Consider the following 143,160-nt stretch of genomic DNA (forward strand, 5'->3'; position numbering starts at 1 on the left):
TTTTGATTCTATTGCATGAACTGGCTTTGTGGGAGCTTAGTCTGTTTGGATGCTCACCTTCTTAGACCTGGATGGAGGGGGGAGGACCTTATACTTCCCACAGGGCAGGGAACCCTAACAGCTCTTAGGACTAAAGAGGGAGGGGGGAAGGGAAGTGGGAGGAGGGGAGAAAGTGGAAAGTTTTTTAAAAAAATAATATTAAAAAAAAAGAAAGAAAGCTGGGAAATCTGAATTTCTTGGACCAAGATAGTAAAGTGTGGTACTTCTCAAGAATATTAACTTCCTAGTTGGCTTGGTGCATCGAACACAATCATGAGAGCTGAGATAAAAAGCTGAGATAACAGTAGGGGCACGGCATAGAGGGACATAAATAAATATCAGTCTTATGACAGATAATTTGGAAGAGCTGGACGAAGCTTTACTTGAGTTGAGGAGATGGCTCGCATTATCAAGAAAAGAAGAAAATCTTGTTAGAGGAGAAATGAGACCTCATTTTAGAGGTAGGTCACTATAATGTTCCATCCAAACTTCAGAAATGCATCATGCTGACCCTGACTGAGAAATAAACATGTCTAAGCAAACATAATGCCTTAGTTACTGTTCTGTTGCTGTGACAAAGCCTTTAATTTGGGCCTGGTTTACAGATTCAGAGCATTAGTCTATGACCACTAGGGCAAGGAGTGTGGTGCCAGGCAGGCAAGCATGGTGCTGAAAGCTACAACCTGATCTGCTGGCAGGCATCAGACAGACAGAAAAAGAAAGAGAGAGACTGCGCCTGGCATGAGCTTTTGATACCTCAAAGCTCACAATCACACAGTTCCTCCAACAAGGACACACTGCTGTGGAATAGTCCTTCTGTACACTGTGTAATGAATGGTTTAATAAACAAGCTAAGTGGCCTGTAGCTGAACAGTATAAAGTTAGGTGGGAAAATCAAACTGAGAATGATGTGATGAGAAAGGACAGAGTCAGAAGAACTGCCAGCCAGATAGAAAACAAGTTGAACACACAAAATGGGATAGAAGAAAAGCCTGAGCCTCAGGGTAGCACAGAGATTAACAGAAATGGGTTAAGTTGCAAGAGTTAGTTAGTAATAAACCTGAGTTATTGGCCAAGCACTTATAACTTATATTAAGTCTCTAAGTCAGTGATTTGGGAAGCAGATGCCGGTTATTTGGGAACAGGTGGTTGGGACAAGAAGCTTCCATCCATAACACACCTACTTCAACAAAGTCCCACCTCCTAATCCTTCCCAAGAAGTTCCAGTAAGGATCAAACACCAAACATATGAGCCTATGGGGTTTATTCTCATTCAAACCACCATGCATACCAACTCCGGAGAAACAAGAACCTACAGGTATTATGCAATTTGGGGTCTAAATGAAAGGAAGAAAGAAAAGGTTTTATAGGAAACTGGCATTAACTACAGCCAATGGACTGGCCAAGGTCATGGGATACCATGAATTCTGGATAACTGTCTGTGGGCAGACCGTCCCATGTCATCTCCCAATGCCTGTCATTCTTGTGTTTCTGTCTTTACAGACAACTTTGTTCAAGAAGGCAGACTCTGTGCACCAAAATTCATACATCCCAAGACACAATGAGGATTCATTGAAATGCATACACTGTGTCCTCAATGATAAAACAGACTTCTAACTTTTACTATGGGAGGTGAACCAAATTCCATGACCTGGTACAGCAAATAGTTTCACATATCAATTCGTGTAGATATGATGTTTTCCTTCCATATTGGGGCAATTTGCATAACAGAGCACCTTGTTTAAGATATGAAAGTGGAAATTAATTCAGCTCCACATAGCCATAATATACATCCAGTATTCCATAAATATCTATTGGCCTTAGTAAAGTTATAGTTTTGTGGGAATGAGGACCAGAGTGGAGGTTAACACAGTCACATTTTAACTACCACTGTTAGAATTTTTCTGATTTTAAGGCATTTGTTCAAAGGAGGAGACCTTTGTAGCTGAAATTCACTCTCACCAACTCTCCCCAGAATCATGCTAACTCAGGGTCACAAACTAGTAATAAGAGTTTGCCCCCTATAGTCAGTGTGGACAGGCTCTTGGGAATTTCTCTACCACTTTCAGCAGCTGATAGAGTTCTCGGTCCTTTGGGAGCTGTCACCGGGTAAATAAAACTATGTCACCTTACTTTTCAGCCTGCTTCTTAAAGTAGGAATGAAGGGTTGACCAGCTACATGAACTGTGGTTCTGGATCTCTCCATGTAGCTCAGAGACTCACAGACTCACACTTTTTTGAGGACCTATGTTGTAGTACAGACTCCTGCTATATCTCCAGAACCTGGTCTTAGGTCAGCACCTGTCTCTTTGTTGGGCCACCAATGAATCCTTACTCAAATAGCTTCCCTTAGAACTTTCGGCATAACGAATACTTGGCCAATGTCTAGGGGTGGGCTACACAGGCCACAAAACTTTTGTACAGTGCTTATATTAGAGTAAGGGGTTAATCAGGGTGATATGTGCATCTCCCTCTAAATTCACATATTAAAATACTGACCCTTAATACCGCAGAATTTATTAGGAGTCATTATTAGGAGTCAGAGACCTTAATAGAGGTAATCAAAGAAAGGCTATGTCATGAGAGCAGACTCTAACTCATTATGATGATATCTCCATGAAAGGAGGAGTTTTTCACATGATAGCATGCATGGATATAGGTTGTGGTGTGGTATAGATATTAAAATGTTGGTCATTTACAAGCCAAGGTGATAGATATACAACAGATGCCTTCTCGGAGTATAGAAGAAACCACTGTGCCATCAGGTGGCCTGGAACTTCTAATCTCCACACTGAGGAACAAGATATTCCTGGTATTTTAGCTATGGGTTTTCAATGTGGCAGCGTATCAATTGGCCCTATTCTGTAATGCTGTTATCACTGCTCTGATTAGGGAAGCGTTGTTACTTTAACCTATTTCCTGAAGAGTGAGAAAATTGAAACCATTGTTAGATAATATACATGATTTATTAACCCCAACCCTGTTGGTCCTATAGTGTCCTTCTCTCTGGATTCCCATAGCTTCCAAGTGAGTCTTTACGCTCTGCTGGAAAATTTAGGTTCATAACCTGTCATTGAAGAGTTTTTAGAGCATAGCATGGCTCACAGAATTCAAGTCTTGCAGGCATTCATTGAAGCCTCTAGAAGCTGGTTACATAAATACAAATCAATACAAACACTCCCCCACTCTGGTGAAACTGATACGCTCTTGGTGGCCAGGTCATTTCAGCTCTTCCTCATGGACACATCACCATGCTGTGCTATAGCTGTGCTGTTCACAGTGGCTAGAACATGGAAGAAGCCTAAATGCCTATCAATTGATGAATGGATAATTGAAGTGTAGTACTTATATAAAATGGACTTTTATTCAGCTGCAAAAAAGGTGAAATTTGCAGATCAGTGTATGGAGCTGGGAAATGTTATAAAGAATGAGGCAATTCAAACACAGAAGAACAAATATTACATGTGAAGACTTCACTCATGTGAAGACTCTAGCACTGGATCTTCAGATTCATGTGTTCAATTTGGAGCACTTGTAGAATCTAGAAAAGTAGAACAGGACCATCGATAGGGAGGGGAAAGAAAGATCCTAAGGGAGGAGGGATAGAATGCAGGTTATATGGAGGGAGATGAGTAATGATTAAAAGGAGGTTCAAGGGGACAGAAGGATGGAGGGTAGAACCAAGGAGGGATCTGGGGAAAGGAATAATTAACTCTAGAAATGTTTGAGAAAGCCATGTGGAAAATTTCTATTATTTGATAGTGTGTGTGTGTGTGTGTGTGTGTGTGTGTGTGTGTGTGTGTGTGTGTTTTCAGTGGGAGCTACCCTGCGTAGATACTTATGATCACCCCAGATGCCATATATCATTAAATAAAAACTTCACTGTCAGAAGCGTGATACTTCCCTTCAAGTTGTTGGTCAGAGGTGTCTTAGAGACACCCCCAAATGATACAGGATATTGCCATTGCTCTGCCCACCTGAACTTGATGGAAAGACCCTATTACTGAAGACACCACACACATTAATCACATAGCACATGGAGAAATCAAGAAGGTACTGCCCAGGAAGTTCCTTTCTGCTTGCTGGGTTTTTTTTTGTACTGAAAGGTGCTGTTCAAGCTGCTGGGATAGGGGGAACGTCACCAATAATCTTGCCCAGCTGCGAACCCTGTGAACTGCATTAATGACTGGTGTGGCAAAATATGCCCATGGGTGCTATAGTGGCACTAATTTTATTGGTTCATATTGGAATTAAGGCCCGTTCCACAGGAAGAAATGCATACCTGATATTGTAAACATGGCCTCTTGTTTTGATATCAGTTCTCCTGCTGAAATTTAAATGTTCCTGGCTTCAGCATATGACAGTTTCGTTAATTTTCTGTGAGGTTCTCATACCAGGCATGAAATTGGGCCCAGGAAATTGGTACCAAATCGTCTAGCTTACAGGACTTAGAAAAAAATTGACTCCCATTTTAGTTGAACCATTGTGGCCATTTATCAGAGGGAAAAAAGTCTAGGATGCAGACTAATCTGAAGATTTCGGATAATTTTAAAAATTGAGAATAACAGAACTGCAATATAACAATGTGTTACAGATTTTAAGAAGTGTTTTGTTCCACAGTAACTTCAATTTTTACCAAATATCATCAATGAGAAAGCAGTTTATTGACAGAATGACTTTGATTTTCCAGGAACTTCCTGATTCCTGCCTTGCAAACCAGGTTAGGTAAGAAATACATGTATTGAAAGTTGTTACAAAACTTTCAGAGTGCTCTAACAGGAGCTACTTGGAAAAGGGTTTTAGTGTTAGGAACCAAACTATTCTGGGAATCAGAAGACATGGAGTAATTCCAAACCAGTTTCCCGCTACATCAACAGGACAAGAGGCAGTCATAGAAAACAGAGAGGAGTCCAACGTGACGCCCTGAGCTTCAGAATCACAGACTGTGAACAACAGGAGACTGGAAATGATTGGCTGGTGTTTCTACCTCTCTGTGATGATGGGCAAGACCAGTCTCACATGATTTCACGAGAGTCAAGTCAGAAAGTGCTGACAGAAGCTGCCAAATGTTTTGATGTCCCCGTCCCTTTCAACACAGAACTCGGTTTGCTTGCTTTCTCCCACCCTGCAAGGCATTCCTGTGATATGTTACAGTGTGGACTTTTGCCATTCCCCCATGTGTACGAACTAGAGTCCTCTGGACTAAATGTATCTGTGGCAAACATACTACTGAAGATGATTCAGTGAGAGGAGCTTGCTGTAGCCCACAATGACCATGATGCAAGGCCTGCCTCTGAAGCAAGTATGCCCTCACAGTCCACACACACTGAAACTCTGTCATTAAGAGGGGATTATTTGAACTATGACAAGTGCCACTTGCCCAGAGGCACCTGTAAAATTGCTTTAGAGGGCAAACCTCCCAGGGCACACAGTCAACATTCCTTTAACATACCCTGTGAGGAATGTGGGTGCAGCTTGCATACTTTGTCAATACCTCCATGTGAACTGAGAGGACTCTCAATAGGTTCCCACTTACCGCTGGACTGGGTTCATTGGCTCTGCTTGGCTAGAAACCATAGGGCAGTGAAGAGAAACTGCCAGTACTCCATCCTTGGCAACTTTTAACCCTCAACTTCTGATGTCAGCAAGTCTTGGGAACAGTTTGAGCAGCAGGTGGCATTCTGCTGATCCAGTGCGTGTCTGGGCCTTGGGAATTAGAACCCTTAGCTCTAGAGTGATGCGTGTTGTAGCTCTTGTCTAGGTCCAGCAGGCGTGGAGTTCTTCAGCCACTGCCATTGGTTAGTGCCATGGTTTCAGCTAAGAGACCCGAAACCTTTATTCCTTTACGTCACTGTCATTGCCAATGTCGCGGATGCTTCCTCCACTGTCTCTGCTATGGCTTCACTACTGCCTCATGCTGACGCTGTCACCACTGCTTCTCTGCTGCCTCTCCCGAGGCTCTGCCACTATCACTGCTGGCTGCTCCCCAGTTCCACTGTCTATGCAGCTTCGAGGCTGCCTCTCTACTAAAGCCGTCGTCTCTCAACCATGGCAATGGCTACTGCTTTCTTCACATTAGCTTGTCCTACTAAAGGTGGATAGAAAAAAAATAGACAAGGGCCAGTTCAGAAACACCTTCCCCTGAGCTTCCTATTACACCATGAGGCTCTCTTACATGAACCTCAGGAGAACACTTCTCATTCAAACCACATCCTTAGGTTTGTAGATCAGCTTATCTGAAGTTGGCCCTTGGAGTCACTTTTAACGACAAAGTGCAAATCCTTACTTGATGTTTTAGTTAGGGTTCCTGTTGCTGTGACAAAACAGTGTAACTAGAAGCAACTTGAAGAGAAAAGGGTTTGTTTCAGCTTTCAACTCTCGGGTCACACCCCGGCCCTGAGGGGAGTCAGGGCAGAAGCTCTGGGCAGGAACTCTGGAGGCAAGAACTGAAGAGGAAACCAAGGAGGAGTGCTGCTCACTGGTTTGTTCCCCATGGCTTGCTTAGCCTGCTTTCTTATACTCTAGGACCACCTGCCCAGGGATGGCTCCAATGCAGTGGGGAAGGGACTCTCGTTTCAATCACTAGTTAAGAAAATGTCCTACAGGCCTAATGAGTTACTAATTAGGAGTTAGTAATCACTAATTAAGAAAATTGCCTACAGGCCAATCCGATGGACGCATTTTTTCTCAACTGTGGCTCCCTCTTCTCATATAACGCTAGCTTAGAGTGTGGAGAACATAACCCTTTATTCTGAGTAGATGTCTGTCTTTGTGGTTGAGGTGTGTTTCTTGTAAACAGCAGACCGTTGGATCCTGTTATTGTATCCAATCTCTAAGTCTGTGCCTTTTTATCACTTAATTATCACTTAATATCAATTGAGTCCATTGATATTAAGTGATATTAATGACCAGTGGTTGTTGACTCTGGTTATTTTCCTTTTTTTTTTTTTTTGAGTAGTAGAGTGTGTGTGTTTCCCTTCTTTGAGTTGTGCTTGTAAAGGGTCGCTAGATGTCTGAGGTATTGTAGGCAGTGTTGAGAATGTTGGATTCCTTGGGTTGTGATTTTCCTTCTAATATTCTCTGTAAGGCTGGATTTGTAGCTATGTATTGTTCAAATTTGTTTTTATCCTGGAATATTTTGTTTTCACCATTGATAGTGAATGATAGCTTGGCTAGGTATAGTAGTCTGGGCTTGCATCCATGGTCTCTTTGTTTCTGCAGTACCTCTATCCAGGATCTTCTGGCTTTCATGGTTTCCATAGAGAAGTCCGGTGTAAGTCTGATTGGTTTACCTTTATAAGTTACTTGACCTTTTTCCTTTGCTGCTCTTAATATTCTTTATTTAATCTGAATGTTTTGTGTTTTGATTATTATATGGCGAGGGGATTTTTTTTTTGATGATCCAGTCTATTCAGTGTTCTGTATGCTTCTTGAACCTTTATAGGGATATCGTTCTTGAGGTTGGGAAAGTTTTCTTCTATAATTTTGTTGAATATATTTTCTGATCCTTTGATCTGCAATTCTCAGGATAGGTGATTTAGTGTTTTAGTGGGACTCTCTTATATTGCATTTTGAGTCCTTTTTGGAAAATATGTTTGTATCCTGAACAGGTGAACACAGCAATTCCCTGGAGGTCAACAATCATGAGAGTACTGTCCTTTCTAAGCCATCTTGCTGTTTCTTCAGAAGCACTAGGTTCCAGTATGAGAATCTTGGTCAGTGCCTGGTAGAATTTTGTTTTCTCATGTCACTAATTATTTAGTGTTTTAGTTACACTTTTCTGCCATGTGTTTATAATCATATACTGATAAGATCCACTGAGATGCTTTAGGGATTATCCTTAGGGGCTTATAGAGCACCCTGTGGTTCCCATAACAACCCCCTACCTATGCATGTGGCTCCCCTTGGGAACACAAGAAACATGTCCTCATTTAATAATTCCTATTATAGAGGATGTTGTAATCCCGAGTCCTGCCTGATTTTGGAGGACATGGACTTAAATATTGCCTGTTCTTTGTGTCCCTCTGTCCCCCAGTGGCATAGGGAATCAAGCTGTTGGTCTTAAACATCTCAAAAGACAATAATGGCCGCTACTTCTGTGTAATATTTAGACAAAACTTAGAAAGAAAGCAAAAAAATCATTTTAAATAAAATTTTAAAACTCAGTTTCTCAAGCAGTTAAAACCTTAACAAACAATATAAAATATAGGTAATTCTCTAATCAAACATAATTTATGTTTCTCTAAACCAGTACTTGTAAAAATGTCCTAGGAGGGGACAAATATTTTTTGCTGTTGCTTTGTTTTTCGAGTTTTAAGGGTCTCGACATGTAACTATGGCTGCCCTGGAAGTCACTCTGTAGACCAGGCTGACCTTGAACTCAAAGACCCACCTCTTCTGCCTTCCGAGTGCTGGGATTAAAGGCATAAGGCACCACACGCAGCCCTGAGAACCTTGTAGGCTATAGGTCTATTTAAATCGTTCACCTGGTCTTGATTTAATTTTGGTATGTGGTACCTATCCAGAAAACTCTCCATTTCTTTTACATTTTTTCAATTTTGTGGAGTGCAGGTTTTTGTAGTATTATCTAATGATTCTCTGTATTTCCTTGGTTCTGTTGTTATGTCCACCTTTTCGTTTCTGATTTTGTTCATTTAAATGTTCTCTCTCTGCCTTTTGATTAGTTGGGATAAGGGTTTGTCTATCGTGTTGATTTTCTCAAAGAACTGCCTCTTTGTTTAATTGATTCTTTGTATTGTCTTCTTTGTTTCTAATTTTATTGATTTTAGCCCTCAATTTGATTATTTCCTGTTGTCTGCTCCTCCTGGGTGAGTCTGCTTGTTTTTGTTCTAGAGCTTTCAGGTGTGCTGTTAAGTCACAAGTGTCAGATTTCTCCACTTTCTTTATGTATGCTCTTAGTGCTATAAATTTTCCTCTTAGGACTACTTTCATAGTGTCCTATAGGTTTGGGTTTGTTGTGCCTTCATTTTCATTGAATTCTAGAAAGTCTTTAATTTCTTCCTTTATTTCTTCCTTGACCCAGGGGTGATTCATGAGTACTGCTCAATTTCCATGAGTTTGTAGGCTTTCTACAATTAGTGTTGTTGAATTCTAACTTTAAACCATGGTGATCCAATAAGACACGGGGGTTATTCCAATTTTTTTTGTATCTGTTGAGTTTTGCTTTGCTTCTGAGTATGTGATCAGTTTTAGAGAAGGTTCCATGAGGTGCTGAGAAGAAGGTATATTCTTCTGTTTGGGTGAAATGTTCTATAGATGTTAAGTTCATTTGAGTCATGACATCTGTTAGTTTTCTTATTTCTCTGTTAAGTTTCTGTCTGATTGACCTATCCCTTAGGGAGAGTGGGGTGTTGAAGTCTTCTGCTATTAGTGTTTGGGGTTTGGCGTGCGATTTAAACTTTAATAATGTTTCTTTTATATATGTAGTTGTTCTTATACTTGGGGCATAAATGTTCAGAACTGAGACTTTGTCTTGATTGATTTTTCCTATGATGTGTATTAAGTGTCCTTCTCCATCTCTTCTGATTGATTTTAGTTTAAAGTTTATTTTGTTAGATATTAGGATAGCTGCACCCGCTTATTTCAGGTCCATTTGATTGGAAAATCTTTTCCCAACCCTTCACTCTGAGGTAATGCCTGTCTTTGAGGTTGAGGTGTGTTTCATGTATACAGCAGAAGGATGGATCCTGCTTTCATATCCATTCTGTTAGCCTGTGTCTTTTTATAGGAGAATTGAGTCCATTGATATTAAGAGATATTAATGACCAGTGATTGTTAATTCCTGTTATTTTCGTTTGTGTGTTTCCCTTCTTTGGAGTTTTTTGGTCTATTCCCTGTGTTTTTGTGGGTGAAATTAGCTTCCTTGGGTTGAAGTTTTCCTTCCAGTACTTTTTGTAGGGCTGTATTTGTGAATAGGTATTGTTTAAATCTCGTTTTGTCATGGAATATCTTGTTTTCTTCATCAATGGTGATTGAAAGCTTTGCTGGATATAGTAGTCTGGGCTTGCATTCGTGGTCTCTTAGTGTCTGTACCACATCTGTTCAGGACCTTCTGGCTTTCAGGTTTTCCATTGAGAAGTCGTCTGTAATTCTGATAGGTCTGCCTTTATATGTTATTTGGCCTTTTTCCTTTGCAGCTCTTAATATTATTTCTTTATTCTGTATGTTTTTCATTTTGATTACTTTGTGGCAAGGGGACTTTTTTTTTTTTTTGGCCCAGACTATTTGGTGTTCTGTAAGCTTCTTGTACCTTCATAGACATATCCTCCTTTAGGTTGGGAAAGTTTTCTTCTATGATTTTGTTGAATATATTTTCTGTGTCTTAGAGTTGGAGTTCTTTTACCTTCTCTTATTCCTATTATTCTTAGGTTTGGTCTTTTCATGGTGTCCCAGATTTCCTGGATGTTTTGTGTCAAGAACTTGTTGGATTGGGCTGGGAAGATTGCTCAGTGGTTAAGAGCACTGACTGCTCTTCCAGAGAACCGAGGGTTCAATTCCCAGCACCCACATGGCAGCTCGCAACTGTCTGGAACTACAATTCCAGGGGATCTGACACCCTCACACAGACATGCATCTGGATTAAACCCCAATGTACATAAAATTAAAGTAAAATAAAATAAAAAGAATTTGTTGGATTTAACTTTTTCTTTGACCTTTATTTCCTCTATCGTATCTTCAACACCTGAGATTCTCTCTTCCATCTCTTGATTGGTTGTGTAGTTTCTGTTCATTTACCCAGATTTTCCATTTCCAGAATTCCCTCAGTTTGTGTTTTCTTTATTGCCTTATTTCCATTGTCAAGTCTTAAACTGTTTGAACTGTTTGCTTCACCTGTTTGATTGTTTTTCTTGGCTTTCTTGGGACTCTTTAAGAGATTTATTGATTTCTTCCAATTTTTTTGTTTGTCTTTTTCTCCATTTCTTTAAAGGAATTTTCCATTTCCTCTTTATGTGTCTTCATCATCCTCATAAAGTTATACTGAAAATAGTTTTCTTCTGTTTCCTCTGGGTTAGGATGTATGACCACTGGCTTCTAGTGTTATTGTGTTGCTTCTTAGGTTGTTGAATAAATTTTTGATTGGTGCCTACCCATTTCTTCCTCCAGTTGGTGCCAGCAGTGTCTTTGTCTCTTGGTACAAACCTTGCAGTTGGTGTCTGTGTCTTTGGGAGCTGCTCTTGGTCTGCTCTGTGCAGTCGCAGTCTGTGCTTCAGAGTTCCTCTGAGGTTGCGGAGAATGGGTGGATTTAGGGGGTGGGGTGGGACTTGTATCTTACAGGGTCTGATCAATGAGGTGGGGGTGTTGGAGCAGTCTGCCTGCAGGAAATGTGCCTGCTGGCTTGCTAATGAAGCTGAGGCAGGTTGGGGAGGAACCCAGGGTTTTGCCCCAATGCCCAGCACTTGGCGGTTGGTCAGCTCTGTGCAGTCACAGCCTGTGCTTCACAGGTCTTCTGAGGTCCCAGCCAATAAATTCCTACTTGAACTTTTTAAAGGGAGTGTCCTGGTAAGCTTTAACTGTCAATCTGACAGCCATCTGAGAAGGGAATGTTAATTGAAGGACTGCCAAAACAGATTGGCCTGTGGGCATGTCTGTGGGAAGTTGTTTTGCTTGTTCATTGATGCAGGAGGTCTCATCCTGATATGGGTATATTCTCCCTGGGCAGGTGGCCCTGAGCTGTATAAGGAAGTTAGCTGAGCCAGCAAGTGCTTCACTATGACACCCTTGGCCTCTCAGTTACTAGAATCTTCCCTCAGAGGAGTTACTGTTTGTGATCATTTTACCTCACTCTGCTTCTGAAGGGTGTCTTCTTTTAATGCTTGTACTTTCAGCTGACTACTGTCTCAGACCATGGAGTTCTGATTGCCACCACTACTCTGCACTAGCTAGGGTGATGCCAGTCACCCCAGCACAGAGCACCCCCACCACCATAAACCCCTGCTCTGCTGCCTGCTGATCCATGTGCTCCTGTGGGAGACCCTCATCAAAGACCCTGTATCCCAGCCTGATAAACATTAAATTTTCTAATTCTTGAAGATTGATACAGCTTCTACCATTGAATCTCAGAATCTCTTGTCGCTCAGCCTTCTTTGTTTTCTGCCTGCTCTGCTTGCTCCCTCTTGCCATTAGATTCAGTTTTTGAGGAATTCAAGTGTTGTGAAATTTTTTTTTTACACTGTGAAGATGTGTTGCTTTCATTGGTTTAATAAAGGGCTAAAGGTCCAATAGCTAGGCAGGAAGAAGCTAGGCGAGACATGCAGAGAGGGAGAGAACTCTGGGATGAAGAGGGTGGAGTCATCAGGAGACACTGGGAGAAGCAAGATAAGCATACTGTGCTGAGGAAAGGTACCAAGCTACGTGATAGAATGTGGATAAGAAATGTGGATTAATTTAAGTTCTAAGAGCTAGTTAGTAATAAGCCTAAGCTATTGGCTAAGCATTTATAATTAACAAGTCTCTGTGTGGTTATTGGGAAGCTGGCTGGCAGGACAGAAAATTCTGCCTACATTCAGTTATTTTCTGGATATGGGTAATATTAAGATATTGTTTTATGCTATTCTACTCTTTTTTAAAACATCTGGTTCTTCAGTTGGATTATGGCCCTCCCTCTTTCAACCCAAGCATTCTTATTTAAAAGTTCCTTCCCAAATCTCTATCCTGGGTCAGAGGGTCATCTGACTCTGTGACAGGCAAGGAGAGAGCAAAGCAGAAAAGCCCAGGAAAAGGCACTATATATAAGACTATTATGCAAACTTTCTGTATCTCAATATTTGGAAACTCATTTGGGTATGGTTTTTTAAAACTGTGAAATCTGCACCAAAAGTTAACTTGAAACTTGTAGCAAAAGGGCTGATAGTTAAAAATATACAGTGTGCTGTGTATGGAACTTGGAAGCAACTCTTGCTTGTGCTTTTTGAAGAAAAAGCAGTTGACTGCCTGATAGGCTCACCTTGGTGTAAATAACAACCGTGTGGCTTTCTACCATCTTGGCTGATGACTTATTTCATCAAGATGGAAATAACCATGAGCAACCATGAGGCTAACAGACATCTTTACTAAGGTCAAGGAGAGAACATGTCAAGAGGACTTGGTTGATATGATCATGTGGTATAAAATCACTTAGGCAACCACCCCACTACCACCAAAGCAAAATAATCTGGGTCATAAAGGAAAAGAATGGACTGAGGCCTCTAACCAGTATCAATCTCTTTACTCTTGGTCCCCATGAATCACCATCCTCTTAACTGCAATAACAGGCCCCCTCCTTCCTTTGCTTCTGAGTATTACCATAAGCCCTTGTATCATAAATTGACTATTTATGTATATAAAAAGGAGAATGAACATAGTTAAGATATTAACTTTACAAACCCTATCGACTCAATATCAACCTTTACCCAACATGTTTGTGAATCAATGATTTGATTCATAAGAGCCAGAGCCAGCAGGGAATGTAGCAGTTAAAGTGACTTCATTTTTGACCAAAGCAACCATCTTAGAGGCCTGAGGCCAGTCCTGTCAGCAATTTGAGACTGTTAAACTAATGTTCAGCCAGAAATGTTGACCATTAACAAATCCCATTACTCCTTCCTCACAATGAATAACTGTTGTGAGATGATAAAGTAACTGCTTATTTAATTTCTGTAAACTCCATCAATTGCCTCTGGCAAAAGACCTGGGATGTTTTCTCACACCTGCAAAAGTACATGTCTGTAGAAATGAAGTAGTTGTGTGACTGTGGCTTTCGGCTTTAAAAACCCTTCTCCCAGAAATGGCGCTACCCCTTGCTCCTCACTGCAAGGAGTAAACTAGCCAGGTTAATGCTAGAGAGCTAACCCTGGTGGCAAACATAGGAGAAAGCTGGCAGACTGACCAACCCTGCCACTATCCAAGCCCAGAACCAGGGTTATGTGTTAACCCACCCCAACATCCACCCCATCTGTGATGTCCTGGAGCACAAGAAGGGACGAGGGTTGTCAGTCCTGCAGACCCAGGGCTGCAGGCTCTCTATGACACAGTGCAGCAAAGGGATGTCCAGGAAGAGTCCCAGTGAGGGCCCAGCATCGATGGTGTAGCAGGGACCAGTGCCTTGAACCAGACCAGCGATTCCTTGGGATGAATGCCTGCCTGTAAAAGTGTATGGATAAAAGGGTCGACTGTGGAACTCACTGTATCACAGTGCAGCTTCTATCACAAAACTTCTCCCTTTCTTCTCTTAAATTTTATTTTGCTTTGTTTTGTGGGGGTGGGGGAAGGTAGATGGCTGAGATAGGGAGACATGATGTGGAGATATGATGTGAAAGGCAGAAAGAATAAATAAAAAAGTTTTTAAAAAGCAAAAGGCAAAACAAAACAAAAGACTTCTCCCAGCTTCAGTCAGGGTAGCAGACTCCAATCAGACTAAGGAGGCTGTAGTCAGTTGCAGCTTAAATAAGATTTCACAAATTAAAACTGGATAAAGTTCATGCTGCCTTCCAGTATTCTCCAACTCCACAACAGTAACACTCTGTGAAAGAGCGAGCAGGCTCATCTTGGGTTCCTGCCCTGAATTTCCTCAATGACAGACTTTAGCTTGTGAACGGAAGTAAACTTGTTCTCCCTAAATTGCTTTTCATCATGATATTTATCATAACAATGGAATGATAGGTGAAAAGGAGGAAGGTTTTATCTTTGCTTGTGGTTTTGGGCATTAGTCCATCATGGCCTTAGGGACATGGTGGTTTCTTCTCTAGTAACAGAAGCTAGTGGTAAGGCTTGTTTCGTCCAAGCAGACCATAAAGCAAATGCAGGGCTGGTCTATGACTTTTATAGGTCACCTCTATAGCTCTATGCCCACCAGTTAAAGCCTCATGTTCTACACCCTCTTAAAATAATGGCACCAGTCGACCAGCTACCACATATTCAAGCAAATTAATCTATGTAGGACATCTCCATCTAAAAGATAAGAACTTATAAAGTATACATCAAAGAATTATTTAGGAGGGATCACGAACCCGATTTCGGCCAAAGAATAGGAGGAAAGGTTATAGGGGTTTAGTGAGACAGAATACGAACGAAACTAAGCACTTACTCTTTATTTTTTTTATCCTTTGGTGTTCAGGTACCGTATATAATGCCCATGTGGTTGAAGCGCAAAGAAACTCAGAGAGTATGGGTGACCCCTGATATCTACAAATTTCTGAAGAGACCAACTAAGCAAAGAGCTCAGACTTTGGATACGGGAGGTAATAAGCTCTGATTGCCGGTTTTTCAGATGAAAGCATCCTTAAACATTCCTCGGGTTTTTAGCTTTATATTATTGTCCCTGTGAGTAAGACACTATTTTGCATTTCTTTTTTATTATTACTTTTTTGGGAGATTATAACTAAATTACATCATTTCCCTCTTCTTTCTTCCCTCCAACACTTACCATGTATGTTCCCCATTCTCTTTCAAATTTATGACTTCTTTTAATTATTGAAACACACACACACACACAAACCTAGATATATAAATATATCATGCCCACTCTGTATAATGTTATTGGTATAGATACATGCTTTCAGGACTTACCAATTGCTGTGCTCTTCCCTAGAGAAGATACCTCCCTCCCATGTTAGCATGTCTATTGGTGTCATCCTTGTCCTGGTCTTGTTTAGGCAATTATACTGGTGAGACTGCATGTAGCTTCTCTGACATTTCTAAAAGACACAGTCTCTTAGCAAACATCCTGGTCCTCTATTTCTTGTAATCTTTCTGCCCCTTTACCCACAATGATCCTGGAACCTGAGTTGTAGATGTATCAGTGAGGACTAGACTTCACAAGTCTGCATTTGATCAGGTTTATTTCTAATGGTCCATCCTTGTTAGTGTTTCACTAGTTTTGCATTTCTTCATTATTTTTTGAAATTATAATATATCTACATCACTTATAAAGTAAAATTTTCTTGATGCAGGGTGAGAAATACATTTATCTGTGGGTATAAAGATAAATGTTTGGAATGTAGTTAGAGATTATGTGGGTTTAGTAAAGTGGCAGTAGTAGGTTCTCCACCAAGATCCGTCATGACTTCACTAGCCCTGGGTAGTTTCCAGTATCAGGCAAGGCATGATTTCCCTCTTGTTGAATAAGCCCCAAATTCAGTTAGAGAATTGTTGATTACTACCAAGGTATGTGTGTATGCCACTATTGCACCCTACTGGTCCCTGTGATTCATGGGCACCATAGCTGGGTAAGATTATTGGTTGCTGCCTCCTTTGAAAGCTTGCAAGACAGTTTCTGGTACTGTGAAAGCGAGTCCTCAGGCTTTCAAGTCAGATCCAGCTCAATCCTCTGGGCCTTGTGTCCAAAGTGCATGGTGTCTGCAGCAAAACAAACTTACTTTCTTCCTGTTTGAAGGAGGGGTGGGGATCAGACCATGGTCAACATCAATAGCCTGTAATGGTTGGGGAATCTCTTCAACAACCCTGACCTATGGCTCAAATGAGGGTTTCTTACACTTAGCGTTTTGTTAGATAGCTAATGTTGTCTTTTTAAGTTTAATGAATAACACCTTAAGGTGTATCCGTGGTAGCTGTATTAATGACTCTTTTCACAATAAAGTTTCTACTTTAGAGACCTATTTTCTTCTTCCTTTTTTTCAATGTGCATTGGAGTTTTGCCTGCATGTATGTCTGTCTGTGTGAGGGTGTCAAATCCCCTAGAACTGGAGTTACAGACATTTGTGAGTTGCCATGTGGGTGCTGGAAATTGAACCCTGGTCCTCTGGAAGAGCAGTCAGTTCTCTTAACCACTGAGAGATCTTTCCAGCCCCACAGACCTATTTTCTATTACATTTTCATGTTTCTTTGGGGGGAAAGTTTTTTTCTAAACCAATATTCTCCTGTTAAACCTCAGTAATTGGGGGATTGGTCCTGCCATGGAAATGTTTTTCACTTTAAAATCTAATTACAGCATATATTTTCTTTGGAGATGAAAAAACAAGAGAGCAGTTTTTGCAACTGGTGTGCTGGGTCAGACACAGGTTCCTAGTTATGTGGATGCAGAACGGTAGTGGGGAGATCACTTGTTTGCTCCTGGCTGCTCAGCCACGAAATAACCACACAGAAACTGTTTTAATTACAACACTGCTTGACCTAATAGTTTTGCATATTTCTAGCTCACGCTTATCTCTTAAATTAACCCATTTCTATTATTTTATATTTTATCATGAGGCTCGTGGCCTACTGGCAAGGTTCCGAATGTGTCTGCTTGCGTCTTTCTCTTCTGGCAGCTCCGTGGTGTCTCTTTGACTCTGCCTACTTACTCTCTCTCTCTCTCTCTCTCTCTCTCTCTCTCTCTCTCTCTCTCTCTCTCTCACACACACACACACACACACATATATATATATATATATATACATACATACATACATACATACATACATACATATATGTATGTGTCTTCCAGCCTGACTATATTCTGTTAAGTCATTGGCTGACTATATTCTGTTAAGTCACTGGCCAAAAGTAGCTTCTTTATTCATTAACTAATAAAAGCAACACATATACAGAAAGACTTCACACACCATTTCCCCTTTTCTGTTTGAATAAAAAGGAAGGTTTTAACTTTAACATAGCAAGACGACATATAACAAAACAGGTATCAAGCAATAATTACAGTTGCAATATTTATATCTATTTGATCTTTTATTATAACTAAGGAAAACTATAATTATAACTCTCTATTCTTCAACTCCATAGAAGACTCCAGAAGGATATACTATTACCTAAGTAAACGGGAGCTGCATTGTAAGCAACTTCCAAAACTCCAGAATTGATAAAGACATCTCACTGCCTGGAGAGTCACCCAAAGTTTTGCTGTATCTTTGGGGCATCCAATCTTCAGTCCACAGGCCCCTAGTGTCTTTTCTATGAAGCAGGAAATTTGAAAGTTCTGCCTTGTAATGGCAAAGTCCATCAGTTGTTTTCTTCTGTGTTTTCTTCTGTGTCCACAGAATGTATGACGGACAACAAAGGCCATGCTGATGCCAGAGGTCTGAGATGTCACCTGGGCCCATGTTGGTATCCAAGTGCCACACTTTTGCTGGAGCCTTATCTATCAGAGAGGTCTGTGCTGCCACCTAAGACCCACCCAGGTGACATCCCAGACTGGGACATGTTAGTGCCTAAAAACGCTGCCACCAGGGCCACACCAATCTGAGCAGCCTGTGCTGCCACCTGGGGCCATGGTATTGTTAGAGCCAGGCTGCTGCCAAGGGAAATGTCTGTGATCCTACCACAGCCAGGGTTTGAGCTGATGTCCATGGCTTCTGTTGTCATCAAAGGACATGTCAATGCCAGAGCTCTATACCACCACTTGGGGCCATGTTGGTGTCTGAGGGCCACTCTGCTGTGGGTACTGTGCCAATCTGAGTGGCCTGTGCTGCCACTTGGGGCCACTTGGTGACATCCAAGCCTGGGCTGCTGCCTAGAACTATGTCTGGGTCTATGGCTCTACCAAAGTCGAAATCTGTGATGTCTGTGGCTTGTGGTACCTCCAAAGGCCACACAGATGCCTGGGATCTAGGCCATATCCTGTGGTCACATTGGTATCTGAAGACTATACTGCCACTGGAGCCATGGTGTTGACTGGGCCAAGGCTGTTGTTGAGAGCCATGTCTGGGTATGTGGCCCTACTGTAGCCAAGGTCTGTGTTGATGTCCATGGCTCCTTATATAATTGAAGGCAATGCCAATGCCAGGGGTCTGAGCCACTACCTGTGGCCATGTTGGTGTTTGAGGACCTTGCTGCCACAGGGGCTATGCTAATCCACGTGACCCACCAGTCATATGGGGACAAGCCTGGGCTACTGCTGGACGATGTCTAGGTCCATGGACCATATCTGGGTCCATGGCCCAACAGCAGTCAGGGTCTGTGGATGGACTCTTAAAAGAAATTCCACACTAGCTCAGAATTGAGAAACAGATGGTTATTTATTTAAGGGTAGACTCACAAATCCGAATCCTCTGTTTGAATGGAGATCAGAAAACAAATCCTACAACTGAAACAGAGAGGCTGAAAAAGAGGCTGGACGCATGCCCTACATTGGCATCTACAGTATAAGAGGCCATGCCCCAGTGGGCAGGTAACCACTGGCTGTAAGACTTCCTACACCGCCTCCCCCTTTTGTTTAAATAAAAGAGTTCTAAGCCTAATACAAAATTATATACAATAAGTACAATATATTCAATAATTATCCTATTCTAACTAGTTTGTCTTATATAATAAATACCTTGGCTGTGAGAGGAAAGTAACTGTAACTATCTAGTCTTCAATCTCATCGAAGATCTGAGAAGGGAAATAGTATGACTTCAGTAAGCAGGAAGTACAATCAAGCAACTTCCAAAAATGTGCAACAAATGACAGAAACAACTGGCTACCTGGGCAATTGCCCAAGTCTCATTAGCAATGTTGAAGCAATCAACTTTAGCTAAGGCCTAGAATAACTGAAGCCTTTATTATGTTTAGGTATGTTCCTTGTATCCCTGTGCTCTCCAAGACCTTTATCATGGAGAGATGTTGTATTTTGTCAAATGCTTTTTCGGCATCTAATGAGATGATAGTGTGGTTTCTATTTTTCAGCTTGTTTATATGGTGGATTACATTGACAGATTTTTTTATGTTGAACCATTCCTGCATCTTTGGACAGAGACCGACTTGGTCATGGTGGATGATGGTTCTAATGAATTCTTGGATTCGATTTGCTAGTATTTTATTTAGTATTTTTGCATCAATGTTCATGAGTGAGATTGGTCTGTGATTATCTTTCTTAGTATTGTCTTTCTGTGGTTTGGGTATCAGGGCAATTGTAGCCTCATAAAAAGAGTTTGGCAATGTTCCCTCTGTTTCTATTGTGTGGAATAATTTGAGGAGTATTGGTATTAGTTCCTCTTTGAAAATCTTGTAGAAATCTGAGCTGAAATCATATGGTCCTGGGCTTTTCTTTTTGGTTGGGAGACTTTTGATAACTGTTTCTACTTCTTTTGCAGTTATAGGTCTGTTTAATTTGCTTATCTGGTCTTCATTTAATTGTGGTAAGTGAAATTTATTCAGAAAGTTGTCCATTTCCTTTAAGTTTTCCAATTTTGTGGAGTACAAGTTTTCAAAATATGACCTGATGATCCTCTGTATTTCCTCCATGTCTGTTGTTATGTCCCCCTTTTCATTTCTGATTTTGTTAATTTGAATCTCTCTCTCTGCCTTTTGGCTAGTTTGGATAAAGGTTTGTCTATTTTGTTGATTTTCTAAAAAGAACCAACTTTTTGTCTCATTGATTCTTTATATTGTTTTCTTTGTTTCTATTTTGTTGATTTCAGCTCTCAATTTGATTATTTCCTAACATCTAGTTCTCTTAGGTAAGTTTGCTTCTTTTTGTTCTAAAGTTTTCAAATGTTCTGTTAATTGACTAGTGTGGGATTTTTCCAGCTTCTTATTTAGGCATTTATTGCTATGAACTTGCCTCTTAACACTGCTTTCATTGTGTCCCATAAATTTGGATATGTTGTATGGTAATTTTCATTGAATTTTAGGAAGTCTTTAATTCCCCCCTTTATTTCTTCCTTGATCCATTGGTGATTTAGGTGAGCATTGTTTAATTTCCATGTGTTTGTAGGTTTTCTGGAATTGGTATTACTGTTTACTTCTAGCTTTAAACCATGGTGATCTGATAAGGTACATTGGGTTATTCCATTTTTTTGTTATTTGTTGAGGTTTGTTTTGTTACCTAGTATGTGTCAATTTTGGAGAAGGTTCCATGAGGTGCTGAGAAGAAGGTATATTCTTTTCTGATTGGATAGAATATTCTATAGATGTCTGTGAAGTCCATTTGAATCATAACATCTGTTAGTTCTCTTATTTCGTTGTTCTTTTTTTGTCTGATTAACCCGTTCAGTGGTGAGAGGGGAGTGTTGACGTCTCCCACTATTAGTGTGTGGGGTTTAACATATGATTTAAGCTTTAGAAGTGTTTCTTTGACATAGGAGGGTGCCCTTGTATTTGGGGCATAGATGTTCAGTATTGGAATTTCCTCTTGATGGATTTTTCCTGTGACTAATATGAAATGTCCTTCTTTGTCTCTTTTGACTGATTTTTAGCTTGAAGTCTATTTTATTAGATATTAGGATAGCTACACTAGCTTGTTTCTTAGGTCCATTTGATTGGTATAATTTTTCCCAACCTTTTACTCTGAGATGATGTCTGTCTTTGAGGTTGAGATGCTTTTCTTGTATGAAGAAGAGGGTTGATTCTGTTTTCGTATCCAATCTGTTAGCCTGTGCCTTTTTTATAGATGTGTCGGGTCCATTTACATTAAGGGATATTAATGATCAGTGGTTGCTATCTCCTGTTAATTTAGTTTTCATCATTGGTGATGTTAATTTGTACATTTTTTTTCCTTCGGGATTTGCTGTAATGAGATCTTCAGTTGTCTGTGCTTTTGTTGGTGTATCCATCTTCCTTGGGTTGGAGTTTTCCTTCTAATATTTTGTGTAGGGCTGGGTTTGTGGCTAGGTATTGGTGAAATCTATATTTGCCATAGAATATCTTGTTTTGTCCTTCTATGGTGATCAACAGTTTTGCTGGGTATAGTAGTCTGGGCTGGCATCTGTGGTCTCTTAATGTCTGCATAATGCTTGACCATGATCATGACCATGGCTTTCATTGTCTCCACTGAGAAGTCAGGTGTAATTCTGATAGGTCTACCTTCATATGTTACTTGGCCTTTTTCCTTTGCAGCTCTTAATATTCTTTCTTTACTCTGTATGTTTAGTGTTTTGATTATTATGTGGCAAGACAACCTTTTTTGGTGATCCAGTCTATTTGGTGTTCTGTAAGCTTCTTGTATCTTCATAGGTATATCTTTCTTTAGGTAGGGAAAGTTTACTTCTATGATTTTGTTAAATAAATTTTCTGTGCCTTTAAGTTGAACTTCTCCTTCTTCTATACCTATTATTCTAAGATTTGGCCTTTTTTTTTTTGAAAGTAAATTTTATTAAATTATAAAAGTTTCCATTTCCGCCCCTCTTCCCAACACCCTCCCACTCCCCCCACTCCCTCTCCTCCTCCCTCTTCGTCCCTTAGGGCAGTCAGGGTTTCCTGCCCTGTGGGAAGTTCAAGTTCCTCCCCCCTCCCTCCAGGTCCAGGAAGGTGAGTATCCAAACAGACTAGATCCCCAAAATCCAGAATATGCAGAGGAAACAGGTCCCAGTATCATAGTCAATGGCTTTTCAGAAAGACTTCGGGCCAGCCACATTCAGAGAATCTGGCCAAATTCCGAGAATCTGGTTAGATCACGTCCTCGTTCAGTCCCAGTCCAACTGGCCTTGGTAAACTCTCATTAGATCCGTTTCCTTGTATCAGTGGGTGACAGCATCCCTCGCAGTACTGGTTTCGTTTTTCATGTTCTTCCTCCTTCTGCTCCTCATTTGGACCTTGGGGGGCTCAGTCCGGTGCTCCAATGTGGGTCTCCGACTTTATCGCCGTCCTTCGCCAGATGAAGGATCTATGGTGATAAGCAAAATCTTCATCAGTATGGTTATGGGCCACGGCCGATTCAGGCACCCTCTCCTCTGTCCAGAGAACAATCTGGGGGATCTCTCCTTGGACCTGGGATCCCATATATAATCAAGTTTCCTGTAAACCCTAAAATGACTCCCTTAGTTGAAATATATTCTTCCCTGATCCCATATTCATCCTTCCTCCCTCCCCCCCCATCCCAGGCCACCGAGCTTTCCCCATTCCTCCCCTACTCCCTTCTCTCTAACCCTCTCCCCTTCCATCAACCCTCCCACCCCCCCCCCATGCACCCGAGGTTACCTGGGACTCTTGTCTATTTCCTACCTCCTGGTGGATAGCTAAATAATCTTCATCAGGTTCATCTTCTTATTTAGCTTCTCTAGGATCACGAATAATAGGCTCAAAGACCTTTAATTATGGTTAGAATCCACTTATGAGTGAATACATACCGTGTTCCTCTTTTTGGGTCTGGCTTACCTCACTCAGTAAAGCGTTTTCTATTTCCATCCATTTGCATGCAAAATTCAGGATGTCATTGTTTTTTACCGCCGAGTAAAACTCTAATGTGTATATGTTCCACACCTTTTTTAACCATTCTTCTATTGAGGGGCACCTAGGCTGTTTCCAGGTTCTGGCTATTACAAATAGTGCTGCTATGAACATAGTAGAACAAATGCTTTTGTAGTATGTTAGGGAATCTTTAGGGTATATTCCCAAGAGTGGAATTGCTGGGTCCTGAGGGAGGTTGACTCCCATTTTCCTGAGAAACCGCCACACTGATTTCCACAGTGGCTGCACGAGTTTGCATTCCCACCAACAATGGATGAGTGTTCCCCTCACCCCACATCCTCTCCATCATAGGCTATCGTTGGTGTTTTTGACTTTAGCTATTCTGACAGGTGTAAGATGGTATCTCAAAGTGGTTTTGATTTGCATTTCCCTGATCGCTAAGGAGGTTGAGCATGACCTTAAGTGTCTTCTGGCCATTCGAAGTTCATCTGTTGTGAATTCTCTGTTAAGTTCAGTACCCCATTTTTTAATTGGGTTAATTAGAGTTTTACTGCCTAGTTTCTTGAGTTCTTTGTATATTTTGGAGATCAGACCTTTGTCTGATGAGGGGTTGGTGAAGATCTTCTCCCAGTCAGAAGGCAGCCTTTCTGTCCTACTGACAGTGTCCTTTGCTTTACAGAAGCTTCTCAGTTTCAGTAGATCCCATTTATTCATTGTTTCTCTTATTGTCTGTGCTGCTGGGGTCCTACTTAGGAAGAGGCCTTCTGTGCCTATATCTTGTAGACTACTTCCCACTTTCTCTTCTATCAGGTTCAAAGTGGACGGATTAATGTTGATGTCTTTAATCCATTTGGACTTGATTTTTGTGCATGGTGATAGATATGGATCTACTTTCATTTTTTTACAGGTTGACATCCAGTTATGCCAGCACCATTTGTTAAAGATGCTTTCCTTCTTCCATTGTATACCTTTAGCTCCCTTGTCGAAAATTAGGTGTTCATAAGTTTGTGGGTTAATATCTGGGTCTTCTATTCGATTCCATAGGTCGACTTCTCTGTTCTTATGCCAATACCAAGCTGTTTTCAATACTGTAGCTCTATAATAGAGTTTGAAGTCAGGGATGGTAATGCCTCCAGAAGTTCTTTTATTGTATAAGATTGTTTTGGCTATCCTGGGTTTTTTGTTTTTCCATATAAACTTGATTATTGTTCTCTCAAGGTCTGTGAAGAAGTTTGATGGGATTTTGATGGGGATTGCATTGAATCTATAGATTGCTTTTGGTAGAATTGCCATTTTTACTATGTTGATTCTCCCAATCCAAGAGCAGGGGAGGTCTTTCCATTTTCTGGTATCCTCCTCAATTTCTTTCTTCAAAGACTTAAAGTTCTTGTCAAATAGGTCTTTCACTTCCTTGGTTAGAGTAACCCCAAGATATTTTATGCTATTTGTGGCTATCATGAAAGGTGATGTTTCTCTGATTTCCCTCTCTGCTTCTTTATCCTTTGTGTATAGGAGGGCCACTGATTTTTTGGAGTTGATCTTGTATCCTGCCACGTTACTAAAGGTGTTTATCAGCTGTAGGAGTTCTTTGGTAGAGTTTTTGGGGTCACTTATGTAAACTATCATATCGTCAGCAAACAACGAAAGTTTAACTTCATCCTTTCCAATACGAATCCCCTTGATCTCCTTATGTTGTCTTATTGCTATTGCTAGAACTTCAAGCACTATATTGAAGAGGTATGGAGAGAGTGGACAGCCTTGTCGCGTTCCTGATTTTAGTGGAAAGGCTTTGAGTTTCTCTCCATTCAGTTTGATGTTAGCTGTCGGCTTGCTGTATATTGCTTTTATTATATTTAGGTATGATCCTTGTATCCCCAGTCTCTCCAACACCTTTATCATAAATGGGTGTTGAATTTTGTCAAATGCTTTTTCAGCATCTAGTGAGATGATCATATGGTTTTTTTTTCTTTCAGTTTATTTATATGATGGATTACATTGATAGATTTGCATATGTTGAATCATCCCTGCATCTCTGGAATGAAGCCGACTTGATCATAATGGATAATTTTTCTTATGTGCTCTTGGATTCGGTTTGCCAGTATTTTATTGAGAATTTTCACGTCGATGTTCATGAGTGAGATTGGCCTGTAATTCTCTTTCTTGGTTGTGTCTTTGTGTGGTTTTGGTATTAGGGTAACTGTAGCTTCATAAAAGGAGTTAGGCAATGACTCTTCTGTTTCTATATTGCGGAATACGTTAAGGAGTATAGGTATTAGGTCTTCCTGGAAGTTCTGGTAGAATTCTGCATTGAAACCATCTGGTCCTGGGCTTTTTTTGGTAGGGAGATTTTTGATAACAGCTTCTAATTCTTCGCGACTAACAGGTCTATTTAGATTGTTCACCTGTTCTTGGTTAAACTTTGGTATATGGTACTTATCTAAAAAAAATGTCCATTTCTTTTACATTTTCCAACTTTGTGGCATATAAACTTTCATAGTAAGATCTAATGATTCTCTGAATTTCCTCTGTGTCTGTGGTTATGTCCCCCTTTTCATTTCTGATCTTATTAATTTGCATGTTCTCTCTCTGCCGTTTGATTAATTTGGATAGGGGTTTGTCAATCTTGTTGATTTTCTCCAAGAACCAGCTTTTTGATTCATTGATTCTTTGGATTGTTTTCTGTGTTTCTATTTTGTTGATTTCAGCCCTCAGTTTGATTATTTCCAGTCTTCTAGACCTCCTGGGTGAATCAGCTTCTTTTTTTTCTAGATCTTTCAAGTGTGCTGTTAAGTCTCCAATGTGTGCTTTCTCCGCTTTCTTTAATTGGGCACTTAGTGCTATGAACTTTCCTCTTAGCACTGCTTTCGTAGTGTCCCATAGGTTTGAGTATGTTGTGTCTTTGTTTTCATTAAATTCAAGGAAGAGTTTAATTTCTTTCTTTATTTCTTCCTTGACCCAGGGGTGATTTAGTAGTTGACTGTTCAGTTTCCATGAGTTTGTTGGCTTCCTGGGGGGAGCATTGTTGTTGAATTCTAATTTTAGTCCATGGTGATCTGACAAGACACAGGTAGTTACTAATATTTTTCTGTATCTGTGGAAGTTTGCTTTGTTACCGAGTATGTGGTCAATTTTCGAGAAGGTTCCATGAGCTGCAGAGAAAAAGGTATATTCTTTCCTATTTGGGTGGAGTGTTCTATAGATGTCTGTTAAGTCCATTTGATTCAATACCTCCAATAAATCTCTCAATTCTCTGTTTGGTTTCTGTCTGATTGACCTGTCCATTGGTGAGAGAGGAGTGTTAAAGTCTCCTACTATTAGTGTGTGTGGTTTGATGACTGCCTTGAGTTCTAGAAGAGTTTCTTTTACATATGTGGGTGCCTTTATATTAGGAGCATAGATATTCAGGATTGAGACTTCCTCCTGATGAATTGTTCCAGTTATGAGTATGAAATGTCCATCTCCATTTCTTCTGATTGATTTTAGTTTGAAGTCGATTTTGTTAGATATTAGAATGGCCACGCCCACTTGTTTCTTAGGTCCATTTGCTTGGAAAACCTTTTCCCAACCCTTTACTCTGAGTAGGTGTCTGTCTTTGTGGTTGAGGTGTGTTTCTTGTAAACAGCAGAATGTTGGATCCTGTTTTCGTATCCAATCTCTAAGTCTGTGCCTCTTTATAGGTGAATTGAGTCCATTGATATTAAGTGATATTAATGACCAGTGGTTGTTGACTCCGGTCATTTTTTTTTTTTAGGTAGTATAGTGTATGTGTTTTTCTTCTTTGATTTGTGCTTGTGAATGGTCACTAGATGCTCGAGTTATTGTAGGCCGTGTTGGGAATGTTGGATTCCTTCGGTAGTGATTTTCCTTCTAATATTCTCTGTAAGACTGGATTAGTAGCTACGTATTGTTTAAATTTGTTTTTATCCTGGAATATTTTGTTTTCTCCGTTGATAGTGAACAATAGCTTGGCTGGGTATAGTAGTCTGGATTTGCATCCATGGTCTCTTAGTTTCTGCAGTACCTCTATCCAGGATCTTCTGGCTTTCATGGTTTCCATAGAGAAATCCGGTGTAAGCCTGATAGGTTTACCTTTATAAGTTACTTGACCTTTTTCCTTTGCAGCTCTTAAAATTTTTTCTTTAATATTTATGTTTTGTGTTTTGATTATTATATGGCGAGGGGATGTTTTTTTCTGATCCAGTCTATTCGGTGTTCTGTATGCTTCTTGAACCTTCATAGGAATATCGTTCTTTAGGTTGGAAAAGTTTTCTTCTATAATTTTGTTGAATATATTTTCTGGGCCTTTGATCTGCAGTTCTTCTCCTTCTTCAATCCCTATTATTCTTAGATTTGGTTTTTTTATTGTGTCCCAGATTTCCTGAATGTTTTGTGAAGAGAATTTGTTGGATTTGCTGTTTTCTTTGACCAGTGCATTTATTTTCTCTATGGTATCTTCAGATTCTGAGATTCATTCTTCTATCTCTTGTATTCTATTGGTTATGCTTGATTCTGTAGTCTCCGTTTGTTTACCTAGGTTTTCCATATCCAGCCGGTTCTCGGTTTGTGTTTTCTTCATTGCCTCCAATTCAGTTTTCAATTCTTGCACTGTTTCCTTTACTTGTTTGATTGTTTTTTCTTGGTTTCTCAGGGTCTCATTCACGGATTTACTTATTTCTTCAAACTTTTTGTTATATTTCTCATCTATTTCTATACTCATTTCTTCATACTTTTTGTTATATTTCTCATCCAATTCTTTAAGGGAGTTATTCATATCCTGTTTAAGGGACTCTATTGCTTTCATAATGGCACTTTTTTCCACTTCTTCTGGGTTAAGGTGTTCAAGCCCTTCTGTTGTAGGGTCCTTGGGATCTGGTGTTTTCATGTTGTTTTTCAGATTGTTGGATGAGGTCTTGCCTTGGCGTCTGCCCATCTCTTACTTCAAATGTTCTCTATTGGAACTTCTGTTACCGGGTCAGGTTCCCTTCTTGGGCAGGGACTTCACTGACAGAATGCCCACCTTTCCTCAGGCAGACTATTGAAGCACAGGCACTCCCTCTTTCCTGGATGCGCTTACAATGCAGGCTCAGCTTGCAAGGCAGCTGAGCTGGGTAAAATTTTATGGCCCCAGGGGGAAGGGAGAAATATAGGAATTCGTACCTGGATGGGAGCTGGGATGGCAGGCGGGAGGGGGTAGCCAGCACTGCAGGGCGACCTGGGCGTCTATCAAGATTTGGCCTTTTTATGTTGTCCCATATTTCATGGATATTTTGGGTTAAGCTTTTGTTAGATTTAATGTTTTCTTTAACTGATGAGTCTATTTCCTCTATTTTATCTTCAGCATTTGAGATTCTCTCTTCCATTTCTTGTATTCTGTTGTTCATACTTGCATTTGTGGTTCCTGCTCTTTTTCTCATGATTTCTGTTTCTACAATTCCTTCGGCTTGTGTTTTCTTTATTTTTTCTATCTCAGTTTTCAAGTCCTGAATAGTTTTTTTTATATATGTTTGAGTTCTTTTTCTTGGTTTTCTTTAAATGATTTGCTGATATATTCCAATTTTTGTTTATTTTTCCCTCTATTTCTTTAAGGTAATTTCTCATTTCATCTTTAAGAATTTCAAACATTCCTTGAGGTTATTTTTTAGATCATTTTCTTCTGGCTTATCCATATTTAGTTGTTCAGGTCTTACTTTTGTAGGGTCTTTAGGTTTTACTGGTATTTTGTTGCTCTTTGTGGCGTAGCATGTGATCTTACCTTTTCTACTCATCTTTTCCTCTAATAGGTATGGTTGGGGCTGTCTGAGATTCTGTTGAATAATTTTCTAGGTGCAAGTGAATCCAAAGCTCAGAGGGTTGTTCCTCATGGATCAGCCAGTGTCATAGTTCTAGTTACCCCATTGGTTATTTTTGTTCCTGGAGGTAGCTCAGTGCTCCTGTGCTTTGGTCTGCTCCCTTAGAGTTTGCTGTCTCAGGCCTACTTTGGCCTAGGCTGCTGGCTTTGATCTGTTTCTGTAAATCTAGGTCTGGATCTCCTCCTGCAGAAGTCCCTAACTTGGAGTTGGACCTGTTCTGGTGGTGATCACTGGCTCTGGATCTGGTCACTGTGTCAATCCTGATCCGCCCGTATCCCGAGACTGGGTTTGTTCCTGGCTTCTGCTCCTGGTGGAGCTTGTTCTCTCTGTGCCTTAGGTAACTGGTTCAGTTCCACTTCGTTTTCAGTGGAGGTCACAGACTCTGAGTCAGGTTGTTGGCTCCATCTTGGCTTGCCAGTGTCCCAGGACTTGGTTGGCTCCCAGGGCTGATTTGCTCCTGGCTTCTGCTCCTGGTGGAGCTTGTTTCCTCCAGCTCTCTATGTCCTGAAAGAGTGATTTTTGATGGTATTAATCCTGTCAACTAGCTGTTCATTATTGGTCTGTAAAAATTGTATCATTCCTAATGCCATATTCTTCCTTAATGGCGTTTTCAAAATATTTATGTTGTATTAATCCAGGAGCATTTATAATCAAATGTCTTTTAGCAGCTGTTGTTGCTTCCTCAGCAGTCAAACAATTCAAAGACAAAACAATAACATACAGTATCCAGATAATCTGTGTATTTTCCATCTTTACACATCTTTAATTTTTTTTACTCTATTTCTTTGATTTTTATTTTCAATTTTTGGGTTTTTGAGATAGGGTTTCTCTGTGTATCTTTAACTGTCCTGGAACTCACTCTGTAGACTAGGCTGCCCTTGAACTCACAGAGATCTGCCTGCCTCTGCCTCCCAAGTGCGAGATTAAAGGTGTCTGCCAACACAATATTCCCTAGATTCACCTGCCAAGCTGCCATCTCCAAATTATACTGGTGCCCTTTGCTCTTTATGAGGAGTTCATTCTCTCTCTGTCTCTCTCTCTCTTTCTCTCTGTCTCTGTCTCTTTCTCTCTGTCTCTCTCTCTCTCTCTCTCTCTCTCTCTCTCTCTCTCTCTCTCTCACACACACACACACACACACACACACATGTCTGTGTGCTGTGTGATGGTGGACTAATTGCTCCCTTACTTCAAACTCTCTTACTAGTAGAGTAGTAGATGGAGGGGAAACTGTGGTTGGCATGTATTACATGAGAGAAGAACAAAAAAATCTATAGCTTTATTATTAAATAAGTACTTAATGTGATATAAATCAGGAAACTGTCACTCATGTCTTTTTTTAAAACACTTAGAAATAAACCTAGACAAAGAGGTGAAAGATCTACCTGTACATTGAAAACTTCACAGACAGAATAGTGAAGAACTCTGTTGCCTTCCTTTTTAACTTTTAAATTATTTTATTAGCATGAGTGCTTTGCTGGTATATATGTCTATGTATCATTTGGACACAGGACTTTTGGAAGCCAGAAGAAGGTGTCCTCTGGAACAGGAGTTACAGACGGTTGTGAGTGGTCATGAGGGTGCTGCAAATTAAATCAAGGTCCTCTGGAAAAGAAGCCAGTACACTTAACTGTTGAACCATCTCTTCAGTCATAACTGAAAATTATGGCTAATCCCAGAGTTATGAGAACCCTGGAAAAGTAAAAGGAAATATTTCTCAGCCTTAACATTGCCTTCTGTTCTCAACTCCAGGTATTTTGTCCTCTTACAATTTCACTGGTTTGATTCCCACCCATTTGACTCTGATCGTCTCTCTGTAGGCATTTCGTCCTTCTCCAAGTTTACACTGAATTTTACCTGACACAGCCATGTTTTCCTGGCCTTTAAGGAGAACAACGGTATAAAGAAAACACTGTTACTAAGAGACCAGTAAATGGACCCTGTCTCCATTAGGGAATTTCACAGACATGGTGCAGAAATTCGACAGTAAATACATAGAAATCTTTAACTTGATACAAACACTGAGCTGAAGCCTGGTGCCCATGACTTGGCCTTTGATCAGGACTGAACTATGATCATCTAGAAAGGCTGTTATTTACATGGCAAAGATTACACAACTGGAAATTTTGTGCACATTGACTCACAGTATACCAGCTAACATGAACTATGCTCTTTTGCATGACACCAATTACATGTCAGGAACCTTTAAAAGCTGAGACTCACCTTAATTGAAAACGACTTCCAAAATGGAGTTTCCTACCACATAACCCACAGTTCTACACTGTAAATAGTCCTTCAGTTACTGCCCAGACTGCTCCCCTCTTGCAGTATACGCAAAAAAAAAAAAAAAAAAAGAAAAGAAAAGAAAAAAGAGAAAAGAAAAAAAAAGCTGCTCTTCCTATTCTGGTCTGAAGGGTGAATTTTCTACTGCAGACGCTAAGTCACCTTGTATTCATAATAGATTTGAAGCAAAAGATACATCTCTGGTCCTCTGTGATAGTTAATCTTTATTATCAACTTGACTAGATGAGAAATAGTTAAATTAGCCTTCTGTGTCCTTCATATCAGGAGTTTTACACATTTAGGGTAGTCTTTGGTTTTCCTTTCTTTTTGAGTATGGATTTTCAGGATTAGATTTTGTAATGTAAATTAGCAATGTGATTATTTTTCTTGACTATCAAGTATTTAAAAAAATAGCTTTCAATTCCCGCTTTATCAAGTCACCCAGCAGCTTTTCTCTTAGCCGTTTGATTAAAATGTAATTATATCACCTCCCTCTCCTCCCTCCAGCACCTCTTATGCCCCACCCACTTTTTCTTACATTTTTTGTAATATCTACATGTGGATAAATATATAAATACAACCCACTGAGTCCATTGAGTGTTTCTTACACACACACACAACCATATACATACATATATGTTTGTTGTCCATTGTTTTCTTACTCTTAGTCATTTTGACTAAGGTAACATGAAATCTCAATATAGTTTTCATTTTCATTTCCTGAATAGCTAAGCATGGCGAACACATTTTTCAGATATGCCTTAGCTGTTTTTATTTCTTCTTTTAAGAACTCTTTGTTCAGACTCAGAGTGCATTTTAAACTGGGTTGTTTCTTTCATTGACTCTTCTATTTCCAGTTATCTGTCAGATGTACAGCTAGCAAAGATTCTCTCCCAGTCTCTGGGCTTCCCCTGGACTTGACTGATTATTTCCCTAGTTGTTCATAAGCTTTTTAGTTTTATGGGGGCCCATTTGTTAATTGCTGGCCCTAATTCCTGAGCAAATAGAATCCTGTTTTTTAAAAAGTCTTTTTCTTTACCTACATCTTGTAGGATAGTTCCTATGTTTTCTTCTAGAAATTTTAGCATTTCAGATTTTGCTTGAGGTCTTTTATCAATGTACAGTTGATTTTTGTGAGGAGTGATAGATATGGGTCTAATTCTATTCTTTCATGTGTAAAGCTAAACTCTAGTTGTGAAAGTTCACAGTCCATTGTAGGAGGCTGGGCACCAATGAGTGTCAACTCTCACCTTTTTTGTTGTTCTTCTCACACCACAACTTTTTGTGGCCAAACAATATTTGCGGTTGTTGCTTTCTCAGTTTCTGAGGGTCAAGGATTTTCACTAACCTGTCCCTTGGCCTGCATAATGAAAAGCCACCATGAGTCAGGCAAGTATAGTCCAAAGGTTTGCTGCAAAAATCCACATGACATGAGTGGTTCATGGTTAATAAATTTTAATAAACACACCGGTAGTTAGAAGAAATATTTTTCCAAATGAATAATTGTTTAAATTCTATAATGCTTAACTAACAGAACAGAATTTCCAGGAAGTCAGTTTTCATCATAAACCTGTGGCTGAGCACTCTTAGATAACAGCTACACATTATGGTGGAGTTCTAGAATAGTTCAATTTCTAGCTAGAAATATTCGACATTCATTGATTATACTGACTTCATATCAGTACATTTTAAAGTTTAATTGTCATTGCATAATCAAAGTTTTTAAAAACTGTGCCAAGTTCTGTGCTGACATGGTGACACAGAAGTGCAGGACTCTGCCCAGGGCTCAATGACAAAACCAGAGGGATGCTCTACAGAAACAGACACAGGTGAAGAAAGATATTCTTCATTCTTTTGGTCTCTCATTCGCTCATCGGGTAGTTTGTGAAATATACCACTTTTCTGACCTTGTCTTAGCCCTTGAGTATAACACTGATAGTGCCTTGAACTTGAGAGAGTCACGGGGAAGGCCAACTGATCCTTGGCCTGAGATTTGAGGACATGTAATCAGATGGGGAGGGGAAGGCATTGCCAGCTACCTCAATCACTTAAAAAATGTGAGTTGAGATAGAAAGCTTCCTGGGAAAGTAAGAAGTGGGAAGCAGCAGCCATTAACAGAATCTAAGTGAAATTGAGGCATCCAGATGCTGATGGAGAAGATGGGAGGGTCCGTGTGAAGGGAGTGGACCATGAAGAACAAAGGAATCTGAACTAGGAAATTGGAACAAAGAGAGAGGATGGTGGGCAGGAAGCAAATACAGAGGAAAGAAGATCAAACAATAATAAGGTGTCTGAAAAAGTCACAAGAACTCACACCTGTAAAACAAAAGTATGACTCATGATTTTTTTTCAAAGTTTATTAAATTACAAATGTTTCCATTTCCACCCCTCCTCCCAACACCCTCCCACCTCCCCCACTCCCTCTCCTCCTCCCTCTCCATCCCTAAGAGCAGTCAGGGTTTCCTGCCCTGTGGGAAGTTCAAGTTTCTCCCCCCTCCCTCCAGGTCCAGGAAGGTGAGTATCCAAACAGACTGGATCACCAAAATCCAGTATATGCAGAGGAAACAAGTCCCAGTGTCATTGTCAATGGCTTTTCAGAAAGACTCCAGGCCAGCCACATTCAGAGAATCTGGCCACATTCAGAGAATCTGGTTGGATCACGTGCTCGTTCAGTCCCAGTCCAACTGGCCTCCTGCTGACCCCTTCTCTATTGTTTACTAATTTCCCAGTTCTAGCAATAGCCCCTTTTTACTTTCCTGGTTTCTGTAGTTATCCTAGAATATGGACACATATCCAAAGATTTGGCGCCACCTATACATATTATATATATTATGGGTTTTTAATTCTTTTCCATTTAAGAATATACATATTTTGTGTTTAAATATAAAAATTTTTCATATGGGCAGACAGCACTTTCTCTAAAACTGAAGTACATTTAACATAAATCAAAACACCATGCATGAGAAACAGTATTTTGAATTGTTAGTCAGGGCTGTCCCAGAGACTCTGAAACATGAAGTCCATTGCTATTGCTGTTGGTTGCCTCCCAGAGGTATAAGGGAGTCCTCATTGCTGAAGACTCCATGCATTTCAGCCTTAGGTCACAGAGATCTCTGAGCTGGAACTGATCTGAATGTCTTCTCTCTGAAAACTAGCTTTCCTGTTTCTAGAAGGCACCGTGCAAGCTTCCAAAGAAGAGAAGCAACCCACAGTCCTACCCAGATATAACAAAGATAAATCATAACCATCAGCATGGCACAAAAACCTTATGGGTACAGTAGTGGCACATATACCAAATGCTCTCTAATCAGACTTAAGGGCCCCTCAACAAGAGGGAAATCGTGTGTGGTGCTGGAAATCTGGCCAACTATCCAGTACTGGTGAAGTCGTGGGTCTTGGAGGAGAACCTACAACCATCACTTAAATAAATGAGCATAATCACTGACTACATTCTAAATATTTATCTCTATTACCATGGATAAGTGTAGCCCTCGCCCCTCATCACGGAAGCCTCTTGTAAGCGGCACAGAACATTTCAGAAAGCTACAACCAGGGAAAGATTGCAGCAGTAGAGCCCAAGTCCAATGGATACCTACAAATGTAGAACCAATGGAGTTCTACAAAGCAACTCCCATACCTCAGGCTCAGGGACTAATGCAGAAGAAGAATGAAAAAATCTTCAAAGTCAGGGGATAGGGGAGTTTCCTGTGATATATCCTATTGATGTTAAAAGTTACACCCACAAATTCTCACCGACGTGACTGCCTAAATGTCAGATGAAGAACAATAATAAATATGCTAAAGAGAATGGGAAAAGGGCCATAAGTCCTCAAATCTATGCCACTTTGCCACTAAGGAATCCTGAGAGTGGGAGAAACTGTCTTCCTGAGAGAAGAGAGCACTGATCAGTTATTTCATACCAAATGGTCAGCCCTGAAAATATGCATTCAAGTATCATGGACTTAGATGGACTGAGCAGGTAGTATGTAGAGGTGTGTGTGTGTGTGTGTGTGTGTGTGTGTGTGTGTGTGTAAGAAAAATTATTTAAAAAAAGAAGTCATCAACATGAAAGGGAACAAGAGGGAGTATGTGGAAGGGATTGGAGGAAGGAAAGGGAAGGGAAAATAAAAGAAAAAAAAAGAACAAAGGAATCTGTATGAGATATGAAGCTGACATACAGGTACCAGCTTGTGAATGATTCATGTAGTCAAGCTATGTCTTTCAGAGCCCTAGCCCTGAATTAGAGATTATTCATGCTTGTAAGGATGTAAGATCTGTGTAGTGGAAATGAGGGTGGGTCAGGAAAGTATGGTGCAAGGACTGGTTAAAGGGTTTGTCCTGGGCTTCTGATGTGCCCAACTCAGGACTAGGGATCAGGAGCTAATTCTTGCCTGATTCAAACAGGGCTTGTGATGGTTCTTCTTGGTTGTCAACTTGACTACGTCTGGAATTAACTAAAACACAAAAATTGGGGCCACACCTGTGAGGGATTTCTGCTTAATTCTAAGTAGGAAGATCCACTTCTAATCTGGATCTTTGAGGTAGGAAGACTTGTCTTTAATCCAGATTTTTTTGATCTAAGAAAAGACATGCCTTTAATCTGGATCATTTGAGCTGGGAAAACCCACCTCTAACCTGGGCCACACCTTCTACTAGAAGCCTTTTTAAGGACACGGAAGAAGAAAGCTTGCTCTTGACTGCTTGCTCTAACCTTACTAGCAAGTCCATTCCTTCACTGTAATGAAAAGCCTACATCTTTGGGCACCCAGTGTATACTGAAGAGCAGCTGAAGCATCCAGCCTCATGGATTGAGCAACTATTGGACGCTTAAACCTTCCATTTATAGGCAGCCACTGCTGGATTAGCTGAACCACAGCCTTATATCATTCCAATAAACCATATAGAGAAGGGGGAGGGAGAGAGGATGAGAAGGAGGGAGGAAGACAGAAAGAGAGAGAGAAAGAAAGAGAGAGAGAGAGAGAGAGAGAGAGAGAGAGAGAGAGAGGTTCATTCCATAAATTGCTACCCTGACTAGTACAGGGCTTGAGCTTACTTCTTTTACTGTCTTTATTTGACCTACAGGTAAATAATTTGCCATGAGTGAACTGAGGAAGCCATTGCCCTGACCCTGCTCACCTTGAGCTACTGCCAGATCCCACCAGGATCCCTATTTTTATGGTAAGACTATTTTTTTAATTCAATAATGCGATCCACCTGTGTCTCACAAGGCTCCTATACCCTTGATAGAGAGGCTCACTGCATCTGCTGTCTGCCATTCTGTCTTCCTGCAACCTGCTCCCATTCCCTGACTGTGCCCATACCTACATTTTATCTGCCTAGCTGGTGTGGAGTCTGCCATTTCCTATCCATTTACCCTCTTCCTTATTCATCTCCCTCATGACTCTGTCTACCTGTCTCCTTCTTGCCTTCATCTCTGACTATCCGCCCAACTCTTCCTCAGCCTTCTTCATCCTCCACAAGACTTTTCTTCTTTGACTGCATGACTCAGTGTAAGCCTTGGAGTTCTAGCAAAAGCAAAGAGCCATAAACTCACTGGTTTTGAGTGATGTAAATGTGTTCTTTTCAGTTCTGGTGACCAGGACTTTGAAACAGGTTTCACCAAGACATAATGGTATTCCATCTCTGTGATCAGAACCCCACAGCACTTCTTGGGAACCCTGTGAAGAGTTATGGAGTTGCCGGCTATGTGTCCCTTGTTGCCAGGGTGATAGATTCCCAGGGCAAGGACTCCTAAAGCACCCCAGAACCTGGTGGGGTCCAGAAACAGTTCAGATTGGTAAGAACCCAGTTCCACATTGATTCGTTTGGGTGGACTTGCTCTTAAGAGCAGAGGGGAGCCTACTGCAGCCCCAGGACTTGCACAGATGAAGCCTGAGACCAATCTGAAGTTCTACGGTGACTCAAGGCACTGCCAACAGACTAGAAATGAGGTCTGATGCATGAGATGGATGACGAGAGTGTTCACAGAGAGGCCAATGATGCAAGTGCCGATTCCTAAACCGGGCTTTTCTGGTGATCCTCACGTGGTCTCAGGGTAGCACCATGAGGGTCCTAAGATCTGAGGAGCCTGTAACAGATAAGTAAAAGTTGAGCCCTTTCCCCTCCCCTCCTTATCATTATACAAAAGTCATAACTGTTGGGGGATCTGTGCCATTGCTAAACAAGTGTGCGTGGGATATATAACTTGCCATAGGAAAGAGGAAGATATAGTATCTTTAAGTTAGAAATGCATACTACTGGTAACAGGCCATACCTTTTGAAAGCTAGAGGCCTCTCCACATCTGGCTGCTACTGTTGGGAATTCAATTAAGGTTTTCTCAGAAGAGGGCTGGAGACAACCCAGAGAGACTCCAAAGGGCTCACAATCAAAAAGAGATTATGTTAAGTCATAATTAAATGCCTCCCTCTAACTTTACTTAGGGTTAGAATGGCTCTGAAAGAGGATGTGGGCCTGTCTGCATACAAAATGTTGCATAGCCTCCTATATTGTAGCACATTCAAAGGCCTTTCCACCGTGGAATCTAAGACTCTTTTCTCGAAAACGATGTCATGTTTCTCTTCTCCGCTTTGCTCTCTTAGGTCACAGAACTTTTCTGCTGAATCTCCCTCACTTGAATTTCCAGGCCATCTTTTTGAGCTCAGGGACTAATCACTAATAAAAATCTGGAAAGATGACAAGAAAACTGACCCAAGGGGCACTTCCTGGTGCTGTCAACCAATGAAACTGTTAGTTCAAACGGGAAAAAGAGATGGAATCAATCATTGCATCACGCACTAATCATATAATAGGAATACAGCTGAAGCTGGAGAACACAGACACCCAAGCTGCAAGGAAACCTTTTGAAATTAAGACTAAGAACAAATTGTTTTGTATCTGTGTGTTATAAAAAGGAATACTGAGAAGTTTGGTAATTAATTAACTAAAGCAGCCTTTCTGCTCACTGTTCAGTTTGGTGCCAGTCTTGTCTTACCTGTGGAAACTAAACAAAAACTCCCACCCCCACCCCTGTGAATCCCCTAAGTAATCTTTAAAATTAATTCTAAAAAGGAACCTGACAATACCTTATTGCCTAAAGGTTAAAATGTTGATAGAATGTACTTTGCTTTTATTTTTTCCTAAGTATGCCGACAGAAACTGGGTGTGGATAATTGAATACTTGGGTAAAATTACCTAAGTTTGCAATACACACACTCAGTATGAATGATTGTTATTAGGACAACCTCAGGCTCAAGCAGGACCCTTTTCCCTTGGATGAGATACTGGTTCTACCAAATTAAAAATGCCTATTGGATTTATCACAGGATATGAATACCTGTGGTCATAATATATGCCAGAGTCCTTTGCTCTCATTCTTGTCTATACAGGAAGGCCCATCAGAACTTCCTTCTTATAAATAGGAAAGATGAATTTTTCTTGCCTTGCATGACGTGGAGGGGTGCTTCTGCCCAGTGGGGGATTGTGGCACCTATATGCAACAAGCTAACAGAAGCAATGGAGGAGTAAGTGGGCCTACATACAGTGTCTCCTTTACTTGACATTTGATGGTGATGTGAACAGAGAAATCCTTTGCCCAAGGTTGACACATGACTGATAGGGGAACTGTTGGCCTAACCCTTTACCCTGGTCTCCAGTTCTTCTCTTAGTAAAGCTAGTCTCCGGGCTAAGAAGTCAGTACCTAGGTCCTTTGGGTTGATTCTATAAGGAGTACCCTGGGAAGTTCCATGCTGTAGGATTTCCTTTATGTTATCCACGCACTTGGGCATGGCCTTCTATACTATTTATGCTGATATAAAGAGTGTGTTTGGCCTCCTTTCCAACTGTGGGATTCAGTTGTTCTCCATTGTAGCAGAGGATTGTGACTTGTGAGTCTACCCCTAAATAAATAACCCTCTATTATTCTCAATTCTGAGCTAGTGTGAGATTTCTTTTAAATGTCCTTCTTCGGTTCCAAATGGATTTAAGACTAAAAGCCAAATAGTTATGAGATTCAAATAGGGTATATTATATGGTTAGCAGTAGAAAAATGTAAAATAATCAAGAAATACTTATTAACTATACTGGGGATGCCTTTAAAGCATTATTTAGCTATCTGGATGCCACCAACCAGGTGATTTGGGAAGACAGAAATGTCCCTGGTAGAATGGTAGCTAGCAGAAAGGGAGATGTTTGTATCGTGCTTGATGGAAGATATTACACTTACTCCCCATAATCCACTTCCCGATAAAACAACTATAAAGTCTCTTCAGAAGTTAACTATTTTATCCAACCACCCTTGCACAAAAGTGCCTTGGCAATTAGAAACCAAGGAATACCACAAAGTCACACCACACAACAAACCTCACACAAGAGATTTATTGAGGAGAAGAACAGAATGTTAGCTGCATCTGAATGGGAAGAGAGACAACTGAGGGTTGGGAAGAGGAGAGGGTTTATATAGGTTTTCTGGAACATGCTCAGTGAGCTAGCTGGCCTTGGTGACATGGGTGAGGGAGAGCTGGTCCCAATGACATGAGCATGGAAGAGCTGGTTCCATCCCTTGCCAGCTGCCACAGTCAGGAGAGCTGGTTCCACCCCTCATTTGGGAAAAACAGGAAAGCTGGCCCTGGTGGTGTCAGTCCAGGAGAGAGTACTGACCAACTCAGCTACCACCTAGGTCAAGTTCCAGGGCTTTGAGTTGGCTCACCCCCAACATCTACCTCATTCATGATGAGCTGGAGTGGGTGAAGGGACTGGTCCTGCAGAACCAAAGCTGCAGGACCTCCATGACACAGGGCAATAATTCAGTAGTGAGAGTGCAGCAGAAGGAAAAGGCCTTGAACTAGACCAATGACTCATTGCAATAAATATTGCAATGAACTCATTTCAAGTAAAGATGCTTGAGCAAATACCATGACATACCACAGCTTCCAAGACTACAATTTTCTCCCTCCCTTCCTATTTTTCTTCCTTCCTTTCTTTTTTCTTTCTTTCTTTCTTTTTTTTTGTCTCTTTGTTTTTGTTTGTTTTGTTTTGTGAGAAAGATTGCAAGAGCAGAGGGCAGATATGGAGGGACAGAGCAATGAGTGGAATTGGGGTATATGATGTGAAATTCATAAAGAATAGCTCTTTAATTGGTTCCATGATTCAGACAGACTCTCCTGGTGCCTAAGCTCCTCTTGGGGTCTGAGTCACATTGAGACCATGTCCTTCATTTCCACCAGAAACAGGCTCTTCTTCCAGCTCACCAATTGCTCAGCATCCCATCTGCCCTTCAGTCAGTGTAAACATTTCCCTGAGTCTGAGCCTTTTTTGTACACTTGGAGATGGAAGTGCCCCAGCCATGGTTTTTATGGCTATGGATGGCCCTCTTCATTGACCCCATCATCCCCACCCTCAAAACTGCAATCCTGTAGCTTCTTTAGGTCCAATTGGGATATTGTAGCCCTTCCTTGGGATATTCCTTCCCCCTTTTCTGACTCACCACTGTTGTCAGGGTTTTCTGTCCTGCTTGGTTCCTGTAATTGCTAAGTCCAAAAGAAATCACACAGAGGTCTATAAATCATAAATTAATCATAAACTGATTGGTCCATTAGCTCAGGCTTCTTATTAACTCTTATAACTTATATTAACCCATTATTCTTATCTATGTTAGTCACATGGCTTGGTACCTTTTCCAGTGAGGCAGTCACATCTTCCTTCTTCTGTGTGTCTGGGCAGGACTACAGAGAAATGGGCTTTCCTCTTCCCAGAATTCGCCTGTTCTCATTGATCCGCCTTTACTTTCTGTCTGGTTGTCCCGCCTATACTTCCTGCCTGAATATTGGCCAATCAGCTTTTATTTAATACATAATTGGCAGAATATAGACAATTGTCCCACACCACTTCCCCCCCTTTTTTAAAAAAAAAGAAGAAGAAGAAGAAGAACATCCAAAGCCCATTGTTTGGGTATGTGGGAGTAGTTTTCCAGGCTACTTCCTGCTGGTTGGGGGCACTGATAATCTTATGGGGGCCTAAAGAAAATTTAGAATTATCATCAAGTCCTGACTGGAGTGTCCTGTGATACTTCATCTCAGGCAGCAGTCTTGAATCTGTTCTGGATGTAGAACTCAGACATCCAGGCCATCTGTTCCTACTGGAGATTTCTCAGGTGGCCTTCCTTGATCAAACCTGATTTTTCTTAACTCAGAATGAATCCACAGACTCTCATTTCCTGTGGCAACAAAAGCAAAATCTCTTTTCCAAAGTAACATACCTTTTGACTTCAATTTTGAAGTCAAAGTACTTTCAAAATACCGATTTTGAATTAATTCAGCAGCATTTCTAAGCAAATATCTTTTAGCAGCTTTTGCCCCTCCCTCAGCATTCAAACAATTCAAAGAGAGCATAATAACATACAGTATCTCTGTGTATTTTTCATCTTTACGTGGCTTTATTTTAACTTCTATTTCTTTTATTTTTACTTTTACTTCTTGAGACAGGCTCTCTGTATATCTTTGACTGTCCTGGAACTCCCTCTGTAGACCAGGCTGTCTTTGAACTCACAAAGATCCACCTGCCTCTGCCTCCTAAGTGTTGAGATTAAAAGTGTGTGCTACCACACCTTGAACTCACAGAGATCCATCTACCTCTGCCTCCAAAGTATTGGGATTAAAGGTTTGTGCCACCACACCCAACTACTCTTTTTTAAAAAAGACTTTTTAACCTTTTTCTTCTCTCTCCCAAGCTTGCATATATTTTTAAGACACTATAAAATATTTAGAGGTTTTCTTCAACTTTGCATCTTTCTTTTACTGTATATCTCTCTTTTTCTGATCACATGAGTCTTTAATTTGCTAAGCTATATGGATAGAATTAAAGTCATGGCTTTAACACCAGGCTTTAAAAAATCCAGCCCATTCCTCAGCTTTCTGAGATTCCAGCCTCATGGCTGAGGTACCGCCGGAGATATGTTTATTGCCACAACTCTATGGCATGTCAAGGTTCCTGCCTCCAACAGAAAGCATGCAGTCCAGCTTTTCATCAACACCATTTAAGTGTTTCATGGCAGGACCTCTTTAAAGAGTTGCAAGGTTTTGCAGCTAAAGCTGAGTCAGGAAGCCTCTCTTAAATGAGAGTACTTGCATCTAGCAAGCAGAGCCCACCTGAGAAAATGCTGCTATCAGTAAGCCATGCTTAACTCTATTGTTTTCTGTTAGAATTACTTCCCAAGCTCTGTCAGGCTTTATATGGATGCAGTTGTCCACACGTTGGGCACCATTTGTTGTTGGGGTTTTCTGTACTGCCTGGTTCCTGCAATTGCTAAGTTCCAAAAAAGTCACACAGGGGTCTACATTAATCATAAACTGATTGGCCCATTAGCTCAGGCTTCTTATTAACTCTTATAACTATATTAACCCATTATTCTTATCTATGCTAGCCACATGGCTTGGTACCTTTTTCAGTGAGGCAGTCATACCTTCCTTCTTCTGTGTCTGGGCAGGTCTTCAGAGGAATGGGCTTTCCTCTTCCCAGAATTCTCCTGTTCTCATTGACCTGCCACTACTTCCTGTCTGATTGTCCTGCCTATACTTCCTGCCTGGCTACTGACCAATCAGCTTTTATTTAATGCCACATCCACAGCTGTCTCGCCTGTGTGACAAAATGCCTCTCGGTGGTGGCCATCTCGAAATGAGGGGCTCATGTTTCTTGGAGCTTGGCCCCCAGTGGCTCCCTGACAATCTGCTCGAGTTGTGGTGCCTGATCAGCCTCAATGACCTCATTCATTTTGTTCCTGGCGATGGTTTCTTCCGTTGGCTCTGCTATCTTCTTCTTCTGTTCTACTTTTCTCTTGACAAAAACTTAATCTGTTCAAGGAACCAGGAAACATTCCCAACGGCTCCTTGAATACGGAGGAACTGATGCATCAGTCCCCTCCCTTGATTCAGGCCATTAATGTTATGATTAAGACTCCGGCTCACTCTCTGGGGGAATTAATGGATACCCTAAAACAAAAAGAGCTCATGATGGTAGAAGATGGGTAAATTATGAAGAAAAATGTATGGAATGACATGAGTTAACATTTATGGAGAGGCTAGCCAGAATGAGAAACCCCTGCTGCATTTTAGACAGGAAAGAAAGGCAGACTATTCTTGACAACATGAAGCCAGCCATTCAATATTGGAACAAACCCTGGGGGCATAATCCTAAAGAATGGTATTTGGGTTACCTTGAGGGCAGATATGATTTAGGGTCATGAGAAAGCACAGTTGGTTAATGGTGTGAGACGAATTTCAAAAAAAAGCTCTGCCCACCTGGCCGTGACCACAAGACTTGCTGAGAATAATCAACTGCCTGTAATCATTTTTTATGTAAGCTTTTGTGTCTGCCAACTTCCTTCTGTAATCTCATAAAAATGATGCTTAAATTTTAATAAAATTGCAGCAGATTCCAACCACTCTCTTGTGTGTTGTGTCTGTCTGTCTGTCATTCACCGAACTTGTGCCTTCCTGTTACCAAGACCCTGCTTCTCCCACAGTTTGAGTGGCTCCCCTGAGCCGATCTGTGGCAATTTAAAACATAATTGACAGAATATAGACAATTGTCCTGCACCACACCCGCTCAAAGCTGTCTGTAATACCATAGCTTCTCTATACCCTCCCGGCTTTGGTAATACTATATGACCCCACTCCCTGTCTCTTTCCTGTGGATAAACCCTTGTTCCTGAGCTCTGTTTTTTGTTGCCTTATGGCAAGCCTTTGGCCTAGTTGAAAGCCCTGGTACCAGAAGTCAAATCTTCTTGGGTAGTTAGCCTTGACCCCCATTGGGTGAGGTGACAACCCACTAAACAGCTTGCTCTTTGGTACTCCTTAAGTTCCTCAACTACAGGCTACTACAACACCTTGCCCTATCCATGAGAATGGCTACACCCATTACCCTCTCATTTCCCCTTGGGGCGCCTCTTAGAAAACCTCCAATCTCTCTACCTGGCACCAAGCTAACACTACTCACCCAGTCAGGACTAAGGTCTCTGACCAGGACCCCAAATATAATTATAATATCTCAGGGGTCATTCTAGCTAGGGATCAATAGACAGCTTACCTCATGGTCAGTCTCCATAAAACTACCCTTAAAGCAGTAAATTGTGAGGGAAAAAAAGTTCAAGAGGTCATTCAGTACAATCATGAAAGCCCATCTCAATTCCTGGGCCACCTTCTAAAGGCCTCTTACAGTATACCAATCTATCTCAAGGCATCTTACAGTATACCAATCTATCTCTAGGACTCTTACAGTATACCAGTCTATCTCTAGGACTCTTATAGTATTCCAGTCTATCTCAAGGCTTCTTACAGTATACCAATCTATCACAAGGCCCCTGGTGGAAAACAACTCTTCATGGCCTACTGCTTCTCTAAGAATTTCCCTGACGCTAGGGCCACACTTCAATACCTAGAGAGGGGACCCCTGACTCCACAGGCTGAAGTTTTAGTGCTAGACTTTAAGGTGTACCATGGCAGAGATGAAAAAGCCCAAGAACAAAAATAACTGATGTTGACCAAGTCTTTTCAGTTGGCCATAGCAACTGCTCAGGCTCCATCACCTCCCAATGCCAGAGAACCTCTAGGTCCCCTACTACAAACGTGGTCAAAAGGATCTCTGGGCCCAGGACTGCATGAGCCCTCATAAGCCACTTTGACCAAGTCCAAAGTGCCATCAAAAGAGACATTGAGTTGTTGAATGCCCCCCATGTCCCTTACAGCTTGGGGACATCAGAACCAGACTGCCCTCTAGCTAACTTCTTAGGCCTGGCCTAAAAGGGAGCCACCAAGTTCCCTTGGTCCGATCACCACCATCTCCGACAGGAGCCTTGGGTAGTCCTCATGGTATCAGGGCATTCTATCTCCTTCCTCTGAGCATTGTTGTCTAGTTATTTGAATAGAAAAGTAGAAATGGTGTGGCAAGTCCTTCTGTCTATGTGTTGCTTTTACTATTTAATGAATAAAGCTGTTTTGGCCAGTGGCTTAGCAGAATAGGACAAGGTGTGAATTCCAAGCAGATAGAGGAGGAAAGAAGGCAGAGTCAGGGAGACACCATGTAGCCACCTGCACGAGACAGATGCACGGCCTCATGGCAATACAGAGGTTAATAAAAATGAGTTAATTTAAGGTATAAGAGTTAGCCAGAAATACGCTTAAGCTATTGGTCAAACAGTATTGCAATTAATATAGTTTCAGTGTGATTATTTTAAGTCTGGGCAGACGGGAAAAGAACAAATGGCCTCCATCAACAGAGGCCTATTCTTTTCTGAAGAAGAAATGGAGATGATTGGGCCTGTGGGAGAGGAAAGGTGAGGTGAGGAGCTAGAAGGAGTGGAGGAAGGAGAAATTGTGATTAGGATGTATTGTATGAGAGAAAAATCTTGACTGAATGTGCCACACTCAAAGGATCTGAGGTTCACAGGATTGTAACAGAATGAATGGAGCTTCAGCATTGCTTTTCCCGTCAAGCGGGGAATTTTTGAGTCAGTCTCTCTCGTTCTGACCTCCCAAGCATCAGTCTGTTGTGTATTCTCCCCACCCACCCGAAGAATTTTCAGTCTTGCCTAATGCTATCAGTGACCTGAGCAATGTAAAGAGTTCCAGTATGATGAAACTCTTTCAGCAAAACACCTTCTATAAAGCCGACTTCCGATGACTACAGACCAACTGTGCCTGCCAGACTGCTCATAAATACACTAATGTTTTTCTCCTTCTTCTGTCCCATCTCCTTTAACAAAATCAGTCCAGATGAAATAGACAAGACTCTTCATGTAGAACCAGTCTGTCTTGCTCTCCTGAGAGACTTAGGATATACTCATTCTGAGTATTTTCCTAGAACAAGTATTGGTGGTGGGGGTAGTGCTAGGATGTCAGAGAGCCTGAGGTTGGTTACCCCTGGCATAAATCAAACAGTGTTGTTTGGAACGCATTTCAACATCTCAAGCAAAGTCTACACTGGCAATAGGTCAGAGGGGAGACAAGTGCTAGACATCAATCCTGAACCACTATATGCCCACATGCTTCCTGAACTAAATAGAGCACCTAGATTGCGGTTAGGAGATTAGGGGGTGTTTTGGAGGTTACAGTGACTTCTATCCACGTCTCCTAATCATTTTCAAGCTGCAGACAGAGTGATCAAGGCGAGGAAGGCTCAGCTGCAGGATGGAGGGTTACTGGAGAAACTTGGAGGGAAAAGGTGCTTGGGTTTTCCGAACCTCTGAGCTCATACGTGCTCTGTTGTTGCTGTTGTTTTGTCTGTTTTGTGTTTCGCTGTCTCTTTCTTGCCCAGGAACTGCATTGGGAAGCACCTTGCCATGAAGGTGTCTGTAACCCTGGCCATGCTTCACTTTGAACTACTGCCAGATCTCACCAGAGTCCCCATCCCTATTCAACAACTTGTATTAAAGTCCAAGAGTAGGATCCATCTGTTGGAGTTACAGATGGCTGTGAGACACCTTTAGGCACTGGGAATTGAACCCCAGGTCTTCTGGGAAAGCAGTCAATGTTCTTAACTTCTGAACCATCTTTTTAGCCCTCCAAAAATCATTGTAAATATGTTTATCTGTGAATAAACCTTATTCACCAAACCTATTTTTCTTGAAACTTAAACTCATCTTGACATATTCTCTATCCATTTTTTGTCTAAGCATAAGATATCTAGTTTACACAGGAGATATTGATCACAAGTTTGGGCTTGAAGGGTAATAGTTCCTTTTACACCCTGTATTGACATCTTTGTTCTCAAGCAGATTGAGTGTGTATTCTTTTTAAATTAATTGACAACATCTTTGATTTTGTTGAACAGACTTATAATTGTTCTTTTGAATTCTTTGTCTTGTATTTTATCTACCCTACTCTCAGTGGTGTCCATTACTATGGAATCAGCAATATTCAGAGGTGTCAAGTCATCCTGGTTTTAATGTTTCTTATGTTTCTGTGATGGCAATTATGAATCTTGGATTAGTCACTGGCTGAATTTATTAAATAATCTACATTCTTGCAAGGTATATTTGCAATGTTTAAGTGGAACTAAGAATGTCATTGCTCCCCACTGGACTGAGGATGTAACCTATTATCTAAACCTTCAGCCCATCTACTCAGAGACCCGGACTCAATTCCCAGGATCACTTTGAAGGTATAATACTAACTATGGAAGCAACAATCCCAACTGATGCATAGGCCCACTCTGAAAATACAGCAACAGCCACTCACTGATCAACTCCAGTAGCTTCAGGAGAATAAAGGGATAAGAATAGCATGTGTGTACTAATATATTAGTTACTAAGAGTAGGAATGAAGAAAGATAAGCTGAATGAGACTAGTGATTCATATTAGAGCAACAACAACAAAAAACTAAAAGAAGGAAAAGTAAATAAAAGGGGTGAACAATAAAGACAAAAGAATAAGATGAGGCAGCTTCGTGTAAAGGTGGATTAAAAAAGAAATGAGCAATGAAGTAGAATCAGACTACCTAAAAGAGTCCCAGCACTTGAGCAGCTGAGACAAGATTTCCTGCCCAGGGTCAGCCTGCGCCTTTTCAGAGCTTAACTTTCCCCGCCCTCCAAAAGAAAGAAACAAAACAAAAAAATAAACAAAAAAAAAAAACCAAAGAGGAGAGAACGACAAAGCAATCTATAAAATTAAATTTTACATCAGTGTCTCTGTGTCTAAGTTATAAACTCATGGGTATTCAGATGTCCCTGGAGTCCCAGTGGATATAAAAATATGAATCAATATTAATGTGAGATTTTTGGAAAAGGGGGAAGAGGATAAGGGTGATAGGGAGGCGAGGACTGAGAGTTGTTGGTACACATGGTATACAGGTGTGAAATGGTAAAAGCAGGTGTTCCAGCCCCAAACCCAGGTGAACACAGCCTGCTCAACCAGCGGTGGCACCTTCCGGAAATAGGCTGCCCATGGACCTTCCCTGCTCTCTGTTAGCCCAGACCCAATTCTCAGGGTCACCCCTGGTGCTGCGACATAACGCCAGGGGCAGCTTCCCCTCCCCCATGTCCATGCCACTTGTGGATCCCTCAGAACATCTCCCTGACCTCACCTTCCCCCAGCCTCCAACACATCAGCAATCACACACACACACACACACACACACACACACACACACACACACACACACGTGACACTCCAGTCAAGCAGGCTAATAAACAGGCAACACTCAGACAGCACATACACACACACACACACACACACACACACACACACACACCACTCAGACAGCACACTTTCCTAAAATCCAGCAAGGAAACAGAAGTCAAGGAACAAAACCTCCTCTCAACCAAGACAAACCCAGAAATCAGCACCTAGGCCTATAATCATCCCAAAACTAAATGCCTAAATATCAGAGTAAGAACACAATCAATAACATCCAGGGCAATATGTCACCAGCTATTCTACCCCAGCATGTCCTGAATATTACAACATAACTCAACAAGAAAAAGGCCTTAAAACCAACTATATGGAAATGGTAAGAGATCCTTAAAGAAGAAATGAATAAATCCCTTTTTAAAAGATCCAGGAAAACACAAACAAATAATTGAAGGAAATGAGTAAGTCCCTTAAAGACAACCAAGAAAAAAACAAACAAAAATTTGAAGGAAACCAATAAAGCAGTTTAAGACCTGAAAATGGAAATAGAAGCAATAAAGAAAACACAAACTGAGGAACTCCTAGAAATGAAAACAAAGGCGGGCTTCACCAACAGAATACAGGAGATGGAAGAGGGAATCTCAGGCATTGAAGATGTGATAAAAGAAATAGATATATCGGTCAAAGAAAATGTTAAATCTAAAAAAATTCCTGACATAAAACACCCAGAAAATCTGGGACACTATGAAAAGATCAAACCTGAGAATAATAAGAATAGAGGAAAGAGAAGAATAGCAGGTCAAAGGCCCAGAAAATATTTTCAACAAAATCATAGAAGAAAATTTTTCACCTAAAGAAGTGAGATAACCCAGACCCAAAAAGATGAATATGGTATGTACTCACTATTAGTGGATTCTAGCCATAAACAAAGAACATTAAGCCTATAGTTCCCAAGCCTAGAGAAGCCAAATAACAAGGTGAACCCAAAGAAAAGCATATATAGATTCTTCTGGAAACTGGAAGCAAACAAGATTGCCGGGCAAAAGTTGGGAGCATGGGGGTGGGGGTAGGGGTGGAGGTGGGGTTTGGGAAAGGGGAGAGGGGGAGAAAGAAGGGAGAAAGGAAAGACTGGAGAGAGTTTGGGGGAGTGGGTGGGTGGAGATGGAGGAAGGGCGGATATAGGAGCAGTGAAGAAGATATCTACATTAAGGGAGCCATTTTAGGGTTGGTAAGAGACTTGGCTCTAGAGGGGATCCCAGGTGTCCACAGGAATGTCCCCAGCTAGGTCCTTGGACAGCAGAGCAGAGGGTGCCTGAACTGGCCTTGCCCCACTCTCACGCTGATGTTTATCTCGAATATCACCATAGAATCTTCATCCAGCAACGGAAGAAGATAGAGACAGAGACCCTCATCAGAGCAACGAACTGAGCTTCCAAGGTCCAGTTGAAGAGCAAAAGGAGGGAGAAGATGAGCAAGGAAGTCTGACCCGTGAGGGGTTGGTCCACCCACTGAGACAGTGTGCCTGTCAGTGGATTTGATGGGAGCTCATCAAATCCAGCTGGACTGGGACTGAATGAACATGTAGTCAAACTGGACTCTCTGAATGTGGCTGACAATGGGGGCTGACTGAGAAGCCATTGATAAAGACATTAGAACTTGTTTCTACTGCATGTACTGGCTTTTTGGGACCCTAGTCTACATGGGTGCAAAGCTTCCTAGGCCTGGGTGTAGGGGGGGAAGGGCCTTGGACTTTCCACAGGGCAGGGTTCCCTGCCCTCTCTTAAGGAGGGAGGAGGAGGGAGGAGGGTGAGTGGGGGAGCAGGAGGGGAATGGGAGGAGGAGAGGAAGTGTAAATTTTTGAATTGAAAATAAAAGTTTAAAAGAAGAAGAAAAAGAAGAAGAAGAAGAAGAAGAAGAAGAAGAAGAAGAAGGAGAAGGAGAAGGAGAAGGAGAAGGAGAAGGAGAAGGAGAAGGAGAAGGAGAAGGAGAAGGAGAAGGAGAAGAAGAAGAAGCCTATAAAGGTACAAAGCATACGGAGCACCAAATAGATTGGATCAGAAAAAGAAGTTTCTTAGTCATATAATAGTCAAAATACTAAGCTTATAAAACAGAGAAAAAATACTAAAAACTGAAAAGGAAAAAGACCAAGTAATCTATAAAGGCAGAACTATTAGAATTACTCACACTTTCCCAATGGAGACTCTAAAAGCCTGAGGGCTTGGATGGATGAGCTGCAGATTCAAATGAACACAGATGCCAGCCCAGATTACTGTACTCAGTAAAACTTTCAGTCACTGTGTATATAAAAAATATTCCATGATAAAGTCAGATTTAAACAGTATCTATCTACAAATCAAGCCCTACAGAGGAGCTAGAAGGAAAACTCCAACACAAAGACGTTACCAACACCCAGGAAATAAATAATCTAAAATCAACAAAACCAAAAGAAGGAAAACGCATACATGCACACATGCACCTTGCACAGACACACATACACAACCACCATCACCATAACTATTACCATCACCACCAACAACAACAACAAAGTAACAGGAATTAACAATTGTTATTCATTGATATCTCTCAATATCAATGACCTCAATTCCCCAGTAAAAAGACACAGATTACAGGCTGGAGAGATGGCTCGGTTGTTAAAGGGTAGGCTCACAGCCAAAAAGACACAGATTAACAGAATGGTTATAAAAAACAAGACCCATCATTTTTCTGCATATAATAAATACACCTCAATATCAAGGATAGGCATTACCTCAGGGTACAGGACTGAAAAAAGATTTCCCAAGAAAGCTGGTGTAGCAATTTTAATATCTAATAAATAGACTTCAAACTAAAATTAATCAAAAGAGATGGAGAAAGACACTATATATTAATCAAAGGAAAAATCCACACAGATGGTATTTCAATTCTTAACATCTATGCCCCAAACACAAGGGCATTCAACTTTGAAAAAAAAAAAAAAACACTAATACAGCTTAAATCACATATTGACCCTTACACACTGATAGTGGGAGACTTCAGTACCCCACTCTCACCAGTGAACAGGTCATCCAGACAAAAACTAAGCAGAGAAATGCTGGAGCTAACTGATGTTTTAAACCAAATGAATCTAACATACTTACAGAACATTTCACCCATACACAAAAGAATAGACCTTCTCCTCAGCATCTCAGGAGATAACTTTCTGAACAGAACACTAAGACCAACAATTAATTAATGGGACCTCATGAAACTGAAAAGCTTCTGTAAGGCAAAAGACACCATCAATTGAATGAAGAAGCAGCCTACAGAATAGGAAAAGGTTTTTGGCAACTCCACATCCAATAGAGGTATAATAGTCAAAATATGAAAAGGGCTTAAGAAACTGAGTATGCCAAAACCAGACAACCCAATTTAAAAATGGCATACAGATCTAATCAGAGAACTCTTAATAGATGTAGAGGGCCGCAGCCACATTCTCCATCATAAGATGGCGCTGACATCCGGCTTCACCGCCAGGTGAACGCACATGTGCTCGGTAATTTCCCACTGCTGTCCCCGCCTACTCCCGAGGCATTCACCTGGGATTATGGACAGTGGACCTATCCAAGAGTGACACGTCCGAAGCAAGGACTGCTTCCTTTATATAGGGCTGGGTTCACCTTGTCCGGGGTCCCCGGCCATGTTGGCTGATACTCTCTCTCCCAAGAAGTATTAAAGCTATTTCTGCAGAAGGATCCTAGTGTTCCGCGTGGTTCTTGCTGGCGAGACCGGGCATGGGACATCTGGTGCCAAATCCCTCGGGACGCCGAGGGAGCTGCCCCCGACGCCAAGAGTGGCCATTGCCATGGCTCTGTTCACCATAAATTTTTTAAATCTGGATAATAATGGCCAAAATGCTACAACACGACATTGTTCGGATCCGCAGCGGCCCAAAGATTTGGATAAATGGAAAGACGTGCTTTCTAATGAATGGAAAGGCCCGGATCCCATTTTATTGAGATCCAGGGGAGCTGTTTGTGTCTTCCCACAGGATCAAGAAAGCCCATTCTGGCTGCCAGAGCGATTGACCCCAACAGTGAAGAGTGATCCACAACACACAGATTCGCCTGAGGACCTGGCTGCTGTTCCTCCTGCCATTTTGCGGATGGATGACAGAGCACCGATGGAGGACACTCTCAGCTTTCCCAAAGCTGTTACCAGTCAGCCATAGGATGGCGGTGTTTTCTCGATTTTTTACAACCAATAAGACTCTGGGACCCCCCCCCCTTACCGTCCTAGAAATGATTTATAAGCTTGGCCGTAGGATTCCAGTCCTGGGTCGTGTCTTTCATCCCCTACTTCAAAGAATGGGTGGGGGTGGAAATGTTTCGGAACAGCCCTATGCTATGGAATAATGTTTCTCCTCTGGATGGTCTGCTGACTCAAATCCCAAAGTCATAGGGACAAAATGGTTATTGCACCAGTGCTGGCTGCCCTGGAATAGGGAGCCTCTGCTTATGTGTGGTTATCTATGTTAAAGCAGTAAGGTTTAAGCCAACCAGCTCCTGCACCCCTAGGACTGTGGTCCATGGCACAGGGTGGAATGCTTGGCTTAGCTAGCCCTGAAGGTTGTCGAGCTAAAGAACATCGCACAGAGAATGGCCCTCTCTGAGAGATAAATTGCCCTGCATAAGGGTTTCCTGCCATATATTCCCTTTCCCAGAAAAATGGCAGAGGGCAGGCCGGATAAGTTCCAGGTGTCATGAGCCTAGGGGCAGATTCCGTGTAAGCCCATTTTAATGTTTCCATCTTGGGAAGTGCGACCTTTATCTTTACCTTCTGAGGGAGTTGCCTTTCTGCAAAGAAGTAAAATTAGGGGGAGATGTAGAGGGCCGCAGCCACATTCTCCATCATAAGATGGCGCTGACATCCGGCTTCACTGCCAGGTGAACGCACATGTGCTCGGTAATTTCCCACTGCTGTCCCCACCTACTCCCGAGGCATTCACCTGGGATTATGGACAGTTGACCTATCCAAGAGTGACACGTCCGAAGCAAGGACTGCTTCCTTTATATAGGGCTGGGTTCACCTTGTCCGGGGTCCCCGGCCATGTTGGCTGATACTCTCTCTCCCAAGAAGTATTAAAGCTATTTCTGCAGAAGGATCCTAGTGTTCCGCATGGTTCTTGCTGGCAAGACCGAGCGTGGGACAAATAGAGGTGTGATAGTTTGAATGTCATTGACCCCCATAATCTCATAGGGAGTGGTACTATTAGGAGATGTGGCTTTGTTGGCCTGAGTATGGCCTTCTTGGAGGAACTGTGTCTCTGTGGGAGCAGACTTTGAGGTTTCCTATACTTGGAATACCACTAGTGACTCAGTTGACTTCCTGTTCCCTGCAAGCCAAGATGCAGTCAGCACATCTGCCTGCATGCCACCATGCTCCCTGCCATGATAGTAATGGACTGAATGCTGAAATTGTAAACAAGCCACTCCAATTAAGTGTTTTCCTTATAAGAGTTTTCATGGTTGTGGCGTCTCTCACAACAATAGAAACTCTAAGACCAGAGGAGTCTCAAACGACTGAGAACATCCTTAACCATCAAGGGAATGTAAATCAAAACTACTTTGAGATTCCATCTTACACCTTCAGAATGGCTAAAATCAATAATACAAGTGACAGCTCCTCTGAGCAAGGATGTAGAAAAAGGGGAACACTCCTTCATTGTTGATTGGGGTGCAATCTTGTACAACCAGTATGGAAATCAATATGGCAGTTCCTCAGAAAATTGGTAATCAATACACCTCAAGATTCAGTTACACCACTCTTGGCCAGACACCCAAAGGATGCTCCATCCTATTACAAGGACACTTGCTCAGCTATTTTCATGGTGGCTTCATGAATAAAAGCCAGAAACTGGAAACAACCTAGATGTCCCTTAACTCAGGACTAGATAAAGAAATTGTGATACATTTACACAATGGAATTTTAGCTATTAAAAAAAACTGGCATCACAAAATTTGCAGACAAATGGCCAGAACTAGAAAAAAAATCACCCTGAGTGAGGTAATGCAATCCAGAAAGACAAATGTGGTGTGTATTCATTCATAAGTGGGTAGTAGCTATTAAGTAAATGATAATCAAGCTAAAATCCACAGAACCAGAGAGGTTAGATAAAGAGGAGGGTTATAAGAGGGAAAAATAGATCTTCTTGGGAAGGGGAAATAGAATAGATTTAGTAAGTGGACTGGAGGCAGGAGTGGGAGGGATCAGGTGTTGGATGGGGGAGGATAGAATGAGAGAGTGCAGGGAAAGACATCTGGAACTGGGGGCATATAGGGAGTTGTGTAGAAACCTAATGCAGTAGAAACTTTCTGGAATCTAAGAGGGTGACCCTAGTGAGGACTTGTAGCAGCAGAAGATAGAGCCTGAATTGGCCATCTTTTGTAGCCAGGCAAGGTTTTTAGTGGTGGGAGTGGGTTATATTCCGTTGAATTGTTGATCAAGGTCCCACTGAGATCCCTGAACAACCCAGGCTGGTGCTAGGACAAAAAGTCATCTTCTGAAAATTGACAGTGGGGCCCCATTGCCAAGGACAACTTCCACACAGCTCATCGAACTTAGACAGGTCCAGTTGGTGTGAGCTTAGAGCTTTCATTCACCACTCATTCTAGTCTCTTTGGTACAAGAAGGTACTCTGCAGGCTCTGGAAAGAGAAACCTGGATACCAACCCAGCCACAAAACCTCCCACCTACAATCCACCTCTCACCTACAATCTGTCATGCCTGCAAGAAGTGCTGGGGCAATGGTGGCCCAGACTTGTGAGAGTGAACAAATGTGTGGTTTAACTTGAGGTCCATGCCACAAGAGGGAGCCCGTGCTCCCCCTATACTGCCTGGATGGCCAGGAAACAGACTGGATAGCCCAACCTGCGGTAGAACCAAACAGGACTGTGGGGGTGGGGGGGGGGATCAATGAAATGATTCCTAATGATTTTCTGCTGTACTATAGATCAGTGCCTCGTCTTGTCAGAGAGGTGTCCTCCAGCAGCAGATGGGAGCAGGCACAAAGGCCAGACATCGTGCAGAGGGGAGATCTACATTGGAGGTCGCCTTCAGGTCCCTCCCTTGGAGATATGGGAACCCTGTGGAAGAGGGAAATGAGACTGTAGGAGTCAGAAGGAATGGAGAACACCGAGAGATCATGGCCCACCAAATCAAGCAAGCAGGGCTCACGTGGACTCACAGAGACGAAACAGCAAGCCCAGAGCCTACACGGTTCTGCACCAGGTCCTTTGCATATATTATAGCTGTCAGCTTGGAGGTTTTGTGAGACTCCTAACAGTGGGGGTGGGGGTATCTCTCACTCTTTTGCCTTCTCTTTTGTCTCATTTTCTCCTATTGGGTTATCTTATCCAGCCTCAATATGAAGGCTTTCACCTTGTCTTATCGTATCTTGTTTTGTCCTGTTTGATTGTTATCTCTCGGAGGCCTGCTCTTTTCTGAAGAAGAAACTGAGGGGAAATGGATCTGGGGGAGAGGAGCCATGTGGGGGGAGGATTAGGAGAAGTGGAGGGAGGGGAAACTGTGGTTGGGATGTATTATTACTTAATTTTAAAAAAAAAAGAACAGTCTTACAGGTACTAATAGCTCCTGTATAATAAAAATTGTATGAAAACCATAAAATACTATAACAATAAATAAATAAATAAATAAATAGAATATTCAAAGCTGAGGATAGTGACACACACACAGGTTCATAGTCCTCACAATGTGAAGCTTGTAACTCAAGACCAGTCTCTGGTCCATAAAGCTCTATCTCAAAAAAACAAAAAGAAAAGCATGTATTCCATCCCAACAGCCACCCCCCAGCATTGTTCAAAACTTCAAGTTCAACGTCTCTTGCAGGACTCAAAGCAAACTCAACTTTCAATGCCCAACAAAATCAAAGAGAAAGGGGTAATATACCTAAAGATAGTATAGGTGCAGGATAAGCATTTCCAAAGAATGGGAAGACAGGAGAGATCAGCCCAAAGCAAGACCAAAATCCAGCAGGGTTAACATGAAATTCTAAATGTCTATGTCTGGTACCCATGCTGGGTGACAGCAGCTGGGCTTTCAAGAAGCTGGGCAACCCTACGGTCTCATCAATTACAGACAACACGGCCACCATCCCAGGATGGCTCTGCACACTGCTTGTCATCTCCCTGATGAATACTACGTGTTGCTAGCACCTCTGGCTGCCTTGGGTCCTGTTGCAGCTCTGGTTTCACTCCCATAGCTCTGCTACAAAGTTCTCTATTGAAGCCTGCCTGCAGGGCTCCAGCCCTATAGCACACTGACTTTGAGGAGACATTCAACATCTAAACTATAGCAAATAGTTTGAAGGTGGTGAAGAGCACGAGAGATTTGGGGTTTCCATCCCTTGGAGGAGTAGCCAGAATGGTAGGAGAATAAAACAGAGAGGTCTGAACCAATAACTATGAGCCTCTCTCGGGCTCCTTAGTACTGTGCAAAATGTCCCAAAGCATCTTTCTTGCTCACAAAAGGACACAGAACGATGCTGTAGAGTCATCTGTGTAGGTACTGGAGCAGAGGGGTAATCACATGGACTGTTTCGGCCCCAAGGGATTCGTACCACCAGCAGAAGCCTGGGTCTGTCTAGATCAGCTGGTGAGTCCCCAGCCTCTGGCCCTCCAGAAAGAAATAACTGGAAATTCACTAGTTGTCACACACTGCTATTTATCAGTCAGCACAAGGGGACCAGAGACCAGAGCAGGCAAGACATAAAGCTGAGGGCAGTCAGAGCGCTGAGGATAGAGCAAGGAGCTCCATGGTCTCCTGCCCCATCACCATGTGTGACACAACATACATCTGTCATGACTTGGGGAGGGAGCAGGGCACAGAAAGAACCTGAAAAGCTAAGGCGCTAGGTGTGTCAGCAGACTGGTCAACAGAAGATTCTGAGCCAGTCAACGGATGGAAACAGGCAAAGACAGGATGCAGCTGAAACTCTTAATAATATGGGACAACAGAAAGTATATAAAAAAAAATCAGTACGTGGTCCAGATGAAGCCACTTCCCCCCTGGAGTCTGTGGTGCCTGTTTATCTGCCAAATGAAATCTGGCTTCATAGGCTGGGATGGGGGATGGAAAATCAGGAGTGGGATGTTAACAAAGAGTAAAACACGGAGTTTGGAAGCAAGATTGGGTCTCTTGCTCAGGGCTATAACTCCAACACAATCAAATGTCTGCTTTAGCATAAATAGATGAGCAACTGAGTGATGGACAATACCATAAAGGAGACAGACGCCTGGGAAGTCTGACCTGTTAGATCCTGTCCACTAAATATTAAAATTCTCTCTCTCTCTCTCTCTCTCTCTCTCTCTCTCTCTCTCTCTCTCTCTCCCTTCCTCCCTCCCTCCTTCCCTCCCCTTCTCTCTCCCTCTCCCTCTGTGTGTGATATCTCTCTCTCTCTCTACCTCCCTCCCTCCCTTTCTCTCTCCCTCTTCCTCTGTGTGTGTGTGTGCATGTGTGTGTCTGTACACATACACATGTTCATTTGTGTCTAAGTGTGCATATGTTTGGGTATGCATAGCCGTGTATGCATGTAAAAGACAGAGGTCAGCACTGTGCATCTTCTTCAATTGTTCTCCACCTTAATTATGTAAGGTAAGATTTCTCGCTGAATCTGGAGTTCATCAATTTGACTAAAATGGCTGGTCCAGGGATCTTCCTGGCTCATTTCGCCAACATGATAATTCCAGACATTTGTCACCACAACCATCTTAAATATAATGCTTTCAGTATCCATGGGGCATTGGTCCTAAGGGTATACTAACATCTATAGATGGGCTGCAGGGATGACTCAGTAGTTAAGAACACTTGTTCTCATAGAGGGCCCAGGTTCAGTTCCTAGCACCCATATGACAGCTCGTGAATTCTTTGCCCTTTTCTGACCTCCTCAGGCACCAGGCACACACATGATATACAGACATGCATGTAAGCAAAATACTGATAAAATAAGATAAAGCTAAAAGTAAATTTTAAAAAAGTCTATAGATATCCATGGCCCTTATATGAGGTGGCATAGTAATTGCATATAGCCTGCTTGTACTGCCTAGCGTAGGATAAATGCTATGTGTGTTGCTGCATTCTTTAGAGAATAATAACATGAAGAATATATACTGTAATATATTCAGTACAGGTACAAATTTTTCCAAATATTCTTGAGCCATGGAGGGGTGACATATCTTAATATGTGCTTCCTCAGCAGATTCTGGCTTTCGGGAGTTAGCTTCAGAAGAAGTTACAGCTATAATTGGACTGCGAATAAGTCTGTGTCCATGGCTTAGGACTCAGGACAGAAAAAGTATGAGCACTGTGGAGGCAGGGACAGCATTTTGTTCACAGATTTTTCTCTGGCTTTGAAAACAGTGATTCAATCATCCTTAGGTAGCCAGTAATTGTCAAATAAATTGTCATGTGATAAACTGTTTCAAAGCATGTAAGAACACTAGATCTCTCTCTAGAACCTGAGTAGACGAGGACAGAGAAGCTGGTGGTTGGTTAAAACATTTTAAAGTATTTATTCGACTGTTTCTTCTTTTTTTCCAGAGATTTTTTTTTTGATTTTTATTTAGCTCTACATTTTTCTCTGCTCCCCTTACTGCCTCTCCCCTCCCCCTTCAACCCTCCCCCAAGGTCCCCATGCTCCCAATTTACTCAGGAGATCTTGTCTTTTTCTACTTTCTACTTCCCATGTAGATTAGATCTATGTAAGTCTCTCTTAGTGTCCTCATTGTTGTCTAAGTTCTCTGGGATTGTGACTTGTGGGCTGGCTTTCTTTGCTTTATGTTTAAAAACCACCTATGAGTGAGTACATGTGATAATTGTCTTTCTGTGTCTGGGTTACCTCACTCAAAATAATGTTTTCTAGCTCCATCCATTTTCCTACAAAATTCAAGATGTCATTATTTTTTTCTGCTATGTAGTACTCCACTGTATAAATATACCACATTTTTCTTATCAGTTCTTTAGTGGAGGGGTATTTAGTTTGTTTCCAGGTTCTGGCTATGTCAAGCTGGTACAGCCCCTTCGGATGTCAGTGTGGTGATTTCTCAGAAAACTAGGAAACAACCTTCCTCAAGACTCAGAAATACCACTTTTGGGCATATATCCAAAGGATGCTCAATCGTGCCACAAGGACATGTGCTCAACTATGTTCATAGCAGCATTGTTTGTCATAGACTGTTTCTTTAAGAGTTATAACAAACGCCTTTCTATGGAGTACTGACATTATTCCCCCCACATCTTACTATTATTGGGCCGCTCCTCAGGCTGTCTGTATCCAAGGCTGCTTTCTGAGCTGGGATCTGGACAGCCAAATGGCTCTGAACTCGGAAGGGAATATACTTGTTCTAATATGGCTTCATATTCCACCCTTGTAATTTGAAATTTAGTTGATTCTTAAGTTTTTCCTCATTTATTTATTGTGAAAGGTGTGCAAACCGCAGCGCTTGTGAAGGTCAGGAAAGAGTCAGCTCTGTCTGTTATCTCCGTTCAGCGTGTGGGCTCTGGGATCCAACTCACATCCTAGACATTCGTTAAGCTGCTCGCCAGCCCTGGTCCCACGTTTTAATTTTGCACTGGGATCCATAAATTGTATGACCGTCCTGATTTGCATCTGAAGGTAGAAATACTCTCTACTGGTGCGTCACTGTGTGTCTCTTCCAACTCGGGGTTCAGTGCCCTCATACAGCTTGAAATGGGCCGTGTGGACTTTGGCGTACGCTAGAAATCGGGGTAAGGAACAAGGGCAAAGCATTCGCAAGCGCAATTTGGCAGCTCGAGCCGCACATGTCGCCTTGCTCCTGTGACTGCTTATAGAATTCCGGAGTGAGAAAGCAGGACCTTTGGCATAGCAGTTCATTTTTGCTCGTGATAAAGAAGAGAAACAATTACCTCAGTCCGAGCATTATTTCAAAATCTAAATTCAGATCTTCTGTGATTGGAAAGCGTCACGCTTAATTGGAAATCCCGGAGGGCAGGTCTCTTTTTCCCAAGCAGGAGCTGCCCCTCCCCCACCTCGGTTACACCGAGAACTCACTGGGGAGGGGGCTGGGTGATCCTTGCCAGCTCCGTTCTGGGGAAAGCTACCGGCTTTCCACCATAACCACCATATCCTCTACCCACCCACCCACTGCCTGCGAGGCCGCGAGCGCAGAGTGATGGAGGCCTCCTGGCTGGAGACGCGCTGGGCGAGGCCTTTGCACCTGGCTTTGGTGTTCTGCCTGGCGCTGGGATTGATGCAGGCAATCAAGCTCTATCTGCGGAGACAGCGACTGCTGCGAGACCTGCGCCCCTTCCCGGGACCGCCCGCCCACTGGCTCCTCGGACACCAGAAGGTAGACCGAGGGAGGGGCGCCTCAGGATGCTGCAGAGGAAGCCCGTAGCTTAGCTGCTCTTTTCTTTCCTCCCTTGCGGCTCCGGGTTATTCTTGGACTTCTCAGTCCCTGGGTGGGATGGGGTGGGGTGGCTCTCCGCTCCTCTGTAATACTGGAGTCTCTCTCATTTCCTTGGAGAAGGATCGCTAGAGAGGGAGGTTATTTGGGAAGTCTGAATATATAAGAACGCTGAGTGTCAATTCAGTCTCCAGTCGCCTGGGCATATCTTCTACATGTATTGTTTAAACTCAGTATGTTGGTCTAAGTTATACATATTAGTTGTAGAGAATGTGCAAAATCGAACGCAGTAGTTAGCACCCTTGGCTCATTCTGACCAGAAAGAAATTAACTGTCTTTTCTAAGATTCCTGTAAAGCCGGAAGCGGCCCCGCCCCACTGCTCCGAGAATACAGGGTGAGAAAGATTTGTGAGTGCCGTGAGATAATCATTTGTTCGGTCTCTCCTGTTTTCCAAATCCACTCCCAACCCAGATTCTTAAATTCTGTCAGCCCCCTGGGAGTAGTAGTTGTGTACGGGGCTACGAAAAGAAAATGCGTCCTTTGATCTCGAGGGGCCCAAGTAAAGTACAGACTTGAACAGCATAGATACTGAAAATCCTGGGTAAGGAGGGATGATGGTGACTCCTAAGAACCGCTGCAAAGGGGTAGCACAAACCTCTCCGGGAATGGATGGGCTGGAAAAGGGTGCACTGGCTTTTTGCTCCTCGGTTTCCTGAACTATATCTCTGCCATGTGCTGACTAGAGGTCCTTCGGGTATACTCCCAGATGTGTATTTACTTCTTTCTTTCTTTCTTCCTTCCTTCCTCCCTCCTTCCCTTCCCTTCCCTTCCCTTCCCTTCCCTTCCCTTCCCTTCCCTTCCCTTCCCTTCCCTTCCCTTCCCTTCCCTTCCCTTCCCTTCCCTTCCCTTCCCTCCTCCTCCTCCTCCTCCTCCTCCTCCTCCTCCTCCTCCTCCTCCTCCTCCTCCTCCTTCTTCTTCTCTTTGTTAATTTATTTTGATTGTTTAGGAGTTTGGTTTTGGGGTTTTGGGTGGACAGAGTCAATCACCATAGTCCAGGCTGACCTGGAACTCACTGTGTAACCCAGGCTGTCTTCAAACTTGCAGTGATCCTTCTACCTCAGCCTCCCAAGTGCTGGGATAGCATGAGCCACCATGCTTAGTGACTACACGATCTCCTTTTATTCATCCAGCAATATACTCTTAAACTGACTCCAAATCTGGGCCATTATAAATAATACTGCAGTGGACATAGAAGTCAGAGGTCTTAATGAAATAGCAATTATTTATTTTGCATATACCCAGAAAATGAATCACTGGATTTTTTTAGATTTATTTGTTTCGTTGTATGTGTATGAGTGTTTTGCCTGCATGGATGTATGTATAGCCTATATGTGTCCTGTACCCACAAAGGTCAAAAGAGACCTAGTTCCAGATCTCCTGGCCTGGAACTAGAGTTATGGATAGTTGTGAACTGTCATGTGGGTTCTAGGAGCCAAAGCCAGCCCCTCTGCGTTAACAGCAAGTGCTCTTAACTACTGCGCCATCTGAAAAATGTTTTTAATCTGGCTGTCACAATTTAGTTTTTATGAGTTCTGTCTTATGCTCCATTTGTTCTTCTACCAATTACCTCATATTACATAAAAACGCTACACTTGACAATAGCCATTTCTCTTTCTCTCCTTCTCTCTTTCTTTCTCCCTTTTTTTCCCTTGAGACAGGGTTTCTCTGTGCAGCCCTGTCCATCCTGGAACTTACTCTGTAGATCAGGTCAGGCTTGATTCACCTGCCTCTGCCTCTGAAGTGCTGGGATTAAAGACATGTGCCATCACCACCCACTGACAATAGCCATTTTGTAGGCTCAGTATTCTTTGGGTTGGCACTTTGAGCTGAGTGAGGTCATGGGGGTTTTCTAGGTGAATCAAGGTCCGGCTGACTTTGGCTAGCCTGGCTAATTCAATACAGTTCACAGCGGGTCCGATGAAGGTTGGCAGTTATTCTAAATGCTTTGGTCTCTTCTTCCTGCTTTATTATCTTCCAGCTTTTATCTTTTAACTGGCAAGCCTGGCCCTGCTTACCTGATGTCAAGGTCCCGAGAAAGCAAGAGGGCAAATCTGACCTTGCAAGTAGTTTTTAAGCCTCTCAGCCATGTGTGCTGCTCTTGCACTGATTTATCAGAGCCAGTCATATAACCAAGTCTAGAGTCAGGGTGGAAGAGCACAGAGCACATGAATACAGGGGACATTAATAAATTAAGATCGTTGTCAAAGTGACTAAATACATCCTTTATTATAGAGTTCTAACATTTTTCATAAAAGGAGATATATGTCATATCTCCTTTGATGTGTTAGTGTTAGTTGTAGTTTTCTGGAAAGTTTTTTCTAAGCCCTGCGTATTTTTGTTTCCTTTCTATTTGTCTATTGTCTTTCACTGCCTAACAAATTTCCCAGAAACTTAGGAGCTTAAAACAACAAATTTTATCTCATGCAGTTTATATAAGGGTTGGGGATTCAGTAATGGCTTCCAATAACTGGATGATTCTGACTCCAAGTCTCTAACAAGGTTGTGTGGAGATGGCGAGGGCTGTGATCCTCTAAAGGATTTACTGAACAGGATCCACCTCCAAGTTCACTGCCATGGTTGTTGACCGGCCTTGGCAGCCTTTGCTCCTCAGTGATGGCTCTTTTTATAGGGCTGCTCACAGCTAAGGTGCACGTTGGTTCCAGGATGCATGATTGTTTCTTGGTTTTAGCACCAAAAGCCCCACATCCTTGGAACCTTTGCTTCTTCCAGAGCAAGAGAGGAGAGACCAAGATGGCAAAGTCATGAAGAAGGGAACAATCTTTTTAAAGCTGGAACTTCTTGGCCATCACTTCTACTGTGTGTCACTGGGCACGTCAGCAGACACAGGTGCACTGTGGGGAGGACAGCACAGAGGCTGGGATCTTAGGGGTCATCTTGGTGGCTACCACAATGCATTTAGCTTTATGTTTTCCATGATGGAGGCTGTCCTCAAACGGCAGTGGCTTGAGGCTGTAGTTTCTCATGCTGTGAGATGCTACAGAGGCTTGGAGGCCCTTGCATTTGTAGAGAACTCTCCTGAAGAGTGGTGTGTGAGAACCACCGCTGGAGGATCAGAACTGCCACATCTATTATATCTGTGTACCCTGTGGAGTTATGTAGAGAAGGCTCTTCCTTTATTCTATGTGGGAGGATACCCTATGACTTGACAGTCTGGGAGTAAAGAGGAGAGGAGTTAGGACATCCGATTCATTGGACAGCCTTTCCATAGGCCCCTGTTGTAGTTCAATGTCTCTCTCTCTTAGCTTCCACAATGCCCAGTTTCCTGAAACCTCAAAGTTTCTCTGGTTCAGTTTGCATGAAAAGGAAGCTCTTGGCCTTAAGTCCCTCCAGGGACTGAAGTGGACACCACTGAGGAGAGAGAGACCTAAGATTCAACCAGGCCATCCGTTAGCCGGACTCTTCTTTAATCTAATGTTCTACATGTGACTTTTTTTCATTTAACCTAGTTCATAGTTCCTAACCTTCACAGCCTTCAACTTCCATTTACTCTGTTTCTTGTTAGAGTTCATTTTCAACGTCACACTTTCTAGAACTTTAATTAAGAAGTTCTCAACTGAAAGTTGGAATAACCTGAAAATTGTCCCGCACCTCTGCTCTGCCAGCTACTGGGAGGGAAGTGTTAAAGAGGTGACTCTCAAGAAGAAAAAGGTGGCGGAACAGCTTCTCTCCACTCTGCTGTGAACTTTTCCTCTCGCTAAAACCTTCAAGAAATGCCAACACCCTGAACTGTTGTAAATGTTCTAGATACTTACACTCAGTTTCTGTGACTGCCATGTTGCAGACTGGCCTGTGAGGCTTGCGAGGCGCTTTGATTGTTAATTTTGGGGGGCTGTATCCTATCATCTCTTTTTGCTTTATCAATTCTCAAGCCATTATATAGTATGCAGACAAATTTCAACTATTCTGTCTTCCTAATAGACTAATTTTGTTACTATGAAAAGTCCCTTCTTATTGAGCCAGAATCTTTCCCTAAAGTCAACCTTATCTCACATTAGTGAAGCTACATCAGCTTTCTCTGTTAATACGGATGTGCTAGGTTTTTTCTGGTCATGTGGGGCCTTTTAAAAATTGTCTTCTGTCAACACATATATAATTTTTGTGCACTCTAACAATGTTTGTCTTTTGGTTGAAACCCTTAGTTCATTTACATGCAATGTAACACATTATTGGTTTGTTCAAGAGATAAACTTGTTTAGTGTTTGAAAAACCTGGAAACATGTCAGGCGCTTAGTGAAATGGGGCATTAAGTTCTACTATCACTGCTCTAGAGTCAGCCAGAACCTGTCTTAGCTTCATGTTATGATTTGAATCTAAAATGTCTCCATATGCTCACACGTCTAAACACCTAATACTCAGCGAGCAGCAGTTTGGAGAGATTGGCTAGCAGACAGGAGTCCCTGGAGAGACTTTGAGACTTACAGCCCAGCCCTGTTGCTCCCAATCCTGTTGTCTCCTCTGCTTCCTGGTTTGCCATGATGTGAACAGTCCACAAGCTCCTACCATCAAATAGTGAGGCATGATGTCATAACTTCCCTACCATGACGAGCTGTGTTCCCTGAAACCGTGAGCCAAAATTAATTCCTCTTTCAAGCTGCTTTTGAATATTCATCATCTAGTATGCAACAGGCCCTCCATAAATGCTCATTGATTGTGAATGAATACATATTTATACTGTTAGAAAACCTCATGGTGGTTTGATGATACAAACACAGGTATCATTTCAGGACCTAGATCTCAGGATCTTGGCCTTTAAGTGGATCTAAACTATCCAGAGGCCAGTTCATGGATGAGTGGCTGACTAATAACACACAGATTTGGAAGGCGGTTTCCTACCTCTTCTAAGGATAAGGACTATCAATGAATGAAGTCACACGAGGAAGAATTTCAACAGTCTTACGTTTCCTCAAAAGTGGAGACCTCATGATCGTGCTCAAATGTGTATAGGCATCCCGACCCCCCCCACACACACACACACTGTAAGAAGATATAAGGAAATCTTATTTTCAGTTATTTATTGGGACTACGTAAGCCACTAACAATCTTGTCCTTAAGGTAAAAGGTTTGAGGGAGGTAGATGGCTCAGTGGGTAAAGTGCTTGCCTTAAAAGCAGGAGGAAGAGAGTTCAGATCCTCAGAACCTACATAAATGCCAGCTGGGCAGTGAACTCTGGGTTCTGCTTAGAGACCTTCCCTCAACGAATAAGAATAAAGGAGGTGGGAAGATGGCTCCGAGGCTCGGAGCACTTGTTGCTCTGGCAGAGGACCAAGGTTAAATTTCCAGGGCCCATATGGTAGCTCATGACCATCTATAATTATAGTTCCAGGGACTCAGTGCCCTCTTCTGGCTCCTGCAGGCACCAGGCATGCATGTGGTATCCATACAGACGGACAGACAAAACAGGGATCCATACAAACATACCTTTAGAAACTAAAGAATAAAAAGGAAGAGCGACTGGGGGTGAGTCCTAGCACCAGCCTCAGGCCTCCACATGGATATGCACACATATATGAGCACCTGCATACACAGCTGTGCCTACACACATTCAAACATACATCTACACATACACGTATATAACACAGAGAGAGAGAGATAAGGGAAATAAAACAGAAAGAAGCAAAGGTTCCTCTCTGGCCATGGTTTGTACTTTGTAGTTTGCATTATAAGTGCTGGACGCTGACTGTTCATGATAGCTCTCACCTGTATCCCTGCACTCAGGAGCCTGAAACAGGACAGGTGTGGTTTGCAGGCCACACCAAGATGGGCTACATTATGAGACTCTATCTCTTCAAAAGGAAAATAAATTCTGGAAGCTAAGAGTTTTGTCTCTAGGTTTGTTTTCAATTCCAGGAACCTGGAGAAAGAAGCTTTCTGCTAGTGTGGGTAAAGAGCTGGATGTTTTTGTAGAAGGAGTTGGCAGGTTTGTAGAGAGAAGTGTTCGTTGTTAAGTCATGAGAAAGAATTACTGATCAGTAATCAGAGAACTGAAAAAGGAAATGGAACAGTGAGCTCGTCAGTGGTCACGTTCAGTTTACCAGTAGGAAGATTTGTGTAGCTTCTAGCATAGGAAAGCAAAACCTGCAGTCCTCCAGCCCCATCTCTAGGCCAGTGATGTCCTCAAAGGGAAGACTGAGACTTATCTCACCTCATCCTCTGCTGGGGAAAACTTACAGGATATATCACCTCAGTAAGCCTTTGGTTCAATGGTGGAACATGTATTTATACTAAAAAAACAAAATAAAAAACTAGCCTTGTTTAGGACATTATCCCCAAGTTTAGAGATCTTAGAGAAAGAACATTTACCTCCGTACATAAAGGAGCCAGATCCCTCTGCTGCACAGCCCTGTGTGGGTCCTGAACTCACCCTGTGTCTGTGTCAAGGCAGTATCAGCCCGACTGACTCTAATCTCCTGTCCTTTCTCCCTGTAGCTTCTTCAGGATGATAAAATGGAGGAGCTTGATGAGATTGTCAGAAAGTACCCTTGTGCCTTCCCCTGCTGGGTAGGGCCCTTCCAGGCATTTTTTTACATCTACGACCCAGACTATGCAAAGATATTTCTGAGCAGAACAGGTAAGAAATGAGACAAAACTCAGAGTTCTGATCCTCCAGGAGTGAGCAGCACATGGCCCACAGGCCTGATCTGAAGCAAAGATTAACCCTGAGCCTGGAAGAGATCCTGAGCAAGTATGGAGAGGGGACAGATCTGACAGGGTTAAGGGGCTTCCCAGATGCCTTGGCCCAGGACCCCTTAAATCTCAGCTGCTACCACCAGCCTGGCCAGGGGCTGCCTTTGTCCCCTCGGTGTTGGAACCTTTGAGTCAACAACCCTGCTTCACACATGCTCTTCACTATGAACATAAGTCTCCAGCAGAAATCAGAAGCCGGCCTCCAGGGCTCTGAACAGTATCTAAAGTAACAGGGCTTTCACTTACCAGTCCAGACTCTTGGTTATGGTCCAAGATGTTCTGTTCCTTTGAAAAGCATAGGTCCCTCCTCCCCCACCCACCCAATCCGTTTACATGATTCCTATTGGCAAAGCACAAAGCCAAAATGTCCAGTTTGAGCTCTGCCACTTTTGTGAAGACCTCACACCTAATCTTTCCTGGGTTTCACATTCCTCACCCTTAACAAAACCTAAGCAAAACAGACCTTTCTCTGAGCAGTTCTGTGTTCCTCTGTCCCTCTGCTCCAATCTGTCTAGAGTTCACCTCTTCAGAAAAATATATTTGCATGTGAATCACAAGAACATTAGAGGCCTTTGTGTCTCACTGTCTCATGCTTTCCAACAAGCTTATATGTCCCAACCCCCATTCTGGAAACCTGCATTGTTGAGGGAAATAGAAAGCAGGGGAGGATATGAAGCTTAGGTTCTGGGACTTGTCCTTCTCTGGAACTGAACCAAGACTCAGGTTTTTCCAAACCTCCAAGGTTGTAGAAAGTGACTGGGGTTCCCTGCTGTCCGCGGTCTGCACTGAGTACAGACAAATGAAGAAAGCCTTCCCCGGCTTGAACTGGTCATGAGTGTTTTCCCTAATGCTGCCCTTTCTTTCCTCTGCTTGATTCTGCAGACCCAAAGAGCCAGTACGTGCACCAGTTCATGACTCCATGCATTGGTATGTATGTGCCACCCACTCTCACTCCGAGCTGCTTTTCCATAGCAGAGCATTCCAAAGAGACTCGCGTCTGAACTCCAAAGGATCAAGAAAGGGACATCAAATGCCTATGACATGAATGCAGAGTGGGGGACCATCTAGGAGGAGAAAGGGAACACGCTGGAGGGAGGCAGGGGATACAAAGGGTGGGGTGGGGACAGAGGGAGGAGGAAATGAGTGAGCACAAAGGATACTGACATGTAAATATGAAAATGCCATAAGGAAAACCAATGGTTTGTATTCTCACCTAAGAATACCACTTTTAACGTTTAAAAATAGAATATGGAGACCTGAATTCAACCCACCTATAAAAGGGGGCATGACGGTGAGCACTTGTAATCCCAACAGAGGGAAGACAGAGCAGGCAGGCTCCGGGCTGGCCAGTCAGCCTAGCCATTTGTGAGTTCCAACCTACTGGGAGCTCCTATCTCAGTTTAACAAAAAAGCAAACGGTGGGTGATACATGAACACACATTCTAAAGAGTAAGGTAGACCTATGAGGAGAGCTACCTAGGAGGGGTCAAAGGGGACCCCAAAGGTCGACCCAGCAGAGCATCACACAGCACCCTTGTCCGTTTCTTTTCTCAAAGTCCCATTTTTCAAGGGGAAAATGTGTGCAAATTCTTTCACATCCTAGATTCACTATGGAAGGTATTTAATCTTTTCACCTCTCTTATTTTCTTTATTTTCCTTCTTTTCAGAGTTCTCTTATTTTCATATGCCTTTCAGTAAAAAATTTTCCCTGGTGTGCCGTTTGACTCTACCTGTGAGCAGAGAAATTAAGCTGCTTTCTCATATACTTTATGTTTATTTTAGACTGGGAAGAATTTAAATGAAAAAAGAGAGGCTTTGGGTTCAAAACCCATTAGATTTGCATGCTACTGTTCACTTTAGTAGACTTCACGATCTTAGGAACAGAATCTCTCTGTGACTTGCTCATCTTTGAAATGAGCATGAGAGTCGGTGCTGTCACTGCTGAGATGAATGCTGTATTCCCGCCCAGCACTGTACGCAGGAGCCAGTGTTCTAAGAGAACCAAACCAGGCATTAAGATCCTGGCAATTTATAAGCACGCTAAAAGGATGTCATTCATAAAACCCCAGCAACCCCAGCACTGAAAGCGGGAAATGAACACAAAGTCCCACCCAAATTCATGCCTGCTGAAAAAGGAAAATCAGTTTTCTCCAACAATCATGTCACTGGGTATATCAACCACACTCCAGGCAAGGCCCCGTGCCCAGGAGCAGTGGGCCAACACAAAACGGACTCCATGGTTTATCGTACACTTTGTTTTGGTCTAGTTTTGTCTTATTTATTTTGTTTTTGTCTGTTTTGACCTTTATTTTTTTGTTGTTTTTCTTTTTTGAGAGAGAGAGAAAAAAATATAATGTTGGGTGAGCAGGGAGGTGGGAAAGATCTAGGAGAAGCTTGGGAAAGTGAAAGAATATGATCAAAATATATTTTATGAAAAATGTAAATAAAATATTTTACAGGATGTTATGCAAATTTAAAGTCCTTTGAAAGCCAAATGTTTTAAGATGTATTTTATTTTTATTCATGTGTTTTTATGTGTGTAAGTTTGTGTGTCTGTTTGTATGTGCTCATGTGTATAGTTGTCCATGGATGCCAGAACAGAGGGTTGGACTCCCAGATCTGGAGTTGCATATGGCTATGAACCACCCAGTGTGGGTGCTGGGAACTGAGCACCAATCCTCTGCAGGAGCAGCAAGTATCTCAACCACTGAGCCATCTCTCCAGCCCCTGAAGGCCAAACCTTAATGCCAGCACATTTGGCAGTAGGAGATTGTGAACTACCAGCCTCGATAAGTGTTTTCACAAACCAGAGCTCCAGAGGAGGCTATCTGGGATCAGATGGGCGTCCTTGCCTTGTTTCTGGTGAATCTGTGTTCATAGTAATGTTTATAGATCGGTCTGCAGCAAAAAGAAGGTGGATAATTATCACGTTTCTACCATGAACTAAAGAGGGACTAGGTTGAGTGCCTTATGTGTGTGTCCTCATTGAAACTGCGCAACACAGGTTACCACATTCCATTGCTGAGAAACTACACCTTACCAGGCATCAGAGCTTCTCGGGCTGTGGAACACTTTCTCTCAGTGGTAAATGCATCCACCCCAGGTGTAGGCATCAGTGCTGACACCGTCTTCACCTGCCATTCATTTGGCATTCACTACGACTTCATGACTGCCTGTGAGTTGGTCACATGAAGCTGTCGGCGGCCTGCATCTCTCCTCGTCTAGTAAGATGTGTGAGGTTTTGTGTGTTTTCTTTCCCAAGGACGAGGACTCCTGAATCTAGATGGACCCAGGTGGTTCCAACACCGCTGCCTCCTAACTCCTGCGTTCCATGACGACATCCTAATAACCTGTGTGGACACGATGGTCCACTCTGTGAACACGATGCTCGTAAGTGAAGCATTAGGTTAGACACTTCTGTAGTGGGTTAAGAAAAATCAAAGCTGATTTCTAGAAATTAATCAGAATACAAGTACCCACTGAGTAGTGATGACCTTTCCTGAATTCTTCAGGTGGTTAAAAAAAGAAGAGCTGGTTCTCTGTCTTAGAGTCTCACATTCTATGGTGCTAAGACTCAGGTGGCAGGTGCTGTGGAGACAGGTGAGGAAGCCAAGAGCAGCTAACTGGTTCAGACGTCAGAGGTAACTGAGATTCATCCCCTATAAGCTGATCTGCACATGTCAATAGTAAGAACAAGAAACTCGTAGGCAGAGCGGTGTGAGACAGGATTGAGGCTGAAATGGACTTGACTGTGGGCATGAAGGACTGAGTAAGTGTTCAGTGCCTCTGTCACCTCCCGTAGGTGGTGCAGGGTCTTGAGATGAGTGCCACCTTCCAAAGAGTCAGGGACTGCTGCAGAGGGGCATCCCTGTTGGGGTGGCTTCTGGTTTAGAAATGAGTTTTATTGAAAGCTTTATTGGCGTAGAGATTTTCACTTTTTTAATGTATTTATTTTAAAAGCAGACAAATAATTAATACCATTTTTCGTAAACTTCAAATACCATAAAGCCAAGTTTTCCTCCTTTCCTGTAAGCCTTACTTACTTCGTTCATGGGGAACAGGTTTTACCAGCTTGTGGCTGCGTGCCAACCTCTGTGGGAGTGGAGTGGGAGACATCAGTGGGAGTTCTCCACCCTCGAGGAAGGGGGTCAGGTGGAGAGAGCATCCTCCTAAGTGCCGGTCAGTGTCTGGCACAATTCAGCTCCACCAGTGACCGTTTTAGTCTCAGCACATCTAGGATCCATTTCTAGCCTCTGCGATCCTTAGGCCTGTGTGTTTCTCTGCCTCCCTCTTGCACTGCAGCCTGCTGCATAAGTCCAGAGCACCTCAAACTCAGAGGCTTGTCCCTCCCCTCCTTTCTTCCAAACCTACCACAAGGCTCATCAGCTCTCCTCAAATGCCTGAGTGGAAGTATCGCACTGTAAATATTCTATTAATAAGTACAACAAATATATGTTCATCAAAAAAATTGACTCTTACAGGGCTAACCATTTAGTTGTAAGCCATCTAAGCAAATAATAAACACTTGGGTGAAAGATTTTCAAATTCTGCTTTTCATTCAGTCTCCGACCATTCGGTACCTAGTGTGTCACCTGTAGGTACTCAGCATTCAGCATCTAGGTGACACCTGTAGATATTCAATAAACATAAAATGAACTAAATTTTAACATTTACATTTTATTTGCATTTTTACACACAAAAAAAGTGCTTGTTGTGATAAATGTATTTTTAACCGGGGGTGGGAGCTTTCTGGCAACTTAGCCGTCAGAAAATGCACTTCAGGCTGTATAAGGAGATTCTGTCTGTGGGGACATTAGAAACAGTGCCCTGAAGCAACTCTGCTTCCAGGCCTCTTTCTGTCCCCAGTGTTTGAATCCGAAATGTTTTTTGATTGTTTTTATTTTGGATTATTTTTTCTGTTGTTTTTCAAGACAGGGTTTATCTGAGCAGCCCTGGCTGTCCTGGGACTCACTTTGTAGACCAGGCTGTTCTCAGACTCAGAGATCCTTCTGCTGCTGTCTCCCAAGTGCTGAGATTAATGGTGTGTGCCATCACTGCCTGACTTATTTGCAATTTTTAAATTAAATATTATTATTCCATTCCCTTTTCTTCTCCTCCTATCAACCCTTTTCATGCTCCCCCTTGTTCCTTCCTAAATTTATGACCTCTTTTTCTTTAATAGTTATTATTACATGTCTATACAAATGTACAAATATAATGCAACCTTTTAGTGTTGATTGTATGCATATGCTTTCAGAGTCAACCACTTAGTATCGAATAACCATTTAGGGGGCTGATCCCTGGGGAAGACTAAGTCTCCTCTCTTATCAGTCATTAACTGCTTGTAGCTCTTCCTCTAGGATTGTGGACCCAGATCTTCCCCTTCCACGTTAGAAGGCTTGTTGGTATTGTCGATTACTGTATATAAGATGTTTTTGGAAAATGTTCTGAGTTTATTAAAGTGTGAGTGCAGTGGTTGAGAGCAGCGATGGGATATCTAACAAGCTGGGGGTTGGAGGTGGAGCAAGCCTTGGGGGAACCCCATGCATTGCAGTCTTAATCAGGGACTGCACCTGTGGAACTCTGCGCTGTTTGGTGCAGAGCCATGACAACCCTTGAGAGACCATTTGCCAGATGTGAAGTGTGCATCACGCTCTTTCTCACTCACTTGGTGTGTGCTTTCCCTTCCTCATGCCCAAAATAAACACATGGGTTATTTACTCCTGGCCTTTGGTTCCTGTAGGGTCAGGGTTTTGAGATAATAAGAGCAGGGTTAGGGAAAAGCAGGCAAATAAAGACCATTTAATGATGGTGATGATATTGATCTTGGCCTCCTCTGCCAGGATAAGTGGGAGAAGATCTGGAGCACTCAGGAAGCAACCGTGGAGGTTTTTGAACACATCAACTTGATGGCCTTGGACATAATCATGAAATGTGCTTTTGGCCAGGAGACCAACTGCCAGATAAACAGGTCAGTGACAGGGCAGTAAATGGGTTCTCTGTGGTCTAAGTCAATTATTAACCCATTGTTTCAACTTTTTCTTCTAGCACCTATGAGTCTTACATGAAGGCAACATTTGAACTTGGCGAAATCATATCTTCTCGCTTGTACAATTTCTGGCATCATCATGACATAATTTTCAAATTCAGCCCTAAGGGCCACTGCTTCCAGGAGTTAGGCAAAGTGATCCATCAATGCACAGGTAAAAACATGGGCCTGTCTTAGCTGTGGGTCTCCCAAATCCATGCACCATCATGCCTGTCTTATATGTAGAAGGATAAGTCTCACAGTAAGTAGGAAGTGAATTCTTGTTCTTAATGGAGCTTTAATATGGACTCTGCTCAAATAATTACAACTATAATTACCTTTAAAGTAGGTTTGCACCTCACCATTATGTATTATATGATTTTGTTATATGCAATTATTACAAATGCCTATATTACAAGGGTAAATTTAAGATTTTAAAATGCACATGGCATGTGGCTTCCTTAGCAGTAAATTAAGTAATAATCGCAAACTAAAATGCTGGCACAGAACAGGCATAGAGGAAAAAGGAGATAGGGGTATGTATTCAAGACACCCAAAAGCTTTGCATGGTAGTGTGTACCTTTAATCCCAGCATTCAAGAGGGTGAGTGAGACAGGTGATCTCTATGAGTCTGAGACCAGCGTGATCTACATGACGAGTTGCAGGACAGCCTGGAATTTTACGATGTGAGTATTGGGAATTGAGCCTGGGTCCTCTGGAAGAGAAGCCAGTGCTCTTAACCACCGAGCTATTAGTCCGGCCCCAACAATGGCTTTGTTGGCAGTTTCACTGATGTGCACAGTTTTGACCATGTTCGCTCCCACATTTCCGTCTCCTGGCCTCCCTCTCCTGCTGAAGCCCCTCTTTCCAGCTACTCTCCCTCCTACTTCCATGACCTTTTTTTTTTTGCAATTTGCTGAGTTTAATTAGTTTTGTTTCCATGAGCATGGGTGAGGAGTTAAATTCTTGACACACAGAAAATGTTTTTTTAAAAATCAAAACATACTACTCTGCTTACTTCCATCCAAAATTCATTAAAATTTATAGGAAATGGTAAATTCAAATACAAAATTGACCCCAATTAAGACAGAAAACAAATTTCTGCAGAAGGTGCATGTCCATATTCTATCTGCCCCATGTTCTGCTTTTGTCTGTCTGCTTGCTTGCTTTTGGACCCTTTAGCTACGTATGTGGAGTGTTTTCTCTGATGGCTATTTCACTGGATATTTTCCATGGAAACAAGATTTTAAACTGAAGAGGAAAACAGTGATGGTCATTTGCATCTCACTTAGTGATTATCTTGAGTACATTGCTTGCCTACTGATAGAAACTAAGTTTCATCTCTTCTGTGTGAAACTTCGTTAAAAGTGATCTGTTGGTGAAAAATAAACCACTCATGCAAGTTTAATGTATTTAGATATAATATGCCCCCTCTGGCCTCTGAGAGCAGATAAGACATTACACTTTGTGTGGGCTCTGCCTTGCTTTATGATGTATTTGGTTGTGATTGACTTAGCTGCCCCTTCGGTAATGACTACCTTTAATTCTATGCAGAAAAGATAATCCAGGACAGAAAGAAACTCCTCAAGGATGGAGTGAAGCAGGAAGACACTCAAAAGTCTCGAGATTTTCTGGACATTGTCCTTTCTGCCCAGGTAAATGCACCAAAAGTCTAGGTCTGCTCACACAGCTTGCCTAGGTGGAGGGTGGATAGGCAAATGAACTCGAAATGGAAAGACAGAAACACACCTTCTCTGCTAAATGCAAACTGTAGAGGGTTGTGAGCCATGGCTCTTGATGCAGTCTGGAAGAAAGACTGAAACCTGTAACTCACCAGGAATCAGTGAAGACTGAGTATCTGTTTGCTATGATTTGGAAGCTATACAGATACCAGGGGTTTAGAGACTTCTGGGGAAAAATGGGGAAAAAAAAATAGATGAGCAAGCCCTTCCAAAAGAAAATGCTGAGAAATTCGATACATCTGAAAAAGAAATTTTCCAAGTGCTGATGCAAAGCCTGCTTTTCTTTTGCAACATTGGCTTTCCTTTTGGCTCTGAGCAGAATAGGACTTGTGATATGCGTTTGATGAACTAAAATTGAAACCTTTATTTGAAACTCTAGTGTCTCTATAAAACTATCATTTGGATGGTGTCTCCAAACATCTATGAAATTTGGAAATCGTGACATTTCATTCAGCTATCTCTGCTGCCTGTTGTAGGCTGAAGATGAAAAAGCCTTCTCAGATACTGACCTGCGATCTGAGGTGAACACCTTCATGTGGGCAGGGCACGACGCCTCTGCAGCCAGCATCTCCTGGCTTCTCTACTGCCTGGCTCTGAACCCTGAGCATCAAGACAGATGCCGAACAGAGATCAGGAGCATCCTGGGAGATGGGTCTTCCATCACCTGGTAAGATCTGCAGCCCTCAGTATGTCACCCTAGCATCTTTTTGAGGTTGTGCTTATTTCTTACCCTGGTGCCTCAATGACCACAGGATCCCAAGGTGTGTGTATGCCAACGCCGAGTAAGCAGGCCACTTGTCTCTTCTTTCTGAAAAGAGCCCCACATTAGCCCTATCCTCTGCAGAGGAAGTTCACTATCCAAAAATCACCCAACACTATTTTTTTTTTCAACACAATGTTGCATTTGTTTCTTTCACCCAAGCTCTGGCATATTTGAAGTGAGGAACAGACCTTAGTTAGGCTTGCGTGAAGAGCTTCAAAGACAAGACTCTAGAGGGACCCCTTTGCTGAGAAGACTGAAAGAGTAGCTGTATCATGGAGTTCATTGTAGCACCCTAGCTAATCTCCTGGTCACTGGTGTTATACTTCAGGATAAGGTGGTATTTGGCCTTTGGACATATTAAATAGTGCACACTGTTGTTGAGCTAGAAGATGTAGACTGGGGACATTTTAAGACTTGAGGCACTAAAATGATGACTAAGATTTTGTACTGACCCTGTCCTCGAGTATCTGCAGTCTAAAGCAAGAGAGAGACCGTCACACTACAAATTAAAGTCCTCACGGTAAGGGCAATAGCAGAGATATTTGATGACCACCAAATTTAAAAGACAGATTCCCACCCTGGACATGGGGTTTTAGTGAGACCCCCACCCTGAGGATCTGACACTTCTGGGACAAAGAGAGCAAACCAGGAGACAGCCTCAACTCTTAGTGAATCTTGCTGTTAATAAGCTTTAGATAATGGACGAGTCCCTCAGACACACTGTTTACAAAGAACAACATATCCTTGACAAGCCAATTCCAATGCCCTAGTTAAAGGGACAGAAAGGTAAAAATGCTGAAGACCATTGAGCCACATTTCATAAGCAAAGGTCAGCTCAGAAAACAAAAATTGAAGTTCTAAAGGCAGTAGAGATCTCACTTCATAAGGAACTAACAGTCATTAGCGACCATAAGATCAAGCTTCACCTAAGGGTTGAGGAGATGGCCCAACCAGTAAAGTGCTTGGTGCGCAAGGATGAGGACCTGAGTTTGATCCACGGTATTCACATTAAAAAAGAAAAAAAGGCAGAAGCAGAGAGCCAGCAAGATGGCTTAGCCCTGTAAGCCTCTGAACTCAATCCCCAGAATCCACTTAAAGATAGAGAGAACTGACTCCACAAAGTTGTCTCTTACTTCTATATATGTAACTATGGTATATTCACGTCCCCCAAACACACACACACACACACACACACACACACACACACACACATCTATATAGCATAAAGTACAATGACTTTTTACTGATAAAAAGTGCATGTTTGTTTTTATATAGTGTGTGTGTGTGTGTACTGTTTACAGTATGCTATTTTGATTCATGTATGCATTTTGAAATAACTAAACCAATGAGCATATCTAATAATTATGCAATTATTTTTGTGGTAAGGACATCTAAAATATACTCATTGAGCAAATTCAAATATACAGCAAGTTATTAGCGATTCCAACAATGTGGCTCCTCCATAGCTAACTGGAATTCTGAACTTCCTGCCATCCCATTCCTTAGTGGCGCTGCTCAACTCTCTGCCTCTACAAATTCAACCTCTTAAAGCTACATGTAACTGGGCTCAGGGGGTATTTGTCTTTCTGTGTCTGGCTCATATGGCTGTGCATAATGCCCTCCAGGTTCATTCACGTGTTAGTTAGCATTGTATTGTGTGTATATACCATGTGTTCTTTATACACTCTTCAGATAATGACTCAGGTTCATTCCCTATCTGGACTATAGCGAATAAAACTGCAGTTGATACAGTGACTTCATTCCCTTTGACTACCTACTGACATTTGAAATTCCTGGACCTTGTGATACTTCTTTTCATAATTTTTTAAAAGAACTTCCATGCTTCTTTCTATTTGGTTGTATTGATCCACGTTGACACTGACAGTGTGTAAGGATCCTATTTTCTCCAAACCCTCACCAATATTTGTCATCTGTCTTTTCTCTAACACATGAGAGGTGACGTCTCATTGTTGGTTTTAATCTTTGTTTCTCTAATGACTTGCAATGTTGAGAATTTTTTCACAAGTCTGTCAAGTATTTTGAGAAATTGTCTATTTAGATCCTTTCATATATTTTAACCAGTTTTTATATTTTCTTGAGTTATTTCAGTTCTTTATATATTTTGGGTTTTTGTTTTGTTTTTAATAGTTTATTTGTTTTTTGTTTTATGTGCATTGATGTTTTTCTGACATGTATGTCTGTGTGAGGGTGTCAGATCTTGGAGTTACAGACAATTGTGAGCTGCAATGTAGGTGCTGGGAATTGAACCCAAGTCTTCTGGGAAAGCAGTCAGTGTTCTCAACCTCTGAGCCATCTCTCTCTAGCCCCCAATATTTATTTTGAATGTTAGTTCTTTATCATATATGTGTGTTGCAAATGTTTTCCCTCATTTTGTAGGTCATCACTTCACGCTGTTATTTTCTTTGCCACACATAAGGTATTTTTTCACTTAATATAAAGTCCTTTTTTTTTTTTGCTTTTGTTGTTTTGTGCTTCCTAGGGAAAATTCAAATGTGACCATGTTAACAATCATCTCTCAATCATTAGTTTCTCTAGTAGTTTTACAATCAGAGAGTATTGTAAGTTTTTATTCAGTTTTGAGTTGCATTTTGTATATTGGACAAGAATCTCATTTTATTTTTGTTGTGCATATCCAACTTTCTCAACATTAGTCACTGAACTGAATATTCTTTCCCCATTGTGTATTCTTGGCACCTTTGCTGAAGAGTCATTGTCCGTGTGTGTGTGTGTGTGTGTGTGTGTGTGTGTGTGTATAGATGTGGTTCAGGGCGCTCTTCTTGTTCCATTTGTTTTTTGTTCTACAGATTCACAGTAGATTGCCAGGTCAAGCATTGTCTCACACAAAATGATGGGTGTGGTCGATCGGTAGTTAGAATTAACCAGACTAGCTTAATATAAAATATTTAGCTTTAATAAACAGAAGAAAGGAAACTTACAAAACCAGGGTTCCAGCAATCCAGGAGTGCAGGGAACAAAAGGGCAGAGGCAAGTGCACCTCGATATTTATCTGTTTTCTTTGGCCCCAGGGAGACACACCCTAAACAGAATGTGATTGGCTGAGCTTCCCCATCAACAAAGATATGTTTGTCTGTGTAATCACTGCTGCTGGGAGTGCCCAAATGGAGAACCTCCTATCCTATCACCTTATTGAGTATCCCATTTCTATTTATTAACTAAACTTGAGAGATTATGATGTTCATTTCCAACATGAATTCAATGCTCCATCTTGTCTGTTGTAGTTACTTAAAAAAAAAAATAAGGCGAGGCACAGTGGTACATGCCCTTAATCCCACAGGGCAGGTAGATCTTTGTGAGTGTGAGATCCCCATGTTTTACATAGTGAGTTCCAGGACAGCCAGAGCTACATAGTGAGACCTGTCTCAAAAAACAAAACAGGAGGAGGAGGAGGAGAAAGAGGAGGAGGAGAAAAAGAGGAAGAGGGTGAAGAGGAGAAAAAGAAAAGAAAAGAAAAGGAAAGGAAAGGAAAGGAAAGGAAAGGAAAGGAAAGGAAAGGAAAGGAAAGGAAAGGAAAGGAAAGGAAAGGAAAGGAAAGGAAAGGCATATGTTGGCTTTTCTCATTCTTAATTGTTCTAAATTTGAAAACAGTAATTGAGTCCCGGCCAGGTGAAAAATCTAAAGTCCAAAAGATCTGTTAACTATTCTCTCTTTTAATGGAAGAAAGAGAAAAAAAACTACAAAGAGCACATTTTTAAAGATTTTGTGTTGTTTTGTTTTGTTTTGTTTTTGAGACAGGGTTTTTCTGTGTAACAGCCCTGAAACTCACTGTGTAGACAAGGCTGCCTTCAAACTCACCTGCCTCTGCCTCCTGAGTGCTGGGATAAACCACCACCACCCAGCACAAAGATTAATTTTTATTTTTTAGGAATGTGGATAGGAGTGTCTGTGTGGGAGTATGGGCACATGAGTGCAGGTGCCACAAGTCCAGAAGAAGGCATCAAATCTTCTGAAGCTGGAGTGATTGTGAGCCACCACCTCGGATGCTGAGAACTGAACTCAGATCCTTTGCAAGAGCAACAAGCACTCTCCACTGATGAGCAATCTCCAGCCCCAGAACCATTAAAAAAAATCTCTATAACATACCTATTATTTTCATTAATGAAATTGACATGTGACATTCAGAATATTTTAAGCAATTTCTCTCTTTGACTTCTTGTTAGTTCATTTCTATGTTGGTTTAAAATCCTTTGCTTGCAGGCAGTGATGGCACACACCTTTAATCCCAGCACTGGGGAGGCAGAGGCAGGTGGAGCTCTGTGAGTTCAAGGCCAACCTGGTCTACAAAGGGAGTTCCAGGACAGCTAGGGAGAAACCCTGTCTTGAAAAACCAATAATGATGATGATCTTTGCTCAGGAAGATTTATATAAGTTCCAGGCCAGACTGGTCTATTCAGAGAACTCAGGCCATTGAGGGCTATGTTGGTAGAATTTTCTGTCCCACCAGCCAGTTCCCAAATAACCATACAGAGACTTATTATTATAAATGCTCAGCCTATAGCTTAGGCTTGTTACTAACTAGCTCTTATGACATAAATTTACCCATATTTCTTATCTACATTCTACCACGTGACTGTGTACCTTTCCTCAGCATGGCTCATCTTGCTTCTCTCCACGCCTCCTCTGAGTCCACCCTTCCTCATTCCAGAGCTCTCTTCCTGTCTGCAAGTTCCGCCTAACCTCTTTCTGCCTACTTACTGTCCCTTTAGCTCTATATTAAATCAGTGAGAGCAGTGTATCTTCACAGCATACAAAGACATTATTCCACAACGGTGAGACCCTGTCTCAAAACAACAACAACAAGCCAAAATTCTTCCTTTCGTTCACGTTGATATGGGTAAAGTTGTATCTCTTAATTATGTAAGTGCCAGAGTAGACACAGTCGCCCATTTCTTTCTTGGCCTTGATGGAAAAGAATACAGAATTAAAATTTTACATTTTTATTTAAATGGCCAACACCCTCATTAAAGTAATCCATCAGAAAAAGAAACAGAAATGTGGTCAGGCAAAAATGACTAAATACGCACAGTCGTTTTCCTGATTTCACAGCTAGTTATACAGATAAACCATTTCATCCTTTTCCTGTTCTCACTTCATACTTGCTCTGGGGGAAGAGTTCTTTTCATCTCAGAGGCAAAACTCTTAAGGACTCTCTTAGAGTCCCATCTACTGAAATCACAAGCCACTCTCAAGCCAGTAGCTAGCTTGTCCAGCCCAGAGCACTGGCGAATTGCCACTCACATGCTCGTCCACCTGGAGCCTCTCCCTCTACTCCTCCTTGACCTTTGGCCCAGAAGCCAGTAGAGTGAGAGGAGTTTGTTGTTGGCTTGTCTTATTGACCAACTTCTCCCTACCCAAGACTCTGTGTCAGAGATGATTCCGCTGCGAAAGGAAACTACCATGGTCATATCCAGGGTTTGGCAAACACTGTGCTTTTCTTGTTTCTCAGTCAGTACATCTGCAGGTATCTTGGAGACTCCCTTTCTAGAACTTTCTAGTGCTGATTCATGGGGCAGGGGAACTCTGGAAACAGTACTTCTCCAGCTGATCTGGGGCTCTCCCTCCTCCTATTCAGCTCACTGACTCCCCAGATATGCCTGTGCATCCCTACCTCATTCAGCTGGTCTCCTTGCCAGTCTGTCTGCTCTGAGTCACTTGTGATTGGTTCTGTGCTTCCCAAAATCCAGGGAGCACATGCCAAGCCCTCTATGTAGCCTGAAGTCAGTCTCCCCTTGTTTAGGATGAGTAGCACCCGACTCTATTTTCCAAGGTACTTCAATATTTCAGCAATTCTCTTTACATAATTTTTTCTCAAACTTCTTTAGCCTCTTATTCAGTCTTTAGCTGTGCCTTCTACATTCTTCCGTGACTTGAAAAGCTAAGAGTTGCAGCACTGCTTGTCAGAAATCCTGTTGTGAGGCATGTGGCATCTGTGTGTCTGCCACCTTTGGGACTTCTGTTGACATGGTAACAGAAAAGATCATATTTTAACAGTATGCTGTATAAACCCAGATGAAGTCACTTTACCCCAACAGTGACACGTGCTAGGAAAAGAAATCAAATAGAAAACAGTCAATACAACATGAATCTGGAGTCTCGGTCACTTCCCTCCTTCTTTGTCCTCACAGGGACCAGCTGGATGAGATGCCGTACACCACAATGTGCATCCAGGAGACACTCCGCCTGGTTCCTCCCATCCCATCCATCTCCAGAGAACTCAGCAAGCCCCTTACCCTCCCAGATGGACACTCACTGCCTGCAGGTCTTCACATTCTTTTCTTAATCCTGAGATCCTGAAGGTGACAGTGATGATAATTAGCGGAATCTGGGGCTTCTTGGGATGCCTAGGTTATAGCTGGGCAGCTACTAAAAGCTCGGAGGATAATTCCTTGATCATTTGTGAGTCCCAGTGACCTTCCTAAGCCACATAACCAGTTAGAGCTGTCGGGTTCCAGCCTCATTTTGAGAAACCTAGCCAAGGGTTTCATCTTTTGTGACATTGTCGCTAAGATAATCTTTGTGAGACCCAAGTAAGTGGGTCTGGACAGGAGAGGAGCACCATTGTGTTAGTGTAGAAGGCAGGAAGAGGAGTCCTTATCCCCACACCAACTCAGAAGCGGACACTACTTAGTCTGTATAAAACCTTCAAATACATTGTCTCATATCCCCCTTGGAATGTGATCTTAACAGACATATGTGCAGTACTTTATAGTTTACAAAACACTTGTGAATATTTTTGATATCTCCAAAAACCCATTGGGAAAACTCCAATATGTATATAAGGTTCACAGATGTGAAGCAAAGTTAGAACCTCTAGCAACCCTGTGTGTGAAGTCAGATGTCTCTGCGCAGGGCACATGGGTGACAGCGGGATCGCATGAGATATCATTTCCCTCATCTGCTTTTGTGTCCACAGGCCAACAGGAGAATTGAGGGCAAGGCCTACAACCTGTGGCTGTCTGTGATTTTGTGGACAAAATCAGAATTATTTTGGATAAGAAAATGATGCTCAAATTTCCTCTTCTTTGCCTTTTATTGTTTTAATCACCAACCATATGAATTTTTGCCCAAATTTTTCACCTTTCACAGATGAACAGTGCCTAGAGAAATTAGCCACTGGATCTTCAAGGCAGAAGAGAACAGTCTCTGTGGAGTGCTACCTAGATGTTAGCAGTAATTCCAAGTGAGGCAGAAAACTCAAGTACAGTTTAGCTCTTTGGCCAGATACCAAGGTGCCTTAGTATAAAATTATGAATTTGGTAAATAATTGCTGTGAAAGCTACAGTTTAAACCCAAGCCCGTTCTCCCCTCATCCTTCCCTGATGGAGCGTTGACACATAGCTCAGCGGGAGGACGTCTTCCCGCACACTCCAACAGTTTTCTCTGTTCCCCTCCCAACCCAGGAATGACTGTGGTTCTCAGCATTTGGGGTCTCCACCACAACCCTGCCGTCTGGAAAGACCCAAAGGTAAGATTCCCTTCTGTGGACTGCTCTAGAGAGTGGTGCTGAGTGGCTGCTGTGTTGACAGTTAAGCCTGAAAATGGCTGCGCTGCGAACGTAACTGCGTAAAACTCACCCGCTAATGACCGACCTTGTCCTCACCTCAGATCCTTTATTTTTATTGCGATCTAAAGACCTTAGTCCCACAATCCACTCCCAACTGTCGCTGCCTGTTTCAGTCACTCACCTGTCAAGCTCTTTGAACACCTAGTAGATTTCTGCAGGTCCACAGCTGGTCAGTAAAGTAAAGTGGGCAGCTCAGTGTCTCTTTAATTGTATGAAGCAATCAGGATTCTGGTTATATTGATGGCACACTTGTGTTGCTCAGTTCAAATGTTCCATAAAGGAACTGTTTGTGAAGATACAGGCAGAGTTTAGGGGAAGCAAATGAAAGTGGATATCTCTCAGACTCATTTATCTTTTCCAGACCTGATGGACCCCAGAGGGAAGAGTTACAGAACCTGTAGGAGCTAGAGAGGAAACATCAAACAGGCCCATGTGGAAGAGATATTGCCAGTCTAGGACAACCAACAGGGAGGAGCCAGCCAATGAATAGTCAACATCCCAGACTCTCAGTTGCCGCCCTTCAGATTCCCATCAATGCCTTGTATTGTTCCAAACCATGTTGGTCAGCTGTCTAGAGCCCAGAATAACCTCAGAAAGAGAGAAAGGAGGACCTGGACAGGCAAGGAGATGTGTAGAAAGTCTGAGTTGATTTGATATGCTTGAAATTCAAAACATAAGCACTAGTGTTTTCTTCTATGTAATCCACTAGGGCTTTCGATCCACTCCATAGAATAGGAAGCTGGACCATTACATCTCATTTCTGCTAAGTGGGTGCACTCTTAGAATGGCTAGCAGACAAGTCAGGAGAGGGACAGATAACCCCTCCAGGTCTATAGAGGTGTTGTCCATGTGACCACTAAGCAACTTGGCTAATTGGAGTTGCAACATGGAGTTTGAAGATCCAGTACCCCCCCTCAAAAGTGAAATATTTCCTTAATTATTTGTAATAAGTACATGATAGACTATTTTGTTTAATAAAATCTATTATTAAAATTAATGCTATCTTCTTAACATATGGCCTGCAGAACATTTTAAATATCTTCTTTGGCATATGTTTCTGTATCAGCACTAAGCATCACCTTAAAAGATGTGTAATTGTCAAGCTGGTGATGGCATTGTCTTCTCATTTCAGGTCTTTGACCCCTTGAGATTCACCAAGGAGAATTCTGATCAGAGACATCCCTGTGCCTTCCTACCATTCTCCAGTGGCCCAAGGTGAGGTCAACTTAAGCTGTTGAAAATATACACAGAAAGATTATTTATACCCATTAGCCCCTCTGTTCCATTAGTTCCTCCCAGAACCCATCTCTTCACCAAGGACAGTACTACTTAATGTGGCATCTCCTGAGTCATGCCTCGGAAAACAAGCCTGCACTGTATCGTTCACAGGTTCAATGGTAGTAGGAGAAACAATTTGTGGGTGACTCAAGCTGCTGCCTTCTTCAGGGAGGGCATCACACTGAACCCTCCAACTCCACAGTCTTGCAAGGAACAACCTAAGAACAAAGTCTAAAAGTCTCAATGATATTTGGTGTGAAAACTCAGCTTTACTCGGGTTGTGTAAAAGAACTTCTCAGGGAAAAACTAACACGTCTACTCACCCCAGAAAGACGACTCCCCAGCAGATTATGATGTATTAGTGCCTCATTTAGTGAGTCACTGGATTTTTGTTAGGGTTATTAACAAGAGTGAAAAGCTGTGCATGGGAACACGCATGGCTCAAAAGATGCTGTGTCTGAGTTACTTTTCTCTTGCTGTGAAGAGACACTATGACCAAGACAACTTGTAGAAGAAAGAGTTTACCTGGGGTTACAGAGTTTGAGGGTGAATCCATGATTGTCATGAGAGGGAGTGTGGCGGCAGGTAGCTGGGCATGGTGCTAGAGCGGTACCTGAGAACTTGCATCTGATCTGCAAGCACCAAGCAGAGAGAGAAAACTAACTGGGAATGGCTGGAGTTTTGGGGTTTTTGTTGTTGTTGTTGTTGTTGTTTGTTGTTTGTTGTTTGTTTTTCCAAGACAGGGTTTCTCCGTAGCTTTGGAGCCTTTCCTGGAACTAGCTTTTGTAGACCGGGCTGTCCTCAAACTCACAGAGATCCACCTGCCTCTGCCTCCTGAGTGCTGGGATTAAAGGCATGAGCCACCACCGCCAACTGGTTGGGCTTTGGAAACCTCAAAGCCCATCCCATAGAGACACACATCCTTCAACAGGACACACCTCCCAGTCCTTCCCACACCATCCCATCAACTGTGAAGTAGACATTATCTTCATACATGAGCCTACTGGGAGGGGGCGGCATTCTTACTCAAAACCACCACAAGCTGCTTCGCCAAAAAGTCCAAGCCAGTACAAATGACCACTCACAAAAGCTGCAACCCTGGCTCTCTGTACAACTTGCAGGCTCCTGGACTGGTCTGAGAGGTCTCTGGGCAGCACAGCTGCCCAGTCTCCTCCCCAGGAGTTGTTTACTGCTTCCATAACTCTGAAGAGGCGCCCTCGTGAAATTTCCAAGTCACAGATTGTCCAGATGAGAAGTCCGTCCTCCTCTGGAGTTTCTTGAGTCCTTTCCCTCCCTCATGGAGCAAATGTTTCAATCGGAGGAAACCTCTGAGCTGTCGTAGACTCCAGACTTATTATTCTAGAAACTAACAACTCCTTTCTCTCCCTCCACAGGAACTGCATTGGGCAGCAGTTTGCCATGCTGGAGTTAAAGGTGGCCATTGCCTTGATTCTGCTCCGTTTCCAAGTATTTCCAGACCTCACCAGGCCTCCTGCCTTTTCCAGCCACATTGTCCTCAGACCCAAGCATGGAATCTATTTGCACCTGAAGAAACTCCCTGACTGTTAGACACAAGGGGACAATGACTAAATTTCCTCTGTTTTTAGGTTAAGTTTATAGCCGGTGATCCAGGCAGATGGAGAAAAACCTAAGTCTGATGGGGTTAGAGGGCTGTGGGTTTGGGCCTCTCTACAGCTGCACATTACCCAAAGGCATCTTCAAGAAACACAGGTGACCCTGGATATGTATGAGATGGAGAGATTTTCAAATTATTTTCTAATGATTATTACCAAGCCTATCACTGGGTGACTTCTATATGTTTTCTGGTTTTTTTATAGTTTTCAGAATTATACAAGTAACAGGAGAATGGATATGTGCTGAATGCAAAATTTTTCTAGCACTGGGAAGTGTAGATAAAATGCCTCCTCACCTAGGCTGCAACCCCTGACCTGACGAAGCTACTGCTTTCCCTTAAAACAGAGTAATTTAGCGTGCATTTTTCCTGAATCTTTTCTGAATATTCCATATATAATGTCTGTGTGTGTGTTCTCAGACATCAGTAGTATCCAGAGCTACTCATCTAGCTTCAGTCCCTGGCTCCTCCACTTAAACTGGATGTCTCACTTTGATACAGTCTCTGGAAGGAGGCATATTGTCTGTGCCTCAGTTTCCTCACTTGTAAAACCTCATAGGATGGATATAAGATTTAATGAACACACACACACACACACACACACACACACACACACACACATAGTTTTTTGAGTAGCTCCTAAGGAAGAGAAAGGGCACCAGACAGTGATGACACACACCTTTAATCCCAGCACTTGAGAGGCAGAGGCAGGCGATCTCTGTGAGTCCAAGACCAGCCTGGTCCACAAAGCAAGTTCCAAGACAGCTAGGGCTGTTACATAGAGAAACTCTGTCTCAACAAACCAAATAAATAAATAAATAATATGTATATGCACTTTTCTTTATGATTTTTTGGTTTTGAATCTTGAATAAGGAAGTCTAAGCTTAGAATATTACAAAAATCGTTTAAGTGTGTTTCCGGAGCTAACTAAAAGAGTTCTAAGTTCACCACTTATTTGAACCTAATCAGAGATTTGGATGTGTTTTAAGGCCCTTTGAAAGGCTTTCAACCAGAGGTGGACCTAAGGTGAGCTGCATTGTAGGGAAGTTTTTTTCTGGACATGATGATGCATACTTATAACTCCAGCAAGAGAACCATGCATTCGAGAGCAGCCTGAGCTACAAGAGAGAAAGAGGAGGGGGTACTTTTATATCTGCTGCATGGATAAGGAGCATACTAGTGATGATAGATGAGAGAGGGTAAAAGTAAAAACCAGAAGAAAGAACACAATTAGAAAGCTCAGACAAGGACAAAAGTAGATGCCACATACCTACCTGGTAGAAGAGACACTGTAATAATGAAGGTTGCTTTCCCAGGGCAAGGTTCATCCACTGCACTTCAGATGTGCTGACTTCTGAGATTCCCCCCAATGAGGGAAACTAGCCTTCATAATTTCTTGTAGTGAAGGAACTGCACTCATGCTCTCCCACAACAACAACAACAACAAAAAAATTGATGGTGCTTGCCAAGGGTGGTGGCAGTGGGCCTTAGAGGAATGAGTGTGTGAGTGCCTTTGATTTTGATGACATTTGGGAGAGTAAAGAGAACTTTTTGGTAGGCTGGAAGTGTGAACGAAGAGACGGAATCCAAGATTTGAGAAACTGACCAAGGATTGGACTGACTTGTCCAATCATAGGAAGTCTTCCTTGGAACCAGCCTTCTCTCACCAAGTGTCCACCAGGCATTTGCATTTCTGGACATTTTGATTATGGAGAAATCATAAGAAGCAGCTCTGCTACCATGCAAAGGCACTAATAGACATGGGAGCACAGAGCAAGAAGGGATGGCTTGGGGAGGCAAAAAAAAAAAAAAAAAAAAACCTTAATCAGACAGAAGACCTACCATCTCAGGTTTGATAAAATCCATATCTTAGCAATGATATTCAAAGAGATAAAGAAAATTTAGCTTTCAAATGTAGCAACACCAAGAGCTTCCTGTAGAAACTTCTAACAGGCTCACGTAGTGCAGCTCCTATGCTCCTTTTGTCTCCTCTGTGCCCATGTGCATAGCTGCGGAAGAGCACCAGCTACCTGGAGAATAATTCCCTTGCTTCGCTGTGCAGTTGGTATTTGGCCAAGTAAGACTAAATAGGAGCTTTGATAGTTGCAGTGAGTATGGCCCAAGTCCTCGAGCTACCCCATAACTTGCAACAGTAGTTATATGTGTGAAGAGCCCAGAAGTTTCTTTTACAAGTAAACCTGTAGCCTGGTGGAAATTTGGATGGCTTTTGATTACGGCGTCCTACATGCTGTGACTCATTCATGATCAGCACTGTCCCAGATACTGTTTCTATTTTAAAGAATCAGTCACAGTCCATGCTTACATTATAGCCTGCCTGTAGGTGACTCAACATCCCTCCTACATTGTCTGTCCACTCCTGCATAAATAGACTCCTTAGCTGGGTGCATGGTTACCAGCTACTGAGTATATTCTGTCTCTCTTTGTCTCTCTATCTCTCCATCGCTGTCTGTCTCTATCTCTCTCTTTCTCTGCATGTGTGCACATATGCAAGTGCATATGTGTGCTTAGGCCAAGGGCCAACACTGAGTATCTTTTTGAACTATTTATTCTTTGAGACAGAGTCTCTCACTGACCCTGGAGCTACCAATTCAGCTAGACTGACCAGACAGCCCCAGGTTTTATCCTGTTTCTGCCTCTGTGGCACTGGGCTTAGAGGTGCACAAAACACCTTGCCTAGCTTTTTACAGGGTTCTGTGAACCCAAACTCAGCAGCAAGCATTTAACCAACGGAGTCAACTCCCCAGCCTACAGTCTTTCAGCGAGACACACCATGGTTTTAAATTTTGGGCAGAACTGAGCGGAAGTGATGTTCTGTCTCCAGCTAATATCTTCAAAAGGTAAAGTGTGTGACCTTTATTTCTTATTTATTCCCTTACTTGACGATAGATGTGGTGACAGAACCTAGAGATATTTACATTATTCCATGAAAGTTGTCTGTTGAAGATGACAGAATAAGATAGACAGAGGTCTGGACAATGCATAGAGCAAACCATCCCACTAGCTCTAGACCACCTGCCTCCTCAAGGCTTCAATGTGAAAGAGAATTAAGTTGTCCCATTGAGACCTGATTGTTTATAGTAATTATTTATGTAAACAGTGCTTTCCTTTATATCTCTCCAGATAATCAAGATCTCTACTCTTTGTTTCAAAGCTATTTAAATGTCCAACTGTTTGTCATAATTATGATGTTCAAATGAGCACTAGAAAAAGATGGGGTGACATCCATGAGCAAACAGCCACTCCCAAACCAGAAATGGCACAAAGGACCACATAGACCTGAGCAAAATGCTGTGACTTTCTCCACCCACCCCCACCCAACCTGGAGATAACAAACAAGCAAAAACTGATGCTCAGTTTCTTTTTGAAAAAAATATTTTTATGTGTATGGATATTTTGCCTGCCTGTATAACTATGCACCATGTATGTTTAGTGCCCAGAGAGGAGGATGTCAGATCCTCTAGTACTGGAGTTACAGATGGTTGTGAGCCACCTGTGACTGCTGGGAATTGAGCGCAGTTCCTTCAGAAGGTCAGTCAGTGCTCTTAACTGCTGAGCCATCTTTCCAGCCACCTCACCCCCATGCTATTTCTTAAGCACTGGTCTTGGTTTTTCCATGAGGATTGACATGCCTAGCCAAGATGCATATTATGTCAAATGTCATCTTTTATTCTTTATCTTCTTTAAATCATACATCTTTTAACAAATCTAAAGAAGTCGCAGATCTTCCTCTTGAGATCTTGTGCACATTCAAAACACGGAAACACAGTTTGTCTATGATTTAATGGCATTGGCCAATCCTGGAGCCCATACCTAGACTTTACTAAAAGTCCTTCTCAGCTTTAATGTCCTTTACAAGACTGGAAAATGACCATAATTAGTAATGCACCCTACTGGTTTGGGTGGGGGCAAGTCATTTCACCCTTAGACACATCTGTCTCAGAAGAATCTCAGAACCCAAACACATAATTTTATTCCCTGGTACAATTCAAAAAATGTTATCAATTATATATAATTTATATATAACATATGGTTTTCAGAGGCTTTTTACCATTATGTTAGGCAACAATGTGAATATTCCTCTTATAAATGGAGCATCTCTGTCAATCTTTTCTGACACATTTTCCATTAAGAGGGTTGGAACTGTAGCTCAGTGGTAGAGTAGTTGCCTAACAACACAAGGCTCTGGGTTCAGTCCCTTGCACTGAAAACAAAAATGTAAATTTTTTCATAAGAACATTGATATTTTTTCTTTCCTCTTCCCCTAACTCTCACCCATTGTTCTATTAATTACGATGCTGGTCACAAGGTGTTGCTCAAAAGCCTCTATTGAAGCAATGCTCTGAGATCTCAAAACAGGGGATGTGACACCAGTAAGAGAGAATCCTTTTCCTTGCTTAACACTTGCAACATTTCTTTGTGGGACCCAGAGCTCTACCTAACCTAATCTAACTAACTACTCACCATCGCTACCTGTGGTCGTAGGTGGATCTAACTAACTACCCACCATCGCTACCTGTAGTCGTAGGTGGATCTAACTAACTACCCACCATCACTACCTGTGGTCATAGGTGGATCTAACTAACTACCCACCATCACTACCTGTGGTCATAGGTGGATCTAACTAACTACCCACCATCGCTACCTGTGGTCATAGGTGGATCTAACTAACTACCCACCATCACTACCTGTGGTCATAGGTGGATCTAACTAACTACCCACCATCGCTACCTGTGGTCATAGGTGGATCTAACTAACTACCCACCATCGCTACCTGTGGTCATAGGTGGATCCCATGTTTACACTCCACACTATCCCCTGGCAATGTAGCATGAATGGATGAATGCCTTTAAGAATATTTCCCCAGGCCAGGGGTGGTGGCGCTCACTTTTAGTTCCAGCACTTGGGAGGCAGCAGCAGATAGATGCCCATGATCAAGACCATCCTGGTCTACACAAGTCCCAGGCAAGCTAGAGCTACCTAGAAAACAAAAAGACCGTGTCTCCCTGAAGAGAACAGACAGAGATTATCAGTGAGTAAAATGTCCCACAAGGACAACCTGAACTCAGGAAGACCCATTACTTACAGCTAATATTTTATAATAGAAAAGGAACTACATGGCCCCATGAGCAAGTGGACTTGGTTCTAAAATGCAAAGACAGTTCAATAGACAAATAAAAAAATTGGTCGGTGGAATCCACATCACCATAATAAAGAGGTGAAATCACAAGATCATCTCAATTTATACAGGAAAATCTTTCAACAAAATGCAGTACTCTTTCTAGTTCTTTTTTTTAAAAAAAAAGCTCTATAACTGGGATTAGAAGGAAATACCTTATTAAAAGCAAAGCCTGTGCCTTTTAAAAATTCACAAGAAACATCATACTCTATCCTGAAAGACTGAAGACTTTCTCCTTAGATCAAGAACAAGAAAAGATGTCTGTTTCATCACTTTTATTCAACACAGTACAAGTTCCAGCCAGAGCTAACCTCACACCTACTCAGCTAGTCCTTCAATGGTCACTCTTATCGGACCCCAGACTATTTTTTAAGCCCCAGAAAAGTGGAAGTTATTGACTCGCTTTCGTTTCCTTTTTTGTTTGTTTTGTTTTGTTTTTGCTTTTAATTGTCTCTGTGTAGCTTTGGAGCTTGTCCTGGGCATTTTTGTTTTCGTAAAGCTGTGTAAACTCGGTCCTCTGCTTGCTGTTGAAGATACGTCAAGCAGTACTGGTTGGGGAGCACTGTCTAAACAGGTACTTGGCAAAGAGAGCACCTGATTTGTAAACAACTTTTGGAAGTATTTGACCTCAAAGCAAACTGGAATCACACCAATACACGCGCAGTTCCCCTTGTTTAATGATTAAATGCCAATGGATATAACCCTTAAGAAATAGTAAGAAAGCATATACTTTGCAAAAGCCTCAGAAGGGCTCAGGTTCTTTGATTGGTTCTCTACACGCCTAAGAACTGATCCTAATAACACCCATAATTCTCTCTGGGGCACTGCTGCATAATTAATTATAGGAGGGTCATGCTGACCCAGACAGTGTCAGAGCAGAGAGATCTATGGGGAGGAGCCAGGAGCCAGCCCTCAACTCTACCCTGGACAAAACTCTGAGGACTCAGGGAGAGGAAAAGGGCACAAAGATCAGGTGACTTGAGGTGATTCCATGAAGGACATGTTGAGGCTGTGCTTTCCAGGCATGGGAGACTCTGGGCTCAGCTGATCCAGATTGGCTCCAGATTAAGCCTAAGCTCCCCCAACCCTCCATTAAAAGAGTTTTTAGGAAGAGGAAAACAAACTCTAACACTATCAAATGAGCCATTGTAACAGGTGGCCGTGGGCATGGGCAGTGGTTGGCAGGCAGGTACTGTATCCATACATGGTGGCCCTGGCTCTACATCATGGCAACTCTCACAATAGAACTTGAAATCAGACTGTCACTGTCAATGTAAGGAGCATCCTCATTCTAATGTCCATTTAGAAATAAGGTAACTGAGACCCAGAAAGGTTAAGTGACTTGTTAAAGGTGATACAGCGGATGTAAATGTCTAGCTGAGACTGGCTAACACACGGGTATTTGTTCAGCAAATATGGCGCACTTCCACTATGTGGGCACCTCTCCTGCTCTTCTGTAGATGCCCTGTTCTCCAGAAGCTCACAGACCACAGCTTGGCCACAGTTTGATGAGGGTAGTGTGCAAGGAGCTGTCAGAGAGTCATCCTGCAGGAGGTGAGGCCTACAGAAGGAAAACCAGGAATCCTGAGTATGGACAGCACAGGCAATAACGCTATAGGGAAGAAGAGAGGAGGTAGAGAACTTAGCTGGTCAATGAGTGAAGAGGCTGTCCAGGAAGACGGTTGAATCATAGTGTGGTCATCTAGTGGCCACTATAGGCATTGCAGACAAGACAGCTTGTTGACATTCAATAAGCAATGACTATGGGCTTTCTGAAAACAGGGTAACACGTTTATTAACGGCCACAACCTCATAGGATGGACATTATTTAGCACTAATTTGTGTATTTTGACACTGAAATACCTTGGTCAACAATTTAACCAACATCACGCTAATGTCAAATTGATAGACGAGATTTGCCCAGGGATGTTTGACTCCAAACCCAAGCAGAGAAGAGTTAATAGGCTACACATGCCCTGATCACCCTCTAGGAAAAGGGCTGGACCCTGGCTGCATCTCTCTTACTGCAGCATGGAAGAGGACTGAGGGTGCAGCAGAGGGATCAGGAGAAGCGGGAGGAAGCTGCTGCAAACATCCAAGTAAGCCTTCTGCTGAATCAGGGAACTGTGAGGTGGAAAGGAGAGGGTCAGAGAACAAGACGTGATGGAGCTGAGGCAGGACTGGAGTGGCCCCGTCTCAGGTCTGGGTGAACGAGTGCCCCTTACAAAACCAGGATCTCAGCTGGGAAAGATCCAGAATCCCACTGGTGACCTATGGTGCCTGTGACATTGTATGTGAGGGGATATGGCTGGAGGTGCTTGCTTGAAGTTGGTACTTCATGTAAATGAATGGAATTGGTAAGGTTCCCCACGCCAATCACTCAAAAAACTGTCTAACAGAACCATGCTTAGCATTTGAATGTTACAGACAGAAGTGTTTTCTGTCTCCTGGGTTTCTGAATTGGTCGTCTTGACCAAACAATAGCACACAACCCCCGCCATGTATAGGGGTAGCCCACAAACCAGGGTTGGTGCTGAGTAGTCAAACAGGCCCATAGAAGCAAATGGCTGCTATCATGTCTCCCTGAACAGAGGGTCTCTGAGACCCTCATATCTTACATCAAGAAGGTGGGACTAGAAAACCCTTGGCGAGTCTCAAGGAATGCCATGGGTAGAGAATGAGGGTGAGTAAGAGGGGTGGAGGTCAAGACTGTAAGTGATAATCACGATCCTCCTAGCTTCTTGACAGGATTCCAGATGCCCTCCCAGACGAGCCATCCCAAAGAGACCACCAGTTCTGCAAGAGTGAGTGCCTTTCTTCTTCAGCTCAATACTTCACCTGTGCACCTACAGGGAGCCTTTGGCTAGGGCAAAGGTAACAACGAATTTAAAGTCAAAACACCAAGGTTCAATGTCCCTTGCTGACTGTAGAACTTCAGAAGTAATGCTTCTCTCTTCTCTGTTTCTCCTCTAAAAGTGAGCCACCCCAGGGAGATACAGCTGACAGTCAGAAAGTGTGCTACACACAGAGAAGCTCTCAGAAGCCATGTCCAAAAGCACCATCCCCATCACTAGGTTTGAATTTGAGGACAGTCTCTTCACAGCCTCTTGCTCCAGTTCACTAGCCCTAAGTACCTGAAATACCTCCACTAGCCTTCTCCACTCCTCTCTCTTCCTCTCCCAGCTCCTCTGTGGTCCTTTCCCTGGTGCCAGCCTCAGCCTCACTATCCTTACCCTATACCAACCAGCCCACTGCTGAGATAATCCAAAGGTCTGGAGATTGGCAGAGTCTACTATAGACCTGTGCTCACCTCAGTGATACAGAACACATTCACAGAACCAACTCTAGAGTGACCAAGGCTCTGAAGGTGTGGTTCCAGAAAGCATCAGGGCCCGGCATGTTACATGCCCGCCAGACATGGCTGGGAGTAGTGAGACCCTCCAGCCACCTCTTGTTCACCTCCACTTGTGACCCTGAGCAGGTACTGTCCCTTCCATTTAATCCATATTAATCAATTGGGCTGTAATTTTAAGACTCTAATGAGGTCTTGTATCCAATCCAGGTCACAATATGAGGATGGGAACAATTAATAAATAATTAACATGCTGTGCACCATGTGCTAGGTGCTGTTCTGTGTTTCATATGCAGTGTTTCTTTTCCTTTTCTCTTTTTTTAGGAGGGTGGGCAAGATTCCACTATGTAGTGTTGGCTGGTGTGTAACTCACTATGTGGACCAGGCTGACCTTAAACTCACAGAGAGCTCCCTGGCCCTGCCTCCTGAATGCTGGGATTTAAAATATGTGTCCCCAAAAGTTGTGGGAATAACCAGCCACTATCTGCTTGGATTTAAGGCCCACTCCATAAAGTGGATCCCACAACTGGTGCTGCATGAGTGGCCCATCGGGGCTCCGGGAGCTATGCAGAAGAGGAGGCAGCAAAAGATAGTGAGAGCCAGAAGGCATGGATGACACCAAACACAACAGGACTGATGAACACAGGACCTCACAGAGAGTGTGGTGGTATTCACAGGACCTGCACAGGTTCAGGCCAGATGAGGTCCCAATAGTGAGAGGGGAACCAGACATGAGCCCCCATCCCTAACCCAGAATCTATCTCTAAGAGGTAACCTCTTGAAAAGGAAAAGTCAGTTTTCTCCAATGGCACCTCAGTGGGTATACAAACCACACTTAAGGGAGGCCTCATGCCCAGTAGTAGCTAGTCAACACAAAATGAACTCAGTGGTACTTCTGGAAATGTTTTATCTCAAAATGCTTTGTCTGGACATTTTTAACCTTACTTGTCTTTTCATTATATGTTACAGGTTTTACAGCTTTTATATGAGTTTGTGCGTGTGTGTGTTTCTGTGTGTATGTGTTTCTCATGGTTTTTCTGTTTGTTTTGCTTAATTCTGGTTCGCTTTTTTGGCTTGTTTGTTTTCTAGAGAGAAAGAAGGCAAAGAGTTGGAAAGGTGGGAGATGGGGAGAATCTAGGAGGAGATGAGAAAGGGAAAACTGTGATCATAATATAGAGCAGGGGAAATTTTTATTTTCAATTAAAAATAAGAAAATAAATAGAAGTGTGTCCTCTCATGTCATGATGGAGTGTAATGTTACAACAGGGCCCAAGACTTTAGCACAACTGTTGGAGGAGGCTGCTTGCTTCATTCTCGGCTGCTCAGCTTTGAAATATCCACACAGAAACTGTATTAATTAAATCAATGCTTGGCCCATTAGCTCTAACTTTTTGGCTAACTCTTACATCTTAATTTAATCAGTTTCCATTGTTTTGTATTTTATCATGAGACTCGTTCCCAACATCTGTCCCTGGCAGGGAAACATGGCTTCTCCTAGACTCCACCTCCTTTCTCCCAACATTCAGTTTAGTTTTTCTCACCTACCTAAGTTCTGCCCTATCAACAGGCCAAGGCAGTTTCTTTATTCACCAGTGGTATTCACAGCATACAGAAGGGTGTTGGGATTCCAGGTTTTCCCCTGCCTCTCGAGGTGCAAATCAAGGACTGTTTTGGCTAACCAGCTAAGCTTCCTGCTAGTTCCGTGCTTGTTCTGCTCTAGCCTGGTATAATAGCCTAGGGCTCTATATTACTTTGAAATGATAATTTCTCAACCTGCCTGAGAGAGCCCAGGTGCCAAGATCCCTCTACCATGTCTGACACTGCCCTGCACCCCTCGCCCACCTGCCTGCGGAGAAGCTCACTCGGCACCAGCTTCCCCATCCCCCTCTGGCTGGGAGGGGTTTCCTTTACTGGGGCCAAGGGGTATTTTAACCCCGGATTAAGCTGAATAAACGGGCATTCGACTCTTGACAAATGACTCGAACTCTCTGTATGTGTGTGCGTCTTATGTTTTAACACCTAGGACCTTACCTAGTTCATGGAAGGTATGAAGCCACGGTCCATACCAGGTGGGTGGTGATGCAGACCCCGTGGTGTAGAATGTTTGCCACAGAAGGGTATCCCACATCACCTCCTGTTTTCTGTTTAAATGAAAAGGAAGGTTTTAACTTTAACAAAACAGGTATCAGACAATAATTCCAGTTGCAATATTTATATATACTTTATCTTTTATCATACTAAGAAAATTATATTATTACCAGCTATTCTTCAACTCCATCAAAGACTCCAGAAGGATATAATATTACCTAAATAAACAGGAAGTGCATTGTAAGCAACTTCCAAAACTCTAGAAATGACAGAGACATCTCACTGCCTGGACAGTCACCCAAAGTTCTTCTGTACCACTTGGGCATCCATCTTTAGCCTATAGGTTCAAAATGTCCAGCAGACTTTTCCATGAAGAAGGAAATTTCAAAGGTAGTTCTGCCTATATTGGCAGTTTGCCAGTCACTTTTTTTCTGTGTCCTGAATGTGTCTGGCAGACTCTTTCCTGAAGCAGGAACCCCGAAGGCCCTTTCTCACCTTTAGACAAGTTTAGCAGTCATTTCTCTATGGGTCCTGCATGTCCAGGTCATCAAGTAGTCTGGGCAAGAGCAGTTTTTTGCCCAAATGGCATACAACTCCATAAGGAGCCTCTTCGATACCCATCATCCTCTTGAAGAAATTGATGCTGACAGGAACAGATGTGTCTCATTGTCATAAAAAGTCCTAACTTCTTAAAATATTTTAAATGCCACATTCTGAAGGTCCCTGAAAGATTTGAAGAATATCTGTCAAACTAAAATATATCTCTATATAGCTAGAAAACCTAACTAACATGGCTACAAGCTTGACTACTATAGATAATTATCTATTAACCTATATTTCTAAATTATACATTACATTTTTAAAGGAGGTACACAAATACAATACCTTAATCAAGAACATAAATATGTGTGTATGTCTGTGTACATATATATATATATATATATATATATATATATAAACTGACCTTAAATTTGTATCCATAGACCAAGATCTATATCAATGCAAATCTCTATAGCATATCCCCCTTAAAATGTAAAAAAAAATTATAAACAATCATTTAGGGAATTTGAGCATAGTTCCCTCCATCCTGCTTCCTGCTTCTTATTGGGTGAAGTAATTTTTGGAGGTGTTCATAGCGACCTTTTAGGGGGTCTTAATGCATCAAACCACATTAGCCTGGAATGAATCCACAGGTTCTCATCCTCTGTGGAAACAAAAGAAGAACTTATTTTCCAAAGCAACATATTCTTAGACCCAAATTCTGTAATCAAGATACCTTTAAAGTATATATGTTCACAGTCAAAAAATTCAAAGAAAACAAAATAATATACATAATCCAGACTCTATATGAATTTTCCATATTTACATGACTTATTTTTTCTACTCCTTTTAATCTATGACTGTTTGTACTGTCTCTTTAAAGACTTTGTTTTATTTTTTTAAAAAAAAAAAAACCATTTCCTCCTTTTTATAACTTTCTGTACTCTTTCTTTTCTCTCCCAAACCTGAGTACATTTATTGAACACTGTGACCCATTTAGAGGTCTATAGCTGTCTGAATCTGTCTTTGTTGTGTATCTGTAATTACTTTCTGACCAGAAGTGTTTCTTAAAATGCTAAGCCCTTCTTATGAACTTAAGCAGCACCATTGCTAGGGGAAATACAACACTGCCTGCTTGCCCTGCCCAGTATAGCATGGTGGAGCTGTATGCTGCCTCTGAGAGCCATGCTCACAGCCCTATTCTTTAATTTTATTGGTTGTTATTGAGCTCTACATTTTTCTCTGCTCCCCTCCCTGCCTCTCTCCTTCCCTTCGACTCTCTCCAAAGGTCCCCATGCTTCCAATTTACTCACAGATCTTGTCTTTTTCTGCTTCCCATGTAGATGAGATCAGTCAGACCTCTGTCTGATGTGGGGTTGGTGAAGATCTTTTCCCATTCTGTAGGCTGTCATTTTGTCTTGTTGACCATGTCCTTTGCTTTACAGAAGTCTTTCAGTTTCAGGAGGTCCCATTTATTAATTGTTTCTCTCAGTGTCTGTTCTACTAGGGTTATATTTAGAAAGTGGTCTCCTGTGCCAGTGTGTTCAAGTGTACTTCCCACTTTCTCTTTTATGAGGTTCAGTGTGGCTGGCTTTATGTTGAGGTCTTTGATTCATTTGGACTTGAGTTTTGTGAACAGTGATAGATATTCATCTATTTTCATTCTTCTATATGTTGATATCCAGTTATACCAGCACCATTTGTTAAATATGCTTTTTTTCCCATTTGATATTGTGTGATTCTTTGTCAAAAATCAGGTGTTTGAAGGGGTGTGAATTAATATCTGGGTCTTCAATTTGATTCCATTGGTCCTCCTGTCTCTTCTTATGCCAATACCAGGCTGTTTTCAATACTGTAGCTCTGTATAAAGTTTGAAGTCAGGGATTGTAATGCTTCCAGAAATTCTTTTATTGTACAGGATTGTTTTGGCTATTCTGGTTTTTTTTGCTTTTCCAAAAGAAGTTGAGTACCATTCTTTTGAGGTCTGTGAAGAATTTTGCTGTGATTTTGATGGGCATTGAATCTGTAGATTGCTTTTGGCAAGATTGCCATTTTTACTATGTTAATTCTACCTACCCAAGAAAGGGAGATCTTTCCACTTTCTGGTGTCTTCTTTAATTTCTTTCTTCAAAGATTTAAAGTTATGGGCTGGAGAGATGGCTCAGTGGTTAAGAGCATTGCCTGCTCTTCCAAAGGTCCTGAGTTCAATTCCCAGCAACCACATGGTGGCTCACAACCATCTGTAAATGAGGTCTGATGCCCTCTTCTGGCCTGCAGACATACACACAGACAGAATATTGTATACATAATAAATAAATAAATATTTAAAAAAAGATTTAAAGTTATTGTCATACAAGTCTTCCACTTGTTTGGTTAGAGTGACTCTGAGATACTTTATGCTATTTATGGCTATTGTGAAGTGTGATGTTTCTCTGATTTCTTTCTCAGCCCATTTATCATATGTGTACAGGAGGGCTACTGATTTTTTTGAGTTTATCTTATATCCTACTACATTGCTGAAAGTGTTTATGAGTTGTAAAAGTTCCTCGGTAGAATATTTGGAGTTGCTTATGTAAACCATCATATCATCAGCAAATAGTGAGAGTTTTACTTCTTCTTTTCTGATTTGTATCCCCTTGATCTCCTTTTGTTGTCTCATTGTACTAACTAGGACCTCAAAGTCTATATTGAATAGAAATGGAAAAAGTGAACAACCTTGTCTTGTTCCTGATTTCAGTGGGATCACTGGAAGTTTCTCTCCATTTAGTTTGATGTTGGCTGTTGGCTTGCTGTATATTGCCTTTATTTTGTTTAGGTATGTTCCTTGTATCCCTGTTCTATCCAAGACCTTTATGGTAAAGGGATGTTGTAGTTTGTAGAAAGCTTTTTGGGCATCTAATGAGATTGTCATGTGGTTTTTATTTTTCAGTTTGTTTATATGGTGGATTACATTGATAGATTTCCGTATGTTGAACCATCCCTGCATCTCTGGGATGAAGCCAACTTGATCATGGTGGATGTTGGTTCTCACAGCCCCATTTTTAAGCATACAGCCTGTCTATGTTGCCATTAAGCAAGCTGTAGCACTCTGTTAACAGTTCCTATTAAAAGGCTCCATAGCCAGACCTCCAAAAAGAGTCAGTGTTCACACTGGCAGTGTGGCCCAGAAATCCGGCATTTCAAAACTGCAGCTTTTTTTTCTGCTACAGCTGAATCAGGAAAACCTCTCTTACAGAAGTCATACCTCTGCTTGCTTCTAGCAAACAGAGCCCAACCAAGAAAATGTCACTGCTAAACCATGTTTAACTATGTTCTTTTGTGTCTAAGCTTTCTCGGGTTTTACCAGGATGTAATCAACCATGTTGGTGAGCCAATTTGTTGTAAGGGGGCCGCTTGTTTTGTTCCCGCTGCTCAGCCCCAAAATAATCACACAGAAACTGTATTAATTAAATCAGTGCTTGGTCCATTAGCTCTAACTTCTTATTGGCTAATTCTTACATCTTAATTTAACCCATTTCCATTATTTTAAATTTTACCACAAGATTTGTGGCTTACCAGCAAGGTTCCCAGCATCTGTCTTCGGCAGGACTACATGACTTCTCTTAAACTCCACCTCCTTTCTCCCAACATTCAGTTTAGCTTTCCCCACCTACCTAAGTTCTGCCCTATCAACAGGCCAAGGTAGTTTCTTTATTAACCAATGGTATTCACAGCATACAGAGGGGAATCCCACATCACTCCTCCAAAACCCATAGTTCTGGGAAAGTCTCTAAATGTACTAACCTTGCTTTTCGGCTTCTGTAGTTCTGTTTTTGACTAAGTTGTTCATGTTAACTGAAGTATGTCAACCCAGGATATGATTTTTTGCTTAAAAGTTCATCCTGAGAAAAGCTTGGGACCACTCTGGGATCCCAAATACCCAGTGTAGTCACCAGCAGGCTATACAAAGTTTCTACTGTCTTAAAGCCATGTCCAAGCAGCAGAAGGCCAGCAACGGTGTTGCTTTTACTCTTCACACCACCCCTGTAGACAACGTTGGCTGCCCCATTTCAGCTCCCGGTGCTCTTCACGTACTATTGTGAACCATGGCTTTTTTTTTTAGATTTTATTTTTATTCGTGTGTGTGTATGTGTGTGTGTGTGTGTGTGTGTCCTCAGGGGTTAGAAGGGGGCACTGGACCCCTGGAGCTGGAGTTATAGGTAGTTATGAGCTGCCTGACATGAGTGCTGGGAACTGAACCCTGGTTCCCTTGTAAATCAACAGAGGTTAAGCTCTCTTAACCTCTGAGCCTGGATTAACAACAAAGGGACCACCCAACCTAAAGCAAGACCTCTGATTCAGACCAAAACCATACTCCTACTGGCCCTGTCCATGTCCCTCTGCAAGCTACTAAACTCCCCATGGTTGTAAATACTGCTCCATCACATACTTCACTGGTTCCTAATATCTGCCAGCCTCAGCACCATCCCCTGGCTTCCATGACGCCTGTGAATATTGGATAAAGATGCTTTTCCATCTAAACAACCCAAGTCCACACCAAACTTCAGGGTGCAGGGCTGGTCCATGCATGAACCAAGGACCTCTCTGCACCGTGTCCTGGATCCAGTATTCTAACATCTTCCAGCTTGCTCAGGACTGGTGCTATTATTGATATTCTCTCTCTCTCTCTCTCTCTCTCTCTCTCTCTCTCTCTCTCTCTCTCTCTCTCTCTGTGTGTGTGTGTGTGTGTGTGTGTGTGTGTGTGTGTGTGTGTCTGTGTGTGTCTGTGTGTGTCTGTGTGTGTGTGTCTGTGTTTGTCTGTCTCTGTGTGTCTGTCTGTCTGCCTGTCTGTCTCTGCATGTGTGTGTGTCCTGTCCACAGCTAACAGAGGATGTGTGCTCAGGAAGGACAAGAGATGCAGTAAGCATAGGCGTAACTGAGAGATTCCTAAGACTCAAGCAAGGTTTGAGTCTGAGCACTTAAGGAGATCCCTACCAGGCATTTAAAAGCTCTGCTGAAGCCAGTCGGGGGACTCACACCTGCAACCCCAGCACTCAGGAGACTGAGGAGGACCACACCAAGCCCAAGCCTGTACTTCAGAACAATCATAAAACTTTTAAATTACAAAAACAAAAGACTCTGATCAGCCTTTCCCACAGAGTGTACAACCACCAGATGGCAGCAGAGCTGCCCACTTCCAGAACTGAGGATCAGATGATCAGGCACATTAAGGCAAGCCCATTATTGACCTTCAGCCCTTTGGAGGGAGGGGTGCACACGCGTGCACATATGTACCCATATCCGTAGGAGAGGAAAGGTACAGACAGACATACAGGTGAACAGACTGCTAGAGTTGAGTTCCCTTCCTTTGTATGTTTTCTGCTTCCCCCAGCTGCCCTTTACCCTATCCATCCTTGTCACGGATACCAGTGATAAAGGAAGAGTGGCTCCCGTCCTGCTCTGGTGGGGCTCCTAGAGCTGGAGCTAGAACTGGACACAGACACGTGACCCAACAGTCCAGTGGTGCCAGCAGGATGTGTGCAGAGACCAAGAAAACACAGAACTGGAGCTACCTGGAGGCTAGTGTGGGAGGTGCATGGAAGGGAGAGGCACCTTCTCAGGTGTGTTACTTTCTGGAAAGTCTTGGGAGCAATGTCAACACATAGGCTGCCTTTGTTTCCTCCCAGTAGGCCTATGGGGAAGCTATTACAGTCCCAGTTTCACTGGGCCGGGACTGGATGATCTGGTCGTGTAGAGATCCTACAGACAGCAGCTTAGAGCTGGGATTTGGCTCTTGTGTACTCTGACAGCAACTGAAAGCTGAGAAGGTAGACAAGTCATAGAGCTGAGACTTTCAGCCCTGTTTGTTAGGAAGCAGGCACCTCCTGCCTAGGCCCCAAGGAAAGTTCTGATGTCTCCAGCCCTGTGGCTTGCTTCTGAGTGTAGTCTAGGAGGACCAGGAAGAGTGAGACTTGGTCCCACACCTCTCCTTCCTCTGGCCTGGGGGAGGAAGCTTCGCCCAAGAGTTGCCTGACAAATCATTGAAACATAAGTTATTTCTTGCACATCACCCATTCATTCCACATTACTAAGTGTGAGGGACATAACCTGAAACTCATCTTCTCCACCTGGCACTCCGTCCCACAGCAGGGACCACTCTAGGCAGAACCCGACAGCCTTTATCAAAACCAGCCACAGACGGCAAGGGTCCCTTCAAAAATAACTGAAGTCAGCATTGCTGACTTCACGGTCCAGCTGTGTACAGTCTGAGTAGATGTTTCCCTTCCTGCCTGACTTTGGTGGGACCTATGTCACCCTGTGAGATCCACACGTTTGGGGTGGAATAGGGGAAAGAGGGATACAAGTCCGATCCCAGGAATCAGAATGAGCTAGACTGCCCCAAACAGTGGGAGAGCTCGCTGGGCACAGAGCCCCTGGTAGCGACCAGCCACCCGGAGATGAGGTGACACATGCAAAAGAAAGGCTCCGGCGACTGGGCACAAGACTTGCAAGCCAAGCAGAGACCTTAGGGAAGCTTGGAAGTAGGGAGTAATGGGGAGAATCGTCTGGAAACAGAGGAGATGCAAGAAGGAGGTGGAGGCGGCGGGCGTCGAGCTCGAGTGGAGGCCGAGCCGGGAGGGGGTGGGGAGACACTAAACCAGAAACAGAAGATAGAACAAAAACGTCCTAAGAAGCTAAGAAAGGGACAAAGAGAAACTGGACGGTTGCGGAGAGCTCTGACGTGGAAAGCCAAGAACGGGTAGTGGGTAAGGGAGTCCGGCGGTGCGGCCCCGCCCCTGATCACTGGGGACCTCCGGGTCTCCTCCCAGACAAGGGTGGAGCCCTCGCCTCCAGCCCCGCCCCAGGTCCGCAGAGGCCGCCCCTGGGGACCCGTGGTGCGGCCCAGAAGATGGTGGGAGGCCCAGCTGGTGCGTTATCAGCCTCCTCCAGGAGCCGGCCCAAGGCACCGAGCGGCTGACAGTCTGAGATTAGGCCCCGGGAGGGTCATTAAGCTGCGGCCTGGCCCTGGCCCAGCCTCCTTTCCTCCTGATCCAACTAGGCCGGCAGGTGGGAGCTGGCGATAAGGACGGGGGTCTTGGCGGTTCTGGGGTGGGCGCTCCCTCACTCCCAGCCCCTGGTCAGGACCGGAACATGGAGTGGAGGAGGACGACTGTAGGTCAGTGTCAGCCTAGGCCCTGCAGGGGCAATCACAAGGCTCTAAGGGAAGGGCAGGGCATCCCCCGCAGTTGGGAGGTGGGGGTGGGCGACAGGGCTTGCTTCGGTGGAAGCAGGCCTCTCCTAGCAACACCTCACAGGTGGTTCTGTCCTGGTAGACTGGGGGCATAAAGAGAACTGAACTGAACCCTATACTCCCCACCCTCAACAACTTGAAGGCAGAGGTGGCAAGGAATGTGACCACCTGCAAGGGGATCTGATCTACAGCCAAAAGGCCCCAGCCTGGAGCTGGACCAAAGAAGGGATATTTGTGTCTTAAGGGAGAGCTAGCCTCTACCATCCTCTGTCTCTCCTTTAATGAGAAAAAAAAAAATCCCCTGGCTTTGCTTTCTGCTTTAATCAAGGGATAGTTGAAAAGAATAGGTACGCTCTAAACTGGCAGATATGTGTCAGGCTGCATGAGTTACAGAAACCCACAGAGGGCAAATGCCCAAAGCATCATCACAGGGGCAACCATCAATTCCTTAAAGCTGAAGACCAGAGAGAGAAGGAGACTTGCCCTAGATCACACAGCAAGGCAAAGAGACCTAGAACAGAAACAGTACTCCTCCTTCTTTGCTCAGCTCTACCTCCTGAACCCCAGAGAGATGGTTTGTGGGTACTCCTTGAGATATTCAGGCCTTAGACAACAAAATCATGGCTGTGACTGTGAAGCAAGGCCACTGTGGAAAGGTGAGATCGGTGGCAGAGAAACATCTGGAAACAAGGAGGCTCTGGCTGCCTTCTCCACACATTTCTGCTGGGTTATTACCACAGAAAGAGGGACCAGTGTTGGTCAGTGAGACACACAGACGCAGAGGAGCTGGCCAGGCAGCACTTGCCTCAGAGCCTCCTGGTCTCTTCTCTTCCGGGGTAATTCCCCTGACTCCCATCCCACCCAGGGTTGAGAGCCGAGTCAGGACACTGGTGAGGGATGGGTTCTGTCTAGTTCATCTCGGCTCCACAGTTTTCTTTCCCATATGCTAGCCCAACACTCTAGAGCCCTGGGAAGGGGAGAGAGCTGGACAGAGTGGGTGGTGTGCTGTAAAGGAAAAATCCAGAAGGTCCAGAGCTTCCTGAGTAATCCATAAATCCAATGGCCATGGACCCTAGAAGGCAGTTATTGAGAAGAAATGGGCAAGGCCATGCTTGGAGCCTGCAAGCTGGGTCTGAGTCTTTGCCCCAGAAGTATAAAAAGTCTTTATTTCGTAGAAATAAGGGCCACTTCCATAGTTGCAGGAGGAGGGAGATGAAAGGTGGGGGCTCCTCAGAATTGGGTGGAAGACCCCAGGGCCACAGTACATCTTGAGCTCAACTTGGCTGTGACTCAAGAGAGCCGAGAGGGGCAGCTTGCTTCAATAGATTCCTGCAGAGCAATGGTGGGGTGAAGTGGTGGCATCGACTCTATGTGCCCCATAGCCTGGGGACTGGGGTCATGGATGAGCTTGTCACATGGGTGTGCTGCGAACCCTGCCCTCTTCCTCCAGAATGTTCTCGAAGGCATTCTTGTGCTCACTGGACCTGGAAATGGAGGTAGGGCTTACGGGGTCATTGGCTTCCCTTCCCCCATTTCTTTCTCTCTTCACCATCCTGCATCAGGCCTTCTCTCCAGAGTCAGCATCTGGCTCCCAGAGAGGCAAGGGAGCAGAGAGTCCTTCCCCTGAACGTATCTGGACCTGTGTGCCTGCACTGGAGGCTCCTCAGAAACATCCCCACCCAAATCCCATCTCCTCATCTGTGTAGTTTCCCCACTAAGCCTCCCAAGAACTCCCTTCCCACAGAGTCTCCCCCGACTCACCCTTCCACTGACTTCCCTTTCCACATTGAACCCCTCCCCATGATATCCCTTACCCTTACCCCTGTCTGAGCCTTCTCCCTGAATTGAACCTTTGTCTCCCCGCGGGATACTGTAGTCCTCACAGAACACTCCTGGCCTCACCAGCCCTTCCTCTTTGCTTCACATGCCTTTCCCATCTGCCCCAGTAGCATCTCACCTAAAACCAGCCGCCATTGAGGAGTATCTGCCGTCCATTCCCACCAGGACCCCGTCTGCCTTGCTTCCAACAATCATGACCGTGCTACCAGGCTCCCTGGAAATGAGGTTTGTCAGTTGCTCATCAATGACTGTCCCATCCAAGAAGAGATTACCCCCAGCTTTCCTCTGGACCCTGCAAACACCAGCTTTCCAGTTTCCTCCTCCTCCTCAGGCCTCACCTCCTCCTGCCCGATCCACCAGGAAAATGGGGAACACAGGCGGTTGTAAGACACCGTCCTAAGTCTCAGGTCTCTTTCCACTGCCTCCAAACACACGACCTCAGCCCCATCATAAATCCAACAGGACTCAGAGTATATCCCAAATCAGGAGATGTGGTTAGTGATCACAGAAGGCAGGTACAGGGCTAACAGAGCATTTCTAGCAGTAAGCGCCCATCTTTCACCCCTCAGACTGCTTTTGTGGGTCCCTTATACCTACTCAGCTTCAGGTATATGTCTTAAGACCTCCCACAGGCACATCATAGCAGACATGCCCCCCCCCGCCAAGTCAACTCAGTTTGTTCACAATGTCGTCTGCTCAGGGTGGGGGGCTTCTAGAATCATCCCTGTACTGCCCCCTCTAGTGCCCCATACTGCCTCCCTCTGTCAACTCCCAGCTTCCCTCCCAAACAGCTCTTAGATTCATCCATCCCTTTCTGAACTGCCTCTGTCCCTTCCAGGTCCAGACTATACAGCCTCATACTCAGCCTCCTTCTGTCTTTAAGCCTGCAGGCTGCACACACTGTGCACCCGCGTGGAACAGCCAGGACTCCAAGGTCATCTCATCCCCTGATCCCAGCTGCATTGGCATAAAACGCCCAGTCTGGATCATTCGTGCTGCCAGGTCCTACTGACCTCCTCGGCCTCACACTGGAACTCTCTGTCCTTCTCCCCCCCCCCCCCAAATTCTTTGCACATACTCTGCAGGCCTTGCAGGGCTGCTGCTGGGTCCCTGGCTAACAGGCCACCTCGGTGAGACCTGGGGAAAGATCCCCTTAGACAGATGTAGCTTTACCCAGGGAGCTCTTGATCTCTATGCATTCATGCCTGGTACCAGTGCCAGGTCCCAAACTGGGGACTCAAGGGTACTTTTCCTGCACCACCCCATCTTCTGACTGACTCCTTGTGTGATAGGTTTTAGGGTAAATGTGCAATCGGTGAAACCTTGCTAACCAACCCCCTTCCAACCCTGTGTCCCGCACTCTGTACTTTCTTTCGGCTGTATTTGACTTGAGTTGCTTATCCAGTCTGTGCCTGTGTCTTTGCATCACGTGTGGCTGACCTTCCAAAAAGATGGGGCCTTCTATTTCAGGAGGAAGAGCAGCCTCCCATCCCAACTCCCATAGGTGGAAAAATTTGAGACACTGAGGAGAGAAGACGTTTCTCCCAAGTTTCTGTGGGGTAGGGAGTGGATGGGGGAATGAGGGAGCCATGAAGTCAACAGACTGTAGGCCTGGGAGCCAGACAGGCTCAGAGCTGGTTCTGTCACTCACTCGTCCTGAGAACTTGAGGACCAGTTAGTTTCCCTTCCTCACAGTGACAAGACTTTAACAAGAGCTCCTGAGGTCATCCCCTGCTAGAATAATATCAACTGTTCTAGTGCCACCCTGAGCACTGAGGGCTTCCCAGCCCCGGGCCTTCTTCACACAGCACTCACGGCTCTTCCTGGCACCAGAAGTGGTTGATAGCGAAGGCAACTGCAACCAGGACCAGGAACACAGCCACAGCAATAAGGCCCTGCATCCAGGGCTGAAGTTTCCCCAGACCTGAAAAAGAAAAAGGAGCTGCAGGGACAGGACAGTCTTGGGACTGTGTCAAAGGCCAACAGCCTCTGTAGGGCCAAGGGGGACATCTGAGTGGCTAGAGTGGACATAAGTTAGACCTGTCTACTCTCCTAAGTAGGAGAGGGAAGGATGGTGACTTAGAGCCTACTAAAGTCCAAAGGAAACCTAAGCAACCAAATAGGGAACACATGTCAGGGTTTGCTCGGAGGCCCAGGCTTCCCAGGGCCTCCTTCCTGCACACATGCCCCCTACAGTCACATGCAGGCCCCCTAGGAAGTGCAAGAAAACAGGGACCAAAGGGAAGTTCCAATAGCTGGCCTCAGCCCTGTCAGCTGGGAGTGGCTCCTCCTCTTCCTCCCCCGCACTCTGCCTCCCCCCCCCCCCCCCGCTGTCCCAGAGTTGCCAGGCCAAGGCTGGCATCTGGCAGATCCAGTTCTTGAGCATAAAGCTTCTTTGGGAAGGTTGGGAGGGGTGAGGTCTGCCCTGGCTTGCTCAGCACTGGGCTCAGATGGGGTGCAGGACTGTAAGAGAGGTAAGATGGCAGGGGATGGTGGGCTCCAGATTGGAGCCCCTTCCTCCTCTCCAGCAGGGTGGCCAGGATGCAAAGGTCAGAGAATAGATTAAGGTCTAGCCTTGTACCTCTTCTGCTTTTTCAACCTTGACATCAACCCCAAACCTTAAAACTTCTCAGAAGCCTCTGCCCTCAGGCCACTAGCAGCCCCAAGGAAGACCATTCTCCCCATTAGACTGAAGAACTCACTCTCCAAAGACAAGAGCCTCAAGAGGAAAGAGGACAACAGGAAGCTTGGAAGAGGTCCTGCCTTCAGACAAGACACCTATAAGACTTGGGCCATCTTACATTATGAGAAGCTGGGCATCAAAAGACTTCAGCTTGCCTCATTCCCATGCCAAAGTCCTTCTTTGAGTCCACTTTGATGTCTTCTGCTGCACTGAAGACTTGCCTAGTCTTAGTACTGTCTCTGAGGCTGGCCGGTGTTGGAAAAAGGAAGGATCCTGAAACTCTCTGATTTGTAGCCATGGCAACCCTAGGTTAGCAACCCCTGGGTAGCAGAAGATGCACAGTATGATTGCTCTGCCAGGGCCACCGTTTCGGGTTACCCCCATCCCACCCTTGCCAAGAAACACTGGCGCAGGTCCATCACTTCTTCTGGCCAATGATGCTCTGGCATTGGGAACAACCCTGGGAAACCCCTTCCCTACTTCCTTCTGCGGTTCTTACCGCTAACCCCTCCCTCATAAGACACCAGGGACCACAGTCCTCTGCTCCTCCTCTTGTGGCTCTAGGGAACTAGCGGTAGAGTCAAAGGTGGGGGGAAAATGGTCTGGGGCTGACCCATGTAAGTTACTAGACCTCTCTGGTACTTCAGTTTCTCAGAAGGCCTCTGAGACATGGGATTCAGAGATGACGCAAATATACATGAGCATCTTGGCCAACCCTGAGACACCAGACTACTGGGTACAAAGTCCTCCCAAACCTCCAACCTGGCAGCAGCTCCGAGAGATGGCAGGGTGAGGTTTACTGAGAATGAATAAAAAGACTAAGTCTCAGAGTGGGGCAGCGATTTCCTCAAGATCACACAGCACAACAGAAAGAGCTTAGTGGAGAGTACACCCATGGTCTGCTCTGCAGAAAGTGAGAAAAAGAGGCTTGGGTCATCCAAGAGGCAGAGGCAGGCTATCTCCGTGAGTTCAAGGCCAACCTGGTCTATATTATGAGTTCCAGGATAGCTCAGGAGAGAGACCCTGTCTCAAAACAAACAAACAACAGAAAAAGGACTTAAGCTAAAGCCAAGGACTCGGGACAGCTCCTGTACCACCACCACCACCATCCTGCCAAGAGCAAGCATTTGAGGGCACCTTCGAACCACTCCCAGCCTGAAGTTCCTAGCCCCTGCCCTCAGTACCCAGTCATCTCTGGGTCCTGCTGTGAGGTTTGAGTCTCAACTTCTGTCCCTCCCCTAACCACCAGAGCCAACATGTTCCCTGTTCTCCCACTTCACACTGGAGAAAAACAAATCTCAGAGCCTAAGTCAGAGGAGTGTGTCTGGCCCAGTGCCCGTTCCCCCTCCAAAACACGACGGTATTGCAGGTCACCACCCTGTCCCACCCAGGTCACTGTTTTCCCAACCAGCCCTCTCCTCCCCTGAAGCCCAGGTGCTCCTGCCCTGTGCTACCTTGTTGACAGCTGGCAGGGGCCACTGCAGAGAGCAGACCCAGCGTGAACAGGCTGAGGGCCAACATGGCTGCAGGCAGCTGTAGGGCCTTGGTCCGCTGCTGGTGTTTGGACTCCTGGAGCTGCTGGAGGTCTGGGGTGTTTCTGAGATCAGCTGGGGAGCAGTCAGGCTCTGAAGGAGAGGCACGGGATTGGGTTAGGCAGAAAGGGAGGGAGGGTGGGGAGGAAGAACTGGCAGACTGGTGAGGAGAAACTGCCCTTCCTCCTATGGAAATGAGCTGCCAGGCCTGGCTGATGCCCAGCCCAACAAATTGGCACTTAAGGTACCCCTGTCAAAAGCCAGTTAAGGAGGTGGGCCTGTGAATGGGGGAAGTAAAGGAGAAGTCCCAGCCCCCTCCAAGACCCACACTACCTCGGAGGTCGCCCTGGGAACTCACCTTTCCTGGCAATGGGGCTGGGCTCTCTGGGAAAGGTGTGACACATTTTCAGTCCTGCCTTGAATGGGCTCAGTGGGTGGGGCTTTCTGGAGGACTGACAGTGACATTAAGACACTTGCTGTCTGACTCAAGGAGTCAGAGGAAAAGCACCTCCGTAGCCAAAACCCTCAGGAAAGGCTCACCTGCCTGCTTTCTCTAGAGCTGTCTTACATTCTGCCCTCCCTTCACCTGTTTCTGCCCCACCACGCCAGACACCGGGGCCCACCCCTGAGATACAACCTCACTTCACAATCCCCAACCCTGACCAATCCTGTTGTTCTTCACGCCTTCTCATAGCTGGGCTCCACATTTCCAGTCCCCGGTAACCTGGCAGGAACCAGACAAGATTTGACTTAGTCAGAAGCCTCAGTGCCTGTCTTCAGATCCACCTCCATTCATCAGAGGAGGTTGTGCAGAACAGAGACTCCAAGTGTCAGGCCCAGACTATAGCCAGGAGTAGCCATAAGGTAGTTCTTCTGTCCCCAGACATAGACGCCGCAAGCCAAGCCCAACAGAAGCCCATCCCCCACTCCACAAGACACATATCATCCACCTGACCTTCAGACACTAAGAATGACCCAAGTATCTACTGAAGTCTGGGGCTGGAGGTCATTGTGGGCCTCATTGTCCCAGCCACCCCAGAATACAGGAGTTGGGATGCTAGAGCAGGCTAGACCCTTTCCTAAGGAAGGGAAGGGAAAGGATTTTGGGGCAGTCCCTGTTGCTTGCATTGGTTCCTGAAAGGACACTGCAAGCAGCTCTTCCCTGTGGACACTCAGGTAACAGATCTTCTGCTGTCTTGGCTCCAGAGAGGTACTCAGGTACCTCTGAGAAACGCCAGAGCTCAGTCACATGCCCATCTGTCCTTGAGTACAGAACGTGGAGCCTGTGACCCAGCTCCCACACAAGTCTAAGTTCAAGTTCCAGAAGAGCCCATACCATCCTGGCTTGATCAGGTTCAGAAAGGATGAGTTTGGAAATAAGATGGCCAAGAACAGGTGGCTGTGGCATTAAAGACTGGCGAAGGCAGGCATTGCGGATGGTACGGAGCCTGAGCTCAGAGGGCTTCTGCAGCACCGCTTGTCCTGAGACACATTTGCCAGCAGGTCCTAGTTCCTGTTCAAAGAGAAAAGAAGAAAATCAAAGGAAAGGAAAGAAAGAAGGAAGAAAATGCTGGCAGATCCAGAGAGACCCAGAAACCGGGCAGTGGTGGCGCATGCCTTTAATCCCAGCACTCGGGGGACAGAGGAAGAGGGATCTCTGTGAGTTCAAGGTCAACCTGGTCTATAAGAGCTAGTTCCAGGACAGGCTCCAAAGCAGCAGAGAAACCCTGTCTAGGGAAGAAAAAAAAAAGAGATAGAGAAAGAACAAGAGACCCAGAGATGACAAAGTTGATGTCCAGAGACAGGGTCGGAGGCCTGAGCCTGCTTCCTCTGAGTGTCTGCCTGCTTTCATGCATGTGCACTGAGCCTGTGACCGTGTAACAGTGGGTTCTTCTCCAAGGGGCTGTAGGGGAACTCTTCATGGGCTTGAGCAATACCACCCATATATGTGTGACCTGATTTTAACAAGGGCTGAGGAGCCCAGGAGCACTGAGGAGCAGGCATGACAGGCGTTAATGAACAACTAGGGAACCGCTGGTTGGAATGAAAGGAATGGGGCGGAATTTAACAAATATCCACCAGGCCTTCCTCAGTGGTTTTAAACAGGGAGCGGGGACCAAGGTCAAATCCTCCTCATTGGAGAAAATGAAAAGGTGATCATAGATGGGAGGGGAAGACTTAGGGATGCAGGTCCTGCCGCCACTGACTGAGCTGCTTTAGAAGGGGCGTTGAACAGGGCTTGGGAAGTAGAAAAACCAGGGTGTGGGCAAGTGACTAGCTGGAGAGGATAGTCGGTGACTCTCAGGTTAAGTTTCTGACTTGGGCAACTGAGTGGATGGTAGTGTCTCAAGGTCAGACACGTGGCTTCCCCAGGATGCAGTGTGTGTGTGTGTGTGTGTGTGTGTGTGTGTGTGTGTGTGTGTGCTGAATTGAAAGATCAAACACAGGTATTTCAAAGAAAAAGGGGGCAAAATGAGGCAGGAAAGTGAAGTCCCGAAACAGAGGGATACTCCAGCAGCCAAGGGCAGAGAGATCCAAAGAGAGGTGTGCAGAGAGGTTTCTATGGTGGTACCCACTCACTGGCTCCTGCCCTCGGGGAACACCCAGCCTCTGGCACCAGGATGGGAGCCCCAGTCTCTTTCCCCAAGCACCCCCAACTTCCCTGAAACTCCAGCAGGAAGCAGAGACTCCCAGAACTATACTTTGGGCAGAGTAAGGGATGATAAGTAGAAAGGACACCAGGTGACCAAGGGAAGGAAACAGGTCAAAGTCCCAGGCTTTAAAGCAAAAACAAGTTGTTCCGGAAAGCGGGTGGAGGGATGGGGTGGAGGGGACTCTTGGCTTTAAGGCTAGGTCCCTGATCCCTGGAGGTTCTCACTCAGAGAAAGGCTTGTCTCCCTAGTCTTATAAACAGCATCCCTGTCCCCAAGGTAACAAAGGGGTCCCTGGTTGTCTGGCTGGGTCTCAAAGTTTGGGTGGGTCTCAGCAGCTCTTACAGCTGGACCCTGGATCCTCACCTCAGGCAGCTGTTCCATCCTTCACTCAGTTCCCCGCTCCTGTTTCTTGCCCAGTTCTCATCTGTAATCATCTGGCGCCTAGACAAACCTTCCACCATACTAGAACTGGCTTATCCTAGAGAGGGTTAGTTTCCCTCCCTCCTTTCCGCCCTCCCTCCAACATCTTACTTGCCATTCTACCTACTGCCAGGAGGTGGCACTGTGTGGCTCCAATCCCAGGCTGTGGTGCTGGCCACACAGTTCACAATTGAAGATTTAAGAGCTTCCCTCTCTCTAGCCACCCCAACTCCCACCCTGTTTCAAGGGTGGTTACAGGAAGGGAAAATGAACACTGACATATAACCAGTCAGTGGTAATGGAGGCGTGGCATATGTTGTACCTAGAGTTCTGATGTAACAGACCTCCTCTTCATCTTCACCTGGCCCAGGGTCTCCTGCCCCCTGAACTGATCCACATAGTAGAGTGTGGATCTCTGCCTGGAGTGCTCTCTTCAAGTTCCTCCTAGCAAAGTGGCCTCCCAAGTCTTGCTTTAAAGGTCACTTTCTCCAGGAAGACTTCTTTGACGTCCATCCCCTCACCTCACCTTACCTGGGAGTCTTCTCTGCTCCTCTGTTCAAGGCTGTTCTCACAAACTGCAATATCATCTGGTTTATGTGTTTGCGCACCTATCACCTGCAAGGACAGATCTCTCTCTCTCTCTCTCTCTCTCTCTCTCTCTCTCTCACACACACACACACACACACACACACTTGTTTTTATTTTTACCTCCAGCACACAGCATGAACACAATGCCTACACCACATACTCACATATATTTTATGATATTAAATCTGGGAATATACAGTGCCTGACCTGACAGGATAGACGGTAAGGGAGTGAGTGGAGGGATAGTGTGACTAGCTACAGGTGGGCCCTTTGTCTTCCCTAGCGCTAACTCTAGGACAGTGGCCCCCAGAATCTCTATCAATAAGTGAGAGCCCTTGGAGCTGTCCAACCCTAAGGAGAGAATGTTTCAGAGAGGGAACTGAACTATCCCTATAGGCGTACCAAGGAAGGCAAAAGACCGTGTCACCTATGGTCACCCATGAGGATGTCTGCAGAGGGCTAAACTAGACTGGTCGGGGATGTGGAGGCGCCTCTTCACTCTCAGAGCATTTCACTAACTGGGCCACTTTTTGTTTACACTCTCGACGGCTTGTGAACTTGGGCAGGGGATACCACATCTGGCTTCTCACTAACCTGTAAATGTTGAAAGTTTCTTCCATTCGGAATAAAGACTGCAAACCACGGTCCTCGGATGCCGTCCTATCACCCCCAGCTGCTGTGGGTATTTGACATATTTATTATTTGTGTTTATCAGTGGGTAACCATAGTAGTCGCTGAAGCTTCCACAAATCCGGTCAAGTGCATTATAAAGGTACAGTTAAATTACTGTATCACAAACGTACCTTTAACATTTTGATAACTGTGTTCCAATACACTTTGCTTGCTGTTCAGTAATGTACATTTTATTAGATGCTTCCGAAAACTTTTCATGGAGAAAGAGACCACAGGGCACCAGCAAGATGGCTCCTCGGATGCTGTACTTGCTGTACAAGCCTGACGACCTGAGTTCCATGCCTGAAACCCATATAAAGGTAGGAGAGAACCATCTCCATAAAGGTGGACTTTGACTTCCATATGTGCACTATGGCTTGCTCACCTCCAAATACACACCATGCACACGCACATAAACAATAATAAATAATAATAATGTGTAAACGAAAGAAGCTGTAGACTTTTTTGAACCATGGCACAAAAGAGTTAAGGAGTCCTGACTCTGGTGCGTCTGCAGCAAGTCTATTTGAGGCCATGCCATGCGATCTCAAGATCAGACTTGGAGAAAGGCTGGTGACTCTCTGGACAGAGGCTGTCTGGTACCCAGAGAGGCGTTATGATCCGGGCAGACAAGTACTCGGCCTCACAGGTGATCCCAGAGCTAGGAACTGAAAGAGACAAATGGTACTAAGCCCGGAACATGTAGAGCCAAGGAATGCACTGGCTGCTGCTTCTGAGTCCTAGGAGACCCCAGTAGGCCAGGGAGATTTATGGTAAGGACCCCCCAGAAGAGAAGATCAATCAAATCCTCCTATAGCCTCCTCACCCAACCCAGAGTAAGGAGGGGGCCAAACCAGGGTCCTCCTACCAGCAGAAGGCCCAGGGCCAAATCTTTCCCAATGGCTTCTGCACAGTTCTGCTGCCCATCAGGACTCCAGGCCAGCAGGGAACCAAACCGAGAAAGAAGCTTCTAGAATTAGCCTCTCCTGACCTACAGGCTCACCCTGAATGATGCCATCTTGCTCCTCATTTTTCAGCTGAGGAAAATATGACCCTGAAAGATTCTAAGTGAGTGCCACACAGTCGATTAGGAGAGGACCAATCCCAGGCAGTGCTTTATACAGGCCAGGGCTCAGCCCCTCTCCCCAGCCCTGACTTATTGATTACTTTGCCCAATTTCACCCCAGTATGTGCTCATGCATTCTTTCACTTCATGTTTGCTGCCTACTAGAGGACCGGAAACACCAGAGTGAGCAAGCAGAGCTGATTAGGTGTAGCTATGAAATTGCATCACACCAGCTGGGCGCAGCACTACCTGCACATAGTCCAGCACATGGGACACTGAGGCATGAGATCATTGCAAATTCAGGCTATATAATGAATTCTATGTCTGTTTGAACTACAGAGTGAGACCTTATGTCCAAAAAAGAGGGGGCACCTGGAAAGATTGCTCAGGGATCGAAAGTGCGTACTACTTTTGAAAAGACCTGAGTTTAGTTCCTAGCATCCATATTAGGTGGCTCCCAACCACCTGCCTGTCACTCTAGCCCCAGGAGACCTGACACTCTCTTTTAGCCTCTGCAGGCACCTGTACTCACATGCACCATACACACACACACACACACACACACACACCACACCACACTATTGGAATTAAAATCAATCTTTTATTAAAAGTTACAGTCTTACTAAATGTCTCAAAGCAGGTATTTGGGCACTGTGTACCATCTAATCTGGAAGATCAGGAAAAGATAACAGGAAGTGTAACATTCATTCAACAAGTATTTATCCAGGGCCTCCTATGGCACCATTCAATATAACGAGTCAAACATTGTTTTCTGCACTGTTGGAGTTGATGCTTTGTAGGCTCTGCCAGGAAGCAAGCACACAAAGTCCAACGGAGCTGAAGTTTGGCTATGAAGCATCTCCTGTGGCCCCTGTGGTACCAGCTAGTGGACTTTGGGGAGACGGTTTGATTCTGAGGTCTCAGATAGTCAGTGGATTGATTGATCCCTCCATGGACTCACAGTAACATTTCAGGAGGCAGAAGGACATGTGACCTGTTTGGATGAAGTAGGTCTTTGGGGGTGCACCTACAAAGAAATCTTCATTTTGTCTCTTGCCCCTCCCTCTTTATCCCTATATATCCTATGTCCTCCCTCCATCTTCCTATTTCCCTCTCTCTCTCTCTCTCTCTCTCTCTCTCTCCTCTCTCTTTCTCTCTCCTCTCTCTCTCTCTCTTTCTCTCTCTCTCACACACACACACACAACACATATATAATTATATATATATGTATATATATATATAAAATCATCAAAGATTCTAAGTAGTAACTTTAAGGATAGTCTGAATTTTCTAAAGATACTAGGAAGCTGAGGAGGAGTATCTTGAAAACAAAAATAAAGGAGGGAGGGGGGAAGGAAGTCAGGGAGGCCGGAAGGAAGGGGCCTATAAGGCTTGCAGATGACACTGCAATAGTGTTGAAGGGTTATAGAGGGCCTGGAGAGATGGCTCAGTGGCTAAGAGCGCTGGTTTCTCTTTAAAAGCATCTCGGTTCAATTCCCAGCACACATGGCTGCTCACAGCCATCTGTAACCCCTGTACCAGGGGATTCAACACCTTCTATCCTCCACAGGCATTGCCCATGTGTCCCACATACAGACATACAGGCTAAACACACATACACATAAAATAAAAATAAATAGCCAGGTGGGGGTGATGCACACCTTTCATCCCAGCACTCAGGAGGCAGAGGAAGGTAGATCTCTGTGAGTTCAAGGCCAGCCTGGTCTACAAGACCTAGTTCCAGGACAGCCAGGGCTGTTACACAGAGAACCCTGTCTTGAAAAATCAAAAATAAATAGATATAAAAATAAACATCTGTAATGGGTTTGAGAGTTTGAGTTCTGAAATGTGACCAATGCAAACTGAAACCCCAGCTTTGCTTTTCTCTGGTGGTGACAACAGCAAGGCCCTTCCATCTTGACTGAGCTTATCCATCTGTACAAAGGGATATTATTATCTGCTTCCCCTTGAGCTTGTAGAGAGACTGAGAGGAGATTAATGAAAAGCACCTGACTGGTGCCAGCAGGAGCAGGAATGATGGCTACTGATGGGCATGCTTGTCCACTGTGTCATAGCCTACCCAGAAGTGATGCCTCCTAGCCTGGACCACTCTCCCAACTGTCATCTCAGAAGTAAGATGTTACCTGGTGGTGTGTGTCTTTAATCCAGAGAGTCTTTGTGAGTTTGAGGCCGGCCTGGGCTACATGGTGAGCTACATGGTGAGACCTAGCTCAAAAGAAAGAATAAGATGTCCAAAAGGAGCTCTTGAGCTCACACCGCTGAACATTTTCCCCTCCACAGGTTCCCCTTGACATATGGCATCCCACCCTCCCTGCGGTTGCCTTTGACTTTCTCTCTGACACTCTCCACACCGAGCTGCCAGTAAATCCTTTAGACTCTTTCTAAACATATCGAAGGTTTGTTTCGAGTTCCCTGTTGTAAGCTTGTGGCTTCCCATGGCCTGGTCTCCTCACTCCTGTTTATGCTCCATTCTGTCTGTTCTCAGGGTGGCAGACAGAAATTCAAGCTAAACCTTAATTTGTGAGCTAGTCAAAACACAAAAACCCTAGCCATCAGGATGGCCTGGCTTCTCTATGTGATGTCTCTCACCTGTCCCCTGCTCCCTCTTCCCTCACTCTAGCCACACCTGCCTCCTGCTGGCCCTGGCCATAGCAGCTCCACTTGGACCTCAGGGCCTTTGCACTCCCCGTGCTCTCCCCGTGATAGATACTCTCTCCCTAGATTTCTCCTCCTCTCCCTTGGGTCTTGACACTAAGGTCATCTATTCCCTGAGGCTTTCCAGTTCAGACCTTTGAATCCCTGCAAATTCAGCTCTATAAACCCCACCTATTTCCTTTTCTAGTTTTATTTTGCTCTTTGGCATTATCCCCCTGGAACCCACCATTTATTTAATTTATCTCCTGTTCTCCAGTTTTTCTATCAGGAAAATTCCATGTTCGCTGTCCTAGTTCTGGCCTGACGTGTGGGAGGTACTGGGCAATAGGAACCATCTTTTAAGAGTGGCAGCTCAAGAGTGATATTGGAGCAGTGAGCCTGGAGCCCTTCCGCTCATACCAGACTGTGCTTGTCTCTCTCTTATATCTCTAGCCAAACCACGGAGAGGGGCACAGGTACGGAGCACAAACACCAGACTCTATCCTGATGAAGATGGAGCTAGGGAAAAGCCAACAAAGGGAATACCTTTGTGCAGGGACTTTTAAAAAATTACTTATTATTATTATTATTATTATTATTATTTTATGTTCATTGGAGTGAGAGTCAAATGCCCTGTAACTGGAGTTCCAGACAGTTGTGAGCTGCCATGTGGGTGCTGGGAATTGAACTCAGGACCTCTGGAAGAGTAGCCAGTGCTCTTAACTGCTGAGCCATCTCTCCAGGCCCCTGTGCAGGGACTTTTAATCTTCTATATGGCATGGGCCTCAGGCAGTGTGGTGCAGTCTATGCAGTCTTTTAAAATGAATGTCTTAAATACATAAAATAAAAACACAATTATCATAAAAACCAATTAAACAAAAAATACAACCCTTAAGGTATGTTAAAATATTATATTATGGTAGCTGGACATAGTAGCACACACCTACAATCCCAGCACCTGGAAAGCCAAGCAGGAGGGTCACAAGTTTGAGCCTAGCCTAAACTACACAGTAAGATTCAATCTCTCTCTTTCTCTCTCTCTCTCTCTCTCTCTCTCTCTCTCTCTCCCTCTCTCTATCATAATAATAACAGTGATTAGTGATAATAATGATTAATAATAATTACCTTAAGTTCAAGATGAGAATGATCATAGATAACATATCAATGTGACCTACCACAACTGGAGAATGGTTCCATTGGTGACAAAAAGTCCCAGATGCTGGTGGTGCTACTATGATGCTCTCTCTCTCTCTCTGTGCTCTCTACGAGCCCCTCCCCCCGCACTCCCACCCCCACCCCGCTCTCTCTCAGATGGAAAGCTGTCTCAGTCAAAGCCACTTAAAATAAGATGTAATATTTTTCCCCTTCATGTCCATGTTCTTTCTGAATTCTCGCCAACATCTTGGCTATCTATGGGCCCAGGTTTGAGAGGGCTGCTCTGAAGATAATCAAACCATTCATCCCTTTGCATCAATCACACATCCCTAAAGCACTGGTATATTGTGCACCCTCCTTGGAAACTGGTGAGAGTTTTCACATGAGGTGGGGCTACTACTCTGTGCAGGGTAGTACCTGCCCCCTGGAGATCTGAGCCCCAGTAGCCCACCAACAGTGGGGAAAGGAGGCAGGACAGGACATACATAGCCACCCAGGACATATCTTAAAAGATGCTGGGAGCTCAGGAAGCATGGGGGGGGGGGAGGACAGATCATTAGAGACACTCTAACCAGAGCCTACCATTGTTGCTGGTGATAGTGTATTATCTTGAGTACAGCAAAGGTGTAACCTGGAAAGGAAAGAAAAACAGAGGGGAGAGCAGGGAGCAGTGTTTCTCTATGTTGATCTTGGGGTGTTACTCTAGGCCACTGCCTGGAAAGTGCAGGTACTCCCCAGGACCTGTTTGTTTCTCTTCTTCCCCGACCTCTGTCCACACTCCAGAGCTCTGAGTGTCATCAATGTGAGTGATGGCAGGCTAATCGTGTGTACTTGGGTCTGTGGAGGGCCCCTTGTCTCTTTCTGAGGACTCTCCAGCAAAGACAAGAGCAGGACAAAGGCTCCCCTCCCCCTGGCCTGGGACTGCCCTCATTAGCATCATGGGAGCCTGCCAGCAGGCTCCATGCTTCCTGCAGCTCAGAGCAGCGCAGCCAGGCAACTGGACAGGCCAGCGCCTTTGGCACAACCCCAACCCGGCAGATGTGGACCCTGAAGGGCCTACAGCCAACCCGAATACCCCCACCCACACACCCAAAAAAAAAAAAAAAAAAGCAAGGCAAGCAGCCACTGCCTTGTCCTGCCTGCTGTCTGCTTGCACAGGACCTCTGTTTGCATTGTCACACCCGCAGCCAACGCCAAGGGAGGGGGGAAAGCATAGAGTCCCCAAAAGGAGACACCTGTCTCCAGGAGCTAAACACCGGAGACTGTAACGTTACCTCTGACTAGACTTGCGGGGCACATTCGCAGCAACACGACTAAGCAGTCTTCATGTTTAGATGCCCAGTTGAGACCGCAGCTTTAGGGCAGTGGCAGACAATAGAACGGGCTGCTAGCACGCCTGCCGGCAAAGGCAAGTACCCCGCAGTTCTCAGCGTGGTAAGGCAGGTAACACCGCAGAGCTACGAGGTCCCAGACGGGGTCCTCAGAGATATTGGCTGGGGGCTTGGGGATGGGAGTGCCTGTAGCTATCTGGATCCCACCTATTCAGGGGTAACAGAGTGGGGGGGGGGGGTGAGAGTGATGGGCAAGCCTGATAGCCCATTGAATGCATGGCGTCCAGGGAATTGCTAGAGAGAGGGGCGGGAGCGCTGAGAAACAAGCCTCCCTTAGCCTGTGTGGGAACAGTAAGAGGGCAGAAGGCCCAGCCCCCTGAGATCCCCCGGAGCCTGGGACCCAGGAGCACCGAAGGTCCCAGGCTGCAGCTGGGTGAGCCATGAGCTGGGAAGGGCTGAGGGCCTTGAGCTGCCAGGGCTCAGCTGGCCAGGTTGTCACAGGCATTGGGTGGGAAAAGGTTTTCTAGCCTGGTCCCAGAGTTCTCTGTAGATCTCAGAAGGGCAAGGGTCTTGAAAGACTTTGTCACAGGGTGGCGAAGGGGTGGGCAGGGGTAGGTGATATTATTGTCAGACTACCATCTGCATAGTGGAAATTGAATGAGGACACAAGGGGTCTTCTCCCCCAAATCAGGGAACTCCTGAAATAACCTGCACACGCATCTCCCAATTATATGGGGCCACCCTCTGGCTTCCCCTTCCATCCAGGGTTGATTTGCTGTGGAATGAGAGATTGGCTCTGAGCAACTTCTCTCTGGCCCATTTGACCTCTCTGACCTCTGTAAAATGGAAGCACATTTTCCTGTCCTGGATCCTTGAGAGGACATGCAGCCTTCTGAGCATGTTCCTTCTGAGGGGAACTTCTGTCCTTTCTGATCTCCTCAGCCTTGGGGTCTGTGCCAAAACCTCTTCTTCCAGGCAGCTCACTCCGCCCCATCAGCACCTTGGTGTAACTGTCCCATCGGGGACAGACATGTCTACAGAATGGATTTTGAATAGACAGTGCTGGGAAGCGTATTAGACAAGAAAGAGCAGCTTGGTCCTACCTAGCTATGAATCACCACAACAACCAACATGGCACGATCCATAACTCTAAGGGTGTAATAATGACACTCATACCTTGGCAGGAACCAACAGTTCCCTAATTGGAATTAAGGTCTACTTAACAAGTGGAAACTTATGCCTTGTACTAGAACCCCAGTCGACTACTCGGGGCTAGTGAAGTCACAGACCTTGGGGGAGAGCCTACACCTGCTACTTCACTGAACCAAATAACTCCCAACCACCTTCTAAATATTTACCCCTTTACCCACAGATAAGTGTAGTTTTCACCTGTCATCAAGGAAAATTCTCTTTGCAACAGACAGAGACCACTATAGAAAACCACAATCGATCAAAATGCAGAGTTGTGGAGCTGCGTCCCAAATAGCACATCTACAACACCATTCCTGCACCGAAAGCTTAGGGATCACTGCAGAATAAAGGGCAAAAACATTGACAAAGCCGAGAAGTTGGTTCTGAGATTGTGTCTCCTGGAAAAGTCAGAGAAGCTGAATACCAAACATGCTAAGATGGCAGAATGAAAGCTCAAACGGCCTCCACCCTAGACAGGGAACTAAAGAGCAACTCAAGGATGCTGAGAGCAAAAGAGTCTTTCCCAGGAATTAGCACACCCGCTGGTATCGAATACCAAAAGACCAGCCCTGAAAACATGCATACAAATAACATTATCTGAACTGAGCATGTGGTATTCATATATTTAGAAATGTGTGTGTGTGATTACACATATATGTGTAATAATACTGAAAAGAGGCCATGATTTTGAAAAAGAACAAAGGAGGGGTACAAGGGAGGAGTTGGAGGGAGGAGAAGGAAGGGAAGAATGATGTAGCTATATTATACTCTCAGAAAAAAAAAACTAATGAAAAAATCTCCTTGGAGGTTTGTTCCAGAGGATTCTAGGCTCTAGTTCTAAGTTCCAAGTTCCAGTGTTCTGCAATCATATCCTTCTGACAGTCACACCCAGGTCTCCATGACAACAGAAAGCTCACCTCAGCCTTATGTCCAGCAGGCCATCATGCTATGCTAAGGATGCTGTAGCTCTCTGACTCCTTACCTGTGCCCATGCCTGCAGCTGACCTCCACTGTGGTTACCTACAAAGTCCCCAAAGCCTGTTCTGACCACCCTCCGATCTGTTCACACCCCTCACTATGGTTCCCATTACTCTCAGGGAACTTCAGATTGCTGGTGACCAGACCCCAAGACTTCTCCGGCCCAACACTTAAAACATATATACCCCACCAACCAAGGCCACAGTCTCCAAAGCACATCCCATTCTTACCAGTGCTGCACCTTTATTCATACCCACCACCCAACTTCCATTCCTCTCTGTACCCTTGATAAATTCCTACTCATCTCTCCAGAGCTAGCATTCTCTGAGAAACTTTCCATGACCACTAGGTGAGCTCACTCTTCTCCTGGTTGGCCTCTAGGACAGTTAATGCATGGCCTCAACTGCCCGACTGATCTGTGTCCCCAGCCTGGTTCAGCCTGGTTCAGCATAGGAGACAGTAAGTTATCAGTAACCCAATAGATGAAAGTCTAAAGCTTTATGAAAACCAATATCTGCACATGGTCTTTTGCAGTTAATTCAAATTAAACACAATGAAAACTCAGTTCCTTGGTTTGCTAGTCATCCTTCAAATACTGAAAAGATACATGTGTTTAATAGCTGCTGTGTTGGACAGGGCAGGTCTGAAAGTTTTCCATCAACTTTGGGAGTCCTAAGGACAGCCCTGGCCTGAAGAGGTAGTCACTCAATGGACCTAGTGTTGAGTTCCAGCTCAGTCTACCTCCTACTCCATGTCCCTTGTTGTGATGGCTATTCTCGGTTGTCAACTTGACTATATTTGTAATGAACTATAATCCAGTAACAGAGGGCAAACCTGTGATCTGGGTCATTGAGGATGGAAGACAACATGCCTTTGATATGGTTCTTGAGGTTGGTAGGCACAGGCTTTTGATCCAGGTCTTGAAGGATTTTTAATCTGGGTCACACCTTCTGCTGGAAACCTATGAAGGACAATGGAAGAAAGAAAGCTTCCTGCTTGCTTGTCCTGCCTTTCCAGTCCCCCCGTTCCTCCCCTGACACTGGAGACTACTTCTTCAGGATTCCAGCATATACAGAAGACCAACTGAGACACCCAGTCTTGTAGGACTGAGAAACTACTAGATTCACAGCCAGCCATTGTTGGATTGGTTAGACTGCAGCCTGTAAGTCATTCCAGAGAGATGAGAGAGAGATGCACTCCATAAATTCTGTGACTCTAGAGAACCCTGATTAAGACACTTGTCTCTCTGAATTTCACTTTCCATTTTGCAGCCTGACCCAAACACTGTACAAGGCCATGCCAAGTCAGCATTTGACAGGACTTTTTGATTGATTCTACCACCCTTTGCACTGAATCATACGCGCATTAGAACTAGGAAAGATGGAGCCCTGCTGAGCAACCCACCTACCTACCCTTAGACTCCAGCAGCTGCAGGGCAGGAAATAACCTAGCATCTAAAGCTTGACCAGCAAGCCTCTCCAGAAGGCAGGCCCTGCAGAGGTGTGGTCAAGGCATGTCTCTCCATAGGCAAACAGTCCTGCATGGGCCTGAAGTGAAGTCCCAAGTTCATCCCCACTGGTCTCAGATAGAAGCCTGGGGAATGGCTGAGGGGAAAAAGAGCTACAGAGGCGGGTTGACAGAGCAGAGGAGGACCAGAGAGGGGAGAGTCAGAACCCCCTCTCCTTCCCTGCTATCAGCACAGCAGTCCTCCCCCACTTCCTCTCTTCGAACTGATCACATCCTGTTATTGTGTGGAGAGAAAAAGACCAGGAGCTGGGGAGGGGCAGAGCTCAGACCAGACCAAGCGCTCAAGGAGAGAGCGAGGAGGGTGAAAGGCACCTCACATCCCACTGAAGTGAGTACCCCAGGAGCACGCCTCACCCTAGGTAGCCTGGGCAAGAATACAGGACCCATGAGAATGTCATTCCTGGACCAGCCTGCTCTAATACTCTGGACAGGAAGTGGAACCCCCTCCCAGATACCTTCCAACCTTTCCCTCAGTCACGATAGCTCAGGGTCCCTGTTATCAGTTAGGCTGCCCTATCACTCAGCCCCTCCCATAGCACTTGCCTCTAGGGTTCTTCCCTGTTCCCACTTTACTTCCACTCAGCCCCTGAACTGAAGTGGGTGGTCCTTGCTGACTACCCAGCCTTACCTGGCAAGGGACAGACCCACTAAAAGTCCTGCTGCTGAGGGGTGATTAATACTGTTGTACATACATACCCTTCCCCTCTTCTCTTCTGCTAGGACAGCCCCATCCTAGTCCCATTGCCAAGAAAAAAAGAATGTTTTCTATACATCTTTCTATATAATCTTTTTTAATCAGACACAGACACTTTGCATATATTATTTCGGAGTCATATGACAGTCCTGGAAGATGAGCACTAATACCCTTATTTAACAGATAAACCAAACCTCAGGGTGATAAAGTGACTCACCCGAGAACCTCTCCTTGCATGACTCCTCAGTTGTACTGAACACGGCTGGCTACTTCCTCCACCCCAAACACCATTCTTCCTTCCCTACCCTCTTCCTTTCTCTACTTTCACGACAATCTCTTCAATCAGCTGCTCAAGTCTGTGAGTCTAAGATCTACTTTTTCTCCCCACCCCAAGGTCAAATCTCACACTGTCCTTGCCCTAGGCCAGGGAAAGACACATCTGAGGGGCTTCCTGACAGGCTGGGTCAGATCCTGACACTCAGGCTGTGGTGCGGGAGAATTATCTGTATTCTGTCAATCATGTTCTAAATAAACACTGATTGGCCAGGCAGGAAGTATGACTGTTCAACCAGACAGGAAGTAGAGGCCAGGCGATGAGAACAGGAGAATTCTGGGAAGGAGGAAGCCCAGTCCTCCCAGTCCTGCCCAGATCACCAAAGAAGCAGGATGCGATCTGCCCCCTGAAAAAGGCATTGAGCCATGTGGCTAACATAAATAAGAATAATGGGTTAATATAAGCTACAAGAGCTAATAAGAAGCCTGAGCTAATGGGCCAATCAGTTTATAAGTAATGCAGACTCTCTGTGTGATTTCTTCGGGGCTGAACGACTATGGGAACCAGACAGGACAGAAACCCCAACTAGCAGGCCCTCATGTTACAGGGCTGAATCCTACCCTCTCTTTCTAGGAGATGGATAGCAGCCAAGAAGGCAAGAGCTGCCTGCTAAACTAGAGACAGACAGGGTGGGAATTAACTGTGAAACCATTGAATTCCCTGTTGGAGAATTAGTTAGTGTCCACATCTCTACATTTGGGGGATGAGTACTGAGGTCCAAAGAGGAAGAAAGAAAAAGACTTTTCAGAGTCTATTAGCCCATGTAACATGTGGAGAGACATGATCCTGTCACTAGGACAACACTGTCCCTGAATGGAAAATATGGCACCCTAGGGCCTTCCCGAACTATCCCTGTTTTGTTCCTTACCTCATCTTTTGCTTTGGTTTTTGAGACTGTCTCATGTTGCCCAGGCTGGCCTGAAACTCACTGTGGGTTAGTTAATACTAATCACTTTCTAACTGTGTGTGTTTGTACATTCACTGTCTCCTTCTAGAATGTAAGCTGCAGTGGCAAGCATCTGTGTTGGTTTTGTTCAGTGCTGAACCCTCACCAACAGAACAGTATCCACTCAGAGCCAGGTGTTCAGCAATCGCTTATTAAATGAGAAAACAGAAGCTACACTTAGTTGGAGATGTCCACCCTATAAACTTCCAAGGGGTCAACCGTTTGTGTGCAATGGCCTCCCCACAAACCACAATCACAGTCTCAAACTCCATTCATGAAACCCTCAAATTCCATTCATGAAACCTCAGCACCTACATGGCCACTCACAACTGTCTGTAACTCCAATTCCAGAGCATTCACGCCCTCTTCTGGTCACTGTGAGCACTGTACACACCTGATACGTGCATATATATATATATATATATATATATATATATATATATATATAGGCATAGGCTAGGTGTAAAAGGTGTAAAAGCTACAGCCTCCACTGAGTCATCAGGGAACCTGAGGACACCTGATATGTGTATGTATGTATATATATATATATATATATATATATATATATATATATATATATATGGGCATAGGCTAGGTGTAAAAGGTGTAAAAGCTACAGCCTCCACTGAGTCATCAGGGAACCTGAGGACACCAATGGTGGGTAATGTTTCCCTTTGTCTGTCCTAAGCCCTTGTTGGGAACAATGGCCCCAACCAGGGAAACTGATCTAACAGGAAGGAGGAAGTTAACCCAACAGAGAGGTCTATCTGCCAGGCTGCCCAGGGCTGCAAACACAAGGACAGGGTACTGAAGCCCCATGGAGTTGCAGAAGAAAAAAAAAAGGGCGCCCCCAACCCTTGAGTGTAGCCTCCTTCTTCCCTACAGGCTTATTCTGAGAGTAGGAGCTGGATCCCACTTCCTAAGAGGAGTGGAGCCGAGTCTTACCAGGCTTTTCCTTTTAAAGTCCCCATTCTCAGGCTCTGGGGTGTCACGTGCAAGCACAAAGTCCAGGTCCCTTTGTAAAACTTTTATTTAGAAATCTTCCCCATATAACCTTATATATATATACACACACCATCATCACCACACTGGGATTTTTTGTTTTGTTTTGTTTTCCCCCCAATAAAGAGTCACACGCCCACAGTGTTGGCCTCTAGGCTGTACAGACATCAAGGTACCCGGAGCAGTTACTCCTCTTCTGCAGAGAAATGCAGAGACCAACACAGCTCGTCACATACAGTACAACACTGACGGAAAGTGCTGGGCCTGCCCACAGACATGGCGTGCTATGTACACAGGCTGGGGCAAGCCTTCTGCAGAGGGTCATGTACCACTGGGATCCCAAGTGTGGCTAGACCCACCCAAAAGGCCAAAATAGCTGTCAGCTCACTACAGTTGCTGTGCCCTTTGTTTTTGTTTCTGGAAAAAGGGTAAAGGTTGTACCATCTTGTTACTTGCCACCACAAATAAACATGAATTATTCTTGAAAGACAGGATTCTCTCTGGTCCTTACGTTCATTGTTTTCCTCAAATGTTTCTCATGCTTACATTTTCCCCTTTTGTACAGATATTATTCTTGGGACCTTGCCATTTCTTCAAGGGTGAGGAGGAGGAAAAGGGAGAAAGATATGGGGTGTTGAAGATGAAAACAGAATTCAGGGTTTTCCTTAGATCTTACAAAGACCAAACTCCTGGCCCTCCGTTCTAGCCCCTTAGGAAGTACAGCAGTCTGGAGGCACTCGGATCCCAAGTCTCTCTCCCTTTCTCACAACTATTTCTTGCCTTGCAATCAGGGAGAAAGTAAGATTAATCTAGAGAAATGAGGATCTGGACAGCTCAAGGGAAAAGTACTTTATACGCTAAATTACTCAAATATCAACTGCCCAGGGCCTGAACTCTGGCTGGAACTCACTGCAGGGTCAGCACTAAGGGTAATGAAGCTTTTGTGTCTGTGCTGGGTATTGAACCCAGAACCTCATGTGTGCTGCTCGGCCACTGCACTGCACCCTTAGTACACAACAGGGCTCTTTACGGACCCCACTGCCTGGTGCATTTATTCCAATAATGCTACAAAGCGGAGAAAGGGAGCCGTAGCTTAAGTTCCCAACAAATGTGTGATCTCGCTCAGAAAAGCCACCTCCAGATCAACATTTTTCATTCCCAAGTCATCATTGCACCGAGAAGAAAACACAGCCTTTGAGCTCAGGACAGTTGTTCCGTTTTCACATGGGTCAGACTCCTTGTCCTAACTCCCAAGCAATGGGAAGAAACCAACCTTAGTGTTCACGGCAATATGTGACAGCTGAGTGTGATATGAGACAATCCCAGTGCCTTAGTAGCTGACCATCTTGTCCCTATGCCTGGGGAACCTCAGTAATTAATAGGAAGAGGAGGGGAGCAAGATCCATCTTTGTTTGTCTAAGTCTGTACTCAGGCACTGTAATGGTACTGAAACTCGAACACAAAAGTGATGGGCTCTTACATTACATGATGGGGCCTTTGGATATTTTCTCTCTGACTCAATTGCAAAACCTGGGAGAGAGAGGCAGAGAGAGAGAGAGAGAGAGAGAGAGAGAGAGAGCGCTAGGTGACACTGGTACAATGGCAGATACACAGGACTTCTGTGCAGTTTGTTCCATGGGCTTGAACTTCATTACAGACAGGCCTAGCTTTAAGAAAACCCAGTTCCACCACCAGGATTGATTCAGGAAAGAAACAACGGGGCAGTTGTCCATACTACAAAAGGATTCTCCACTTTACAAAATGACTTGCAGGGGTTATTTCTTTAAAAGATGAAGAAGGATTTGCTTTACAAAAATTTAACGTACAGCTTTTAAAGGGGCACTCACGTTGCATTAAACCAACCCGCCATGCACACACATGGGGCCTGCAATTGTGTGACAGGAGCATATTTAAAGTTGGGCTGAGCAAATTTGCATGCACAGGTCTCAAGTCAGGGCCTCACCTCTGACTGGACTCCATGCCCTAGCAGCATGGCCCAGAGTTTCCACCAACAACTGGTTAGGCAGAATCCCAAATGGAGTATTTATGGGACAGTTTGTACTCCATTTGGAAGTCCAAACTCTCAGCCAACAAACATCTTGCAACAGGAAGCTTCCCGAGGAAAGCCATGGGCTGCATAACCCCAGCACCAACATGCAAATGCATCAGCACACTGTCATTGTGATGTGCATGAGATGAAACCCAACGCCCCAAATACTCTTGTTTTTCATTCTAATGTCACTTTCCCTGTCTGTGCCTGCACACAGCCCAACAGAGCATGCTCCAGGCTACTGACTTGGTCCTCACAGCTGCAGGATAGGAAGGCAAGTCTCAGTGTGGAGAAAGCAGAGCTCTGATTCCCCAGAGCAAGAAGGGCTGTTGGGTTTTCTGGCCCAGCTAGTTGAGATCAGGCTGTCTGTTCACTGGTCAACTTTTCCAAACAGGCCCTGAAGAAGGCACCTCGAGGCTTGACTCTCCGGAGCAGCTGGCAAGCTGGATGGATCAATACGGACCTGGGTGAAGATGGGGCTCAAGAAATGGGCAGCTCTTGGGTACCTAAATATTTGAACAGAAGCTGCCACAGAAGCCACCCCAGTCAGCTCGGGATGGGCTAAAGGCAAGGCAGAGGCTGCTGGATGCCTCAGCTAATGGGTAGCAACCCCGGATCTTGTCCAAAACAAGGCTCACAAACTCTAGACCAAAAACAGTGACACTTGAGCCTCTAAGTGGGAAGTCCTGGGGATTGGAGAAGGGAGAAGACTGTGCCATCTTCAAATAAAGTACCTACTACTTCACTTCATTTTCCTCTTGTTTCCAGGCAGGAAACAGAAACACCAGCTCAGGGTCAGTTGGGACTTCCCAAAGTTCAGACTATAAGGGAAGTTCATCAAGTACATTGCCTGCTTCTCATCCCACCTGCCCTGAAGCCCAGCAATGCAGGGGCCTAAGGGCCCTTGCCTGCTGACCCTGGGCAGCCCCAGACGCATCACCGGGGGCCAGCCCCATCGGTGGCAGGCAGTAGGGCAGGGTGGAGGCTGCGGGCAGTGTGCTTGGGTGTTGGCTCCTCTGTGTAACTGTCCGGGCTGGCTGCTCCATCCAGAGAGCTCCCACAGCTGGAGTTGGGGGAAAGCACATCCTGGAGAAGGTCTTCAGGGGGCATGCCACCCCCTGCCCCACCCCCACCAGCTCCCACCACAGGGTCCTTGCCGGGCTTGGCACGCTGAGTGCCTTCCTCCTCCTGGTCATTGAGCAGCTTGGCCAGGAAATTTATGTACTTCATGGCAAGACGAAGGATCTCATTCTTGCTTAGCTTCTTGTCTGGTGGGTGGGTGGGGATGAGCTTTCGGAGCTCGGCAAATGCCCCATTCACATTCTGCTGCCGCCATCGCTCCCGGCTGTTGGTGAAGATGCGCCGCACTACTTTGGTGTGAGGACCTGAAGATGGAAGGATGTGGTTAAAAGCAGGCAGAGACCTTCAAAGGGCTCCTCTACCGAGAAGATAATTTTAGGAGTCCAGCTAACACATCATCTCTGAGATCTACATCCCTCCAGCCCTAGCTAACTAGCTTCATAGTTCCCTTCCTCCCTATCACCTTCCACAAACAATGTGTGTCTGTCTATACTGGGTCCCTACTATGGGCTCTGCAGCATTTAATATTTCTTTTCTGTTTTATTTTGATTTTTTTTTTGAGACAGGGTCTCATTATGTAGTCCTTGCTGTTCTGGAACTCATTCTGTAGACCACGTTAACCTCAAACTTACAGATATCCACCTGCCTCTGTATCCCACATGCTGGAAACAAAGGCCTATTCCAGCATGCCCAGCTAGATGAGGGCCATACATATTTCATTCAGTCACTTAAACCAAGAAGCCTTAGACACAGAAGAAGAAGAGGAGGAGGAGGAGGAGGAGGAGGAGGAGGAGGAGGAGGAGAAAGAAAGAAAGAAAGAAAGAAAGAAAGAAAGAAAGAAAGAAAGACGACTGAAGCCAGACTATCTCAGTTCAATTTCTGACCAGAACTCACTGCCTCAACTTCCTCATCTGCACATCGGGAACATTGTTGGTAATTGAGGTGACAGATGGTGTCCATGACTGATGCATCACACAAGTAAAGCCCCTACAATCTTCACTAAGTGAGAGATAACTCTTAATCTACTATCTGTTCGCCAGGTTTTCACTAACAACCAGCACCATGGTAGGCATTAAATAAGGGTAAATAAGGCAAGCAGGGCCTCTACCCTTGTAGCGTTTACACTATAATGAAGATGGGAGGTAAAGAACAAGGAACAAACAAAAACACAACAAAGGGCAGACTGGCAAGTAAAAGATGTAAAGAAGCTACTGAACTTAGCTAAGGTAGCTAACATAGCATTTATTTTAAAAACAAAACAAACTTCAGGCTGAAGCAAAGCCATCTAGATACAGGGAGGGAAGAAGAGTGAATCTCTGAGCAACCGAGATAGAAACGTGGCGGGTGCCAGCCTGGCTGGAGTAAGGCATAAGAGAAGAGGAGGCAGGGTCCATCGCTCATACATCCCTACAGTAAGAAGGGCATACATTCAGTTCTAGGGTGACAGAAGCACCAAGGGCGGGCTTAGTATATGTCTCCTAAGTGGACTGTCACAGTGGCAGGTAGGAGAATGGAGGGGAGGATGCAGAGCAGAAGGGAAAGGAAAGACCTCTAGGCCCCCACTCCAGGGAAGGACCTGAAGACAAGCATGCACAACCCTGCCTGAGCTCAGCAAAGGCTTCTAAGGACTGCCTCTGGACCCGGTAATCATTACCACACTGATGCTAAGACTGCCAGACAGCGGACACCAATGCACATGTGCGCAACACCCAAGGTGTGCGGAGCACTGTGCCAAGTGTTCAAGCACGACCTGGGAGTCTCAGAGCAGGGAAAACACAGTAGGTCAGTGTGGCAGCAGTCTTCCCTACCAGGCCCCAGCAACCTTCAGGACGTTTGCTGTGCAGAAGGACAGCCCAGCCTGAGGATCCTACTTATCCTCTTCCAGTAACCTCTAGGTCCAGGGCTCAGATTGGAAACTTGGGGAGAGGGGAAAGGGAGGGATATAGACATCTGAATCCACCGATCACTTTATGGTTGAGGATGGAGGCAGCGCCCAGTCTAGGACTTACTTGACCAAGTAGATGCCTAATATGTGATGGTCCTTTTCTCTCATTTGCATGCACCTGTACCCACACTCTATGTTTTCCCCCAGAAGTTTCCACAGCCCTTGCCTTGCCTGCAGTTCTCTGAAACCTTTTAAGGGTCAAATAGAGATTGGGAAAAACACCACAAACCTTCAGGGAAGACCTATACTGAACTGCCTTAGAAAAGCAATTTAGTGCCCCCAGACCTCTAGACCAAAGAGTGTTCTCCCAGTTGTGACGAAGGAGGACCAGTCCTTTATATCATGGCTAATGCTTGTGATCTGGTGCAAGCTCCTAGGTGGACAGGGGGCATTATAATCCTTGTCACCGTTAGAGCCAAACAGACTCTAGAGGGTAAGGAAGAATCCAAAACATATTCCAAAGTTTAAAGCCAATGCTATAATTATGGTTCAGGCCTCAACCCTATGGCTTTGAGTGAGAAGCTTTACCTCTCTGAGACTCAATTTCTTCATCTGTGAAATAGAAGCAAGATTAAATGCATGGATTTGTGTTGAGAATTATACAAAGGCCAAGCATTCAAAATAGGTGTATATGTAATAGGTGTCCAACACACAACAGTAATGAGAGTTGTCATCCCTTCCCTTCATACCCTTAGGGTGACAAAGGGCTGTTAGCATTGTGTTAGTGCTGGAAGTCAAGCTGAGGATGAGACACATGGAACTCCTTTGTTGAGGAGATCCCAGTGCTGGACACAACTTCACTGTCTCCTGGTAGCTTTTCTGACAGGCAGAGAAAGAGGAATCAGGAGCCCCTACGTGGCGGTAGAACCTGTAAGGTTCTCTCTCATCCAGAAGCACCCTTCCTCTTTGTATGTCTGTATCCTGGGCTAGCCTGGGTTCTGGTGTCTTCCGTATTGTCAAACTCCAGCCTTTTCCTTTCTATCAGTCTGCTTTCCTGCCCTGGTAACATCAAGCCAATATTGAGAGGAGTGGGTGGGGCTCCAAATCTCCACTCACCCAGGACAAAGAGGATTCAGAGTTCCCAATGGAGCTGAATCCTCCTGGTTATATATATTCCATGGCACCATGAGTCACTTTTGGTCTCAGCCCAGAATGTGGAAGAGAGACAAAATGATCCCGCAATAGACAGACCTGGGAAGAAAATCTTAAAAGGAACAACTCCAGCCAGAGACTCCAAAGTGGATTTGAGATGCAGTTTAGGGACTTCCTGCGAGTTAGGAATTGGAGTTGGGGACATGAAAGGTTGCTACCCTCCCTGGATCCTTGTCAAAGTGTAGGGATCAAGCCTAGAATGGGAACTACATGTGGTTGACTCTACGGATCTGGTTTAAGTGCCAGGCCTAACTCAGGTCTGGGGTTCTGGCAGTTTGGGTGGGCTTCTCGCCTCTGTGAGATGTCTGTATGGTCCCCATGCTCCTCATTGCAGATGCTTCTAACCAGAGTGAGGGATAATCGTAGACTCAGACTCACCGTCAGTAATCTCCATCTCATATGGGGAGGGCCTCCTCTTCACCCGGTTGTTGTTGGTAAACATGGGGAAGGCATCCGGTTCCCCGAAGAACCCACTGCGGAAAGAACAGGTGGGTAACAATGAGATTGAAGACAGAAAGGCCCCACCCAACAATCACATAATCCCGGCAAACACCTTTGCGAAGGCAGACACACACAGGTGGAGTGATGACAGGCAACTCCAACACCACACTGCTCTCACTGGCAGTGTCTCCTGCAAGCAACCCATTTCATTCCACCACCGCTCCCCATCCCTCCTGGATGGAGCACAGACTGAAAACACTGGCTCACTAACTCGCCCACCACGGTGCTCCTCTGCAGCTTTGCCGAACTTTCTCCTAGAGTTCCTTCCTCCGTCTGTTTCATCTGCCCTCACCACAGCGGTCCAGCAAGGAGGTCGGCATTCTAGCACCAACTACACCCAGAGGTCCCAACAACGCAGGTAAGATATAGAAGGGCTAGGCGCGGATGACAGTGCTGCTCACCGCATCCTAGCAGAGGTTGAGAAGAGCTGCCCTCAGCAACAGCCCGAAGATCCTTCGCTGCAGCTTCCAGAAGACGAAGATACCCTTTGCATCAAACCTCACCTCTGCTGCAGAGGGACATTCAACACGTTGGCCTGGAACTCCTACTCAAGGAATCCCGCCTACCTAACACGGTTCTCAGCAGCCTCCGCTGCTTCCCACACCCACCCACACGCCTGCACCCTCAAAGGCATCCCGGGTTTCGCCACAACTGTGCGCTCCCTGAAGTCTCATCAGTCCTGCTTGCCAATTGGTCTCACTGGGGCCCCTTTCCCACTAGTGCCAAGATTGGGGGACTCTAGCCACTATGCCCCCTCGTCTAGGAGTCTTTAACCACCTCCCTTCTCCCAGAGCCCCGCCTGGACCCGCAACGCAGCAGAGCTCCAGACAGCTCACCTGCCGAGCGAGGCCAACGGCTGGCTGAGGCTGTAGAGCAGCGCTCGGCCGGGGCCGGCGGGGGCTGCCAGCGCGGGAGGGCTCAGCTGCACCATGCGGCCGTCTCCAGGCAGCTCTGTCGGGGCTGAGGCGGGCGCGGGCGCCGGGGCGGGTCCCGGAGGTCTGCACAGCTCGGTGGTGGGCACTCGATGGCGAGCTTCGGCTGCTACCGCGTCGCGGGTCTTTAAGTCTCTCACGGCCCCGCCCCCTCCGGCGGGGCCGCCCCCCGCGCTACTGCGTGCGCCAAGCTCGATGACCGGGGGCTCCGCCGGGGCTGCGCGGCTCGTCTCCTTGGCGACGCCGTTGAGCAGGACGAGGTGCGGGGGGGCCATGCGGGCCTCGGCCGCGTCCTGTCCCTCTAGCTGCGGGTCACTGCGTGCCGCCTCGCTCGGCGGCCGCTCTGTCATCCTGTAACCGAGCACGGGGAAGAGAGGAGATCACACACTGAGACGTGAAAGGCAGAAAACTCAGCGCCACGTGGACACACACCCCCACCCTGGTGGCGTGAAGGGCCTGCGGGCCTGGAACTGGAAAGTGATGGTGGTGTCTCTAGATTGGGAGAAGAGGTTTGGGAGATCCGGGAAGGCACAGTGTCCAAGGGTAGGAACAGAGCTGGAGAAAGATGGCAGAAACATTGGAAGAAAAGAAATGCAGCCAGCGAAACAAAATCGAAGGGGAAAGGAGGAAGGAAATGCACGGAGAAGAGAAAGAAAGATCACCCAGTCCCTCCTTCTTAGGCCACAGGGGAAGGGGAGGGAACAAATCCCCCGAGCGAGCAAGCTAGCGTATCCTTCCCGCCCCCCTTTTGGTTTTGGCGGGGAATCTTTCCGGGTCCCAACAAGGTGCTTTAGGGACATCTCTCAATCTACTGCCACACACATACACCACACACAAATTATTATGGTGGTGAAGGAGGGTGTGGAGGCTACAAGAACTGGGCTCTGCTCAGCTACAGATGTCAGAAGTATTCCAGAAAAGCCAGCGACCTTCCCCTGGTATTCTCCCTGCCAAGAGGGGGGTTGCCTAGGCTAAGCAAATCCACGCTGTATTCTGCAAGCAGCTACCCTACCACGAGAAAAGAAGTCGAGAAAAGAAGTCAAGGAACGCAGCTGATACTGGATTCTGGTCCTACCATCTTGCACGCTCCACCCTCAGCTGTAGTCAAAAGAGAGGGTAGATCTGGAAGGGAAACCTGACTGAGAAACACAGGAAAGTACTCCTGAAGCCGGTGGGATCCGGGCTCCTCTCTTGATGAAGACGACAATATCAAGAAGGTCCTTGAGTTCTCCTAATGAAGTCTCACATGCACACAATAGGGTGTTCTCCACAACATGGAATTCAGTTCTCACTGTACAGTATTGCCTTCCTGTATAAACCCTGGAGCCCAGAAACTTCCTAAATTCTAATCATACCTCTAAGATGAACACAGCCACTCATTTCCCAACAGTGTGAGGGGTCTTGTATTACCTAGCTTCATTCAAATGGCACTTGGTGCAGCAACAGGCCAGATAAAAAAAATTTGTAGGACTCAGGATCAAAGTTGGAGGATACTTGTGAGCTGCTTTCATTTTTAAAAATAAAAATGCTATGAATTCATCAGATGTGGTGGCACATGCTTATAGCCCCAGCAATGAGAAGCATGCTAAAGAATCCTGACTTTGAGGTCAGCCTAGGCTACACATGATCCTATCTCCTCAATGTGTACATTTATGGATGTATGTGCATATATACATATACAGACACCACACATATATTACCACCTTGGCAGGATTTATAAATAGTTCAAACTAAGATTTCCTGCTCTCAGAATTAGATAATTGGGCTATTTTATTTCGTTTTGATTTTTGTGACATTTACTTATTTGTGTTTGAGGATGCACATGCCACAGTCACTAATGTGGAACTCAGAGGACAATTTTCGGGAGCCTGTTCTCTCCTTTCACCTAGTGGGTCCTGGGGATCGCAAGTGGTTAGACTTGACAGCAGCACCCTAACCCACTGAGTCATTTTACTGGCCCAAACTGGGGTATTTTAAGAGAAAATAAATACAAAAATGTCCAAGTCAGTTCCAAACAACAATCCATCTAATTGCTGGTTGCAGACATGGAGTTTCCATTTGACCACTGCAATGCTCTGGACCAGAGATATCACGGAAACTAATCCCTCCTAATAAGGAAAGGAAACTGAATCTTCTTCAGCCTCCTCCAAAACGTAGGAACTGCATTCAGACTACACAAGCTGTTTTGGGTAGTTCAGTCTGGAAATAACAAAATTTCTCAAGACTGTTACACACAAGTTGCAAAGCCAGTATGGCCTTGTGATGCTTCATTGAAATTGAGATCACAATTATAGTGGAGACAAAAGGGCTATATACAGAGAATACCACAACCACCGGAAATGAACCAGAAGTATAGTAGCCACTCTGACTTCCCTCCCTACTAGTGAAGTGCACCAGAAATAAACCAGTCCTTGGTGAAATATACAAGCCAGAGGTGCTGGTCCCCTACCTCACTGCCACCACCATCTGTGTACCTTCAATGACCAAAGCCTTAGTCCCAGCTTCTAATGAAAAACATTATGGACTGCACTAACTGAGCCCAGTTTCCCTCTGACACATTTATACTCTCTGATTAATTCTGCTGCAATGACAGAAGCTGGTTCCCAACTGTCAAAAGGAACACATATTCCAGATGAGTTGACCCTGCGCTCCAATGCCTCACCAGATGATAAAAGTATCCCTACCTTCAAGGTTTCCAGTAGAATTCTCCATGCTCAGCTCTTGGTTGGGCCTTCGGAAAACCTAGCCCAGTTCTAAGGCCAGGATCACCCTCAGTAGCCATAGCAGAGAGGTTACCACTGAATGGCTTTTATGCATTTGTTTTTACTAAGGGGAGGGGGATGGAAAGGGAGGAGGCTCAGGACTGGACTAGCGCTAGACTGGAGCAGTCCACCACTGCAGCTCTTTGTGCTTCGGAGACTCAGGCTGCATCTAGGTATCTTCACCTCCCAATTGCCCCAGTGCCAGCCGGATGTGACAATACGTGCCTGAACAAGGGGAAGGATCAGCTCCTGTCTAGGACCGGCATTGCATCCTCTCCAGCAACTTTTAATACCCCATATCCTAGCTGGGGATTTTTTTATTTACTTTTTTTTTAAAGAAATAGCCGCAATTTACTTAAAAAAAAAAAAGAAATAGCCGCAGCCTTAGACTTGGCTTCCCATCCCTCCATTCGCACTCATATGCGCAAGACACAGTAGAGAAACACAAAGCCTGCACCACAACCAAACATGCCAGTGAACAACACACTACCTCTGCCACCTCGGGAGTGGAGATGGGTTCCCCACAGCTTGCTAGGCCTCAGGCCTTAGCCAGGATAGCCTTGGCCTTTTTCCGGCCTGAGCTCCAAGCACAGGCCGCGCCACCCGGATGTAGCGACAACAAAGTTACAGGCCTTATGAAATGTGCACGGAACCGGGACCAAGGGAGCGGCCTGGAGCACATAATCCAACCAGCTGGTTTTATCCGAGGCCGGAAAAAGGAAAGAGCCCTGCTGGAGACCTGAGGCAGCTAGTAGTGGTCAGATTCTCCGTCTAGGTTAGTTCCCTCCCTCCCCCGCCAATCTTCTCTCAATTCTGAGCCTCTCCCACCCCCCAGTTCCCAACCCCGAACACAGTTTCCACAGACACTGCCCCCACCCCAAGACTCCGGCCCGCAACTCACCTGGGGCATATTTAGAGAGACCGGCCCTTCTGGTTAGGACCTCTACTCCTCCACTGGAGAGGGGTCGAGGTAGGAACCCGGATCTGCGTTTTCCCGGCTCTTGTTGAGAGGCCAACAGTTACTTAGCTAGAGGTGAGGTCCTGCGCGGTCTGCCGCGCCCAAAGCGAGTTTCCAGGAAAGATGGGGGTGGAGAGAAAGAGGGAGGGCGAGAGAGAAAATGGGGGGTCAATGGCTGGGAATTACCTCGTGTACCCCGCCAGCCCAAAGAATAGCAAACGTCTTTCCGCCTCCAACTTGCAGGTGTTTGGAGCCCCCCTCCCCCAAACACGTCCCGATTAAAAAAAAAATTAAAAAAAAAAGAACCCTACACCTGACCAATCAGGAATAACTACTTAGTCCAACAACAACAGCCTCTCCAGGCAGGCTGCCCAGAACATTTTCTAACCCTCTAACGGATCTGTCTGATTCAGTATGGCCAATTTGTTTTCTAAGCATGGACTCATCTATGCGGTTTGCTAGGCAAACTGAGCCCAGGCTCCTGCTGCCGACCCAGTGACCCAGCGTGAAGGTGCAATTCCCTATATGATGCGGGGTTGGGGGGCGGGGGAGGACGTGATGGAAAAGACAAGACTCTTCAGGCCCTGGTCGCAGGGTCAGAACCCGAGAGTCCCCAGACATGACCCCCATCTACCAACCTTCTGTCCCGAAGGAAGTTAGAACCCGCTTCCAAATGCCCTATTTCCCCGTTTGGGTTGGAGGGGAGAGGATTGCATCTAGTCTAGTTGGGTTTCTTGTTTTCTTTCTACCGGCGGAGTGGGGGTATAAAGGAGGGTATTTCAACACCGGTTCCTCTGCTACCTTTATAAAACGGTTTTCGATTTCTTTCGGGGTTTTAATTGGCAGAAGATGGGAGAAACGCTTATGTTTTGTAGCGATAAACAAGGCAAAAGGGAAGCGGGTCAAACAAAAACCCGACGCCGCTTCCTAGTGAGGTAACTAGATTTGGTTTGCTTTTATGTCCGTTCCCTCCCTCCCGTAAGTTTTCTCTTTTTTTTTTAATTGTTTTGTTTGAGTCGTCCACCAAATGGCACGTCGAAGTCTTGGATTAATTGCGAAGGCTTCTTCTCTCTGCTGTGGCTTTGACTATCTCTTCCCTGGGTATCTTTCTCCTTTCAAATCCAAAGGAACGAGGGGAGGGGAGAAGGGGGAGTCCACCCGCTCCCGGTGTTACTTGAGGTTACTGTTTGCTTTATGGCTGAATCTCCGTTCTGAGGAGCTCTCCATTTTCTTTCCCTACCCCAAACCTGGCAACTTGGAAAACAGAGCTAGGGAGGGGCGACGATGGGACTGCTTTGTTCACCCTCCAAAGCAGCTGAAGGGACGAGCTGGTGAGCTTTTTGTTCGATTGTTTTAATTAAAAGGGGGTGTTAATAGTGATGGTGGTGATGACAAAGGTATTATCACAGTACAGAAGAAAACGCAATCATTTCTTGTCCAGCTAGGGAGGCACTGACGCGGTCCTTCCAACGAAAGCAGATTCTGAGGGCAGCCACCCTCACGCCGGGGATCTGACCCTGCCAGAATGGGGCAGGGACTGTGAAAATGTCCCCTGGGGTGATCCCGAGGACCCCCCACCCCACCCCTGGCACCAGACCTGGAAAGTGAGCCCATTGTCCTTCCCGGCCTCTCCCCCAACCGGTGCGGACGCACCCGCGAAACTGACCAGAAATAGGCGAAACCCAGGCTCTGCGGGCGGTAAGACGCTGGCCTCGGCGAGCGCAGTTCAGCTTCCAGCGTGGAAGACACCCCCCCCTCAATCAGCGGAACCCCCAACACCAAGGCACAGACGGCCTCCGGACAAAGCTGCCTCTCACTGGGCTCTGTCCGCCCACCCGAGCCAATACTGGCTCCCGAATACATCATAATTTGGAATAAAATGTGAAATCCCGCTCCCCGCCCCCATGCCGACGCCCCCACCAGCGCCACGATCTCTCGCTCGCCCTACCCCCACTCCCGCCCCCAGCGATTTGCAAACGCACCTCTAAAGGACACAGGCACAGGACTCTCGGTGGACAGGACCACACATGGTCCAGCCCCAGAGGAGGGACGCAAAGGAGCACAAGCCTGCTCTGCCCCACAAGCCGGAGCAGGCAGACCGGCACACTGTCCAACATGACACAGCGACATCAGTCACACGCAATCGCACACAGTCACACAACCTCATAGGGTGGGGATCACACCCGCCCGGCACAACGAAGCCAACCGAACACTTTGTCCAAGGCCACACAACGCGACACAAGGACCGATCTTGTTGAGGAAAGAAACGGGATAATTTACATACAACGAATAAAACGCAGAAGGGCCAAGGAGGGTCGGAATCCCCACACTTAAATAGTGAGAGCTTCACACCACCCGCACACGACCTATCGCCAAAAGTCCACGCGGGGAGCAGCCACGGCGGCCCGCCCGCTCACGCACGCACTCTCAACCCGGCCGCCCGCACACACAGCCCAGAAGCAATGGAAGCTGCCAGAGCCTGGCTCTTTTCTGTCTATTGCGCAAAGGGAAAGGGGGAAGGAAGGAAGAGAGTCTCCCCGGCGGGAGGGGCGGCGGAGGGGCGGCGTGGAAAGTGCCCCCCCTCCCGGGAAGAGCCCAAGGAGAGGGAGCCCAGGCTTCGGTGCGCACGGGAAAGGAGTGTTAAAACGGACGGCCGCGGGAGGCAGCTGTCGCCTGCCCCCGGGAAGAAGGACGGGTTGCTCCGGTTTTTGCGCCCTGGGGTGCGCGCGTGGCCATGTTGGGCCGCCCCCGCCCGCGCCCAGCCGCGCGCTCTAATCCCGCTCCCGCCCGCGGCCTCGTTAGCACCGGCCGTGTGCGCCGCGGAGATAAGGCGCCGCCGCGGGCCCGCCCGCCCCGATAAGCGCCTCGGCCATTATGGGCCAAATGATTCATTTTAATTTGGCAATTTCTCCGGAGGCTGCGGGGACGGGTTGCGGCGCTGGGCTGGCCCAGGAATGAGCAGCGGAGAGGGCTGAACGTGCACGCTGGGACCTGACTGGTCCAGCCCCATTTTCCAGCCCCGGCCTCTCGGGATTCCCGCTCCCCACAAATAACCGCACTCGGTTCTCCGCCTTCCAGATGCTCCTTCAGCGAATTCGGTCACTGCTTTAGCCTATTATGACCACCGTGACTCCCTACCATCACCTCCAACCTTCGCTTCTTCATTCATTCGTTCTCCGGTGTCCTGGAAACCAAATAGCTACGGTCTGTTTCTCTTATTACTATACCGCACCCCCAGCTCCTAGCTGATGGTCAGCGCGGTCCCTGACCACTCTAAACGGGAGTTACTTAAATCCAAGCTTTATGGGAGACAGAAAAAATATCAATAAAGAGACAAAATGTCCCTTTGGCTTGGTTTCAGGATGAAAGCAGAACCCACGAAGTCCTCCTCCCATCCCCCCCTCCTCCGCGCCACCCTGTTGCTTAACACAATCTTTAATCTTGGTACTGAAGCATAGTATCTCTCCAGATACTATTTAGTTTTCATTAAACATGCCTAAGGACAGGAGAG

The 143,160-nt window shown here is 44.6% G+C and overlaps 3 protein-coding genes, 1 long non-coding RNA gene and 1 other non-coding gene across 12 annotated transcripts; 2 read left to right on the forward strand and 3 right to left on the reverse strand.

Annotated features, from left to right (window-relative positions):
- The first annotated feature begins 6,376 nt into the window (after positions 1-6,376).
- On the forward strand, positions 6,377-87,428 carry Cyp4x1 (cytochrome P450 family 4 subfamily X member 1). Of its 4 annotated transcripts, none has more exons than XM_087904723.1 (14): positions 6,377-6,520; positions 15,152-15,275; positions 36,306-36,401; positions 67,290-67,431; positions 68,430-68,474; positions 70,810-70,937; positions 73,391-73,518; positions 73,596-73,750; positions 75,130-75,230; positions 75,794-75,984; positions 82,245-82,378; positions 83,520-83,584; positions 84,816-84,898; positions 86,356-87,428. In XM_087904723.1, the coding sequence occupies exons 3-14, from the start codon at positions 36,399-36,401 to the stop codon at positions 86,528-86,530; spliced, it is 1,350 nt and encodes a 449-aa protein (XP_087760849.1). In that variant the 5' UTR covers positions 6,377-6,520; positions 15,152-15,275; positions 36,306-36,398; the 3' UTR covers positions 86,531-87,428. The 4 variants fall into 4 exon arrangements, with proteins under 4 accessions (XP_087760849.1, XP_087760851.1, XP_087760850.1 ...); XM_087904725.1 differs by lacking the exon at positions 6,377-6,520 and adding an exon at positions 6,802-6,819; XM_087904724.1 differs by lacking the exon at positions 6,377-6,520 and adding an exon at positions 14,069-14,188.
- Positions 87,429-87,860: 432 nt separating this feature from the next.
- Positions 87,861-88,025, forward strand: LOC125412732 (U1 spliceosomal RNA). The gene has a single exon (XR_007235678.3). It is a non-coding gene; the product is annotated as a U1 spliceosomal RNA (small nuclear RNA).
- A 4,026-nt stretch (positions 88,026-92,051) lies between these two features.
- LOC148122721 (uncharacterized) lies at positions 92,052-98,153 on the reverse strand. The gene is made up of 2 exons (XR_015737525.1): positions 97,727-98,153; positions 92,052-97,284 (listed from the first exon to the last, which is right to left on the reverse strand). It is a non-coding gene; the product is annotated as an uncharacterized LOC148122721 (long non-coding RNA).
- Positions 98,154-106,114: 7,961 nt separating this feature from the next.
- Pdzk1ip1 (PDZK1 interacting protein 1) lies at positions 106,115-111,544 on the reverse strand. The gene is made up of 5 exons (XM_048453410.3): positions 111,415-111,544; positions 110,979-111,149; positions 108,657-108,765; positions 106,960-107,055; positions 106,115-106,486 (listed from the first exon to the last, which is right to left on the reverse strand). The coding sequence occupies exons 1-5, from the start codon at positions 111,458-111,460 to the stop codon at positions 106,414-106,416; spliced, it is 495 nt and encodes a 164-aa protein (XP_048309367.3). The 5' UTR covers positions 111,461-111,544; the 3' UTR covers positions 106,115-106,413.
- Positions 111,545-128,279: 16,735 nt separating this feature from the next.
- On the reverse strand, positions 128,280-142,357 carry Tal1 (TAL bHLH transcription factor 1, erythroid differentiation factor). 5 transcript variants are annotated; one of them, XM_085686442.2, is made up of 5 exons: positions 141,632-142,357; positions 139,593-139,741; positions 135,834-136,280; positions 134,875-134,969; positions 128,280-131,704 (listed from the first exon to the last, which is right to left on the reverse strand). In XM_085686442.2, exons 3-5 carry the CDS (start codon positions 136,277-136,279, stop codon positions 131,256-131,258), a joined length of 990 nt encoding a protein of 329 aa, XP_085542568.1. In that variant the 5' UTR covers position 136,280; positions 139,593-139,741; positions 141,632-142,357; the 3' UTR covers positions 128,280-131,255. The 5 variants fall into 5 exon arrangements, with proteins under 5 accessions (XP_085542568.1, XP_085542569.1, XP_085542570.1 ...); XM_085686443.2 differs by lacking the exon at positions 141,632-142,357 and adding an exon at positions 141,316-141,519; XM_085686444.2 differs by lacking the exon at positions 141,632-142,357 and adding an exon at positions 140,288-141,225.
- Positions 142,358-143,160: the final 803 nt, after the last annotated feature.

Source organism: Myodes glareolus, chromosome 3 (genome assembly GCF_982192425.1).
Source record: "Myodes glareolus chromosome 3, mMyoGla1.1, whole genome shotgun sequence".
Taxonomy (NCBI): Eukaryota; Metazoa; Chordata; class Mammalia; order Rodentia; family Cricetidae; genus Myodes; species Myodes glareolus.

Excerpts from the sequence above, each read along its gene's own strand:
- Cyp4x1 (XM_048453411.3), top strand. The coding sequence starts at position 60,548 with ATGGAGGCCTCCTGGCTGGAGACGCGCTGGGCGAGGCCTTTGCACCTG. Across the intron at positions 68,475-70,809 it reads GTTCATGACTCCATGCATTG|GACGAGGACTCCTGAATCTA; the intron begins GTATGTATGTGC and ends TTCTTTCCCAAG. Across the intron at positions 75,231-75,793 it reads ACATTGTCCTTTCTGCCCAG|GCTGAAGATGAAAAAGCCTT; the intron begins GTAAATGCACCA and ends TGCCTGTTGTAG.
- Tal1 (XM_085686442.2), bottom strand. The coding sequence starts at position 136,279 with ATGACAGAGCGGCCGCCGAGCGAGGCGGCACGCAGTGACCCGCAGCTA. Across the intron at positions 134,970-135,833 it reads CCGTTGGCCTCGCTCGGCAG|TGGGTTCTTCGGGGAACCGG; the intron begins GTGAGCTGTCTG and ends TTCTTTCCGCAG. Across the intron at positions 131,705-134,874 it reads TGAGATGGAGATTACTGACG|GTCCTCACACCAAAGTAGTG; the intron begins GTGAGTCTGAGT and ends TTCCATCTTCAG.
- Pdzk1ip1 (XM_048453410.3), bottom strand. The coding sequence starts at position 111,460 with ATGTGTCACACCTTTCCCAGAGAGCCCAGCCCCATTGCCAGGAAAG. Across the intron at positions 111,150-111,414 it reads CAGCCCCATTGCCAGGAAAG|AGCCTGACTGCTCCCCAGCT; the intron begins GTGAGTTCCCAG and ends CCTCTCCTTCAG. Across the intron at positions 106,487-106,959 it reads TCAATGGCGGCTGGTTTTAG|GTCCAGTGAGCACAAGAATG; the intron begins GTGAGATGCTAC and ends CTCCATTTCCAG.